This window comes from Salmo trutta, chromosome 25 (assembly GCF_901001165.1).
Source record: "Salmo trutta chromosome 25, fSalTru1.1, whole genome shotgun sequence".
NCBI classification, from domain to species: domain Eukaryota; kingdom Metazoa; phylum Chordata; class Actinopteri; order Salmoniformes; family Salmonidae; genus Salmo; species Salmo trutta.
Genome location: NC_042981.1, coordinates 27,000,234 through 27,110,452, shown reverse-complemented (window position 1 = coordinate 27,110,452; position 110,219 = coordinate 27,000,234). Strand labels below are relative to the sequence as shown.

Below are 110,219 nucleotides of genomic sequence, written 5' to 3'. Positions count from 1 at the left end.
TTTCTCTTCTTTCAAATCATTTTAAAAAGTTTGAACCAAGTAGAGAGTAGTAGGGTGGATGGGGCTTTGTGGTCCCGAACATTCAATGCTTTAATATACAATAAGGCTACTGTAATCTCTGCGCTCATTCGCTGTTAAAGGCGCCGAGTAGTTATAACCAAAAATGAACACTCGTAATCAGTACAAGCGCACGCAAGGGTCAGTAAAGACCACAATGACAGACTTGATTTCCCTATCACTGTCCAAAGTTTAATTTGATGATATGATTGAATGATTCATTTCTAAATGCAATGAGAGTCACACAAAACTGAAGTTGGGAAGATATGGAATAGCCTCTCCTGGTTCCTGATCTCCTAAAGACTGTGTAACTAAATGATATTAGGATACCTATTTTTTAAATTGTGACTCCGGCTCATCTGTCTATTGTGTCTGTGGTCTGATAACCATGGCCATAGCTTCAGATAAAAACATCATTTTCATATCTATGATAAATTATTCAGAGAATTTTGTATTTGCCTTTTGTGGTGAATAGCTTATGTTATGCTGCATGTGTAATTACAAAATAAACGTTTGGCAGTATTAAATTGGCCTCATTCTGTTAACCCCATAAGGACGCCTATAATTTGCAACCAGTTGCGCTGCCAAGCGTAAAGCCACTCAACCTATTCGACAGACAGACAGACACAGACAGACAGACAGACAGACAGACAGACAGACAGACAAAAGGCTGCAATTGGGTCATGTGAGGGTAGAAAGGATTCTCAAAACGAAGTACGAGGCCGCCGTCGCTTACATCATCAACATCAAATATTTAAAGTGGGTTAATTAAATATTTAATAACCTGTACCCCTTATTTTGCGAAAACCATCCTGCAATCTTTCTATTTACCAGAGGATGGCGCCAAAGTAGCAAGAACGGGACGCATTGGCTTTAAGGCTCAATCGGCTCTGTACTGTACCCATTATCTTGTCAGTGAAGCAATGTCTGCAACTGTGTCTGCTCGCGTGAGTGACAACAGGATGGATAAAACCATTGATTACAATAATCTAAAATCAAAATCACTATATTTCAAATAACATTACGAAATCGGGCTATATGAATAACTCAGTCATCTGACTAGTGTAATGCATTGATAATAGCGGCCAATAAAATGGGCAATTTCAGCTTTATAAATAGCTAGCCGAATAACCTATAAACCTAATACAGCTCACACGTTGAATTATCCTGTCTGATCCATGCACCTACGGTTGTGATTTTAAGTGATTTACTATTGCAGTGTCCAATCACGCGCCAAAAAGTTTCTCAAAAGTTTTCCCCACCCATTTAAAAGAGTGTGTGCCAAAACTTCTCTCGGATTGTCCCGTCATAGGACGGATCAAGTGCAGGACACAATATGTTTAGTCGCTGACAGATTTAGAAGTGACACTTCAATTTACAACTACGACTACTCTTCAATGTACACATTATTTTAAATGATTGAGTGTATGTGAGAACCACGTCTACTAGGGATACCCAGACCCGGGAGAATGAACTCATTTTGGGGAAATGCAACTCATGGACTGGACCCTGACAACCGCATGTTTACTGTAAGTGTTTTATGCATAAAGTTAAAATGATCAGTTCCGATTTTCAATAGAACCTGTCGCTGTCGCAGCACACCCTTTTGTCTTGGAACCCATTTAGCCTGCCTTTTCAAATTGGTAGTACTCATGTCTACCTATGACATTCATGCAGGTTGTCAGTCAACCAACAACTCCAGACAAGTAGACTTCCACACCTGTGCTTGTGCGTCTCGCCAGCGTATTGTCCTACCTGTGAATTTATTTTAACCGAGTTGCTTTTCTCTAATGTCGAAGGTGGAAGGTTGTCCTAGCGGAGAGTCGCCGTTCCCTGTTGATCTGAGTCCCAGGAAAGTACTTCACTTGGCGAAGGACGCGCGGTGCAGCAGCCGGCCACCCCCGGAGGGCGCAGGGTCCGTGACCGTCTCAGAGTCGGAGAGAAGGGATGGAAAAGGAAGCTTTTGCCAACAATGTCAAATGAATGTGACAGAGCTGAAGAGGCAAGCGCTGGCCTTGACAGACCCAAGTTCACTAAAGGTTTGTGAAGCAATTTTTTACATTAATATGAGTCTCAAGTGCTGATTGCCTTTTAAGTACCAATAAGGCAAAATAATAATTTTCATAAACTTTACACCAAGGTTACATAGTTGATAATGTTGTTGGTTGATTTTTGGATAATATTGCAATGGCATGGTAATAACCTCCTTCCCCCACTCATTTGAAATGAGTCCAGTGAGGTGGCTCTTTCATTTATTATGAGGCAGGTAGTAATGGGAGATGAATGTGTGTTTGTTGCCCTCATGCTCTGCTGGCGTAACAGGGACAGGCTGCCTTGGTTCCATACAGCAGGTCATATAGGGGCACACAGATGGCATGCTAAGAATAATTCTTTTTGCCATCCTCCTCCCAGTGTAGCTAGCAGTGAAGGCATACAGTGTGATTCTGTCTAAGTCAGGATCATGACCTGTTCCCCAGCTTTTCTCTGTGGCCCTCATCACTGACGGGCACCTCTAATCAAATCAAATCAAACTTTATTTGCCACATGCGCCGAATACAACAAGTGTAGACTTTACCGTGAAACACTTACTTACAAGCACTTTACCAACAGTGCAGTTCAAGAAGAAGAAAATATTTACCAAGTAGGCTAAAATAAAAAGTAATAATAAAAAGTAACACAATAAGAATAACGAGGTTATATACGGGAGGCACCGGTACCGAGTCAGTGTGCAGGGGCACAGGCTAGTTGATAATAGGTTTGAGCCCACTGCCCACGTGCTTATGCCATAGTCTAGACTCTATTATGATGGGTACATAAAGGCAGGTGAGACATGGCTGTGAAACTCCTTGTGAGCTCTGTATTCCCAGCATGTAGTAGCTGTGGCTATAACTCCCCATACAAACACACCTTATTATAGAGCTGCGGTTGTCCTCTGGCTGGGTGCAGAGGTAATACATATCGTACTGGAGTCATGAGAAGCTGTAGGGTAATGACACTGATTATAATGTCCCAGTCTTCCTGTGAAGTATTTTATTTCGCTGCTCACAGCCACACGCTGTTTATGGATGTGAAAACTCAGCGTCTGAGACTGAAAGGTCTCTGGAAGTGGCCTATTGTCTTGCTAAACAATGCTTATGTCTTTATTTTGCTGTCGGGGAGAGTAGGGGGGAGGAGCTGCTAGTGGCGGAGTCTGAGGAGGAAGTCAAATCCCAGTTGACCTTCGCAATGCATTGAAAGTGTTCCTGTATGGCTCGCCCCACAATTCCCACCGCTGTTAAATTTAGGCCCTTTTTGTTGATGTCACTGCTGCGTGAGTTTGCCCCAGGGTTTGTTCTCCTTTGTTGTTGTGTTGGAGGGACTGTCTCATGCTTAGCTTGGATTACAAGCCCTCCAGCCTCGTCGGAACCACCTCAGCACCTTGTTTCTTATGGGAAAAGGGAGATGAGATAAACGATTGGGGAAAACTTTTGAGAGGAATTGAACTTCATCACTCAAGTGTTCTTCTGTATGTGTGGTCGAGTTTCTCTGTGGGGTGGTCTAAATCATATCAGATCCGGTAAGCCCCCCCCCAACAGATGTACACTATCCCACCTGCCTGTCCTTCTCCATGGGAACTGAGTCCTCCCCTCTCGGTTACCTGTGTGGTCCTCTCCAGGTGTGGAGCGGTTGAAGGGTGGGATGGGGGCTGCTCCTTCCTTCTCCCATTATGCACATGTTGATGGCTAAATTGGGCCCTAATTCTAAGGTGGTAAACAGCCAAGGCAGGGTGCTCTTATAGTTCTCCCCTCATAGTATCCATTTCTCCAGCTGCAGGAGAAAGGGCTCCATTGTCGCATTGGGCCTGTGCTGCCCACCTGGAAGGTCTAGCTGGATGTGGTCGTAGATGGATGGCTTTCACAGATTTTCTTTGGTGGAAGAGGGCCATGTGATGTGTGGTGGAAAGATGACTGTTGTGGGATGTTTGAGCTCCTGGCATCAGAGCTACAGAGTTCTGCTGTACCTGTCATGGTGGATAGGGGCCATCTGAGTTTACCCTGGGAAAGTGAGAGAGGGAGCTGTTTATTTGAGGGTTTCCCTCCTCTATCCTCCTGCCATCCCATTTTTTTGTGATTAGGAAGTCAGCCTGCCTCCCCAAACAACCCGTCCTCCAGTTCCAGTAGACGTATTGTTTGAGTACAGTATCAGTAGCAGCCAGCAGATACATTCAAGGAAGACAATTTGGGTTGAATGAGTGTACTATGCTGAAGCCTGGGTTTACTGGGAAATGCACAGACAGTGAACTGCCTCAGAGGTGGCTTTCGTGTTATCCTGTTTGTCCTTCAAAGAACCCTCTCAGGTCACTCTAATGTTGTTAGGAACTTGAAGAGCTCCTGTTCTTCCTAGTGTCTCTATGCTCTGGGCCACTGGCTCAGTGTCAATCTGAAGGAGCTCAGAGTAGCAGCAGACAGCATACACTACAGCTGGGCTGGGAGGGAGACGGTTGCTGCATTGCTGTGAGGTGTTGTCGAGGGAAACGCAGGGTCAGCATTAGAACAATGAAGGTGACACATGATTTTCTTTATGGTCTGCTGCAGCCTGCACAGCCAGTGGCAGCAATTAGTCTTTTTCCACGCTCTCTGCCATTAAGTGCCTGTCTCGTTCACAGAGGAGCAGCTCCTATGTCCCCCACATCTTTTGTTTTCATATTTATAGCTGGCATGTGCTTTGTCTGACATCACCCATACCACTTCACCTCACTTAATGCTCTAAAGTAAAATACAGTGACTTGGACACACATTAACCAGACATTGTCAGACAGCAGCGCATTGAAAGAAGCCCTGGTAGAATGGGCTTTGCTTAAAGGACAGATACTGAAGAGGCAGATTAAATGGAGACACAGGTTCTGCAGACTTGATTTTCTCCCTTAATCAAAGGCATTCACCCGGTTAATGTACAGTATTTGATTTATATAACTAAAAACGAACAAACAATTTTAGTAGTAAATGTCAGACAGTCTGGATGGCTGCAGCAGAAATTACACACTGTATTTCAGGTGGCTGAACATGATGGCAAGGTGAGGTATAATCGGGGGAAAGATGATCACTTGAAGGGTAACCTCAGGTTCAAAGCACTAATTACCCCTCAACCGTAATCAGAGGATCTGTCAACATTCAACATGCCTATAGAAAGACCAGACCTGTACACCTGGCTCAGATCCACCTGCATTTAATGAACGATACCCCCTTCATCCACCCCTTCAGATGATTTCTGCCCTGAAAGGGTTACTCAATATTTTGGCCGTGCCGTGTGATGGATTGGGAGGAGGAGGTTTTCTTTTGTCTGCACTGTCAGCCGTCTCATGAAAAGGTAAGGGGGCTGTCAGTGACAACAATGGTCTGTTGGGTTTCTACAGCCCCTAAAGCCTGGCGGTATTGTGACCCACAAGGGCTTTAATTCCTCAGCCACGGCCAGGCAGCAGCTTCTAAAGCCACTGGTCCTATTCTAGGCAGGCTGACAGTTACTTGATATGGTGGTTGAAATAAGTATCCTCCCTCCCTATCTCTGACTATCACCCAAACCTTAAAAGAAAAGAAAGGGCTCAGCGAAAGACAAGCTGCCAGGCTATTGTTTGTTAGGTACTGTATACAAACTGGTATATCGTCACTCTGCTTTCAAAGCATGTATCTCTGAAGCTCCTTGTGAAGCAAAGTTTATAGTTGATGAAATGCACTGTGCAAAGAAAAAATGTATCTTACAAACTTTCCTTCATGTTTTGAGTTTGTATTCTCATTGCATTTGATGTAAGAGCATTGTAAGTTAACCAATATATTCATAGGTTGGAATGTTTTTTTTTGATTCCAGTCATTTACATTGTGTATGTCAATGAATTAGTCTTTGTGTGTATGTCTTTGTTCATAGTACAGTCAGAGCCAGTTCCAGGGCCAGTGTGAGTTTATAAAGAGTTGTTCTGATGGCTGGAAGAGATAAGTAGATCTTGTGTTAGTACTACACCAAGGGGTACAGGTCAGTGAAACAAGCACCATAGCCAACACCCCCACATAGCTACTTATATACGAACACCTAGGAATATGAATACAGTGTGGACTTCATCAACTGCAATTAAGTGGACTTCATGATACACAGAATGACTAGCAGAGAAAGCCTTGCAGGGGTTTATGGGCTTGCAGACTTGGATTAATCAGAGCAGTTGGACGTAGAGGTCAATGGAGAGCTGGCATTGTGGCGTGGTGAATGAAGGGTTTTATTGGTGTTTGCAGTCTGACTGAACAGGCCTGCTATTTGCTCACAAGCTGATAATGAATAATTCTATTGATGTGTTAGAGTGGACGATGAACAGGTACTCCTAGTTAGTTGACTATGTATTTAGAGATGTCTTTGTTTTTGTTTATCCATCTGTTTACTTGTCTGTGTATTTATTGTGTGTGTGTGTGTGTGTGTGTGTGTGTGTGTGTGTGTGTGTGTGTGTGTGTGTGTGTGTGTGTGTGTGTGTGTGTGTGTGTGTGTGTGTGTGTGTGTGTGTGCGTGTGCCTGTCTGTCCAGGCTAGGAACACTTTCCTAAATCCCACTATGGGCTTATGTAAGTGTTCTGTAGAGGATATTTCAATAAAGTTTTTGGTTGCCATGGACAACAACCCATCTGGACCATTTCAGTATGTATGCATCACCACCTTTGTAGCCCTGGGTGACGTTTCAGAGCTTACACAATCACCATGTTCATTTCTCATCTGCCTATTCAGAGTTCAGTTGACAGGGTAAGTGCCAGGGATCACCAGGCATCCAAATCAAGAGATTTAAGTTTCTGAAGAGGTATCATTAGTGTCAAAACTTTAGGGAACATATTTCTACTGGACTTTGCATAAATGTATGTGTTTATGTATGTGTGGGTACATGTGAGGGAGAGAGAGATAGGGAGAGAGAGAGAGCGAGAGAGAGAGAGTGAAAGAGAGATGGAGGGATCAGACTGAGTGAGCCTGTCCACCTGGCTGGCTGCTGTTTCTCAGGCTTGCCTGGGGGGTTACCTCTACCGTTGTTGATTGACCTCTGACCCGTCTGTCAGCTCTCCCAGCCTCTGCTGTGGGATAAGGTGGGATAGGGTTTCAGGTAGCCGGGCTGGGCTGGAACAGGTGTACGCTGCCAGGTCCACTGCAGGGGGTTGTGGACAAGACTGATGAGGACAGGGGAAGGAAGGGGTTGTGGGAGGATTGTGGGAAGTCATAAAACCTAAGGTAGATACAGAGTATGACCACATTGAAGAAAAAAAAGTAGGATCATAGATTATTTTGTTCACTAGTATCATATGAGCTATGGATGGTTTGGTCATAACTGGTTGGGCGGCAATGGGGGTAGAGGTGTAGGGGTGAGGTCCCACCCTGCAGAAGCTGCTGAGAGAGAGCCTTGCCTGGGGAGAGGAGTGCACTGTGAGATGGGCTGCCTCCTCCTCCATGTCCTTTCTGGTGAGGCCAGCTAGGCTGTGCTGCTGTGCTTTATGGCATGTGCACAGTATTAAACTGCAGAGCAATAATCTGATGTCAACCAGCAGAGATAACACAGGCATCAATCACAGCCAAGCCCTGCGGTATCTGCGTGGCTCAGTCAACAGTACAGAGTTGGAGCAGAGGACAATCTCATCACGCTCTGCTTCTGCACTCAGTGACTCTTCTGTTCTCCTTTTGATTTGCTATTTTCATTACCTGGTCACCTCATTAATACATCATTCCTGTACTGTGCCATTTGATTGTTTCTTCTGCTGGATGATTGTCTGCACATATGACCACATTTGTGGTGTCTAAGAGACAAGTGTCTGTAAACAGGACAGTGTGTGTCTGAGAGAAAGCAATAATGTGTTGGTCTCCCCCTCCCCCCCCACCTACACCCCGTGCCCCTCCGGATTCTATTCCAGTCTGGCAACAACAAGAGGAAACGGCCATCCACTTCAGGGCGGGGCCACAGGAAACAGCCTTCGAGAGGGGACTTTGGTTGGTTGGCCTGTGTGGCATACCTAGGCTTATACATACAGCATGGAGGCTGATGCTCATCACTGGTCATCAGGGTAGAGGAATCTGTTTAGGTACTGGAATAGCTGCCATTCCTCCCCTCTCGGCAGCACTCCTCACTGTGCTGAGATAGTCTACAGCAGACGGACTCTGGACAAGATTAGACAGGCCACAAACACAGACGTGCCCCGCTCAGACCATCTGGTTCTACTGCTGCTGGCTGGCACTGGATGCAAAAGGGCCAGTCCAGATGTTCTCCCATTTACCTGGTGAAGGGGAGAGCAGCTTAGTGCCGGGGGTTTAGCTTAATAGTTCTAGTCTTTAATGTTAGTGAAAGCTTAGAATTGTTGTCATACCTACAGTGAAACAAGTGTCGTGTCTTTGGGTACCATTAAACTGAAGATAGGTTTATCAATTAACTCCCTGTAATTATTATCACGCGATTAAACTGATTAATCGCTTAATTGTAATTAACTAGGAGATCGGGGCACCAAGAAAAATATTCAGATTACAAAGTTATAATTTTCCTAATATAACTTTCCTATATTATAATATAGGCCGATTATCTTCTGGTTTCAATGGCGTATTTTACCTTGCGTCCAGTCTCATTCCAAACGTCGTAAATTGTTGTATCTGCACGAACCCAGTCTTTACTAAAATCATCCATACATCAATTGTCTTAAAATCATTTATTTACTACACTAAGTAATTAACAGAAAACATACAAACAGTAATTATCGTCACAAAGGATTGGTATAGTAATGTGCCCTAATGGCTAACAAGCATGGCTGGTCTGTTAGACAATGGGTCATAAACGGTCAGCTGAGAAGTTACACAGAGTTCATTAATATTAACAATTGACAATTGAAGGCTCACTCATTCGGGAACAATTGCAATCAATATATATTTACGCTCATGTGTCGTCGGGATCCCTTTTGAAGAGTTATGTTCTGATGGAGAGTTTTGTCCGCGTTCTCTCTCTCTCTCTCTCTCTCGGTTAGCTGCAGACTAATAATTAATATCAAAGACTTGTTCTTATTCTGTCGGTCTCGATAGTCTAAAAGTTAACCACGTGGTATAGTTCACTTTCAGTAGTGCTTGGATGGTCAAACCTATGGGCCAACTTGCAATGGAGTGTAGGCCTGGTCTCTAGAAATGTAAATCAGGGGGTGTTTTATAGTGCCCATAGAACAGGCTTGTCAAATGACGCCTGGTCCTGTATGTGTCCCTGGGGGCGTGCCTATGACTGAGTTAGACTTGGTTACAGAAATACAATTCTATCACATTAACATCAGTACATAGCATCTCAATGTATTACAAATAGCTTTATCCTTATTAATACATTTTATACAACCATTATGATGCCAGTCTCATCGCTGAGGCTATTATATAAACAGTTTTATGGTAATATGGCTATATTGTCTCTTCTGAGTATCACAAAATTGTACCAAGCGGACCAGTTCGTAGCTGGAGTCTTCACCAATCTTCCATATCTTCTCCAGAACACACGTCGCTCGGTTCTCCAATTCTATGAGTTGGAAGAATTTCCTTTGTCTCTCTATGAAACATGTGGTAGTAGATTCTCCTCTTGGAATTTTTACAACCCTGGGTTGGGGGGAAGGTAGGTTGGGTGATGGTACAAAGGGGAGGGGGTCAACTGTCCTTCCTGTACCCAAAGAGGCCAACGTCATGACACAAGCAAGCTCCACCTGTGCTCTCCCATAATCATTCAACATGATGACCTTCAATCGATTCAGAGCGCTCAAGCCTTTGAAAGTATATGGTAAAATTGTACAATTCTTAGTACAAAACTGAAAACAGATCATCAAAAAGGATGTTTTTTCTAAACTTTAGGCACATTTTCAATTGACTAAGTACAACACACAAAATCACACAGTAACTTTTTCACCAACCTAATCAGTGTTTTATCTAGAAATACTTTTCATATAAGGTAATTCATTGCCTTTCACAATGCAATGCTCAAAATACTTTTCATATGATTCTCTTTTAATTTATTTAAATACATTTACCATCACTTAATCCAACTGCGCTTAATGGTTAATTACTTGGCGTTTGGTAAACCTATAGATTTTAAATTGGTTTGTCACCATATAGCTTTTCTGTCAATTTTGATGAGTAATGTAAGTGTATTGCCTAATGTGAAAACCGTGTAATCTACTGTAATTTACAGTACTGTAGCATATTACTTTCAGCACTTCTAAAGGACCGTATCTTGCATTATTTGCTATTGGATTAACTGGTAGTTAAAATGACTAAATTGAAACGAGATCATTATGTTGTGTTTTGGGGATTAAACCAATGTTCTCATGTAATGCGGTGCGTACTGGCGGCAGAGAAGTCAGGCGCAGGAGAGCGAAAACTGATTTACAACGGTGTCGTTTAATAAAGAAACCACCGTCAACAGAACAATACATGAAATGGGTCAAACAAAATCCGGTAATAACCAGCATACTGTGCACAAGCACTGCAAGAAACAATTACGGACAAGGACATGGGGAGAACAGAGGGTTAAATACACAACATGTAATTGATGGAATTGGAACCAGGTGTGATGGAAGGCAAGACAAAACCAATGGAAAATGAAAAGTGGATCGGCGATGGCTAGAAGGTCGGTGACGTCGACCGCCGAAAGCCGCCCGAACAAGGAGAGGGACCAACTTAGGCGGAAGTCATGACATCTCATTACATTTAACAATAAACATATATTTTGAATCAATAGTTGTGTTGTGAGAGACAATCCAAATGAATGCACAATGACAGGTTTTGAATGAAAAACTGACTGCGTTACAAGTGTGACCGGTTTGGAGTTTTGTAATAAGAGTTAAAAAAAAACTAACATGAAGGAGACCAGCAATGACAAACATTCCCCCTGTTGTTGTCTATTTGAGAAGAGAGAATGTTCAGTATATGAAGTAGCCCCATTACTCCTCTGTAATTATCTAGAGGGTTGAGAGATGATTTTACAGAATTCATTGAAGTGAGGAATAAAAGGAAGGATCAGTATTGGAAGAAACATCTCGCTTTTGTGTTGCTCAAGGTCAGTTTGATTGAATGGTCAACATCATACGTAACAGTATGCCCCTGTATGTAATTCAATGAGATGGCTCCTGTTGGGTTAAAGATTGTTTGGGGAAATACCCAAATACTCTACTTGGAAATTGACCAAAGTAAAACAATTGATGTGTAGTCCTGCTTTATTGGGCAATATGTTAAATGATGGCAGTCCAGTGGTCTGTCCCAGATCATGAAAACAATGTGACATGAGACATGAGAAGAAATATCAATGAGTCAACAACTGACTGAACAAAGAGGTGTGACTGGGACCGCCTCTATTCGGTCTTATGTAGAAAAATTTGAAATTGTGTTTTTTACATTGGATAAAAGTAGCGACTCAGAGCTAGAAAGTGGTATATCATACACTACAGTTGAGGAACAATGGGAAAGTAATTCTGCTTTGAAAGTTGATAAACTTGTAACCCCACATTTGAAAAAATGACCCTTGAATGTTTTAGTCAGGGGCGCAACTGGGGGGGACATATATTTTTGTAAATTCTATATTTAAAAAAATACAGTCGGATAACACACCTTAAATAAGCCCCCACTAATGACATACACAAAACAGGTGCGGAACAGACAGACAAAACTAAAAGACACAGAAACAACGATCGGTGGCAGCTAATAGGCCGGCGACGACGACCGCCGAGCGCCGCCCGACCGAGGAGGGGCGCCACTTTCGTTGGATCCTGTGACAAAAATAGCATAACTGGTGTATTTTAACACCAATGAACCATTCTTTTAAAAATGTATTTAGTATACGGCAATCAAGCAAACCAGGCAACTTAAAGCAACTTTCTAACTAATGTTTTGGTTTGTTTCTAGCTTGTTTTGTTAGCTGGCTAGCCAGTTCAAATAATACCCATATCATATAGCTGGCAACATCTTAACTTAAAGCAATTTGTATTCATTATTACAGGAAAATAAACTCACAACAAGATCATTATTTACAAGTTAATGGCAAGCTAATTACAGGAAACGGCTTACTGTTGTGAGTGTGACGAATTAAAAGCAAAGCATTCTACAGGGGAATTTTAGAACTTGGACACTGTCTCGTTGACCTAACTTTATATCCTGATTTTACTTTGGTTCAGGTCATGCTGTTCACATTACCGTCTTTGGTAAACACACAATCTATCAAATAAAATCTAAGTTTATTTGTCACATGCACAGGATACAGAATGTGTAAACGGTACAGTGAAATGGTTAGTTGCATAGTGAAGTCTTTTGTTTAGACATGTAGCTAGCTAGCTGAACAATGAACTCATAACATTACTACCCTGCATGAATATATACGTAGCTAAATCTAACCAACTAGGTTCAGTATTAGCTAGCTAGCTAACATTAGGCTATGAATAGCAATGCAAATGGCTCTGACATACGAATAATATTACTGCACAGATCATACACGTAACTTTAGCTAGCGAGCCAGCCAGCCAGCTAACGTTAGCTAGCTAGCCAACAGTACGCCTTAACTTACAATGAAAATTACTTTCTGACAGAATTAGAAATGTATCATATCTGAAAATGTAGCTAGCTAGACTCTCTTACCCGTATACATGGATGAACGCTTTTCCCTCTTTCACGGATGCCATGGTTTCCCTTAGTTTGAAGATGTAATCCAGAGACAGGTGATCTATATAACAGCCTTTGTGTATTCTCTTTTTGACGCCCTCCGCATAAACAAACGCCTGAATTTCCTCCATCTCCTTAGCGATCATACTTTGCTTCCACCGGGAATTCCACTGATTTAAAAACTTGGTCCTCCAGAAAGTGGAGAGCATAAGCAACATTATCACAGTTCTTCCTGATATCTTTATAAAAAGCTGTGTTAGAAAGGATTACCTACACATACTGAGCAGTTTATGTTATAAACAGAAGCATACTACATGGCAGACAATCCGAACTCATCTCTCGGCATGTCGGCATTAACATTTTTATTCATAATTACAGATGGCATGCAAATTTGTTATTGAGTCACATAAAAGTTCATATGTTCCAGAATTTTTTTGATTAAAAAAAAAAAATGTTTACGTTCAAATGCCTCTTCTGTGAAGTAGTGACACTCGACATATGCCTAGTCTCCTGAAACAAGTCACAAATCAGCATGACTAGCTCACGAGGAAGAGAAGTGTGTGTGTGTGTGTGTGTGTGCTCCTGACAGCCAGTGTGTTTGTGTTTGTGTGTGGACATAGATTGTTGTGTGCTGTCAGGCTGCCCTGATGCATCATAATGAACTGAGATGTACCATAGCCTGGCTGTCAGGAGCACATCTCTAGAATTGATTCAGAGTATCGGAGAAAACATAATTGTTCAGATAAATTTCCAGTGTGATTATCAGAGAAGTGGGCTGAGTTTGAGGTATTCTTCCCCTGGCTCCATAAAGCGCAATACATTGGCAGAAGACAAATCACCAGCCTTATAGCAATGTGCAGAAAGAGAACACCAGCGCTGTGTATCCTTGCCAAGATGGATCTGCATTCGGCAAACTCTAAGTCTAGCCTCTCGGGGCGTGGCAGGTGAGCCTCCCCTCCTCAGAACAAACAGATTGGATCACTATGGGCATTGTGGGTAATCTAGACTTGACATTGTCGTGTTTGTTTTCCCCCCTCAGTCTCAACTGGACATCTGTTTATGGAAAGCTGCTTTGTCTCTGGCTCACCTGCCAATACTGACAGCCCTGTTTGACAATGTTTACCAATTGTGAGTGCACGTGACTGTGTGTGTGTCTGTGTGTGTGCCTGTGTGTGTGTGTTTGTGTGATGGGGGTTGAGCAGCAGTGTTAGTTTGTCTCCAACTGCCCCTTTGGTATACGCTGGCATATTCTGTATTGTTGGGACTTTACCCTGATATACAGTGCTTCGTAAATCTCTACTCTGTGTGAAAATCCCAGTCAAAGTTCACGTTACTGCTCATTTCATGGTTGAGCGTCCCGCTCTTTGAGCAGAGATGAGTGTGGATGTGTGTGTACAAGAAAGAAAAAGATAGAGAGAGAGAGAGAGAGAGAGAGAGAGAGAGAGAGAGAGAGAGAGAGACACACATTGGATGAATTTGTGCTGAGAATATTCTTAAATCAAGAGCAACAAGGACAATCCTAATTGTTTTAGTCGTCAATACTTCTCTCATTGAAATACAGTCTCTAGGCCATTTGGCTGGTTGAACATAGAAAACCAACTGCTATCAATCTATGCTTGTATCATAGTCAATGGTGTCCATGATATTGTAGCATAGTGACACATTTCTTGGCAATGCCCCTATACAGTTGCAATGTCCTTGGTTACTCTGTGACTGTAAATGCAGACATGGGGAAGGTGATTGGTTACTCTGTGACTGTAAATGCAGACTTGGGGAAGGTGATTGGTTACTCTGTGACTGTAAATGCAGACTTGGGGAAGGTGATTGGTTACTCTGTGACTGTAAATGCAGACTTGGGGAAGGTGATTGGTTACTCTGTGACTGTAAATGCAGACTTGGGGAAGGTGATAGGCCAGTTCCATACGACTCTGCCTGCTGGACCTATGTGTGTGTCCGAATGTGTGTATATGTCAAATCAAATCAAATTGTAGTTGTCACATGCGCCGAATACAACAGGTGAAGACCTTACAGTGAAATGCTTACATACAAGCCCTTAACTAACAATGCACTTTTAAGAAAATATTTTCTAAATAAACTAAAGTAAAAAAAGAATACTAAAAAAGTAACACGAGGCTATATACGGGGGGTACCAATACCGAGAGTGTATGTGTGTAGTGGTGGAAAGAGTACCCAATTGTCATACTTGAGTAAAAGTAAAGATGCCTTAATAGAAAATGACTCAAGTAAAAGTAAAAGTCACCCAGTAAAATACTACTTGAGTAAAAGTCTAAAAGTTTTAAACATATTTAAGTATAAAAAGGAAATGTAATTGCTAAAATGTACTTAAGTATCAAAGTAAAAGTACAAGTATAAATCATATAAAAATCCTTATATTAAGCAAACCAGATGGCACAATTGTTTTTTATTTACGGGTAGCTAGGGGCACACTCCAACACATCATTTACAAATGAAGCATTTGTGTTTAGTGAGTCTGCCAGATAAGAGGCAGTAGGGATGACTAGGGATGTTCTCTTGAGTGTGTGAATTGAACCATTTTCCTGTCCTGCTAAGCATTCAAAATGTAACAAATACTTTTGGGTGTCAGGGAAAATATATGGAGTTAAAAGTATATAATTTTATTTCGGAACGAAGTGAAGTAAAAGTTGTCAAAAATATAAATAGTAAAAAAAACGACTTAAGTAGTACTTTCAAGTATTTTTACTTAAGTACTTTACACCACTGTCTGTGTGTGTGTGTGTGTGCATGCGTGTGTGCGTGCGTGCATGCGTGTGTGCGTGCGTGTGTGCATGCGCGCGTGTGTGTGTGTGTGTTTGTGATGGGAATACCAACAGGCTCTATCTGCTTGGGTGTCTGGCTGCTGCCTCAGCACTTTGCCCTTGCAGTGTGACAAGGATTCTGGGAGGGTGATGGCTTTTTCTGGGCTTGCAGCTCCTCACAGCTCCTCACAGCTCCTCACAGGGCCAGGCAACACTTACACTGACTGCAGACTGACTGCTTCTAATAGACAAGAGACAAACACTGCTGATGTGGAACTATTCATTACTCACAATAGACTAGACAGGCTGAGGGAGGTTAGAACGGTTTTCGGAATCCCAAAATGCCTCACCAGGCTCAGGACCCTGTCTCTCTGTACTTCTCTGTTCCATAACAGCAGGTCAGAGGTCAATGCTGTTCTATTAGAAATCAATTCAGCTCTGATGAGGTGTCTGATTGTGTCGTTATCTCTATGGCAACCCTGATTAAGTTGACTCAAATAGGCTTTAAGGATATTTAGCATTTTCTGAATCTGGCCCCTTGTGTGAATATGTCTATTCAATTACTTGTAAAATGACTGAGCAATATACCAGTGGAAAGCCTTCATTGAAGAGAACGACATTGCACTCCTCCTCACAATGAAAGGAATGTCACCATTACATTGAGAAACAGAAGCTGAATTATTGGAAAGAGAGAACTGTGAGGAGGCCAACTCTGGCTGCAGCACCGTTCAATGGATTTTCATCAGATACTATCTGCACAGTTGTTACGTGAATGTATTTTCCCAAGTGGCAGGCTTGACTACTGCTGCCCTGGCAACTGTAGCTATGGAGTCTCTGTAGTCTCTGGATCATTTCCAGAGCTGCCAAGACTAGACTGCCTTATCATTGTTTGACTGACTGGGATATTCAGAGAGAGTGTGTGTTTCTTTGCTTACACAAACAGTAGATTAACTGTATCATAAAGAGCTGATAAGTCTCCCTCCCTCCTTGGCGACCATGCTGTTATGAAAGTCGTTATTTTTTACAACGTTGTTATGAGGGGTACTGAGGAGTACTGGGAGATACTGAGGGATACTGAGGGGTACAGGGGGGTACTGAGGGATACTGAGGGGTACAGGGGGGTACTGAGGGGTACTGAGGGGTACAGGGGGGTACTGAGGGATACTGGGGGGTACTGAGGGGTACTGGGAGGTACTGGGGGTACTGAGGGGTACTGGGGGGTACTGAGGGGTACAGGGGGTACTGAGGGATACTGGGGGGTACTGAGGGGTACTGGGAGGTACTGAGGGATACTGGGAGGTACTGAGGGGTACTGAGGGGTACAGGGGGGTACTGAGGGATACTGGGGGTACTGGGGGGTACTGGGAGGTACTGGGGGTACTGAGGGGTACTGGGGGGTACTGGGGGGTACTGAGGGGTACTGGGGGGTACTGGGGGGTACTGGGAGGTACTGGGGGGTACTGAGGGGTACTGAGGGGTACTGAGAGGTACTGAGGGGTACTGGGGGGTACTGAGGGGTACTGGGGGGTACTGGGAGGTACTGGGGGTACTGAGGGGTACTGGGGGATACTGAGGGGTACTGGGAGGTACTGGGGGTACTGAGGGGTACTGGGGGGTACTGAGGGGTACTGGGGGGTACTGGGGGGTACTGGGAGGTCCTGGGGGGTACTGCGGGGTACTGGGGGGTACTGAGGGGTACTGAGGGGTACTGGGGGGGTACTGGGAGGTACTGGGAAGTACTGGGACGTACTGGGGTACTTGGAAGTACTGGGGAGTACTGGGAGGCACTGGGGTACTTGGAAGTACTGGGGAGTACTGGGAGGTACTGGCTGGGTGGGGTAACATTAAAGCATGGCAGAGTCTAAGAGGGAAGGGAATGGATGTACTTGAGATAATCAGAGACTGTCATTAGCCCATGGAATGGATAGCAGGACTGTCTTCCAGCGTGTGTGTGTGTTGGGGGGGGGGGGGGGGGGGAGTGGACAGATAACATCAGAGGACAGGCAGACACTCACTCACTGAAATACCAAGGTGACTAGGAAGCTGTGAGCACAGCCCAAACACACACACACACAAACGCATTCACACACTCATGCACACACACCCACACACTTCACTGTGACACTCTCCGTAACTAACACATAAATGAGGATGATTCTTTATTCCTCCCCTCTGTTACTGTGGCGCCAGTTTATGATGTCACTCTGTCTTCACATGGTTCGCCAGAAGAGCCCTAGTTTTATCCCCTCACTGTGCTGGGCACTTAAACTCACACCTCTGTCTCTTTACGAGTCCCAATCTGCTCCCCTCCTCAATGCTCACTATCAATTCACCACAAACAATAAAAGCCATCCAGTTACTCCTCATTCTCCTCTCCCTGTAGCCTGGGAACTTACACTCAGGACACACAATCCAGGCCTCCAGCCAAGTACTACTCCTCACTCCCAAGCTGTGTGTTTGTGTGAGCCTTCCTTACCTTATTTTTAGCTCTCTATAACAGCCAAGTGTATAAGTTGCTCTCTCCTGAGTTGCCATGGCGTTGGCTGTGAGAGGACCTGACGCCCTGCTAGGTGTTGAGCTGATTCCTCATCACCATCACTCCTCTCCCTGGTTCTGGTTCCTCTCCCTGCTTATCTCCAGTCTGTTGCTACAATAAGCCCTGATTACAGCCTCTGTTTCTAATGGGATGTCATTAATTGGCCTGCAGATATTACTCTGATGTTATACTGGAGTTGGTATCAGTGGGCGTTTAGTTGGTGGTTAGAGTGCTTCTGATAGCGTGGCCAAACACTGTATTCTCACATTGAAGCTAGAACCCTGGCAAGCAAGGCTAGCTGAAATCCAACCCAGTTTTTCTGTGTGTCATGATCACTAGACATATGGTCACTAAGGAACTTCCCAGGCCAGGGGGTTTTGTGTACTTCAGAGAATTAGTTTGGACTCCTTTTATACCACTCTAAATGTATGCATCCAGCAAACATAGCTGGAATGCCTTTGAACGTGAATCCTTCCCTTCTTCAGAAGCCCCCTTGACAGGGAGGGAAGCTCTTGGGGAGTACACCTATGTGTGTGACCTTGATGTATTCCTGCACAACTTTACTGCTGGGAGGGGGGATGGAGCGGTAGAGGTGGGGGTGCAGGTGGTGGATGATGGCCTGGCCATAGACCCTGACCCTGGGCAACCTCCCACCCACCTCCCCTCTCTGAGTCCTCTGGGCCTGGAGCCCTGGAGTCTGTGGTGGGAAACAGCTCCTTTACAAAACCAGGGTCATCTTGTAACGTCCACCGCAAGTCCAGACAACAAATGGGCAGTAAAACTATTATGTGGTCAAGCTTAACGGCATTGTTTTATTTACGCACAGTGTTTTAATGGTTGCGTCAGCTTCAGTTTAGCATCCAAGCAGTGCTCTGGTTACCAAGGGAGGCCTTAGTCATACTTAGCAATGCTGTTCTTTGACTGGACCTCAGAAGCCTTTCAGGACACATTATTGTGTTATCAATGATCATGGTCAATTTCAATTCTGTTTCAGTTGATTTGCTCTGAATGGATGTAAAGAGGATACCTGTGAGTCCTCATACAGGGTTAGAACTTCAATTGATTATGAAACCGTTGTATTGTTCATCACTAACTTGTCTTTCCTATTCCTTTCTGGGTTCCTGGAACTGACCTCTCCTAAACCGGTCGACATTTCCTTCACTCTGTTTGTCCTTGTTCCTATTTTAGAACACCCCAGTCCTCAGCTATTAAGCTCCTGTTTGTCTTTACAGGGCCACAACATCCAGTTCCTACTTTGTCTCTGAGTAGTATATTGCACCAACATGACATACAGGCCATGGAGCAGTCTCCAACATCAGAGATACTACACATTACATCAGGAAATCCTGCCGTTGAGATGTTGTCCGCTTCGCTGACTGCCCAGTGACCCCCCGTGTCTAACACGGGGCCGTCATGCCCTCATGTCTTTGTTCCTGCAAGGCTGGTGGGGCCCCAGCGTCGTATGGTGGGGTCAGACAGGGGCACACTTGAACTCCCAATAAAAGACTGTAGGTCACTTAAGACATGAGAGCACATATGAACTGGATTTGAACCGGTTACGTGTGGATATGAGCCCTCTGTTTCTGTCTCTATCTTTTTGTCATGTTTTCTCTCTCACTCTATCTAAAGTATATCTAAAGGCTACATTATATTTTTACATCCACATTACAATATGCCCTAAACGTGCCTTTGCAGTGTAATCTACATGATATTGCAGTCATGAGTTAGATAAATGTGTATTAGCCCCAGTATGGGAAGGGGTGGCCATAGTAAACTGTAGTTAGAGGGTAGAGAATCACACAGAAAGCTGTTCTAAAGGTTATGTTATAGAGGGGGCCGTAAAGGAACGAGTTAGCCAATTGAAAGTCACGGTTATGATGGTACTGTATGAGTAGCAAGAGGAATGGGGTTGTTGTGGAAATAGAACTGAACAACGCTTAATTAGCTCATAAACAAGGGGAGTGGAGATGAGAGAGGGCAGTCAAGTGTTCCGCTCCTTCTTTGGCTCACGCTCCGTCAACAAAGGCCCCAGAACGCCCCCGACACTCTTGTTGTGTCTCACTGCGAGGGGCTTCCTGAGAACATGAAAGGCACACATTCCAACAAAAAGTCCCATCTCCACTCCCCTTGTCCACACCTCCCTTGGCCTTCAAAGCTCTCCTCTCAGCCCCAGCGTGATATTGACATTGCCCTGTCGCTGACCCACTCAATGTTGTCCTAGGGGTCCCGTAGCGACAGACCACCATGACATTGGAGGTCTGTTTTATTACCCTCCTTTGTCTGTGCCCTGTTCCTCTGACACACCACTGAGAGGCTGGAGGGATGTGTTTTATGTGATGACTATTGGTGTTGTGCTCAGGAAACCAGGACACTAGACTGGTCATCCAGGGATGACTGTGTAGACGTGTGTGTTAGTGTGTGAGTGAGCTCTCCTATGGAGTGAGATTTCTTACCCAGGCACTGCCACCTGAGGACAGCCGCTGCCGTGGCACGGAGGTAATCTCTGCTTGTTTGTGTCGATGTGCTATCATCCACTGCTTCCTGACAAACAGGACAGCGGCTAGAGGGAGGATAGGAAAGTGCTGCCTTGATGTTCTGTTGGCTTGAAGTCCAACAGGTCTCCCTGACAGTGACCATCCTAGCTGGGAAAACAAGCCTGTAAAGGGCGTGACCCACAGCGGGATACTCCGCTGCGTTATTGAGCGATTCGTCCCTTCAGAGAAGCAGACACGGGCAGTGGAGATTGAGCAGGCTCCACCTAGCCAGAGCGGGTGGCCAGGCCAGCCTCATGTGATTTCAGCCTCTGTTTAGGAAAGGAAGTCACTGCCGGCATTTCGTTAATCATTTTTAAAACTGGACCCTCCTTTTCTGGATGATCCCCTGACCTCAAAACACAATACGTTTTCCACAGTGTAGGGAATGGTCTTGTTATTTTATTGTATTCCATCCATCCATCACACCTATTTGTTAATAGTTAGAACAGGAAGACAACTCCTCACACCTAGTGTCCAGTGGGAGATGTGCTTTTAAGTGTGTGTGCATTCCAGCGTGAGCTAAACTAGCAGTGTGGTGCAGGCAGCAGAGTCAGAGCTGATGCTGTGGAGGGTCAGGGCATAGCGTCTGCACTCACATGGGTAAATGGACAGGTATGCTGCTCAAACAGCGGATTAGAAAGCTGGCTAATTATTGACTGGTGAAAAAAATGATAACCATCTCCTGCTCTGCCTGTTTTACTTTATTGTTTAGAAGCCAGCTGGAATAGCTGCAAAGTATTCCTGTGGAATACCAGGAGTTTGTGGCAAGATTTAGTTAGGTTGTTTTATGGGCCTTTAAAAAGGCTGCTTACTCAAGAATGTCATTGTTAGATTAAACAGATTGAACCAAGGGCCCTGTCGTCCGGTCCTGCATTGTCCCAGCAGCCTGTGTACCTGCTCATTTAGGTGACAGGTTGACCGATATGATTGGCTGTTACAGAGAGATAGAAGGGAGCAATTTCAGCAAATTTAGAGATAGATCACTGTCTCTGCGCTGCAGCCCTGAGTGAGTCTGGAGAGGAGTCGCTGGTCATGGGCTAGCCATAGAGGGGCCACTGATGAGACTGGCTGAGAGATGAGATGAGAATCTCTCATCATAAGGTGTCTGTGTTTCAGCCTTAATATTTTAGAACTAACTGAGAATATGATCGCCAGAGAAGTATCCATCCCAGAGGGCCCCACAGCCCTGTGTAAACGTGCATGTAGCAGCATGACCCAGATTAAGATGTGGCCCGTGTTTGCTGACTGGGGTCGATGTCATCAGCAGAGAGGTCGTAGTTCATTTGTCTTCCTGACAGAGCTTCAGGTGGTGTTCCACGGCTCTGTCAGAAGGCCACACTGATTCTGACCTCCACGAAGCGCACAATTAGGTGCCCTTTGACCCCACAGCCCCACAATCAAACCCACAGCACGGACAGAGCATGCTCCTGCATCTCTGAACACTCTGTGTGCGTGTGTGTATGTGCGTGTGCGTGTGTGTGTGTGTGTGTGTGTGTTACCATCAGGTAATTTCCAGGCTCATTTTGATGTTCTTAGTGCAGGAGACATTGATGTAGTATGTGTTTTGGGCGTGACATGATGGTAATAGCACCGAACTCACGTTTCCCACTTAAAATGAGAGGAACAAAACGGGCAGCTTTGACATGCATAAGCCCAGGCACCCCAGACATTATGCTGAATTCAGTTGTTCTCCACCCTCCTGGTATCATAAATATATCATAGACATATTGCACAGCAGATGACTGTGATGCTCTCCTCTCCTCTTGTTGTGAAGATTGTTATTTATCTGCTCTGTTACTCAGGCTCTTTAGTGGAGTAAAATCCTTACATCAGTATCGAGCCCGGGGGTCGTGTAGACAGAGGCTTAGACAAATACCACTGGACCCTTGAGCAAAAGTAAACATCTCGCTGCTGGAAAGCATTTTTTCCCCGGCTTTCTATTTTTACGTTGTCTGCCGTGTTCCATGTTCCTCCTGTGGAGGCAAGACCATGCACACACAAAGCAGCTATGAGCCTGCAGGTCTGAGCAGAATGCACCCAGTCTGTTTCTCTCATCGCCCTCTCTGTGTCAGTGCCTGCCTGCACTCCCTGACTCCCTGCACTCCCTGACTCCCTGCACTCCCTGACTCCCTGCACTCCCTGACTCCCTGACTCCCTGACTCCCTGCACTCCCTGCACTCCCTGACTCCCTGCACTCCCTGACTCCCTGCACTCCCTGCACTCCCTGACTCCCTGCACTCCCTGACTCCCTGCACTCCCTGCACTCCCTGACTCCCTGCACTCCCTGACTCCCTGACTCCCTGACTCCCTGCACTCCCTGACTCCCTGCACTCCCTGACTCCCTGCACTCCCTGACTCCCTGCACTCCCTGACTCCCTGCACTCCCTGACTCCCTGCACTCCCTGCACTCCCTGACTCCCTGTACTCCCTGACTCCCTGCACTCCCTGACTCCCTGCACTCCCTGACTCCCTGACTCCCTGCACTCCCTGCACTCCCTGACTCCCTGCACTCCCTGACTCCCTGCACTCCCTGACTCCCTGACTCCCTGCACTCCCTGACTCCCTGCACTCCCTGACTCCCTGACTCCCTGCACTCCCTGCACTCCCTGACTCCCTGCACTCCCTGACTCCCTGCACTCCCTGACTCCCTGACTCCCTGCACTCCCTGACTCCCTGACTCCCTGCACTCCCTGACTCCCTGCACTCCCTGACTCCTACAGGCTCTGTTCTGACAGGACATGTGTACAGATAGATCTGGAGGGAAGGGAACAGCAGAATCTAGTCAACAAAAACCTGATTAAAACTCCCACCTCTCTCCAAACCCCATTAATTCATATGCAGATGAGAAATTACTGTTGCGCCTGCTTTTATCTGCTAATAGTAGCTTTTGTGCCATGACAATAGCAGTTGGATTGTAACTCTTTTCTTGTGTAATTGGTTGTGCAGACTGAAGGTCAGTCTTGTGCTGTCGTTTACTGTGGCTCTAATGTGGCAGTGATTTGTCAGTGCCTTTCAGAACATGTACCGGCTCGCTCAGACAGGTGGATATTCCGTAAAGCCTCAGCAAATTGACACTATTGTGGGTGTGTGTGCGCGCGCGTGCAAGTGTGTTTGCATGTGAACACACAGTATATCTGTCTACAGTATGTGTGGGATTATACAGTACAAGAGGTTGATTATAAAAGGTGTATTAGATACCTAATCCTCACTGTAGAGAGGAAGGATATTCTGTCACTGAATTAATGGCCCATGAGTGAGCCTGTAAAATGTATAATGCACATTTAGCAAAAATCACCGTCTCTCTTCAGGTTCAATTTGTTCTCCCGTCAACCCACCAGACCACCCCCAACTCATTTGAATGTAAAGTGAAATGGTGGAAGTAGCTCCCTGGTTTTTATTGTGGGCTACACAGTATTCCATTGTTCCTAGTAGACAAAGGGGTGAAATGGCCATTGTAACCAGTCTTGATAAGCGTAGTATTCACTGGGAAAAAGCAAGAAAAGTCTTTACAATCATTAAGTGGATTAGTAGTCCCGTTTCCCTCACCAGATAGAGGGGGTTCTGCCTTTCCCTTATTTTATGGAGATTCAATTGTATATGTCTAGACATCTCAATTAGGCAGGAGAAAACAGCCAGTCCTGGTAAGCCACAGCACACTTTTCCTAGAGATGTTTTCCTATCAATACTCTCTCACCATCAACATGTCTACACCACGGCTGCAATTTTCAATTAGCATGTCATTCCCTAACTGCGAAGTCTAAATTGATGCTGAATGCTCAACTTATTAGTGAAAATTGCATTATCTTACAGGCCATTATTAGCATGGTGATATAATGTTCTTTCATGGTTAAATTGGTATTTCCTTCTATACCAGTCCTCTGTGTTCCTGTATGCTAACATGTGCTGCAGTTGCCATACTGTCACTTGCCACTCTCTGTTCTATTGTTCTGCTGACACTGCATCTTTGTGGATACACAAAGGATGCCAGTCACAGAGATAACAACCCCATAGAAGCCTGGGATGGAGCAGGGAGGCTCAGCACAGCACACCTGAGCTCAAGCAGATAGTGCAGTGCTTCATAGTACAGTGGAGCAGAATACAGTACAGAGACCTGGCAGTTTGCCAGCATAATTACTGTACCATCCATTCCACCAGGGGAGTGGATAGAATAATTGTGTGAATGTACTCAACATTTCACCTTGTCGTCAGTTGCATACAGCTTTATTCTGACAAGTACATAGAAATAAGCATTTGGTCGTTTTTTTTCTTCTTCTGACAGTCAAAATTAGTTCAATAAAAATAATTAATGTTGTTTTACAAAGACAGAGGAGGTTTAGCAATCTGCTTTTCTTTTGTCTTTTTTTTTTGCTCAAATGCAAAACTCATCAGTAAATTATTATTATTATTATTTTTTTCACCTTGATTTAATAACCAGGTAGGCTAGTTGAGAACAAGTTCTCAATTACAACTGCGACCTGGCCAAGATAAAGCAAAGCAGTTCAACACAAACAACAACACAGAGTTACACATGGAATAAACAAACATACAATCAATAATACAGTAGGAAAGTCTATATACAGTATGTGCAAATGAGGTAGGATAAGAGAGGTGAGGCAATAAATAGGCCATGGTGGCAAAGTAATTACAATATAGCAATTAAACACTGGAATGGTAGGATGTGCAGAGGATGAATGTGCAAGTTGAGATACTGGGGTGCAAAGGAGCAAGATAAATAAATAAATACAGTATGGGGATGAGGTAGATTGGATGGGCTATTTACAGATGAGCTATGTACAGGTGCAGTGATCTGTGAGCTGCTCTGACAGCTGGTGCTTAAAGCTAGTGAGGGAGGTAAGAGTCTCCAGCTGAATTCTGATCATGCTGATGTGTTGATTAATTTGAGACAAATGCTATGGAGAAATCGCATTAATGTCACGTTGTGTGTGTAGGTGGTAGGGAAGTCAGGCGCAGGAGAAACAAACTTGGTGTAACTGGAGTAGTTTAATAAAGTAAAAACAAACTCCAAAACCAAAGTACATAATAAAATAAACATGGGTACATTAACCCGTCGCACACCAATCCAACAACACGAGCACATAACAACAAACAATCTCTGACAAGGACATGAGGGGAAACACACAACATGTAATGAATGGGATTGGAACCAGGTGTGCAGGAAGACAAGACAAAACCAATGGAAAATGAAAAATGGATCATTGATGGCTAGAAGACCGGTGACGTCGACCGCCGAGCACCACTCGAACAAGGAGGGGCATCAACTTCGGCAGAAGTCGTGACAATTAAATGAATTCTGTTTTCATATTTTCCTCTCTGTGTTTGCATTTTTATTCAATAATTAAGGTTTTCCTCTCAGTCAGTCTGCTACTGGCTGCAGCTAAAGTTTGCCATCTCTGGGGCTTTAAGAGAGCTGTTCTGTGGATTACCAGCCGTAAAGACCTGTGCTGCTTCTTCAACCTTTACCAGTTAGTTTTGTGATTGCAGGTTTGCTCATCATCATCATTTTGTCTTCTCAGTTAGTTTGTCTAGCAGAATCTTACATGGAGGGAACGAACGATTAACAGATTCACAAACATCCAAACTCTCAGTGACACGAATGGAATGGGACTAATGGAATGGGACTTGAAGGGTGGGATAATTCACACAGGCGAGGAGAGGCAGCTGGCTGTTTTTACTCTGTAAATATCAGGTAGGAAGTGAAACACTATGCTGAAGCCACTTTAGCTACAGCTGTTGTATTAGCATCCTCCTCTGCACTGAATGTCTGGAGTGGGTTCTCCTCATGTACAGAAATAGGTCTCTTTACAAGCCCCAGTGTATGGCTTCGAATACCAATATACACTTAGTGTACAAAACATTAGGAACACCTTCCTAACATTGAGTTGCACCCCCTTTTGCCCTCAGAACAGCCTGAATTTTTTGGGCATGGACTCTACAAGGTGGCGAAAGCATTCTACAGGGATGCTGGCCATGTTGACTCCAATGCTTCCCACAGTTGTGTCAAGTCGGCTTGATATCTTTTGGATGACGGACCATTCTTGATACACACGGGAATCTGTTGAGCGTTAAAAACCCAGCAGCGTTGCAGTTCTTGACACACTCAAACCAGTGCGCCTGGCACGTACTGCCATAACCCATTCAAAGGCACTTAAATGTTTTGTCTTGCCCATTTACCGTCTGAATGGCACACATACACAGTCCATGCCTCAGTTGTCTCAAGGCTTAAAAATCCTTCTTTAACATGTCTCCTCCACTTTATCTACACTGATTGAAGTGGATTTAACAGGTGACATCAATAAAGAATCATAGCTTTCACCTGGATTCACCTGGTCAGTGTATGTCATGTAAGGGCAGTGTATTCAGTGTATAACGTGAATGCACAGCTTTTGGAGCCCACCTACTACAGCATAAAACATCTCTATCTCACTGTGTTAATCCAGATGGTTCTTCTTGAGACTAAGCCTGTACCACAGGGAACAAGGCCTACCGCCTCCCAGCTGTAGCCAAACTATCCATACCAAACTACATTTCTGTTGAGTCTCGCCTCAAAAGCTATCAGACCGATCTGACAGACATTTTATTCTGGGAGCAGACGTGATCCTCTGTCTCTGTTCTAACCCCCTGCTGCTCCCTGGGGCACAGTGAGTCTAGGAGCAGCAGGATCTGAAAAACTCAAAACTGGACAGGGAGAGGGAGAGCAATAGATGAGAGAGATGTTCTTTTTCTTCCTTTTGACACTTTCAAGAGATTTATTTGAAAAAGTTACTTTTTTATTTCATTAGCAGCAAGCACCAACAAGGAGGGCAAGATGGAGTTGGACTGGTTCTTTGACAAGGGTCTTCCAGTGTGTAGAACTCCAACCAGGACAGCTCTCATTAGTCGGGTGCTCCTGAGCTGAGATGGGAGCTCTAGCATCTTCCTCCTTCCCCCTACCCTCACCTCTTCCTTCTCCTTCTCCTCCATACCTGCAGAGCTTAAAACAACACCTGGCTCCTGACTCTCCAGTTGCCTGCTGAATTTTTCATGATATATTTATTTTTGTTTGTTTCAGTAAATCTAGTAAAGAGTTTCCAGGAGCGGTATATCAGGTATTCTAATTAGAAGTGCAGAGTAGCTGGTGAGCAGCATGCATAAATACACTCACAAGTGTCTCCCTGGTGGGAGAGATGAGCGTGAGTGCTGCTTCTGCTTGGCCTCCTCCAGATTGGCCACAGGCAACAGAGTTAAGATCTCTGGTGTAAGAGAAAAACATATATCCTGAAAATATAAACACAACATGTAAAGTGTTGGTCCCATGTTTCATGAGCTGAAACAAAAGATCCCAGAAATGTTTCATATGCACAACAAGGGTATTTCTCTCAAATGTTGTGCATAAATGTTTTACTTCCCCGTTAGTGAGCATATCTCCTTTGCCAAGATAATCCATCCACCTGACAGGTGTGGCAGATCAAGAAGCTGATTAAACAGCATGATCATTACACAGGTGCACCTTGTGCTGGGGAAAATAAAAGGCCACTCTAAAATGTGCAGTTTTGTCACATCACAATGCCACAGATGTCTCAAATTTTGACTGCAGGAATGCCAGAGAATTGAATGTTATTTTCCCTACCATAAGCCACCTCCAACGTCGTTTTAGAGAATGTGGCAGTACACCCAACCGGCTTCACAACTGCAGACTAAGTGTAACCACGCCAGTCCAGGACCTCCACATCTGGCTTCTTCACCTGCAGGATTGTCTGAGACCAGCCACCCAGACAGATGATAAAACTGAGGAGTATTTCTGTTTGTAATATAGCCCTTTTCTTAGGAAAAACTCATTCTGATTGGCTGGGCCAGGCTGCGCCCCTGCCCAGTCATGTGAAATCCATAAATTAGGGCCTATACATTTATTTAAATTGACTGATTTCCTTCTATGAACTGTATTCAGTAAAATCTTTGAAATTGTGCATGTTGCGTTTATATTTTTGTTCAGTGTATTTCATCATAGGTGTAATGCTACACTGGTGGAGAATGGAGATGGAGATACACTGACACATAGATGTATCCCTGTCTGTGTTGTAGAGTGGTTGCAGTGTGACAATTTTCAGCGACGTTTCTTTTCTCTTCGCCAACGTGGTCCGATATGTTTGAATCCCCTGCTCCCCACTGAAACAGAATTTTGCTCTATGGAAGCCTGAGTAGTAATTACAGTAGTGTCCACTGCCATGATGTCATTGATGTAGATGTCAGTTGGTGAAGTCATTCACTCTCTCACAGGGGAGTCTAGCTTATCCGTAGCCTGTAGCCTAGCCCAGACGATGACAGCTTGACTGATCTGGAGGAAAAACAGTGTGCCGACGGCTGCCTTGGATCCATGCGGGAGAGAGACGTTGAAAGGAGCAAGGGAGGGATGAAGTTTGTCCAAACAGTCTGAGAGGAGCTTGTTTTCTTTGTGTGCGTGAGTGAACAGGAAAAGGTAATTAACTGGCCAAGTGAGGAAAGGTTGGAGTGATGGATGGATGTGGTGTAAACAGACAGATGGACACACAAGGGGCACACACGCACACACACACACACACACACAAAAATGGGGAGCAATAAGGTTCAGTCAGTCACTCTCCTTTTCACCTATTCCTCCCACCTTGATAGCAGTGATTCATATAAGGCACTGCACATTCTTGTAATCGCTGACATGACAAAGTTATAGTATGAAAGGTAGCTAGAATCCTATTGCGTTCTCTCTTGGGTAACATGAGTGACAAGAACAAATGGGCCAGCCTGACATGTCATTATGTGAGGTAATTTGATTGCAGGAAGCTTGCTTGACAGAGCTCCATTAAATCATGCATTCTACTTGATCCATAGTGTCTATCTATGGCTGATTGTTTGATAGACAGTGGCATCTGCTTGTTGTATAAATAATAGAAAAGGAGTGGCACTGTAACCATACAGTGCTATCATATGTAATGTGATACATAGCACCTTATACACATCCTGTAGCATTATCTATAGCTAAATACTGTACATAACAATCATTTGAATACTGCACACACATATCCACTACACAACAGGCAGGAAGTAGCTTGACATATTTTATTTATTTGATCAACTCTCACTTATGCCCAGTGCTTCCATTTGTCTTGATGTTTAGGCTCTAATGCATTAAAGATGTACTATGCAGAAAACGCTCCGCCATTTCCTGGTTGCTAAAATTCGAATAGTTTGCCTAATTTCAGTTTATGAGACAAAACAAGCAAGTATATGGTAGAGAATCGTTGTACCATCTAAACCGCTGTTAAAATATATTTTCCAGAACCAAAAATATTGTATTTTCAGATGTTTGAAGCTGGTGTACAAAACCGAAATTAAAAGAAGCAAAAAAACGAACGGGAAGCATTTAAATAGCACACATTGAACTTATCTACCGCTTCTGAGACTTGCTTTCAATGAGAATAACGATTTATAACACACATTTCTATGTGAATTTGGTCGTTGACCAAAAAGTTACATATTGCAGCTTTAAATGATGAGATGTTTGAAAAATGTCAAAACAGCCATACATTTTTCATCTAGGACCGTCCTGCTAAAATATGCTTCTTTGAGATATGAACCGATTCCAGGTAGACTTGATCGTATAGGCTTTACCATTGACTAAGTGGGCTCGCGTGTATCAGGTTCCCGAAACACTCCAGTCAATCAGGTTGTACGCGAACCCAGGCTACTCCTCCTACTCAGAAGCGCCTTGTGAAAGTTCAGCGCAAGCGTTTGCAGCAGTCTTCTCGTGTTCACAACATCAAAGCGGATAAAGGATTAATCAACTCCTCGCTCTGTCATCTGAAAAGTACAGGTAAATTAATTTCCTGATAGCGTTTATGTTAAATAATAATGCAATTTACTGTTTTTTTTTGGTTGGAAAGTGATTTAAGGTAGTTCTGCATACATTAGTTATACTTGAAAAAAATATAGTAAAATCATTGGCAACTATAGTATTTCCGCGAGTAGAGTTATCGCCTAATAACGTACTTACACATGAAAGCATTTGTTCAATATTGATCAATAGGGGTTCATTTTGATGCGGCATAAGGAGGATTTCGCAAGGGCTATACTTGGGGAATATGCCGTAATGTACTATTTGAATGTTTTATTTTCTATTACAATGGGGTCCAGATATACAACATCATGAATCATGCTGAAAATAAGGTGGATATTCCATCTCTGGAATTATGTTCTTATTTTATCATGCAGACAAATAACTACAACCCAGTGCTGTTGCTACAGATGTAGGATCGTAATTTGATCAACCTGTTGCAGGAGAACATTCCTGCAATTCAGGAAATGTTTAACTTGTAGTGTATTTGAGGTTTAAAAAGGCTTATGAAGTTTGTAATTTCCTGCATTGCAGGAATGTTCTCCTGCTACAGGGGCGGGTGGCATCTGTTTGATGTTTGTTTGATGACACATCCCAGTTTGTGTGCCACAGGAGACGTTCCCACAGAGGTAAACAGCATGCTAGTGTGAGATCCTGACTCATTGTCTTCTCTAGCGACACAGGACTCGACAGGAGTGGTTAAATTTAGTGGTCTGTGGCCCACTGCTACTACTGGTGGTTCAGCATTAAATGCTCCTGAAGTCAAATGAGATGTATGGGTCTGCTGAGGCCATAGCTGAGGTTGTCCAGCCCAGTGCTGCTCCCGGGGACGGCTGAGGGGGGAGAGAGTTGAGGGGTGAGGTTGGGAGGGATTACCACTAGATGTGGTTCTTTTATCCTGGGAATGTAATCTGTTTTAATGGCCTGTGGTCATCCAGGGGCAGGCCTGCAGCTGTGCTTGTTTCTCTGGCCTGGCTGTCAGGGAGAGCCCAGGCTACCTGTGGGAGAGTAGCCCTGTTGGCAGCTCTCGTCCTCACTGTGGGACCTGTCCGTAGGCCCCTGTGGTTTATTAGGGCCTAGTCCCATTGAAACACACTGGGACAGCACTACTGATGGGGCCAAAGGTGTCAGAGGCCAAGTAAACAGAGAGGGCTCCGACTGTCTTAAGCTGTCCTTATGGAGAAATTAGAGAAGGGAGAGTGGAGGATTTCCAGTTTTTAAAAGGTGCCAGATGCGGCAGCTGTGTTGTTGTGTGGTCTTGTTGGTTTTATACACTGTTATAGGAAGTATGAAAAACTCTGAAGTATTGTATTGCTTGTGTTACTGTTAACAGCGATAATGCTGTTGGGTATGGGCTCTAGTGTGAGAGAGACAGCACAGTTTTGACCTACTGAGTCATCGGGGGAAAGTTTCCCTGTAAAATAGTACAAGAGCAAACTGGAAGAAGAAATGGGAGACTGCACGATTGAATCTTATGAAATCTTGTGGGTGTGCTGTGGCTGTTCTGCCTCTTGTTTCTTTTAAGTGAATGACCACAGAAACACAGTGAGCTGCTCTGTGGTGAAGTTCACTGCTCCCCATCTAACAGGCACTCCTCATCTCGATGAAATAGAAAGTACTGTTTCCCAGAGTGTCTTACTTTTAATGGAGCGTGCTTAAAAGTCTTTAGTCTGGCGAGGGGTCTGAAAGTCTTTAGTCTGGCGAGGATCTTCATGCATCTTCCTGATTTAAGTAAGTCACGGGTCGGCTTTCTGTATCCGGTTGGCCGATCCGTGGCTGAATTTCATCAAACGGTAAACGTAGGCTTCCCACCCTGCTTGCTCCGTCTGTGGTTTTCATGTGGGTGCAGGAAGAGAGACAGTGAGGCGGGGTAAATTGAGACGATTTCCCAAATCATACCCCGTGTAACTTTGCCTGGCTCCATTTGCATTGAGGTACCCAGAGGACCCAGGCAGAGAGAAATCATGCACATCTTTTCCTCTCTCTCTCTCTCTCTCTCTCTCTCTCTCTCTCTCTCTCTCTCTCTCTCTCTCTCTCTCTCTCTCTCTCTCTCCATATGGACACAGTTACAGCTAAGCTTCTTTCCATCAGCCCCTGGGCAAAGGCTTTCTGATGACACTCACCACCCAGAAAGTTTTTCTCCGACCTCTCCTGCTGCCCGTCTGCTGTTTCTCCTCGTTGTTTGTGTGAACAACTGACAGACAGACAAACTTGTGTGTCTGTAGTCTATATAGACCTACAGTCCATTCCACAGGCACATCTTTTCCATTGCATGCCGGTCTCCTTTCCATAATAAGGCCACAGCATCTGACTTCATTCGTCCCCAGAGTTTAATAAAGATCCTTGTTGACAGGCAATAACCCAACACAACGACCCACAAGCCCTCAGGCAAGGGGCACAACCCCAACCTGCCTCCCCCTTCTTATTCTCTCTCTCTCTCCATGTCCCTAACTCGCATTCCCTCTCTCTCTAGAGTGCTTGTGCTCTGAAGCCTAGTGGTCTTCCACTTGTACCTAACAATGGTTGAAGAAGCCTAGGCCGTCATGTCTCTCTCAATGGCCTGGTGTGTCTGGAATACTTCTATTGTGTTGATGCAGCTTACTACAAATGTCTCTCAAACTGGGCTTTTCTTTAAACTCACAACAAACAACCCTGCAAACAATAATGAGTCATTAGGACGTCCCGGTTGATCTCGGGGACGTCCCCCGAGGACTTTTTAGGATGTTCTTGGGACGTTGTGTCATGATCCCCTGGAGGTTTTGTCCCTGGGACGTCACCTGATGGTTCTGTCCCGGGGACGTCACCTGATGGTCGCAAAGAAACGTACTCCCCTCCAAAAAATGTTTTACCCAGGGAACACGCACCCTCGTTTCATTGCACATCACCCCTTGTTACAGTTGCCAAGCCTATCAAGGACCTGATTGGTGAACCACTGATCCAGTCACAGCTCTTTGTCAAATGCTAGGGATTGAACCACACACAAACGGTGCTTTAACATAGTGTTTTAAACTAACATATTTGACATACATGATTACATTGTGTATGTTTATTCATACAGTAATTATTATTTAACATGTCCACACCTGGGATTTGAACTCACCACCACTTGGTTCACGGAATTCCGATCGTCCTGCTGCACCACCATTTTCTGTATCAATGACTGATTTCACCTGTAGGCCTATTCCTACACTTTGCACTTCAAAGTAAATCTCAGCTCTGTTAAAAATACACTGAAAAACTATTATATTTATCATAATGATTCAGGAGTACCATTTAAAACAGAATAATATGCCCCACCAACATTAGACTACAACACTGAAAACCCAATGAAATCAATGAGAGAATAGTCAGATTAACTGATGATTAAAGTGCAGATTAGAGGTCGACCGATTATGATTTTTCAACGGCGATACCAATTATTTGAGGTCCAAAAAAGCAGATACTGATTAATCGGACAATTTTTTTAACATGTATTTTTATATATACTGCTCAAAAAAATAAAGGGAACACTAAAATAACACATCCTAGATCTGAATGAAAGAAATAATCTTATTAAATACTTTTTTCTTTACATAGTTGAATGTGCTGACAACAAAATCACACAAAAATAATCAATGGAAATCCAATTTATTAACCCATGGAGGTCTGGATTTGGAGTCACACTCAAAATTAAAGTGGAAAACCACACTACAGGCTGATCCAACTTTGGTGTAATGTCCTTAAAACAAGTCAAAATTAGGCTCAGTAGTGTGTGTGATCTCCACGTGCCTGTATGACCTCCCTACAACGCCTGGGCATGCTCCTGATGAGGTGGCGGATGGTCTCCTGAGGGATCTCCTCCCAGACCTGGACTAAAGCATCCGCCAACTCCTGGACAGTCTGTGGTGCAACGTGGCGTTGGTGGATGGAGCGAGACATGATGTCCCAGATGTGCTCAATTGGATTCAGGTCTGGGGAACGAGCGGGCCGGTCCATAGCATCAATGCCTTCCTCTTGCAGGAACTTCTGACACACTCCAGCCACATGAGGTCTAGCATTGTCTTGCATTAGGAGGAACCCAGGGCCAACCGCACCAGCATATGATCTCACAAGGGGTCTGAGGATCTCATCTTGGTACCTAATGGCAGTCAGGCTACCTCTGGCGAGCACATGGAGGGCTGTGCGGCCCCCCAAAGAAATGCCACCCCACACCATGACTGACCCACCGCCAAACCGGTCATGCTGGAGGATGTTGCAGGCAGCAGAACGTTCTCCACGGCGTCTCCAGACTCTGTCACGTCTGTCACGTGCTCATTGTGAACCTGCTTTCATCTGTGAAGAGCACAGGGCGCCAGTGGCGAATTTGCCAATCTTGGTGTTCTCTGGCAAATGCCAAACGTCCTGCACGGTGTTGGGCTGTAAGCACAACCCCCACCTGTGGACGTCGGGCCCTCATACCACCCTCATGGAGTCTGTTTCTGACCGTTTGAGCAGACACATGCACATTTGTGGCCTGCTGGAGGTCATTTTGCAGGGCTCTGGCAGTGCTTCTCCTGTTCCTCGTTGCACAAAGGCGGAGGTAGCGGTCCTGCTGCTGGGTTGTTGGCCTCCTCCATGTCTCCTGATGTACTGGCCTGTCTCCTGGTAGCGCCTCCATGCTCTGGACACTACGCTGACAGACACAGCAAACCTTCTTGCCATAGCTCGCATTGATGTGCCATCCTGGATGAGCTGCACTACCTGAGCCACTTGTGTGGGTTGTAGACTCCGTCTCATGCTACCACTAGAGTGAAAGCACCGCCAGCATTCAAAAGTGACCAAAACATCAGCCAGGATGCATAGGAATTGAGAAGTGGTCTGTGTCACCACCTGCAGAACCACTCCTTTATTGGGGGTGTCTTGCTAATTGCCTATAATTTCCACCTGTTGTCTATTTCATTTGCACAACAGCATGTGAAATTTATTGTCAATCAGTGTTGCTTCCTAAGTGGACAGTTTGATTTCACAGAAGTGTGATTGACTTGGAGTTACATTGTGTTGTTTAAGTGTTCCCTTTATTTTTTTGAGCAGTATATATTTGTAATAATGACAATTACAACAATACTGAATGAACAATGAACACTTTTATTTTAACTTAATATAATACATAAATAAAATCTATTTAGTCTCAAATAAATAATGAAACATGTTCAATTTGGTTTAAATAATGCAAAAACACAGTGTTGGAGAAGAAAGTAAAAGTGCAATATGTGCCATGTAAAAAAAGCTAAGGTTTAAGTTCCTTGCTCAGAACATGAGAACATATGAAAGCTGGTGGTTCAATATTCCCAGTTCTTCAATGTTCCCAGTTAAGAAGTTTTAGGTTATAGTTATAATAGGAATTATGAAGCATTGACTATTTCTCTCTATGCCATTTGTATTTAAATACCTTTTGACTATTGGATGTTCTTATAGGCAATTTAGTATTGCCAGCCTAATTTCATGAGTTGATAGGCTTGAAGTCATAAACAGCACTGTGCTTCAAGCATTGCTAAGAGCTGCTGGCAAATGCAGTAAAGTGCTGGTTGAATAAAATGCTTACGAGCCTGCTGCTGCCTACCACTGCTCAGTCAGACTGCTCTATCAAATATAAAATCATATACTTAATTATAATATAATAAACACAGAAATACGAGCCTTTGGTCATTAATATGTTCAAATTCGGAAAGTATCATTTCGAAAACAAAATGTTTATTCTTTCAGTGAAATACGGAACCGTTCTGTATTTTATCGAACGGGTGGTAACCTTAAGATTAAATATTGCAGTTAAATTGCACAACCTTCAATGTTATGTCATAATTATGTAAATTCTGACAAATTAGTTCGCAATGAGCCAGGCCGCCCAAACTGTTGCATATACCCTGACTCTGCTTGCACTGAATGCAAGAGAAGTGACACAATTTGCCTAGTTTATATTGCCTGCTAACTTGAATTTCTTTTAATGAAATATGCATGTTTAAAAAAATATATACTTCTGTGTATTGATTTTAAGAAAGGCATTGATGTTTATGGTTAGGGACATTTGTGCAAAGATTGTGCTTTTTTTCGGCAATACACTTTTGTTAAATCATCACCCGTTTGGCGAAGTTGAAGTAGGCTGTGATTCAATGATAAATTAACAGGCACCGCATTGATTATATGCAACGCAGGACAAGCTAGTTAACCTAGTAATATCATCAATAATGTGTAGTTAACTAGTGATTATGTGAAGATTTTTGGCATCCAAAAAGGCCGGTTACCGATTTGTTATGAAAACTTGAAATCGGCACTTTTTTGCCAAGTGCTGAGATGTATTAAAGGTAATGAATGTGTCGGGGACTTCTGAAATTCAGCAGAAAGATCAGCATCCCCCAAATCCAGAGGTTGTGAGTTCAAATCCCAGGTGGGGTCATATTAAAAAGTCGTTACTTGTGATCATGTTAAATGTAATCATATTGTTATTTTATCTGAATAGCGTACCACTTACCTTACAACCCACATACTATTTCATTACTTTACTTATAATGGTTTGGGACACCTGGGACCATCACGTGACAAAAACCCCCAGGGGACCATGACACAACGATCCAAGAACGTTCAGGGGACCATGACACAACGTCCCAAGAATGTCCTTAAAACGTTCTTAGGGACATCCCCCTGGACAAACCGGGAACTAGACAAAACCTCCAGGGACCATGACACGACATCCCAAGAATGTCCTAAAAACATCCCCTGGACAAACCGGGAGCTATTAAAAAGGTCCAGAAAAAGGTCCATATCTCAGAACTTGCCTGTAAAATACAATTTTGTTATCTGTACATTGGAAACAAATATTGGAAACAGCTTCCCTACCAAAGACATGATTTTTTGAGGTGTATGTTTGTGAGAATTTTGACAGGCTGCACTTCGGGCTGAAATCGTATGAGAAGTCCTTAAAACAAGACAGGCAGAGAGCCAAGGTGTGACTTAAAGTCATGCCCTATCCCATTATTTTAGATTGAAGGCTCGCTGACGTCATACTTGATGTGGAGACAATCACATATTATCCACCTCAAAGCTGGGCTAGCATCATCCTCTCCACTATCATAACCATCATCATCATTATCATCACCATGATCCACTTCCTACCCCTGACCTCCGGCTCACTCTTCCCCAGAGCATAAAGCTCAGAGACAGCTTTACAAGGGAAGCCCACTCTCTAACCTACAGAACCCTACAGAATAGCAGATGGGCGGAGCTTTGTGGCTGTTTTTATTGGCTCTCCTAAATCAACAACTAACAAATGCATGGAGGAAGGTATGGGAAGAGAGGGAGAGAGGAATTGATTTCTTCCATATAGTCATGGCCTGAGGTGAGGTATGGTTGGCTTGGTGGGAGGCTGAAGGGTGAGGAATGGGTGGTGGGGAGCCTAGGAGACCAGAGTAGGTTACTCTGATTATGACTGCTTTAATGTCCCCTCTCACAACCAAATACGTTTTCCAGACTGGAGCATATCTGTGGTGATATGTTCTCCCCCCTCCGCTCTCGCTGTCTCTCTCCAATTTCTCTTCTGATTAGTCTCAGACCTGGTCAATTCAGAACCTGCCCTTTTGTTAAACAGGTTGAAATAGAATGCCGTCAGGTTAGGTCCCTCACATGTCTCAGTGTCTCCCAGCCTCAGATCGTTCTCCAAAGCTTTATGGTGTTTACATTTTAAGCCTCTTTACATAAATGCATGTTCATTGGAATGTTGTCATAAGTGCCCTTAAGAAGATAATTGTAGCAAACATATCCTCCATTAGCCAACATAACCCCACCCAACACTACGATAAGACCTGGGACATCATCTACAGTAAATGCTCAGACTTAGTCTATTCCAGCCTAACATCAATTCTGACTATGCATTACCAATAGTGTCAGTATCGTGTGATGAATAATTTATCAAAGTATATCACTAAGTAAACCATATTAAACCCATATTGCTCCTATGAATTCTCCCTTGAAAAACCATTCACTTTTACATATTTACATTTTAGTAATTTAGCAGACGCTCTTATCCAGGGCGACTTACAAGAGGACCAGCACAGCTGTGTCCTGCCAAGGGCCAAGCCCAGCAGCATCCTCTCTCCAGGGGCAGGCCTGTGGGCACTGTATGTCCCTCTCTGGATCTTCGTGCCTGGTGATCGATCTCTCTTATCATGACGACTGGATCCGTGCTGTGGATAGAGCATTGATATATAGGGGCTGCTTACACTGCTTAGACTCAGGGACCAAATGAAGATGATGATTCCATGTCCTCTGCCGTGGCTTGGCTGTTAGTAAGCAAGAGGGAGTGCAATATACTCATAATAATGATAACCATTTATACTGTAGGTATAAGCATAGGGCCCTAACATAGAGGTCACTTAAAAGTCTCTGTATTGAGCTGCCTTCAGAGGGAGGAGATTTAAAGTCCCTGGGTTGTGACTCTGTGGAGACTGCTGTATTAAGTGGTACTGCGTTAAGGCAGTGTCGTTGTTTGGCCAGGCCGTCTCACTCCTCCTGATCACCACAGAGGCTCTAAGAAACAGAGGCCTCATAAACATTATGTATCTGTGGGCTCCTGTCTTAGAGCTCTGCTCCAGTGGCCGGGAGGTTACTGCCCCTTTATGCCTCTTATGAGACTGTGTGGTGTGTGTGTGTGTGTGTGTGTGTGTGTGTGAGAGTGAGAGAGTAAAAGTGGTCTTAGAACCTCACTTAGAACCTCTAAGAAAAGCGGAGACAACTTGACTTGTAATCGCTAGTGAAAGGCTGGGTGTTGTGAGTTGTCATCAGGAGGAGATGGGTATTTTCACGCTGGGCGTTTTATCATATGTTTTCATGCTGGGACTGTTCTCATATGTAAATATTCTACACTGAGCTCCTAGGATTGGCTCAGCTGTTGTTTTATTTTGTAGTTCCCTCTCTAAACCCCCACAACTCCCTTCCTCTCCAGCTGAGGACACCTCAGGGAGTCTTTTAACAGACAGAGGGAAAGGACACACCTCTACTGGTCTCCTTCTATAAGGCGGTGCCGCGCAAAACCCTTCATGAGGTTCATTTGTTCTGGGGCCTTAAACAGCCTTGCAGAAAGTTGGAAAAGGGTCTGACTGAGTTGGTGTTCCAGAGGAATGCGTCTTTCACTAATGCCTCAAACTTCCTTTTATCTCTTTTCATTTGCCCCTGTTGTTTGACTTGGGTCCAAGGCCCAGGCAGGCAGCTATGAGCACATCTACCAGCAACATGATCTGCTGTCTCTGGTTTCAAGCAGAGCAGCTCAGTCTAAACAAACTGAATTCCTGAGGGGGAGGATGTGGATGTGGTTAGGGCAGACAGGGAGGGAGGTAGAGCTGAGATCACAGAGGGCAGCCTCCGGGAGGGACCACACCGATAGCCACTGTCTGGCACGCCTGGAAAATATGAACAACACCCAGGAAACCCCCCAATCACGCTGATATGGAGATATGACGTAGTATACCATGTTTTTTTCTGAATGGGACCATGTTAAGTTGAACCCCCCCCCCTCTCTGTGTGTTTCTTCTGCAGGACCCTGGCTACGCAGCCTTCGTCTTCGACCAGCTCCAAGTGCCTGGGAGCCATGATGGATGCTGCCAAGTGTGTTCTACTTCCCTCCACCAGCTGAGGCAGGAGGCCCTGCAGACAGTAGGCGCACCGGCCCTGATCCTGAGCCACAACATGCCCGCTTTGCCGTCCACCACCCTCACTGGGCAGCCCCATGGAATGACACTCTCTTCCTCCAGTGCCCATGTGAGGCAGCCCTCCAAAGCTCACCCCCATGCCCACAATGTCCTGCCCCTAGGGGAGAGGGGGCGCCGGGAGCTGGGCTGTCCGCAGGGCTCCTCTGTCTCTGCTGGGCCCAAGACCAGTGTCCAAGTGACGGTTGGGGGAGGGCAGCTGACCGGGACCCTGGGATCGGTCACCATCCAGGCCCAGCAGTACCTGGATGGCATGTGGAGCATCTCCAGAGTCAACAACTTCCTCCCTCAGTCCAGCCCGGTACATGCTCTGCCCTTCAATGCTCATCATTATTACTATTTATACAGATACACTGTTTACCCTGTCTGGGGGAGCATGTATCAAAGCACATTTAGTAAATGTTTTGTATAGACAGCTTGTTACTCTTGTCAATGTTGTCTTCAACGTTTTTCAATAACTTTGGTCAGAACAACGTCTGACAATGGACAATCTTAAACCTTTAGAGAAATGAGAAGAACCTCACGCAGACCTTGGACCTGTCATTCCTCAGGAGTTATGGCTCCTGGGTGGTACTGTCTACCCGGGGAGACCAAGACACAATGACCACCTTACAGTCTTCCTGTAACGCTCCTCTCAGGCATACTATATGGTTCCATACAGACACATTCCCCATGTAATATACTTTACTCCAGGCTTATCATTATGGGATGTTGTCCTTTTATATTGAAGAGTTTTCTTTTTGCAGGGAGAGGGACATTTAGTCCAAGTCTCTAACCTGTGTCTTACACACTGCTGTGACATTCTACACTAGGGAGTCTGAGTGCGCTGAGCAAACTCACCACCAGCTAATCTTTTCAACTTTTATGTTGTCAATCAGAAGCTGTTAATGGCTCTTCAGTTTTATTTTAGTTTTTGCTGCCTCTACTTAATATGGCATTGAAAATCGCTGACTCGAAAATATGACTCAATTATGGCGTCTGCCAGTGTTATTCCTTATTCTGGAACAGCTTTTTCTCCTCTTTGACTGTCAACAAGTGCCTTTAGTGCCAGTTTATGTGAGGCCGCCAGAAGCTTTTAACAGCATCTGTGCAATCTAGGGCAAATCAAAAGGCCCTACATATAGGGAGAGAGACCGACTTGTGCTCTCCTCCTACATGTCTAAAAGCAATTAGAGCCGATGGGAGCTGGGATGAAGCGTTGCACAATGCCACATGGCTGAGCCTGGGCCTCCTCAGAGACACAAATGGCCCTTCAGGATACTGACTTACAAACACAGCAGAAATGTTCCTGGCATTCTTTTTTAAAGCCCATTTCTTTCATTAAAACAAGATCCCTCAGAATGACAGAAAACCCACATGGGCCATGGAGGATTCGGAGCTGCACTGTGCCCGACAGGCTTGCGCTTTAATTCACAATTACCCACTTGATTTCTTTGGGGGGGACAGTGTAAAACTCTGCAGAGCGGTGGGCAGACGAAGGAAGGGAGAAGGCCCCCGTTGACAGCAATCCTACAGAGTCGTAGACTAGAGCCCGAGGCCCCAGAATATCAGCACACAGCCCATTATAGGGCACCTTGAAAGTTTCACAATATATATAGTAAAAAGGCTCTGGCTTGGAATTACATTTGGGGTCCACTTTACACTACAATAGAATCTAAACAATCTGTCACAGTTAACAGCTGGGATAATGGGCTCACTGAGAGAATGGGTCATCGTGTTAAATTGAGGAGACAGCACATCCTACCTAGAGAACTCCAGTCTCCCAAAACCTGACAAAGTAAAATCACAGCATCTGTTGTTGAATTCCCCACTCTATTGTTCATTTAAAACCTCTAACTTCTAACCCCTGATGTTGGATGTGGTTAGATTAACAGTTCAGTCATTCTAAGAAACATTAGAGTGTGAGTAGTGAATGCTGAACTGAACAGTGCACACTACAAAACGAGTAATTGATTGACCCAAGTCTGTGATTTGCCCTCTGCTCTGCAAAATCCACAATCACATGCGCAACCGCTGCTCTTGACCCTGGGGGTTTAGTGTGTGTTGTTGGCCCAGTGTGACCTCTCCACTCTTCTGCTACCCACTGGAAACCCAGTGGAACATCTGGGCTGCTGCCTGCCACGGTACAGCTGGGCCTGCATGGCACCCTGCCACACAGAGGGAGAGGGAGACTTCAGTCAATTTGAGGAAAATACAACATTTTTGTTGTCCACTATTCACATGAAATTGTTGTCCATTTTTCTGTCTATCTATACACCCCTATACACTCCTCCACCAATAACAGCGGCTGAGGAAGCCATTGGATCAGGATGGGCCCAGATTAGCAGGGTCTATTTCACCTCAGCAGTAATGGCCTGTCGAACAGTGGAATCAGAGGTCACTGGGGATCGCTGCTATGCTCCGGCTCTGAGAGGAGGAGGCTCTTTAGACTGCTGATGGGGAGGGAGTCACTGAGCCCGGTTGGCTTGAGACTGCCTGTATTGGAAGCTTACTGTCTCTCCTTCTCCACATCACCCTCCTCCTCTCCCTGGGAAGCAGTCGCTATCGGTCGGGCCATGGGGTTTGGGGTTTAAGGGTGGTAGGTCCCCTCATTACTGACACTCAGTGTCAATGGTCCTGGACACATGACACCCCTGAGAGTGCCTAATTACCTGACCAGGGCATACAGCAGCATGCTTATCCCTTAACCAGGGACGCCAGTGGTCATAACGGCCTACTGCATTGGAGAGCAGGTTGCCTGAGTATCTCTCCTGGGGTAATGCTCTCTGACATGTATGTGTTAGGGTGAGCTGTTTATTCTGGTTACACCCCCAACGAGAGCTCCTCGAACCTGCTGCCACTTGATTCTAAAACCTGACACCACCATTGGCTTAATCTATGACAGGGTTGTGGATGAGCTGTCAAGATAGGCTTTCTGCCTAAGTGTGTGAAGTAGTTTAGTCTTTCTGGATGATGTGACATGGGTACATCTCTCTTGTACGTGTTGAGTTCCTGTCCTGTCACAGACGCCTGCATGCTGTCGTTAGTCTTTCCGCTCCGTCAGGTGCGTGACGACAATCTGCGCTCGGGGCGCAAACTGAAATGAGCCGTCTCTCCATCACGCACTTCAGAAATCATAACCCTGACATGTACACGTACAAGAGGCCCTCGCTGTCCCACCATGATGGACTTTCTTTTTTCTGGTACTTTTTACCCCCTTTTTTTCTCCTCAATTTCGTGATATCCAAATGGTAGTTACAGTCTTGTCCCATTGCTGCAACTCCCGTACTGACTCGGGAGAAGCGAAGGTCGAGAGCCATGCGTCCTCTGAAACACGACCCTGCCAAGCCGCACTGCTTCTTGACACAATGCTCGCTTAACCCGGAAGCCAGCCTCACCAATGTGTCCGAGGAAACACCGTCCAGCTGGCGACCGAAGTCAGCGTGCCTGTGCCCGGCCCGCCACCAGGAGTAGGTAGAGCGAGATGGGACAAGGACATCCCGGGCGGTCAAACCCTCCCCTAACCCAGACGACCCTGGGCCAATTGTGCGCCGCCTCATGGGTCTCCCGGTCGCAGCCGGCTGCAACACAGCCTGGGATCGAACCCGGACCATGATGGACTTTCAACACAGCGGAAATGCCTTCCTAGATAAGGATGTTCAATGCTTAGTCTTATATATCCATGGATATCAGGAACAACACAACACAGATGTCTGCCGTCTAATAAGATTGATGTGGTTATTAATAATAACAGGCAAGCACAAATGGCTCTCTGAGATATAGTCAATGGGTTATTCCCTTGGGATTAAAAACAACCATGTTTGGTTGTGGTGATCATGACAAGATTATAGTGTCAGTGCTAGTGTGAGGTATAGCCCTACTGCCGGAGGTGCCTGTGTTCATGTGAATGTCCGAATGTATGCTGCTGCATGTTGATGTATAGCACTCGCATGTCAGCTATGTATATACAGCACATTCGGAAAGTATTCAGACCCGTTGACTTCCACATTTTTTTACATTACAGCATTTTTCTAAAATGGATTAAAAAAATGTAAATCATCAATCTACACAAAATACCCCATAATGACAAAGTGAAAACAGGTTTTTAGAATTTTTACAAATATATTAAAAATAAAAAACAGAAATACCTTATTTACATAAGTATTCAGACCCTTTGCTATGTGACTCGAAATTGAGCTCCGATGCATCCTGTTTCCATTGATCATGCTTGAGATGTTTCTACAACTTGATTGGAGTCCACCTGTGGTAAATTCAATTGATTGAAAATTATTTGGAAAGACACACACTTGTCTATATAGGGTCCCACAGTTGACAGTGCATGTCAGAGCAAAAACCAAGCCATGAGGTCAAAGGAAAGCCTTGAGGTCAAAGGAATTGTCCTTAGTGTTCAGAGACAGGATTGTGTCAAGGCACACAGATCTGGGGAAGAGTCCCAAAAAATGTCTGCAGCATTGAAGGTCTGCAAGAACACGGTAGCCTCCATCATTCTTAAATGGAAGAGGTTTGGAACCACCAAGACTCTTCCTAGAGATGTCCACCAAACTGAGCAATCGGGGGGGAAGGGCTTTGGTCAGGGAGTTTACCAAGAACCCGATGGTAACTCTGACAGAGCTCCAGAGTTCCTCTGTGGAGATGGGAGAACCTTCCAGAAGGACAACCATCTCTGCAGCACTCCACCAATCAGGCCAGAAATAAGCCAATCCTCAGTAAAAGGCACATGACAGCCTGCTTGGAGTTTGCCAAAAACAAGATTCTCTGGTCTGAGATTGAACTCTTTGGCCTGAATGCCAAGCGTCACATCTGGAAGAAACCTGCCACCATCCCTACGGTGAAGATTGGTGGTGGCAGCATCATGCTGTGGGGATGTTTTACAACGGCAAGTCAAGGGAAAGATGAACAGAACAAATTACAGAGAAATCCTTGGTGAAAACCTGCTCCAGAGCACTCAGGACCTCAGACTGGGGCGAACGGTCACCTTCCAACAGGACAACGACCCTAAGCACACAGCCAAGACAACGCAGGAGTGGCTTCTCTGAATGTTCTTGAGAGCCCAGCCAGAGGCCGGACTTGAACCCAATCAAGCATCTCTGGAGAGACTTGAAAATAGCTGTGCAGTGACGCTCCCCATCCAACCTGACAGAACTTGAGAGTATCTGCAGAGAAGAATGGGAGAAACTCCCCAAATACAGGTGTGTCAAGCTTGTAGCGTCATACCCAAGAAGACTCAAGGCTGTAATCGCTGCCAAAGGCGCTTCAACAAAGTACTGAGTAAAGGGTCTGAATACTTACGTAAATGTTATGTTTCTGGTTTATACATTTGCAAAAATTGTATTTGCTTTGTCATTATGAGGTTTTGTGTGTAAATTGATGAAGGAAAAAAAAATTGTTTAATACATTTTAGAATAAGGGTGTAATGTAACAAAATGTGGAAAATGTCAAGGGGTCTGAATACTTTTTGAATGCACTGTAAATAGTTCAGCTGTCTGCCTCCTTTGACAGATGGCATGCACCGGAGGGCCTACACTTTTTATAAGAAGATTGTAAATGATGTTGTTTTAGTTACCAAACATGAATCGAGGGCAAACACTGAGCGAGTAAATATGCAGAGGGACTGGTTGGTGTTGATAAAATATATCCTGTCAAGCGACATACCGTGTTTGACTTCAGGTTGCTGGTTACCCAGTGTGGATGTGTCACCAGGGTGAATGTGAAGGAAAACTAGATGCTTAACTCTACCATTTGTTCAAACTGGTTCTTGTACACTTTCACTGATCAGTGTACAGTTTGATATACTAGTGATTTAGGGTGAGGATTAACCCTGTGTTGTCATGGAGACCCTGGTACGAACAGTGCTTTTTATTATGGGCTGCCTGTGTGATCAGTGGACTTTGTCAGCACTCCCTCTGCTGGACCAAAGAGAGAGAGATCACTGTTCTACTTCCAGCTGAACCCCACTACCCCCTATCCCCCTCCTACCTGGCTCTCTCTCCCCAGACCAGCACTCCAAGAGCAGCCTGGGACCTGCCTCATCACCCATAGTCATTACCACTCCTGGGGCCATGCTGAGGCAGCTTCCTTCTGCTTCTGACTCATACCCCAGCTGGCAGGCAGTGCTACAGACAGGCTCTGCTTTGTTGCCCCTCTACATCTCAACCTGTAACATACCTTCCCACAGCAAGATTCATAGGCCTATCAGAGAAAAGTGTCCGCTGTAGTATTTCACTGCTTATGGTTTGTGTGTAGATGTGTAGGTTTCTTTTGTTGTTGGGGGTTAAATGTTTATTGTCCTGTTTAAGTCAAGCTGTGCATTAAAAAGTTGTTCACACATGGCAAATTAGCTGCTGATGTACAGTAACACTCATTCCAGGGGTTTTCTTTATTTTTACTATATTCTACATTGTAGAAAAGTAGTGAAGACATCAACACTATGAAATGACGCATATGGAATCTTGTAGTAACCCAAAAAGTGTTAAACAAATTAAAATATATTTGAGATTCTTCAAAGTAGCCGCCCTTTGCCTTGGTTACAGCTTTGCACACTCTTGGCATTCTCTCAACCAGCTTAATGAGGTAGTCACCCAGAATGCATTTCAATTAACAGGTGTGCTTTCGTTCCTTCTTAATGTGTTTGAGCCAATCAGTTGTGTTGTGACAAGGTAGGAGTGGTATACAGAAGAGAGCCCTATTTGGTAAAATACCATGTCCATATTATGGCAAGAACAGCTCAAATAAGCAAAGAGAAACATCTGTCCATCATTACTTTAAGACATGAAGGTCAGTCAATCTGGAAAATGTCTTGAAAGTTTCTTCAAGTGCAGTCACAAAAACCATCAAGCGCTATGATGAAACTGGCTCTCATGAGGACCGCCACAGGAAAGGAAGATCCAGAGTTACCTCTGCTGCAGAGGATAAGCTCATTAGTTACCAGCCTCAGAAGTGCAGCCCATATAAATGCTTCACAGAATTCAAGTAACAGACACATCTCAACATCAACTGTTCAGAGGAGACTGTGTGAGTCAGGCCTTCATGTTCGAATTCCTGCAAAGAAACCACAACTAAAGGACACCAATAATAAGAAGAGACGTGCTTGGGCCAAGAAACACGAGCAATGGACATTAGACCGGTGGAAATCTGTCCTTTGGTCTGATGGGTCCAAATTTGATATTTTTGCTTCCAACCGCCGTGTCTTTGTGAGACGCAGAGTAGGTGAACAGATGATCTCCGCATGTGTGGTTCCCACCGTGAAGCATGGAGGAGGTGTGGGGGTGCTTTGCTGGTGACGCTGTCTGTGATTTATTTTGAATTCGAGGCACACTTAACCAACATGGCTACCACAGCATTCTGCAGCGATACGCCAGCCCATCTGGTTTGCTCTTAGTCCCACTATCATTTGTTTTTCAACAGGACAATGACCCAACACACCTCCAGGCTGTGTAAGGGCTATTTGACCGAGAAGGAGAGTGATGGAGTGCTGCATCAGATGACCTGGCCTCCACAATCACCTGACCTCAACCCAATTGAGATGGTTTGGGATGAGTTGGACCGTAGAGAAGGAAAAGCAGCCAACAATTGCTCAGCATATGTGGGAACTCCTTCAAGACTGTTGGAAAAGCATTCCAGGTGAAGCTGGTAGAGAGAATGCCAAGAGTGTGCAAAGCTGTCAAGGCAAAGGGTGGCTACTTGAAAGAATCTAAAATATATTTTCATGTGTTTAACACTTTTGTGGTTACTACATTGCATATATGTTATTTAATAGTTTTGATGTCTTCACTGTTATTCTACAATGTAGAAAATAATAAAAAATAAAGAAAAACCCTTGAATGAGTTGGTGTGTCCAAACTTTTGACTGGGACTGTATGTATATGGCCAATGATTTAATGGCTAAACTGTAATTAGATATAGGCTATCAATTAATTACCATTCACACCGTGCAGCCTCATGTGTTGCCAGACTCAATGAGCAGTCCAGTACACTACAGTCCAGTCCAGTGCACTACAGTCCAGTCCACTACACTACAGTCCAGTAAAGTACACTACAGTCCACTACACTACAGTCCAGTCCACTACACTACAGTCTAGTCCACTACACTACAGTCCAGTCCACTACAGTCCAGTAAAGTACACTACAGTCCAGTACACTACAGTCCAGTACACTACAGTCCAGTACACTACACTACAGTCCAGTAAAGTACACTACAGTCCAGTACACTACAGTCCAGTACACTACACTACAGTCCAGTCCACTACAGTCCAGTAAAGTACACTACAGTCCAGTACACTACACTACAGTCCAGTACACTACACTACAGTCCAGTAAAGTACACTACAGTCCAGTACACTACAGTCCAGTAAAGTACACTACAGTCCAGTACACTACAGTCCAGTACACTACACTACAGTCCAGTACACTACAGTCCAGTACACTACACTACAGTCCAGTACACTACAGTCCAGTCCACTACACTACAGTCCTGTACACTACAGTCCAGTAAAGTACACTACAGTCCAGTACACTACAGTCCAGTACACTACAGTCCAGTACACTACAGTCCAGTCCTATACACTACAGTCCACTACAGTCCAGTACACTACACTACAGTCCAGTACACTACAGTCCAGTCCTATACACTACAGTCCTGTACACTACAGTACACTACACTACAGTCCAGTACACTACAGTCCAGTCCTATACACTACAGTCCAGTACACTACACTACAGTCCAGTACACTACAGTCCAGTCCTATACACTACAGTCCTGTACACTACAGTACACTACACTACAGTCCAGTCCTATACACTACAGTCCAGTACACTACAGTCCAGTACACTACAGTCCAGTCCTATACACTACAGTCCAGTACACTACAATCCAGTCCTATACACTACAGTCCAGTACACTACAGTCCAGTCCTATACACTACAGTCCAGTACACTACACTACAGTCCAGTACACTACAGTCCAGTACACTACAGTCCAGTCCTATACACTACAGTCCAGTACACTACAGTCCAGTCCTATACACTACAGTCCAGTACACTACACTACAGTCCAGTACACTACAGTCCAGTACACTACAGTCCAGTCCTATACACTACAGTCCAGTACACTACAGTACACTACACTACAGTCCAGTACACTACAGTCCAGTCCTATACACTACAGTCCAGTACACTACAGTACACTACACTACAGTACACTACACTACAGTCCAGTACACTACAGTCCAGTACACTACACTACAGTCCAGTACACTACAGTCCAGTCCTATACACTACAGTCCTGTACACTACAGTACACTACACTACAGTCCAGTACACTACAGTCCAGTCCTATACACTACAGTCCAGTACACTACAGTCCAGTACACTACACTACAGTCCTATACACTACAGTCCAGTACACTACAGTCCAGTACACTACAGTACACTACACTACAGTCCAGTCCTATACACTACAGTCCAGTACACTACAGTACACTACACTACAGTCCAGTACACTACAGTCCAGTCCTATACACTACAGTCCAGTACACTACACTACAGTCCAGTCCTATACACTACAGTCCAGTACACTACACTACAGTCCAGTACACTACAGTCCAGTCCTATACACTACAGTCCAGTACACTATAGTCCAGTACACTACAGTCCACTACAGTCCAGTACACTACAGTCCAGTCCTATACACTACAGTCCAGTACACTACACTACAGTCCAGTACACTACAGTCCAGTACACTACAGTCCAGTCCTATACACTACAGTCCACTACAGTCCAGTACACTACACTAGAGTCCAGTACACTACAGTCCAGTCCTATACACTACAGTCCTGTACACTACCGTCCAGTGCACTACAGTCCAGTCCTGTACACTACCGTCCAGTCCTATACACTACAGTCCAGTACACTACAGTCCAGTATAGTGCCCTTGCCATCTTGTGGGTAGTTAGTTAGTGTTGAGGTGAATAGTCCTGATGCCCGTTTACTGGGATGGCCAGAGCAGCTGCCTGACCATCTGTGGCGGAGGAGAGGAGAGAGGGAGTAAATGGACTGGAAGAGAGGTGTGGAGGACCAGTAGTGGTGGTTAACCCTTGAGGCCCACTCATTGCTAATGCTCTGTCTCTCTCTCTGTCTCTCTGTCTGGCTTTGTCTCTGTCTGTCTCGCTGTCCCTCTGTAGGCACAGGGTCTGAAGGAGGAGGCAGAGAGGGACGTCCCTGGCCCTACCATGGCCCCTGTCCCCAGCTCCCGCTGTAACCTGATACCCAGCCGACAGAATAGCCCCGTCCGCATGGGACAGTGTGCCGTCGGCCCCCCTGCCCCTGGCCCCACCTCCACATCCACTCAGAGCGCATCTGCGGCAGCCTCCTTCTTCATCAGGTAAGCAACGTCCACAGTACACACAACCCCCCTTTCACTGAAATCACACCTGAAGAGAGAGTCTGACAAAGGGCTGAGAGTGATGATGATTAGGGTCTGCTGTGCTGTATTGTGGTGGCTTTAGGGTGTGTGTGGTTGGCTGCCTCTGTATGGCATGCTGTTGTGGAAGGGATCTGTGTGGAGACTTGTCTTTACACAATAAGGTCATGGTTCATTGCTGCACTACACTCTTAGAAAAAAAGGTTCCATCTAGAACCTTAAAGGGTTCTTCAACTGTGCCCATAGGAGAACCCTTTGAGTTCCATGTAGAACCTTTTCCATAGAGTTCTACCTGTAACCAAAAGTGTTCTCCTATGGGGACAGCCGAAAAACACTTTTGGAACCCTTTTTTCGAGTCTAGCATGATGTGGACCTAATCCATGAAGATGTTGTCCTTGCCATTGTTGAATTATGGCATACACAGGCTGTGCTGGAACGGTGTGTGGAGAATAGATTGTGAGCATACTTTAGGCTGTGCTGGAACGGTGTGTGGAGAATAGATTGTGAGCATACTTTAGGCTGTGCTGGAACGGTGTGTGGAGAATAGATTGTGAGCATACTTTAGGCTGTGCTGGAATGGTGTGTGGAGAATAGATTGTGTGCATACTTTAGGCTGTGCTGGAACGGTGTGTGGAGAATAGATTGTGAGCATACTTTAGGCTGTGCTGGAACGGTGTGTGGAGAACAGATTGTGAGCATACTTTAGGCTGTGCTGGAACGGTGTGTGGAGAATAGATTGTGAGCATACTTTAGGCTGTGCTGGAATGGTGTGTGGAGAATAGATTGTGAGCATACTTTAGGCTGTGCTGGAACGGTGTGTGGAGAATAGATTGTGAGCATACTTTAGGCTGTGCTGGAACAGTGTGTGGAGAACAGATTGTGAGCATACTTTAGGCTGTGCTGGAACGGTGTGTGGAGAATAGATTGTGAGCATACTTTAGGCTGTGCTGGAACGGTGTGTGGAGAACAGATTGTGAGCATACTTTAGGCTGTGCTGGAACGGTGTGTGGAGAATAGATTGTGAGCATACTTTAGGCTGTGCTGGAACGGTGTGTGGAGAACAGATTGTGAGCATACTTTAGGCTGTGCTGGAACGGTGTGTGGAGAACAGATTGTGAGCATACTTTAGGCAGTGCTGGAACGGTGTGTGGAGAACAGATTGTGAGCATACTTTAGGCTGTGCTGGAACGGTGTGTGGAGAATAGATTGTGAGCATACTTTAGGCTGTGCTGGAACAGTGTGTGGAGAACAGATTGTGAGCATACTTTAGGCTGTGCTGGAACGGTGTGTGGAGAATAGATTGTGAGCATACTTTAGGCTGTGCTGGAACGGTGTGTGGAGAACAGATTGTGAGCATACTTTAGGCTGTGCTGGAACGGTGTGTGGAGAACAGATTGTGAGCATACTTTAGGCTGTGCTGGAACGGTGTGTGGAGAACAGATTGTGAGCGTACTTTAGGCTGTGCTGGAACGGTGTGTGGAGAACAGATTGTGAGCATACTTTAGGCTGTGCTGGAACGGTGTGTGGAGAACAGATTGTGAGCGTACTTTAGGCTGTGCTGGAACGGTGTGTGGAGAACAGATTGTGAGCGTACTTTAGGCTGTGCTGGAACGGTGTGTGGAGAACAGATTGTGAGCATACTTTTAGCAAGGCGCCAGTGCCTGTGAATTGATAATGGTATTATATAATGTTACACATGTAAAGACAGTGTCTCACAAAAGGGCTTAGGTTCAAGCACATAGTTTGTACTATTGTGCTTTTCTTTAACAGTATGTACACCTGTGTTTTTTGTTGTTTGGCTCTATTAAAAGTTTCTAGTGCAGTTTGTTGTAGTAACATATTAATGTAGCTTGTATTCAGTGTTGTTCTTGTGTACATTCACAATGAGTTGCTCCATTTAGCTATGGCAACACTAATGCTCTGGAGGATATGTGTGCCTCCACTGGGAGTACAGACAGCTCTCCATAGGCTGCTCTAATGCGGTAGGATGTCATTGCTAGAGTCTCAGGCAGATTGGTCGGTGTGTACATTCCCTGTACAGCCTCGACTCCCCAAGGAGCTGTGTGACATAATTAATTTTATCCTGAGGGAAACTGAGGGAAGCTGGGTAAGGATGATCTATTGGGTTGTTAGAGCATTGCACCCTGGGAGGCAGAACCCTGGGAGACAGAGAAGACAGGAGAGGGGGACGTTGTGAAGTGTGATGGTGACATCCAGAGGGAACAGGGAAGGAGCTTGGCTTTCTCCAAACTCTCCAAATGAGCTCCCCTCGCCAACCTTAGTGGGGTCAAAGTATAAGACTGGGACCATGGGGCCTCTCCCTTTGAAAGGAGGATGTTCCAAATACTCTTCTAAATGTGTCACTTCCTGTACGTGTCACTTCCTGTGAGATACTTGGCGGGTCAAGCGTGAACAACAGTGAGTTGTGACCTAGACGTGGACAGGGTTAATTTCAAAGGCTGATTTATTATTTGTACTGTTTTCTTTGGACGAGTGCTCAAAAAGAGAAGGCTGGACAGCCATGCTGTGTGTATCTCTCAGTAAGGGAGGGGGACTTGTTTTTTCCCTTCATTTGCGTCCTGGTGGGACAGGAGGGGAGGTGGTGGAAGCAGTGAAGGGTTCCACCTTTCATTTCATCCCAGAGATACTTCCCTGCCAAGAATGTGTGTTGTTTGACTTGGCGAGGAGAAGTATGGTGATGACGGGGCCCAGACAGCTTTAAACAGCATCACATTCCACAGATTCAGATAGAGGGCGGTGGACGGCTGGGCGGTAGGCAGTTGAGATGCACTGAAGCACACCCACTTCCTCAGCTACTGCAGCTGTTGCCTCCACAAGCACCTGCACTGCTTTAAACACTAGAATGTAATCCTCGTCATCATCATCACTGTCATCTTCATCTTTACTCTAGCACCAGGGTCAGTGTGCAGGCTAGGGTTGTGTTCCACCGCTGCTGATTGCAGTAACAGTGTTTTAGTTCTCGGAGGTCAGCAAGCACAACTGTGTTTAACAAATCTCCTTCTTCTCACTCTCTCCCACTGACATTTGAATGAACAAATTAGCCCTTCATGTTTTGGGGCTGATTGAAAACATATTTGTGATTTTAATATTCCTTTTTGTCCTCTAAAGATACAATTAGTGAAATCCATGTGAGAGTGTTGCGAGGCCAGGATATTTGAGCAGAGTAACCAACCAGTGGTTGCTCCTGTCTGGAGTGTAGCATGCTCCACAGACACTTGTCTGACATTCAGGAATGCTGTTCAACTCACAGATGACATTTGAATTAGAACGCAATTAGGTAGATGCTGAGAGAAAAGAGGAGACTGAGAAAGAGGGAAAGCGCGAGAGAATACCACTTCCTCTCAGTGATTGCCTCTGGTGCAGATCATTTATTTGTTTAACTCAAGCATTCAACATTATTTTAAACTTGTCTGGTCCGTTAAAAAAAGCATTTGATTATAAATGTTAATTTGACAACCCAGAAACTCCAACTACCATTACTCTCAGTGTTGTCGTCTACTGGGCGACTCAGTTAAGCTGACTGTTCTCTCATGTGGCTGCCCAGGGGAAATGGTTTAGGTTGGGTCCCCTTTCCATAATGTCTCTGATCATTATGTAGGCAGGAAATGGGCCTCAATATGAATTCACCAATTGAAGCTGAACTATTACTCTCCTTTTACTACGCTGTCATTACTGGTTGCTGATTGCTCATCAAAACTCTTCTAAGCTTTAATATTTCCATTTCTTTTTTCATTCATAAATCTGTTATTTTCTCAAACTCACCATCATTCATGAAGAATGGTGTCTTATAGCTTCAGTAAGGAGACATTTTTCACAATGTAAAGGTAATGTTCAATGAAATGAAATGCTTTGGTCAAAGCAAATAAGCATACAACATGTAGTTTAGTATTGACATTTTACAATCCCCATTCAACTCTTGCTGTCACCCATTATTTTTCCCCTATCAACCAGAGTGTGCTGAAACAAAGATTGGCCCGGGTCAATAATGAGCAATTGGCTATTAGATGGACCATAAAATAGCCTCTAGACAGGAGGGGTTAAAGGTCAGGGTCTGTCCAAGCAGAGTGGTCAGTGTGTGTGTTTCAGTATACAGAGGGATGATGAAGGGAAGGAGGGAGGGAAGGGAGGGGGTAGGGAAGGGCTTGGAGGTGGGAGGATAGGAGAGGAGGGGAGGAGGGAAGGGAGAGGGGGGGAAGGGCTGGGAGGTGGGAGGAGAAGAGAGGAGGATGGGTGCTCATTCAGCTTACTAGCGTGCTGAATACTGATTGCTTTGTGACGGAGCATGTGATTAGTGTATTGACACAGCGTTTAGTAATGAGAGCAGGCAGTGTTCACAGCGGGGGCTCTGGCTGCTCGACTAAATGATGTGTCTTTGCCACTGCCGACACACCGTCCACCCTGCTCATCCCTCTGTTCTATTAACACCTGCTGATTGGGAATGAGGTGTGTTTCTATCCCTTGGGACCCATGAGGGGAAGGGAAAAAGAGAGGGAGAGGGAAGGGAATGCTAACCGCAGAGGAGTTCTCCTCAATGCTCAGAACAACTTTTGCTGTTCTGAGTAAGAGAGGAGAGCAAACCTTAAAGCTAAGAGGAGTGTTTGCAGTGTCCAGGGACAGGTGGGTTCAGGGTAGGGGCGTGGGGCAGGGATAACAGCTGTTAGCAGGAATGTGGCCCTGGAGCAGTGTCAGCACAGGATGAAGTGTCTTTACAGCCCTGTGCAGCCCTGGAGCTGCTGCTGCCCAGGTGAGTGTGTGTGTAATGCAGTAATCACTGTGATTGTGGGTTGGGAAGGCATTCTCCTGTAATTGCAGGAGAACAGTCCAGCTTCTCCCCAGACAAGGCCTGCCTAGTCTTTGTGTCTGAAATATAGTGTGCTGCTTCATCACGGAGACTGTGCAAAGTAACCATAGAAACAACTTCTCATGACTAACATGAAAGCTGGCCAATTAATGTGACTAAATATGCCTGAGGCACGCTAATCAACATTTTTGTAGCTCTCCATACAAATGTCTTAATCAAAGTTTTGTTGCAACAGCATCCCCTTGAAAGCTGTAGACCTGGCTACAATTCATAAATGTATAACCAGGTGATTGTCACTGTAGAGATGTTTATATCTCTCTCGCTCTCTCTTTCTCTCCCTCTCTCCCTCTCTCCCTCTCTCTCTCTTTGTGTGTGTTTGTATGCCAGTGGCCTTTTCCTGTGTGAGATTGTTATTGGAGTTGGGGTTGTGTTGGTGTAGTGGTGGAGGTGGGGGTGGGAGTGGTGTGGAGGTGGGTGTGGGGGTGGGTTGGTGTAGTGGTGGATATAGGGGTGGGGGTGGTATAGTGGTGGGTTGATGTGGAGGTGGGGTTGGGGGCAGGGACGTGGGGGTGAAGTGTACCATGGCCCACTCACACACACACACTCCACTTCGACTAGAGGAGATAGGAGAGACAGGGAGACTGTGAGGCCGGATATAGAAGGGAAATGCAGTGTTTGTTACTCTGGCTGTGTTGTGAGTGACAGGGGAGATCTGTGTCAGGGATATATTGTCTGATAGATGAATGCTGAGTGGAGGGAGCTGTGGAGCAGCTCTGCTCTGGGCTGGGCCTGCTGGCCAGGGGATAAAGGGACTGAGTGGATGCAGGCAGGGAGAGTGGATGCAGGCAGGGAGAGTGGATGCAGGCAGGGAGAGTGGATGCAGGCAGGGAGAGTGGATGCAGGCAGGGAGAGTGGATGCAGGCAGGGAGAGTGGATGCAGGCAGGGGGAGTGGATGCAGGCAGGGAGAGTGGATGCAGGCAGGGAGAGTGGATGCAGGCAGGGAGAGTGGATGCAGGCAGGGAGAGTGGATGCAAGCAGGGAGAGTGGATGCAGGCAGGGAGAGTGGATGCAGGCAGGGAGAGTGGATGCAGGCAGGGAGAGTGGATGCAGGCAGGGAGAGTGGATGCAGGCAGGGAGAGTGGATGCAGGCAGGGAGAGTGGATGCAGGCAGGGAGAGTGGATGCAGGCAGGGAGAGTGGATGCAGGCAGGGAGAGTGGATGCAGGCAGGGAGAGTCGAGTGCTGCCGAGAGCCTCACACACTCACAGCATGCTCGGGGTGATGCTCCAGACCACCGGTTTCAGAAGGAGGAGGTCAGAACCTGTGGAGGGGAACGCTGGACCACCATGGGACTCCAGTAAGTCACTCACACCCCAACCCAGGGCTGGAGGAGATACACACCTTAGTTTGATGGGCGATGCAGCTGCAGTGTTTGGGTGTGTTTATACTCCTGCTGCTGATTGTGCTGCAGTCAGTGTGTTGTGTTGATGTTGTGGTGGAGTTGTTCTGTGTGATCCCTGAAGGTGAAAGGGTAATGGTTTTGTCGAGCTTCACAAAGATGGGTGTTTTCAGCGATGGGCGAATGTGAGCAGAATGCTTAGTCAGGAGAGAACACCATTGAAATGCAAGTTAAGCCTCAGCTTTCTTTTGAGGAGGGTAAGCGGAGTGGAGTTGCAAAGTTTAACGCTAGCTTCTGTGTTCAGCATCGCCTGACTGGCAGGAATGTATTTATCCATACCTTTACTTGGTTTTGTTGTTGTTCTTTGGGAGACATAGAATCTAAAAAAGATCCTGAATAGATCAACAGAAGCGCTGGTGGGTTGATGGGTGGTGAGGGGGTGAGTGGGTGGTGAGGGGGTGAGTGGGTGGTGAGTGGGTGAGTGGATGGTGAGTGGGTGAGTGGGTGGTGAGTGGGTGGTGAGGGGGTGAGTGGGTGGTGAGTGGGTGGTGAGGGGGTGAGTGGGTGGTGAGTGGGTGAGTGGATGGTGAGTGGGTGAGTGGATGGTGAGTGGGTGAGTGGGTGGTGAGTGGGTGGTGAGGGGGTGAGTGGGTGGTGAGGGGGTGAGTGGGTGGTGAGGGGGTGAGTGGGTGGTGAGTGGGTGGGTGGGTGGTGAGTGGGTGGGTGGTGAGTGGGTGGGTGGTGAGTGGGTGGTGAGTGGGTGGTGAGGGGGTGAGTGGGTAGTGAGGGGGTGAGTGGGTGGTGGGTGCGTTGGTGGGTGAGTAATTTGGGTGGTGAGTGGGTGGGTGGGTAGGTGGGTGGATGGTGATAAGGCTGTGCCATGCTATTGGTCTCTTTGCTGCTGTTCCATTGAGACTTACCCCCTCACCAGTGTTTTATGTTAATGTAGACTCTAGTGTTACTGTCTTTCCATCAGGACTAAAGACTTGTGAGACGCATAATTAACAACCTCTGCATCATTCAAGACTGTTGTTTTGTGAGAAGGTGTTAAAGTTCACAGTTAGACATTGTTATGTACTGTAAATGCCAGCTGAAAGTACCCAGGGCCTTGCCTTGGCTCCAAGTCTACACCTGTTGTATTCTGCACATGTGACCAATAAAATGAGTTTAGATTTTGATTAGACCAGGTCTACCGGAGCCATGGCCCAGTGAGACACGGGCCAGCCCAGGCGTAAATCCTCAGTGGAAATAAAGCATTTGTTTACTCTGGGATAAAACACCAGCTGTTATTTTCCTGTCATAATTAGGCTATAAGCTTGCTGGGGCTAATGTCTGTCAGTGGAGAGTAGAGCAGCGGTAGCAGCGGTAGCAGCAGCAGCTGAGCCAGGGGATGGGGAAGGGCTCTGGCAGTGTAACCTCCAGATAAGGCCAGGTGTGAAAAGCTATCAGGGGGCTGTCTAGCATCATCAGTGGGGAGGTGTTGATGGAGATTCAGCCTAGACCCACCGCCTCAGGGATCTGCAGCAGGCCACCAGGCAGGCCCCTTCCTTTTCTTGGGGGGGCCTACTATCATCACTATCAGCCTAGCAGTAACCAGGTGGATCACCCCACATCCCTTCTACCCCAATATCACAGCCTCCACCCACTGCCTACAGCCCACACCCCCACCCACCTCTCAGCTCCTCCCTCAGACCTCCTTCTGTTATACCCAACATGGTTCTGTATATGGAATGGGTCAGATGATAGATCCCCTCATTTGTCTATTTAACATTTTTAGTCAGTTAGGTTGAACTCAACAGAAAATACCAATGAAGTAATTCATCCAGTTTTGCTAAGTTAGTTTCATTGATTTAGTATTGGCAGCTGTAGATACTGTAGTTTTGGTTCTTGGTTTCTTGGAGGTCATTGGCGGGATTGTAAGTCATCTTAGAACAGCCTGAGTGTATCCACATTGCAGACCCTTCCTCTCAAGCCAATCACTTATACTTCATCTGGCTGTCCTGGGCAGTGTAGTGCAGTCTGCTGCACAGTAGAGATAGTGCCACCTCGTCAGACCACCACTGCTGTGGTATAGACTGGCACTGCCCTCCCCTGGACATGCCCATCTCTAAGGATAAGATGCCAAGGCATGATGCTGCTGTGGGTATCTGTGGGAAGGCCTGTGTTGTGACAGTCATGGTGGAGGCGGTTGTGGCCTGCATGGTAAACATACACAGAGAGAGGACTGGCGGGGAGGGACAGGGATGGGAGAGGGCTCTGGGTCCACTGTGAGCTGGCTGTTTGATGGGAGAGATACCCCAGAGGAGAGTGCTTACTAGAACTGTGTCCATTCCTCCTAAACACCTGAGTCAGGAAGTCTGCCTGGCCTGGCCCACTTACATAGCAGGGGGGGATGTTTGCTGGAGCTGACAGACAAAAGGCTGAAACGCTGACTCAAGTCTAAGCGCTGGCTAACACTGGGCCATAGAGTCAGCCCTGTGGGGCAGTGGTTGGGCTGTGAGCGATTCCTTTCACGCAGGGGGAAACGAGGGGATGCTAGAGGGAGACCCACTACGTCCTGTGTGCCTGTCACCTGACATGACAGTGCCTTTGTCTAAGCGTGTGCTGGTGGTGGTGAGCTAAAAGGCCAGGATGTGTTAAATGTCATGTGGACAGGAGAGAGACTGTGGCCTCAGCATTTAGGCAGCACATAACCAGGCCTGTTAGACTGTTAGACTGTTCCTCTGCCCATGGCCAACCAGGACTTCCCATTCATTCACACTGATGATGAGGCTACTAATGGAGGTGCCATAGGAACCCTGCTGGGCTGCAGTGATCTGGGCATTAGTGTTAAGTGATAGGAGCCTCTGAGCTGATATTCTCCCATCCGGCTGGATTCTATGCATTACAGTAGTGGGGGTTGAGGCCAGCTAACCCTACAAAATGTACTGTAAATCTCTATGGCATCCCTCAGTGAGAGGTGTCATGCAAATTCAGACTATTATCATTGTCATTACAATTGCAGGCCTCTCTGCATTGTGCTGGAGACAAGAGAGAGAGGCTGGAATAAAAATACAAGTTAATTGCAATAGCTGCCTGCATGGAATATGCATTGAAGAATGTTATGACCTATTGTCTCCCTGAACCACAACATAGCGTGTGGTCCCTTCTCCCATGAGCTCACCCTGGCTTTACTTCCTCAGTCTGCAGAAACAAGATGGCTCCCACTGGGCCGCTGTGTTTCTGTGTCGTCCAGCCCCTCCGCTCCACAGTGTCAGCCTGCCTGCCTCTCCCAGGTCCCGGCCTTGCACTAAATATGAATAACTAATAGTGTCTTAGGCCTATTCAGTGTGAGTTGATTTCCCCAACCGGTAGTTCTCTATATATCAGACCACAGTCATTCTAATTCACACAAACACAGTGCCCCTGGACTCCCTGTGTGTGTTGCTGATCCATCTAACCTCCATTGTTTTTCAATGTGGATGTTCCTGGTTTTACCGATGGAGCTCGCATTACCACAGAGGACAGAGGGCCATTGTCAGGACAGGCAGTTAAGCTCTTACCTGATCCTCAGTAACAGGGTGAATAGATGTACTACTCCACCACCTCCCCACTGTTCTCCTGCTTCTCTTCCCTGGCTTCGGGGCTTTGGGCCTGGATGACTGTCCCACAGTTGAATGGGAACCACAGTTCTCTGCACATGGATCCAGGTGGACAGTGTTGACAGTGATTGTCTACCTCCACTATGGGAAGTCTCTCATGAATGTCTCCTGCTGTTCGTCTTGCTTGCCTTGGCTGGGGGGGGGCTTGGGGGGGGGGGGGGGGGCTGCTGTTGATCTGCTACAGGGTCCTCTTTATGCTGGGTAATACTGGCCACGGTTAGAGTTTTGAATCAGAGATGAGACAGTGTCTATTCTTCTTGGTAAAAAGGCAGGATCAATAAAACCACTAGTGTGGACAGGGTTTATCTTGTGTTAGTGTTTGCAGCCTGCCTGCCTGCCACTGGCTCCATGCAAACTGTCTGGAATGGATTGGATTATAGTTCATAGTCAGTTCATGACCCAGCACGTGAGAGCCTGCTGCAGTGCTAGAAATCCCATTATCCCGAGCTGACTATGTGACTTTGAGTGTGTGTGTGGATGTGTATGAGTGTGGGAATGTCGTGTCAATAGGTGACATTATGAGCATGATTAGGTGTGTGTGTGTGTGTGTGTGAATATGTGTGTAAGCCTCTTATTGACCTGAATAATACTGTAGTATTCACTGAGCTCTGGCTCTGTTTACTATACACGGTCACATCTCTACATTTCTAAACCTTAAAGATCACCAGTGTTGGTGTTGTACAGCACTGTAAACCCTCTCTATCTCTCCCTACCCCAGACTCTTAGAATAGCTTTGTTCAGAACCTAGGAATTCCTCTAGCCTTTTTGGATTCCCAAATCCCAACCATGCTTCCATGCGCTCTCCTCCCCTCTAACCCATTTTTACTAGACTTTGATCCCTCATGTTTTCCCAGGGTTGCGTATTGACTGGTATATAGATGGCAGATTAAGGAACACATGTTTGAATCCCCTCACCCTCCCACCACCCACTCCCCCTCGCTCCGCTGATTAATCACTCCCAAATGTTCCCAGCAGCCTGTGGGGCTCGGCCTGGCCTGGTTGTTGTGATAGCCTCGGCGTGGAGTAAAGCAAATAAATAATCGCTAGGTGTCTTACCCTGCCAGGCTCTGATTAATGACAGAGAGGAGTGGCGCAAGAAAACGCCCTCCCCATCTCTCTCTTGTCTTTCTCTCCCTCCCTGACTCTCTCTTCTATCAGCCAATGACAGCTTGATGTTGTGGTCTTCGTGGTATTGAATGAATACTCCACATTCACTGCACATTCTGCTTTACAGTACTGTGTTGCTCTGAGCACAAATGTGCTCTTGAGGCTTTCAGCGAAGACGTGGGCGAGTGAGTTTCAGCTCAAGACGTGTTGGAAGTGTAATTTTATTCCACATCCTCTGCGACCTGTGAAGACAACATAACAGTGTGGTGGAGTACCTGGAAACAGCATCATTGGAGCAGTAGAAAATATTCTGCAGGAGATGAAAGTAGCTGTTAATCTTTGTAAGCAGTAGGGGGTGGGGATGCTACAGCCCAGAAAGAAGGGAAGATCATATCTTCATTATAATCTGTAACACACTGCATCAAATCAGGGGAAAAATATAATTTTCTCCAAATAGTTCAAATCAGCAGCTTACACCAAATCAGCAGCTTACACCAAATCAGCATGGTGGATTTTTTCCTTTTCCTCCAACGCTTCTCTCCTCTCCTGGTGTGTAAGACTCAAGTCAATTATGGTCAATCTACAGAAGATATATTTTCCTACTGTATGAAGACATTTTGACAACGATTTGTAGATCTCTCCTCCAGGGGCCCTAAATTGGTCCCTCTATCTCAGAATGACAAGTAGAGGCTACTGAGCTAAAGTCCTCTACTTGGGCTTCCCCACCAGGGCAGACGCAGACGCTTAGAGGCCACATTAGCACAACGTGTTTGTGGATACCATTAAGGAGGCAAATGGAATTATTGACTTTTACCCCCCTCCGATCCCTAATGTGGCCGCCCTAAACCCTCCTTAACTCATGGTTTGGCTGGAGGGGTGCTTGGTCTCTCAATTGGATGGGGGTGAAGTGTGAGGGAAGCTGGGGTAGGAGGGGGCTGTAGGGTGTAGGAGTTCTGGGCTTGACTTCTGGGGTCACAATTTTTATGAGCAGTGGGGGAAACACAAAGGCACAGGAAGCTGTGGCAGGGAGATGTTTCAGCTCACACGTCCCTTATAGGTCCCTGGCTGCAGCTCCAACAACACTCTCTCCCTCATCGCTAAGGAGTCAACCTTGGCATTGTAGATTCTGTTTCATGCAACATTCATTGGGATTGATTCTATTGGCATTGTTGGTATAAACCCTGTCTCCTTGAGCTGGTATCCAACAAACTGGCTCCAGGACCTAAAAAGACAAACTTCCCCTCAGTGGATACAAGCAACTGCCAAAGTCTACCTCCGCCCACCTCCGCCCAGTGCAACACAGGACTCCTGAGTTGCGCAGCGGTTTACGGCACTGCATAGCAGTGCTAGAGGTTTCACTTCACACCCGGGTGCGATCCCGGGCGGTATCACAACCGGCCGTGATCGGGAGTCCCATAGGGTGACGCACAATTGGCCCAGCATTGTCCGGGTTAGGGGAGGGTTTGGCCGGGGGGCTTTACAAGTAGGCCGTCATTGTAAAGAAGAATTTGTTCTTAACTGGCTAGACTAGTTAAATAAAAAACACAGAAGCAGGAGTTTTGCAATTTTAATTAGAATGTTTTCCATTTAAACTCCAACTGTTCCATGTATTTTAGGTCGACAGGGGATTCCCGTCTTGGTGCACTTTGGGAATAAAACAATTCCAAGCTGACTGTGGCGGAGCCACAATGATAATTTTTCTGTGTTACTTTCTCAGGCAGAAAATGATTTACCTCCTCTCAGACAGCCCCTCACTGGCACCAGGCCAACTCAGTGATCCTAGAGAGGACCAGGCTGTACAGACCACCGCACACACACACACACACTCACTATCCCCCTCCCGCCGAGACACACCCTTGTCTCCCTCCCTCCCTCTCTCTCATTCGTTCTCCCCCTCAAGCATTCTTCCTCTCTCTCTCCTGTGGTCCCTGTCTATTTTCTAGCCTATTTCTCTCTCACCTATTCCATCTCTCTTCTCTACATTTCATTTCCCTTCCTCCCCATCTTTACCTTACTCAGTTTTTTTCTACGTCCCTCTCTCCCACTGTCTCTCCCTTACTCCCCCTTTTTCTGTGGGTCGTCTGTTCTCTCTCTCGCTCTCTTTCTCTCTCTCTCTCGATCGCCTTAATCCCTCCTTTCCCACCTCACTCCACATGGAGTTTCACATGAATGCTAAGAAGATCATGAGAGATTGTGGTGTTTTTACACAGAGTGGTGCCTTTTTTGCTTTACTCAAGCGAAAGGGAGAGAAATATTCTTTATATGCCGTATAGATCAACCATATTTTTACAGTTTCTGTGCTTTGCGTTGCATTTTAGCAGAGAATAACCAAGAGCTGTAATGTGACAGCAGTCCAGTCTTTATAGTGCAGCTATACCCTTTACTGTAGGACTGTCTGTGGACTGTGTAGGACTGAATGTACCCTTTACTGTAGGACTGTCTGTGGACTGTGTAGGACTGAATGTACCCTGTACTGTAGGACTGTCTGTGGACTGTGTAGGACTGAATGTACCCTTTACTGTAGGACTGTCTGTGGACTGTGTAGGACTGAATGTACCCTGTACTGTAGGACTGTCTGTGGACTGTGTAGGACTGAATGTACCCTGTACTGTAGGACTGTCTGTGGACTGTGTAGGACTGAATGTACCCTTTACTGTAAGACTGTCTGTGGACTGTGTAGGACTGAATGTACCCTTTACTGTAGGACTGTCTGTGGACTGTGTAGGACTGAATGTACCCTTTACTGTAGGACTGTCTGTGGACTGTGTAGGACTGAATGTACCCTGTACTGTAGGACTGTCTGTGGACTGTGTAGGACTGAATGTACCCTGTACTGTAGGACTGTCTGTGGACTGTGTAGGACTGAATGTACCCTTTACTGTAGGACTGTCTGTGGACTGTGTAGGATTGAATGTACCCTGTACTGTAGGACTGTCTGTGGACTGTGTAGGACTGAATGTACCCTGTACTGTAGGACTGTCTGTGGACTGTGTAGGACTGAATGTACCCTGTACTGTAGGACAGTCTGTGGACTGTGTAGGACTGAATGTACCCTGTACTGTAGGACTGTCTGTGGACTGTGTAGGACTGAATGTACCCTGTACTGTAGGACAGTCTGTGGACTGTGTAGGACTGAATGTACCCTGTACTGTAGGTGTTTGTATGTGTGGATTCTGCTTGGCTAATTTGCCAGAGATCAGTGCAGCAAAGATACCTGCAGCCTTGGGCAGTCAGCATACAAATGATGCCCCATTTGGTATTCTGTGTCCATGGCCAGCCAGCGTGTCGACACAAAGAGCATGTTGGACATCCTGTTGGAACAAAAGGCTTTTCTCCAAAGCTTCAGTCCAGTGCGTTTGTAACGATGTAAGCAGGTTATTGGTCAGGTTACAGGACATCACATTCATAGCTGCCTGGTTGGCCTGCCAGGGATTCATCTATCTATTTCTGGTTAGGCTTTATAGAAACTCAATAAATCCTAGCCTAGAGGTATTTGTCCACTTCCTCCTGGATACTGTGTAAACGAGCCTTGCAGAAAGGACCATCCCTTTAGAGCACCATTAAGACTGCAGGACGGAAGCAGGCAGTCAGTTAAGAGGTAGAGGCTTAAGATTGATAAGATTTGACGGACAGTGAGATAAGCCTGTTAGTTTTCTCCTCCATTTTAATGTTCTGCTGAAAGATGACCGGAGAGACACACTCTTCTATAGTGACCGAGTAGATAATGAACTAGAGTTGCCATCCCTTTGAGTTGGTTTGTTGAAGGGAACCTGAATATGGATGCAAGACAGGAACGAATAAGGACAGGGTGAAAAACAGAGATGAGAAACTAGAAGTTATTGCCAATGCTGTAAAACAAGCAAAATTGCAAAAATATTCAGGGCCCCATTGTCTGTGGTCTAAATGATCTTTGAACAAATTCTTTCAATTTTCTGTGATGAGTTGCTGTTTTAGGCATGAGTTGCATTTAGTGAGATGGGGTTAATGTAGAGAATAGAGAAAGGTCGAGAGACACCAGAGGAGGTTTATTCTGGTGGATTTCACTGAGGTTAACATCCCAGCTAAAGAGGAGGCAGAGCTCACAGCCAGACTAAACCATGGGTGACACACTGATATCACACGTCAGCCTTGTCATTCCACAGCTCCAGTTTGAGAAGTGGACATGCAGAGCCCCTCTCCTCCCCTCCTCCCCCATGGGGCCCAGGTAACACTAGACCCCTCCACACTGTATAAGCAGCCATTTTCCCACATCGCCACAGGTTATTTAAAGAGCCCACTCTGAATGACCCCCTGAGTCCACTCTATACACTCCACATGTAGTCAGTGTTGGGGCTAATGCATGTATATATACATCACCAAACATACATCAGGAGAAACTGTCACTCAGTGGAACCATGGGAACTTAGATGGGGTCTCTGGTCCACTGAGATATAGCTAGCTACCTCAATTCCCTGTGAAAAGCTTTGTGTGTGGGTGTTTTTCCCCGTTCTTAATGATCTACCCAGTGACCCTGATAGTAAATCTTGATGTGGTGCGGCGTGCCTTCCTGCTGCCAGGCCAGGACTACACTATGACATCATACGTTCATTCATCTCCTCCCGTCTTGACTACTGCAACTCACTACTCTCCAGCATCAACTCAAGCTCCCTCCATAAGCTCCAAATGGTTCTGCAGCCCGACTCCTCACCCACACTAAGTCCTATCAGCACATCACCCCTGTCCTCCGTAAACTCCACTGGCTCCCTCTCTCCCAACGCATTGATTACAGGATCCTCCTTCTGACCTACAAAGCCCTTCACCACACGCACTTCGTTCCACCACAGCAGGCCATCTTGTCATTCCCAGGTCGAAGCTCAGGATCTTCAGGAACAGGGCCTTCCCCAGTGTTGCTTCTAGGCTCTGGAACTCCCTCCCTCTAGCCATCCTTGACTCGGAGACCATCATTATCTTTCAGTCCCTCCTAAAGCCACACCTAAAGACCCCCCCCCCCAAAAGACACTCCTTTCTTCACCATACTGAGCAGCACCTAACCAAACCCTTAACCAGGTTCGTATCCAAATCCCAACCCTCTCCTCCCATAGACTAATGAATCACATTCTTTCCCTTCTTTGAGCTCACCCCTCTCTTTATTCATGTTTTGTTTAGTCTGATGTTTTGTTTTGACTCAATCACGTTTTAGGGAAGACCCAGATGCAGACAATGTCGAAGTAACAAAAGTTTATTACTAGAACAGGGGCCAGGCAAAAAGACAGGTCAAGGGCAGGCAGAGGTCAGTAATCCAGATCAGAGTCCAAAAGGTACAGAACGGCAGGCAGGCTCAGAGTCAGGGCAGGCAGAGGTCAATAATCCAGGGTGGTGTGACAAGGTACAGAAACGGCAGACAGGCTCAGGGTGAGGGCAGGCAGAATGGTCAAAACCGGGAAAACTAGAAAACAGGAACTAGAAACAGACAGGAGCAAGGTGAAAAAATGCTGGTAGGCTTGACGAAAAAAAAACGAACTGACAACAGACAATTAAAAAAAAATGTTTTACCTTTATTTAACTAGGCAAGTCAGTTAAGAACAAATTCTTATTTTCAAAGACGGCCTAGGAACAGTGGGTTAACTGCCTTGTTCAAACAGAGAACACGGGTATAAATACACTGGGGATAATGGGGAAGATGGGCGACACCTGGAGGGGGTGGAGATGAGCACAAAGACAGGTGAAACGTGTGACAGACTGTTTTGTTGTTTTTCTTTTTCATTTCTATAATTGTAAGGCGACTTTGTGTCCTTGAAAAGCGCTATATACTGTAAGTCCCATGTATTATTTGTATTATTATTTATCATCTCTATGTCCAGTCCCCTGCCCAAGCCTGTCCTGATGTCATCTCAGCTTAATCAGAGAGAGGCTTAGCAATGGTCTCTGTCTGTCGGTCAGTCTGGACGTGACCTGGTTCTCTGGCCAATTCAGGCCACTGCAGAGATGCAGATGTTGTTTACTCCGACAGAATTTTTGGCGAGGTGCTGTTGATGTCCTCAACACTGTCAGTGTTCTGTAGAGGTGGACGATTGGCCTTGTTTTGGTGCCCAAATGTGGTGATATAAAACAGCAGTCCAACAAACCCTCTGTTTCTCCCCTACAGTTGAGTCACCGTACATAGGACTTCAAACAACATGCATATATAGTATGTTTCTGTCACACTTATGGCACCCTGGGAGATGTCCATGTCAAGGTCAGCCCATCAATAGGATGATGTATACACCAGATCTGAGCTCCAAGGAGAAATCCTATTGATGGTTCCTTTAATCAAAACACACCTTTGCTGATTGACAAACACATGCATGCAATCAAATCCAATGTATTTATAAAGCCCTTTTTACATCAGCAGATGTCACAAAGTGCTTATACAGAACAGCAAGCAGTGCAGATGTAGAAGCACAGTGGCTAGGAATAACTCCATAGAAAGGCAGGAACCTAGGAAGACATCTATAGATCAATCCTGAACACAAATGCTGATGTGGCACTTTTTTGTTTGCTACACTTAAGCCACTGTTTTGGCCATTCCTTTAATCCATTACAAACCTACAACGATTCACCTCTAGTCTTACCTGTTGAGAGCAGGAGAGACAGACTCCAGCAGGTCTGCTACTACATTGAGGTGGGTTCATTGTGATGTGGTTGTTATCAGTGTGTTTTACATGTACGGTCTGGCTGGAGCCCAGAGCTTCTATCTCCATTCAGACAGACAGGAGCTTGGTTGCTGCTAATCACCAGAGAAGGCAGACCCACACTGGAGGGGTTAATGCAGTCTGATATCAGCCCCAGTGATCTGATCCATGCATGAATGGCCAGAGCACCGTTATCTTGTCTGGTGAGAAAAGAGGGGAAACCAGAGAAAGAAAATGTCAGGGATAGTAAATGGAGCCAACATGGTAATTAGGCTGGAAAAGGTCCTGCTACCTAAAGAGCTTTGGAGCTAGGCTGAGGAACAGAGACAAATTTGCACAAACAAGCTAATGGGTGCGCCGACTAATGACTCTCCAGGCCAGTGGAATTTCTCTTGCTAATTTGACAAAGCCTGAAAAGGGGTTCAGAGAGATTACTGACAACAGGCCAAACTGTGAAGCTTTGAAAGCCCCACCCCCCCACTGCAGGCCAGCCCCAAATGTAGATGTCCATTCTATCATTAACAAAAGCCTAGCATAGCCTTTATTTGTGCTGCAGGTGCCGTTCTTGCATTTATCTTACCTTGGCTCATTTCTATATATTATAGTCGTTATCTGTCCAAAGGGTCTGTACACAGGGTGATGTTGAGAGGCTGTATGGAGAGTTTGGCCCAATGGTGACTCCCTATAGTTCCCCTGTTTTGATGTACACATGAAACCACACCGAGCCTGGTCCCAATGGGTTTAAAGGCGTCCGCATGCATATATTATGACAACGTTTTGTGACGTTTTTGTTCGTTTTGTTCTTCGGCAAGGGCTTTTCGGCTGTTCGTGCGCACAATTTTTCTTGAGGCAAGCCGAAGTCGGTAGACGAAGTCCATACCCTTTTGTCGGTGATTGGTCAACAGTAGGGGTTCCCCAATTCTTCAAGTGGTTGACATTTCACATATTCCAGTGAAACAAACACCTGTTCTATGTCCACACCTCTCCACTCACCAAAGTTGTCACGATGACCAATGCCCACATTAGTTTTGTCGTACAGACATTGATCGCTGTCAGTCTTGTTCTGAAGGGAGTCAGTGGATCTGTAGGTAGGAGGTGGCCAGGGGTTGGTGGGGTTTTCCATATCACTGTCCTTCAAAAACATCCAAGGTATCATATGTGAACTAAGTCACTCTGTACTGATTTTTGTTTGCATTATGGGGGACAGTGTAGCTTGTTTTGTGCCTCCGAATCCAGAAATCAGAATCCATTGTAGCTCAGATATGGGGCAATGTGTCAGTGGGAAAGCTCTGTAGTGACTGTATTTATCTGCTGAATTGCAGAGCCATTCTGCTCACCCTAATGGTGGGGAAATCAGACTGACTTTTAAACAAGACCGGAGGAGAGCTTTTACCTTCTGGTAAATTGGCAGTCATGGGAATATAGGCCACTGTCATACTAGCTTCGCCCACTCATACACACTGCTTTCCCCTTTTTCCCCTTGACCAGAGTGAGTGCCCTCTCTGTCTCTGTCTGCCCAGCATAAATCTGCCTGTCATCTGTTCATTGTCTGTCCTCCTCCCCTCCCTCTTCCCATTGAGTCAAAGCATCGCTCAGCCAGCATCTGATTCAGTGGTCTATCCGTCTTCACACACTTAAGTATCTCGCTTCTTATCTATGTGTCACTCCTTATAATTAATGACATTATCTCATTCATCTAACTAATTACATTCTCAGCTAAAGACAAAGAGCCACACACACACACACACACACACACACACACACACACACACACACACACACACACACACAGTTTTGTATTGCTATCCTTGTGGGGACCAAATAATTGATTCCCATCCAAAATCCTATTTTCCCTAACCCTAAATCTAACCTTAACCTAACCATAACCCTAAACATAACCCTAAGCCTAACCTTAACCCCAAAACCCTAACCCTAAAATTATACCTAACCCTAACACCTAAACCTAACCCTAACCCCTAACCCCAACTTTAATTTTAAGCCTAACCGTAATTGTAATCCTAACCCTAACAAAACACACAGACAGACAGACAGGCACACACATGCATATGCTGTAGGCATACTAACCAAATCTGTTTGAAGTCTTGGATAGGCAAAAGTAGAGAGCGTTCCTTTATGCATGAAGTATTCATGTTTTTATTTATTTATTTTTATTTCACCTTTATTTAACCAGGTAGGCTAGTTGAGAACAAGTTCTCATTTACAACTGCGACCTGGCCAAGATAAAGCAAAGCAGTTCGACACATACAACAACACAGAATTACACGTGGAATAAACAAAACATAGTCAATAATACAGTACAACAAAAGAAAACAAAAAGTCTATATACAGTGAGTGCAAATGAGGTAAGTTAAGGCAATAAATAGGCCATGGTGGTGAAGTAATTACAATATAGCAATTAAACACTGGAATGGTACATGTGCAGAAGATGAATGTGCAAGTAGAGATACTGGGGTGCAAAGGAGCAAGATAAATAAATACAGTATGGGGATGAGGTAGGTAGATAGATGGGCTGTTTACAGATGGGCTATGTACAGGTGCAGTGATCTGTGAGCTGCTCTGACAGCTGGTGCTTAACTCTTACATCTAGACGTTCCGCTAGCGGAACACCTGCTCCAATATCCAATGATAGGGCGTGGCGCGAAATACAAACTCCTCGAAAATCCGAAAACTTCAATTTTTCAAACATATGACTATTTTACACCATTTTAAAGACAACACTCTCCTTTATCTAACCACACTGTCCGATTTCAAAAAGGCTTTACAACGAAAGCAAAACATTAGATTATGTCAGCAGAGTACCCAGCCAGAAATAATCAGACACCCATTTTTCAAGCTAGCATATAATGTCACAAAAACCAAAACCACAGCTAAATGCAGCACTAACCTTTGATGATCTTCATCAGATGACACTCCTAGGACATTATGTTATACAATACATGCATGTTTTTTTCAATCAAGTTCATATTTATATCAAAAACCAGCTTTTTACATTAGCATGTGTCACGAATGTTGTCGAAGGAGGACCAAGGCGCAGCGGGATTGTGGACACTCATGTTTATTACTGATAAAAACATGTAAAGTATCCACTTGAGAAAAAAACAAAACAACAAACAATACTCGCAACAGTGTGGCAGGCTCAAACAAACTCAGCAGTGCTCACAACAATTCCCCACAACCCCAAAGACAAACACACACACCTATATAGGACTTCCAATCAAAGGCAACTATACACACCTGCCTTCAATTGGAAGTCCCAATCATCCACCCAACATATACAAACACAAACCTGCCACGTCCTGACCCCAAAACTAAAACACTAGCTCCATCTGCTGGTCAGGACGTGACAGTACCCCCCCCTCAAGGTGCAGTCCCCGGAATGCACCTAAAAAGAAAAACACAAGAAAAACACAAGAAAATCCCCAATACCCCAACAAAACCCAACAAACAATAACCCCTAAACCATAAGGGAGGGAAGGGAGGGTGGCTGCCGTCACCGACGGCACTGTGCTACACCCTCCCTCCCCAACCCACCTATCCTGGAGGTGGCTCCGGTTCTGGCCGTTCCAGGCAGTCGGGCCACTCTGGCAGTTCGGGGCAGTCGGGGCAGTCTGGCAACTCGGGGCAGTCTGGGCAGTCTGGCAACTCGGGACAGTCTGGGCAGTCTGGCAACTCGGGACAGTCTGGGCAGTCTGGCAACTCGGGACAGTCTGGCAACTCGGGACAGTCTGGCAACTCGGGACAGTCTGGGCAGTCTGGCAACTCGGGACAGTCTGGGCAGTCTGGCAACTCGGGACAGTCTGGGCAGTCTGGCAACTCGGGACAGTCTGGGCAGTCTGGCAACTCGGGACAGTCTGGCCAGTCTGGCAACTCGGGACAGTCTGGCAACTCGGGACAGTCTGGGCAGTCTGGCAACTCGGGACATTCTGGTCAGTCTGGCAACTCGGGACAGTCTGGGCAGTCTGGCAACTCGGGACAGTCTGGGCAGTCTGGCCACTCGGGACAGTCTGGGCAGTCTGGCCACTCGGGACAGTCTGGGCAGTCTGGCCACTCCGGCAGTTCAGGGCTGTCTGGCCACTCCGGCAGTTCAGGGCAGTCTGGCCACTCCGGCAGTTCAGCGCAGTCTGGCCACTCCGGCAGTTCAGGGCGGTCTGGCCACTCCGGCAGTTCAGGGCAGTCTGGCCACTCCGGCAGTTTAGGGCAGTCTGGCCACTCCGGCAGTTCAGGGCAGTCTGGCCACTCCGGCAGTTCAGCGCAGTCTGGCCACTCCGGCAGTTCAGGGCAGTCTGGCCACTCCGGCAGTTCAGCGCAGTCTGGCCACTCCGGCAGTTCAGCGCAGTCTGGCCACTCCGGCAGTTCAGCGCAGTCTGGCCACTCCGGCAGTTCAGCGCAGTCTGGCCACTCCGGCAGTTCAGCGCAGTCTGGCCACTCCGGCAGTTCAGCGCAGTCTGGCCACTCCGGCAGTTCAGCGCAGTCTGACCTCTCTGGCGACTGTTGACTGGCGGGCAGCTCTGACGACTGTTGACTGGCGGGCAGCTCTGACGACTGTTGACTGGCGGGCAGCTCTGACGACTGTTGACTGGCGGGCAGCTCTGGTGATGGTTGACTGGCGGGCAGCTCTGACGACTGTTGACTGGCGGGCAGCTCTGACGACTGTTGACTGACGGGCAGCTCTGACGACTGTTGACTGGCGGGCAGCTCTGACGACTGTTGACTGGCGGGCAGCTCTGACAACTGTTGACTGGCGGGCAGCTCTGGCGACTGTTGACTGGCGGGCAGCTCCTGCCCCGTCACACAGCCCTTGTGCCCCCCCCTAAAAAATCCTTGGGGGTGCCTCTCAGTCTCCCAGTCCTTGCCAGCCTTCTTCCGCTGCTTGGTCCTGTGTTGGTGGGGAATTCTGTCACGAATGTTGTCGAAGGAGGACCAAGGCGCAGCGGAATTGTGGACACTCATGTTTATTACTGATAAAAACATGTAAAGTATCCACTTGAGAAAAAAACAAAACAACAAACAATTCTCACAACAGTGTGGCAGGCTCAAACAAACTCAGCAGTGCTCACAACAATTCCCCACAACCCCAAAGACAAACACACACACCTATATAGGACTTCCAATCAAAGGCAACTATACACACCTGCCTTCAATTGGAAGTCCCAATCATCCACCCAACATATACAAACACACACCTGCCACGTCCTGACCCCAAAACTAAAACACTAGCTCCATCTGCTGGTCAGGACGTGACAGCATGTGACGTTCAGAACTAGCATACCCACCGAACACTTCCGGTGAATTTACTAAATTACTCACGATAAACGTTCACAAAAAAACATAACATTTATTTTAAGAATTATAGATACAGAACTCCTTTATGCAATCGCGGTGTCCGATTTTAAAATAGCTTTTCGGTGAAAGCACATTTTGCAATATTCTGAGTAGATAGCCCGGCCATCACAGGCTAGCTATTTTGACACCCACCAAGTTTGGTACTCACCAAACTCAGATTTACTATAAGAAAAATTGGATTACCTTTGCTGTTCTTCGTCAGAATGCACTCCCAGGACTTCTACTTCAACAACAAATGTTGGTTTGTTTCCAAATAATCCATAGTTATATCCAAATAGCGGCGTTTTGTTCGTGCGTTCAAGACACTATCCGAAGGGTAACGAAGGGTGACGCGCTGGCGCGTTTCGTGACAAGAAATTTCAAAATATTCCATTACCGTACTTCGAAGCATGTCAAACGCTGTTTAAAATCTATTTTTATGCGATTTTTCTCGTAAAATAGCGATAATATTCCGACCGGGAGTCGTTGTTTTTGTTCAAAGACTGAAAATGTAAAATGGACTCTTCACGTGTATGCGCACGCCCGCCTCATTGTTCTCAGATCGACCACTATCCAAATGCGCTACTGTTTTTCAGCCATGGACTGCAGAGTCATCATTCAACGTTCTGGCGCCTTCTGAGAGCCTATGGGAGCCGTAGGAAGTGTCACGTTACAGCAGAGATACTCTGTTTTCAATAAAGAGGCTAAAGAAGGCCAAGAAATGGTCAGAGAGGGCACTTCCTGTTTGGAATCTTCTCAGGTTTTGGCCTGCCATATGAGTTCTGTATACTCACAGACACCATTCAAACAGTTTTAGAAACTTTAGGGTGTTTTCTATCTAAATCAAACAATTATATGCATATTCTAGTTTCTGGGCAGGACTAAAAAACAGATTAAATCGGGTACGTTTTTTTATCCGGACGTGAAAATACTTCCCCCTATCCATAACAGGTTAAAGCTAGTGAGGGAGATATGAGTCTCCAGCTTCAGAGATTTTTGCAGTTCGTTCCAGTCATTGGTAGCAGAGAACTGGAAGGAAAGACGACCAAAGGAGGATTTGGCTTTGGGGGTGACCAGTGAGATGTACCTGCTGGAGCGCGTGATACGAGTGGGTGCTGCTATGGTGACCAGTGAGCTGAGATAAGGCGGGGCTTTACCTAGCAGAGATTTGTAGATAACCTGTAGCCAGTGGGTTTGGCGACGAGTATGAAGCGAGGGCCAACCAACGAAAGCGTATAGGTCGCAATGGTGGGTAGTGTATGGGGCTTTGGTGACAAAACGGATGGCACTGTGATAGACTGCATCCAGTTTGTTGAGTAGAGTGTTGGAGGCTATTTTATAGATGACATCACTGAAGTCGAGGATCGGTAGGATGGTCAGTTTTACGAGGGTATGTTTGGCAGCATGAGTGAAGGATGCTTTGTTGCGATATAGGAAGCCGATTCTAGATTTCATTTTGGATTGGAGATGCTTAATGTGAGTCTGAAAGGAGAGTTTACAGTCTAACCAGACAACCAGGTATTTGTAGTTGTCAATGTATTCTAAGTCAGAGCCGTCCAGAGTAGTGATGCTGGACGGGCGAGCAGGTGCGGGCAGTGATCGATTGAATAGCATGCATTTAGTTTTACTTGCGTTTAAGAGCAGTTGGAGGCCATGGAAGGAGAGTTGTATGACATTGAAGCTCGTCTGGAGGTTAGTTAACACAGTGTCCAAAGAGGGGCCAGAAGTATACAGAATGGTGTCGTCTGCATAGAGGTGGATCAGAGAATTACCAGCAACAAGAGCAACATCATTGATGTATACAGAGAAAAGAGCCGGCCCGAGAATTGAACCCTGTGGCACACCCATAGAGACTGCCAGAGGTCCGGACAACAGGCCCTCCGATTTGACACACTGAACTCTATCAGAGAAGTAGTTGGTAAACCAGGCGAGGCAATCATTTGAGAAACCAAGGCTGTCGAGTCTGCCAATAAGAATGTGGGGATTGACAGAGTCGAAAGCCTTGGCCAGGTCGTTGAATACGGCTGCACAGTAATGTCTCTTATCGATGGCGGTTATGATGTCGTTTAGGACCTTGAGCGTGGCTCTGAAACCAGATTGCATAGCAGAGAAGGTACGGTGGGATTCGAAATGGTTGGTAATCTGTTTTGTTAACTTGGCTTTCGAAGACCTTAGAAAGACAGGGTAGGATAGATATAGGTCTGTAGCAGTTTGGGTCTAGAGTGTCACCCCCTTTGAAGAGGGGGATGACCGCGCCAGCTTTCCAATCTTTGGGAATCTCAGGCGATACGAAAGAGGTTGAACAGGCTAGTAATAGGGGTTGCAACAATTTCGGCAGATAATTTTAGAAAGAGAGGGTCCAGATTGTCTAGCCCGGCTGATTTGTATGGGTCCAGATTTTGCAGCTCTTTCAGAACATCAGCTATCTGGATTTGGGTGAAGGAGAAATGGTGTAAGCTGTGGAGGGTGCCGGGCAGTTGACCGGGGTAGGGGCAGCCAGGTGGAAAGCATGGCCAGCCGTAGAGAAATGCTTATTGAAATTCTCAATTATAGTGGATTTATTGGTGATAACAGTGTTTCTAAGCCTCAGAGCAGTGGGCAGCTGGGAGGAGGTGCTCTTATTCTCCATGGACTTTACAGTGTCCCAGAACTTTCTTGAGTTAGTACTACTGCGATGCAAATTTCTATTTGAAAAAGCTAGCCTTAGATTTTCTAACTGCCTGTGTATATTTGTTCCTAACTTCCCTGAAAAGTTGCATATCACGGGGGCTATTCGATGCTAATGCAGAACGCCACAGGATGTTTTTGTGCTGGTCAAGGGCAGACAGGTCTGGAGTGAACCAAGGACTATATCTATTCCTAGTTCAACATTTTTTGAGTGGGGCATGCTTATTTAAGATGGTGAGGAAGGCACTTTTAAAGAATAGCCAGGCATCATTTACTGACGGCTGGAGGTCAATATCATTCCAGGATACCCCGGCCAGGTTGTAACATGTGGCATAGTGAGTGTGCGCGTGTGTGTGCATGCGTGTGTGTGTACGCACACGCTCGTGTCAGTGTGTGGAGACAGAGAAAGAGAGCGAGAGCACTTGCCGATCACACCGCGAGCAGCCAGCAGTAGAGTGCTGACACCTCGTATGGCTGTCAAAGGGAAAAGGGGCTGGGCTGAGAAGAGAGAGCGAGAGGGCGCAGGAGAGAGAGAGAGAGGAAAGGAGAGAGAGACACGGCAGGACAGCTGCCAGCATTTCTCCGGCAGCAGGAGCAGGATTGAGAGCCGGAACGGGAGCAGGAATTCTCCCCATTCCCCTGAAGCCCCCCTAGCCAAGGCTCCACACTGGTTCTCTCTCCCCCTCCTGGATGTCTCTGACTGCTGCCGCCCCCTCATCCCCACAACCAGAGGCACGGGGCACAGGGAAGGACACAGCCACCAGGACTCCCTGCTACAGCCACATGGCAGAGATGTAACAGCATGGATTAATTGGGAGAGAGTAACAGAGGGAAGAAATAAACACAAACCAATTGGATGTTGGATGAAGAGAGAGGAGAGAAGTGAAAGGGAAGAAAAAGGAGAAGGTAAAAAAGGAGAGGCTGAAAGAAAAAGACAGAAAAGGAGAGGCTGAAAAAGGAGAGGCTGAAAGAGAAGAGGACAGAAAAGGAGAGGCTGAAAGAGAAGAGGACAGAAAAGGAGAGGCTGAAAGAGAAGAGGACAGAAAAGGAGAGGCTGAAAGAGAAGAGGACAGAAAAGGAGAGGCTGAAAGAGAAGAGGACAGAAAAGGAGAGAGTGAATTAGAGAGCGATAGGAGTAAGAGCATCTTGCCAAAGTGCTGGAGAATCTGCTTCTATTGGAGGTATTGGATCTCTGAACTGAGATTGAACTTTGGAGAGGCGTGGACACAGAACACAGACGCGGACACAGAACAGGTGTTTGTTTCACTGGAATATGTACAGAGTACAGAGAGGTGCTTTTCTCCCCTCTGATCTCTTCTTCTCTGCCTTCTCCTCTCGCTCCAACCTGAACACCTGTCTGGACCCCCTCACTGGGACCTCTTTACTATCCACACCCTCCTCTCCTAGTCAGCTAGGATGACGTTGGTGCCCACCCCGTCCCCTTTGCTCCCTACAAACCGTTGTGAAATCAAGTGGAACCCTCGATAATTGTGATCAGAGTAAAAAGGACCCCCCTTGCCCCAGCAAGGGATCGGCCCCGCCTCTTTCTGCTTCTCTCTCTGTGTCTCTAATGCTAAAGTAATGGAGAACCTTGGAAATGGAGACATGGACCCTAAAGTTGAGCTTGAACACTTTTGCGCTCTTTGACTATGACCACTAACTAGATAATGGATTGGAAAGAGCTGTAAGTACTCTCTATCTCTGTCTTTTCCACTGTCTTTTTATTAGATTGTCCAACAGTGCCCAAATACAATGTAGTATTTTAAGTAAACCTTCATAATTTGACATGCATGTTGTAGAAAATATTTGAGAGAGACTGAAGCTGGTTGTTTGCTTCCTACATACAGTGCTGTATTGCTTGATAATCCTCTAACTTGCAGAATCTCTCTCCCCTTTTCTGTGCTGCGCTGAAATGCAGTTAATGTGTTTGAGCATGCATTCAGACCCAAGGTGTGTGTACTGAAATGCCTTCATTAGTATGGAGATGTGTGTTGAACAGGTGGGCAAGCTGTAGTGGGTGAGGGAATCTGAGCCTCTCCTCCCTGCACATTTTCCATTGAAGGTGAGAGGGAAATAGAAAGAGAGAAAAAAGAGGGAAAGCCATGTGACAAGCAATTAATTTCCCCATTAGGGTGTGTGTGCGTTGTTACAGAGGCAAGCGCTCACTGTTATTGCTTATCACCCATTGAGTGGCTCAGATGGAACAGCAGAATACAAACCTGACTCTCTCGCCTTTCAAGCAGACACACGTGCCTTTTCTTCTCATTGTGTGACTGGCTTTAACCCTCAAGGTTAGAGGCATACCCTGCAATGCCGTATGGGCTCCCAGAGGGACAGGGGGGAAAGCAAAAAAGGCAACCTATGAATCCTATCCGAATGTTAATTGTATTTTACCGTTTTTTGCTGTGTGTCTTTGTCATGTTGGCAGATTCCTTGCATCTTTACAATAGCATCTCAATGTGACTAATCTGAGCGAGAGAGAGACTTTCTGTTTAAAAATGAATGTGTAATGCAGCCTCCCTTTCATACATGTGCAGACTGAAATGTGCAGACTGATATGTACACAAGCACACACACACACCAAACGACACACACACACACACACTGTATGTGCCGAGTTTCTCTTTATTTTTTACCATCTCGCATTCATCTATTCCATCTCATTTTCTTCCTCATGCTATCATACACAGGCTGGTCCCTGGGGAGAGCCTCCTCCTGTAGCCCTCTTGGATGCAATAATTATTCCATCAGCCAGCGGTGTGTTCTCTGATTGTGCTCTTGGGCTGTCGCTGCATGGGGCGTGCTGTACTGGGGAGGGGGCAAGGTGGGGAGGGGTGTGGCTGTCACTCCAGGGGGTAGAGAGGGGTATATTTTGGCAGCCGCCCACCCTGTCCGGAGGAGCCCAGAACAGGACTAATGAGCTCAGGATGCTGGGCTCTCAGGCAACAGTCTCTCACTGAGAGAGACACACATGAACTGTCTCTCTCTCGCTAGCTGTAACCCTCCCTCTTCACATTTCTCCTCTTTTCATCACTCATACCATCTTTATTTCTCTCTGTCACTCTCTCCCTCTTATTGACAACGGCTTCTTTGTCTCTTGCATCTCTCTGATTCTTAACTGTGTGACTGAAAAGCATTCAATGCATTGAATTTCCTGTGCCTATTCCTTTACTCTGACCTTGACTTTTAAGATGAAGTTTGGTGGTAACTGATACACAGTGGTGCCATATCACTGGCTGTTATAAGTGTGGCTGACTTTTACAGAGTTACAGAGCTGGTAGAGTTGCAGTCAGATATTGGCGCTGTCTTGCGAGCAGCAAGAGTTAAGACTGAAAGAGTTAAGACTGAAAGAGTTAAGACTGAAAGAGTTAAGACTGAAAGAGTTAAGACTGAAAGGAATGCGTGCGTCTCACTCAGTTGGCCAATCTATTCTTCTCCAGTGCTCACTCTCCGCCTCCGAGAGAGCGAGAAGGATCACAGTGGATTTTAATTAGTCTCATCACAGAGCTGGATCTTACCCTGAGAGCCCTGCTAAACGCCAGAACAGCGGAACTGCTTAAAGACAACCACTTAATGAGACGCAGGGTCTAACTAGTCCACAGTACCAGGAGAGATCTATTTCTCTCACTCTCCTCACCAAATCTGTCCATCACGGGACTCGGTGAATGGGAGATTCTGGGATCAGTCATTGATTCCATGGGACATGATCAGGAGCTCCCAACAAGCTTCACCTTCATACCAGAGTAACATATGAAATAGCACAACATTTCTTGTCACAATCACTTTCCCATTGCCTGTATGTAGGGCTGTGGCGGTCATGAAATTTTGTCAGCTGGTTATTGTCATGCAAATATCTGCCGGTCTCACGGTAAATGAGCGTTAATTAACATAAACATGTTTAGCATCTCCAGGCCTCCACGCATACAAGCCACTGATGCTCACCTTTGGAACATTTACATTTTAAAAAGTCAAATAAATCCATTTAATATACACCATCACAATAAATCCATCATTTATTTTAGGCAGATCTAAAGAAACATGATATGAAGAAAATGTATTTCAGAAGAACAGAATGTGAATCAGTCTATTGTATGTTTTCTGGCTATGTGCCATGCAATAGGCTGTAGGCTAGTTCATTTAGCAGACAAGATATGTTTATAAGTCACGTGCCATTATTTTATATTATATGATTCTATACTAAAAATAATATAATTGAACTGAATAAAATAGAAAGGATATTTTTCCCATTCCTGAGCGAGTGTGCATATGAAGTGGCTATGTTGAGCGTAAAAGTAATAATACACTAGATTGAGTTATTTGGCAAATATTGTTGTGAATAATACAAACCGTAGAATGTCTTAGAAATCAAAACACATATGGGCTGCATGGTGTGACTGTAGCCTATTGACTATTCAAAAAAAGTCCCCAAAAAGCTTTAGCTCTATTCCATGCCTCAGGCTGCATAATATGTCAAATGTGTTGGTCCCATTTTTCATGAGCTGTAATAAAATATCCCATAAAAACCTTATTTCTCGCATTTTGTTCACAAATTTGTTTACATCCCTGTTAGTGAGCATTTCTCCTTTGCCAAGATAATCCATCCACCTGACAGGTGTGGCATATCAAGAAGCTGATTAAACCGCATGATCATTACACAGGGACACCTTGTGCTGGGAACATGTCTAAAATGTGCAGTTTTGTCTCACCGCACAATGCCACAGATGTCTCAAGATTTGAGGGAGTGTACAATTGGCATGCTGACTGCAGGAATGTCCTGTTGCCAGAGAATTGAATGTTCATTTATCTAATATAAGCTGCCTCCAACGTCGTTTTAGAGAATTTGGCAGTACACCCAACCGGCCTCACAACAGCAGACCACGTTTAACCACACCAGCCCAGGACCTCCACATCTGGCTTCTTCACCTGCAGGATTGTCTGAGACCAGACACTCGGACAGTTGATGAAACTGTAGGTTTGCACAGTGTAAGAATTTCTGCACAAACTGTCAGAAACCGTCTCAGGGACGGTCATATGCGTGCTCGTCATCCTCACCAAATCAAATCAAACTTTATTTGTCACATGCGCCAAATACAACAAGTGTAGACATTACCGTGAAATGCTTACTTACAAGCCCATCAGTGCAGTTCAAGAAGAGTTAAGAAAATATTTACGAAGTAGACTAAAATAAAAAGTATTAATAAAAGTAACACAATAAGAATAACAATAACGAGGCTGTATACAGGGGGCACCGGTACAGAGTCAGTGTGCGGGGGTACAGGTTAGAGCACAATTGGTTGGGAGAATGTAAAACGTCAGCCATCTTCTTCTGTACCAGGGTCTTGACCTGACTGCAGTTCAGCGTCGTAACCGACTTCAGTAGGCGAATGCTCACCTTTGAATGCAACTGGCACGCTGGAGAAGTTTGCTCTTCACTGATGAATCTTGGTTTCAACTTTACCGGGCAGATGGCAGACAGTGTATATGGCATTGTGTGGGTGAGCGGTTTGCTGATGTCAACGTTGTGAACAGTGTGGCCAATGGTGGCGGTGGGTTTATGGTATGGGCAGGCATAAGCTACGGACAACGAACAAAATTGCATTTTATCTATGGCAATTTGAATGCATAGAAATACCGTGATGAGATCCTGAGGTCCATTGTCGTGCCATTCATCCGCCGCCATCACCTCATGTTTCAGCATGATAATGCACGGCCCCATGTCACAAGCATCTGTACACAATTCCTGGAAGCTGAAATGTCCCAGTTCTTCCATGGCCTGCATACTCACCAGACATGTATGACAGCGTGCTCCAGTTTTCTCTGCTACCGCACGGCAAACGGTACCGGAGCGCCAAGTCTAGGACCAAAAGGCTCCTTAACAGCTTCTATCCCCAAGCCATAAGACTGCTGCTGAAAAATTCTCAAATGGCCACCGGACTATTACATTGACCCCACCATTTGTTTTGTACACTGCTACCTCTACAAATGACCTCTAACCTGTACCCTGGCACACTGACTCAGTACAGGTACCCCCTGTATATAGCCTCGTTTTGATTATGTTATTGTGTTACTTTTTATTATTTTTTACTTTAGTTTATTTGGTAAATATTTTCTTAACTCTTCCTGAACTGCACTGTTGGTTACGGGCTTGTAAGTAAGCATTTCACGGTAATGTCTACACTTGTTGTATTCGTCGCATGTGACAAATAAAGTTTGATTTGATTTTTGATTTGATATCCAGCAACTTCGCACAGCCATTGAATAGGAGTGGGCCAACATTCCACAGACCACAATCAACAGCCTGATCAACTCTATGCAAAGGAGATATGTCGCGCTGCATGAGACAAATGGTGGTAACACCAGATACCTACTCTAAAAAAAAGATGTCTTTTGACCAACAGATGCATATTTGTATTCCCAGTCATGTGAAATCCATAGATTTGGGTCTAATTCATTTATTTCAATTGACTGATTTCCTTATATGAACTGTAACCAAGTAAAATCTATAAATTGTTGCATGTTGCATTTATATATTTGTTCAGTGTAGAATGGCCCATTATCAAACAGGCAGCAACAGGGGCAGGGGAAAAATGACATGTCATCCGTATATATGCCCTCAAATAGCGAATGGAGGCTGCTTTCCCTCAGTTCGTTCTTAAATCATGCCAGGAAGCTAATCCGGTTTTATAGCGGAGCTGCTGAGAAATAAATATAGTAGCAGCTGGGATCGTCGTCTTTTGAGTGGCAACCACACAGGATATAGACATGTCTGGGCTCATAAGAAGACTTATTTCACTTCACACATCAACCACACAGGATATAGACATGTCTGGGCTTATAAGAAGACTTATTTCACTTCACACATCAACCACACAGGATATAGACATGTCTGGGCTCATAAGAAGACTTATTTCACTTCACACATCAACCACACAGGATATAGACATGTCTGGGCTCATAAGAAGACTTATTTCACTTCACACATCAACCACACAGGATATAGACATGTCTGGGCTCATAAGAAGACTTATTTCACTTCACACATCAACCACACAGGATATAGACATGTCTGGGCTCATAAGAAGACTTATTTCACTTCACACATCAACCACTGTTTGAGGAGCATGCAGTCTCTCGCTGAGCGACAGGTGATATTCCGCCCAAACTCTGTGTGCCAAGGAAACACACGGTGGTGAGATATTCTGTAGCTAAAGGTAATATCAGCCAATTAATTATGAAAATATAACAAATGTCCTATTACTAGGCTATTCAAAATCAAATATAAAATTCGCTGTAACTGAAGGCTAACTCTGTAAACCACCCTGCACATCAATGAACCAACAGCATGGCCTAGGCTTATACGTTCTCTCCCAGACTCATGGATAGAACGTTTGGAGCGCAGCATAAGGTAACCAGTCCATCCAATGTGCATAATAATACAGTCCACACTCAAAGGTGATTACTAGAATTAGTTTAATTTTGGAGTATAGGCTAGTCCAATTATGTTCCAAAGACACCTTAGACATTTTTATGTATGTTTTTCTGCCGTGCATAATATGCTGTAGGCTATTACACAATCATTATTTTAATTCAGGTGGGGGTGTTTTCGGACTCATATATGCATAAGCTCTAATATGCTTCTGGGTGTTCTACATGCAACATCTTAAATGCTTTGAGTTAATAATCACCTTAAAAAGCACAGTTTGGTTGTGTTTGGCTTTGAAGCAACCTGATAATGAACTTCTTTCTTCAGACTGATCATCACAGTGAGGTAACAAAATGTTGCCTAATGGTGAGTTTTAAAAGCATAGTACTGTTTTGATAAGTGTTTGATGTGATTTTAGATTGCATTTGCATTGATGTCAGAGTGGTTAGAGGGACATTAGAGTACTGAATACCAGACCATTACCGGCAGGTCGTTAGCAAGTTGGGTACTACAAACGCATGTCCAGAGTGCATAAAAGGAGATTACCGTGACTCAACAGAATCACTGCAACAGCCTTACCTGTACGGCACAACGGCGACACAGCCATCCTTACCTGTTATGTTCATGACAGGTGTGTCGTGTTTGACGAAGATACATGTATTCATTTAGTGTACATTAGCACCATGACAAGCGTCTGCTGGCCCACTGAAAACACAGGTGTCATGGCTGCTTTTCTTATGTAGACACCTGCAAACCCTTGCTGCATAATTGGGCTTCATTGTGTCTTTAGCAGTGCATGAGCAATTGGAGTGCTGAAATGAAAGCGTTTGAGAATTCTATGTTGCTGTTTTGAAGTGAAGAACTGAAGCGTTTTATAAAGCCTTGGCCCCAGGTAGGAAGTGGGGAGTTGAAAGGGAGGTAGCATTGGGAGTGGAGGAGGGTTGGGAGCACGCTTCTCCTGTCGACTATGGAAGATAGAGATGCCTGGTGGCTCCTATGACGTCTATCTTCCTTCCTGCCCAGCATATTACAGATGGCTGGCTAAATTGTATGTTTTTGAAGTTAGGCTAAACTCTTGTGTTTGCTCCTCCCAGGGCAGCTCAGAAGCTGAACCTCTCGTCCAAGCGGAAGAAGCACCAGTCTCCCTCTCTGCTGCATTCCGGAGCCCAGAAGCCCTCCATCTACCCCACCAACTTCAGTGGCACCCTGCAGCTCTCCCCGCCCCCCGCCCCACCATGTCTGCTTCACGCCGTCTCAAAGGTCAAGGAGAACCCCGGGATGGGAAAGGTAAGGAGCGACAGGCACACACACAGACACACACACACACATACACGTTTGTACATACACACACACCCACCCACACACATACACGCATATACAGTATGTATGAGTGACTGACATTTTAAATGGGAGAATGCACAGTGGTGACACATTAGTCTATAGGCAGCCAGTCGTCTGCTCCAGTCCATACCGATGCGGGCAGATAAGCCTGCTGGAATGTCATGAATTCACTCAGTTTGTTAGGGCCACATTCCTCCCTCTGAATGGACTACAGTTTGTGAGGGAAAGAAAATACAAAAATCCAATCAAATTCACTTTAAAGGCTAAAAGTTTGCAAACATTATTACAGTGGATTTCTGCTAGCTGCGTTCCATAAACCTGATGATGAAATCGAGCAGGATGTCGATGATTGGTCTGTCATTAGCGTTAGTGCTATATAAACACACCTTTCCTCTAGGGTTTATTGGGTATTGTTTGCTGGGCTGAGATTCTGTATTTATAGAGTAGAAGTCCCCTAACAAGATTAGATCCCACCTGGTTGGGAAGTCGCTGCTTACTCTGCCAAATTTCAACACCATTGAGATTTTGTCCCATATTGTAATTCTCACTTCATAAAAGACAGGCGTTATTAAGCTTCCTCTCCCTACACCTGATTTACTGAGCTAGACATCTGTGGCATCCACGGGGTTGTTTTGAAAAGGGAAATCAGCTTGTTTACAGCATTGTTCTGAGTCTATAACCCCAGGTTTCCTCTTCATTAAGCACACTGTTATGGGAAACTCAACCTGTCATTGTGTCTCAGACATTACTGAGGTTTGCAGTCACCTGGTTCAGACAACCAAGAGTTCACTGCTGTGAAACAATGCTTGTTTGAGGAACCGCAGCCAACACGATTTGAGTTGCCAACATTCTTTTGTCTGCGGTAGACAATTCATCCCAGCTCTTTTACACCTAACCTACAGTATGCATTTCTGAAGAAATGACTGAAACAATGAGGGGAATGGGTGCTGTGATGTTTTCTTATGCATTTATTCAAGACACGCATATCCATCCATGAAGAGTTGATGTCAATGCTGACCCAGACTACAGCCATTCAATGTGTTTTGTGGAGGGTTTGGACACGTAGAGGGGTGGCTGGGGGAAAATCCCAGCTAATGGATTTCTTGGTGGGATCTAGAGATAGGGGAACAGGGCCATTAGCAGAGAGGCCCGAGGTGTTAAAATGCAGCGGCTCCAGCCGATCCTCGCCAGCCCTGGTATCACATCTCTGCCAATGTAAATATAGCAGCTCTAGACGTTAGCTATCGCTCCCTCACCCGGTTGGCTCAGCAGTCATATATGGAAGCCCAGTTTAAATGTCATAGCAAATGTAATTTGCTCAACATATGTACACGTCAATCATGATAACAGCCCCCCACGGAGCACAAAGAGAGTTTGCACTTGGCTGCCGGAACACTGGAGAGGAATTCCCTCTGTGGCAGAATGGGATCGCCACCACACATTGTTCCTTAGTGCCGGAGCCAGGATCTGTGGCAATATTTATAAACAAGCCATGGGAACAATAGGCCTTTTGTGTGGGCGTGCTGCGAATGACATAGGAGAGACACACAGAGGATGAAAGGACCAGTCTGAGGTGTAGGTTTTGCTGCCTTTGCAGAAAGGGGAGGTGGGGAAACAGTTAGAATTATAATCCGCTGCTCATACCACAGGGACTCTCACAGGCATCATAGTCATTTTGTTTTTTTGCGATGGAGGTTTTAGTTGTTTTTATTGTCCCAGATTGAACTCCTTATCAATGTATGGTTGTTAAATCTCAAGCTGTTTGTAACCATGAAGGAGTGGGGGAGCGTGCCGATACACTGGTTCAGTGGATTGACTACCATTATGGTAAACCCTAAACACACTGAGCTTTCAGGGATTTTTCAGAGCGAGGAGAAGCACCCTTATCCATTCCTCTGCCTGACAACAGAGATGTTTATGTCTCCTGTCTGTCATACTACAAGATAGTCAAGGTTGAATTTTCACAATAAAATGTTGACAGAGTGAGTGAGGATGTTTCTCTTATCAAAGGAATCATCCGCTCCTACATGTTCTTTATAAATGGTATTGCAGTTGTCACAGAATCAAAAGTGTGGATTTGTTTGAGGGGGTTTGTCAGGGAGACTGACATAGATTAAAACACGCGCATACACCACACACACACACAGCTTCACCTATAACGTGGTGTGCATGCAGATGAAACCTGCTCTCTCCAGTTCAGGAAGTGCCAACAGACACAGCTGGCAGAATAGCTCCACTTGTCATGGCCATAACATAGTTCCAACATTAGACTAGATGAGAGATGTCACAGTAGAGGTGTGCTAAATCAACACCTTAAACACGACCAGTGACATACCATCCTGTTAGGATCATGGTGTATCGTGACAACTGAAGAGACACAGAATCTATGGACTCTAAGTTTAGACTCAATACAAACAGATCCGAGAGAGAGAGAGGCCATATGTTCCAATGCTACAGAGTTGCTCTTGGTCCAGAGAGCAGCCTGCTAGTTGGATAATCCCTCAGCATGGTGGTCGGCTCAGAGTCAGTCATTACTGTTATGATTTACAATCTCAACCGTACACTGACAGGCTTTGTGTTGACTCCGTTCTCTCTCCATTACAAATTCCTCCCATGTCTCCTGTTGCTGTGTGTACTGTATGTACCATGTTATCTGCCTGTTATATCTGTTTTTAATGTGTGTGCTAACATTTGCCATATTTACTTACATATATGTTCTCTCTCTTTCCCTCTCCTCTCCTTGTGTTGCAGGTAAAAGTGATGATGCGTATCTGCCCCTCCTTGGAGGCTCCTGATTCGTCCGAGTCCATGTCCTTCCTGAAGGTGGACCCCAGGAAGAAGCAGCTGACCCTTTACGACCCCTCAGTCAACGACCACGCCAACTCAGGGCACAGGAGAGCCACCGTGGCCATCCCAAAGATCTTCGCTTTCGACGCAGTGTTTACCCAGGATGCCTCTCAAGTAAGGACCAAGCAGTTGCAGACTGTGTATACTGGCTGGGTGCAGTCCAGGGACTTAGTGAAAAAATGCCTTTCTTGGGTCGGGACCATTCTTCCCAGTATGGGCCTCAACAGCTGGGGCTTTTAAGTCTGGGGAATGAATTGAATTCAGTCCACTTATATCTAAGCTCTCCTTTCATAGTCCAGTTATATCTAACCTCTCCTCTCCCAGTCCAGACCTTACAGTCTAGTAGAACCATGGCCAAATGAAGATCAAAGTGGAAGGGCCAGACACTGAGGACATGTTTACTTGACGGTGATTGAGTAACAGCCAGGCAACTATGTTCTGCCCTCTAATCCCCCAATCGCTCTCTCTCTCACACTCTCTCTGTTTCTCCCTCTCTGTCTCCGTCAGGCGGAGGTGTGCTCAGGGACGGTGTCTGAGGTCATCCAGTCCGTGGTGAATGGTGCGGACGGCTGCATCTTCTGCTTCGGCCACGTCAAGCTTGGTAAGTAAGCCCCTCTACTCCCCTCATCTGGCAAAGAAAAACACTATTTTTGACAGCCTGGTTTGATGTTCACATTCACAAATGATTTAGTGGTGCACGGGAGTGAGCTGAGGAGAAGACAATAGAGTTTGGATGAGCAAGGGCAAGTGAGAGATGGTGGTGAGGGGTGTCTTTCATTTTACCCACTGTCATTGACCTGGATTCTTCACCCAGTCTGAGGGGCTGTCATTTCTCAGAACAAGCTTCATTGTCCCTTTTGTTCTCCACTGTGCTCATCCTACAGTGATTGCTCCTTGAATCACCCCCTTCACAAGTTCTTATAGACACAGTAGATTCCCAATCAACTGTACCCAATCCAGACAGCATATTCCAAGTCTTCTCAGTTTTAGGAGAGGCATGAGCAGCAGGCTGTATTACTTGTATATTAATGTCTCCTTTCCTCTCACCCTCTCCTCCGTCTCCAGGCAAGACGTTCACCATGATTGGCAAAGACGGCTCCACCCAGAGCCTGGGCGTTGTGCCCTGCGCCATCTCCTGGCTCTTCAAGCTCATCAACGAGCGCAAGGAGAAGACGGGCACGCGCTTCTCTGTCCGCGTGTCTGCCGTGGAGATCTGTGGGAAGGGCGAGGCTCTGAAGGACCTCCTGTCTGAGGTGTCCATAGGAAGCCTGCAGGATGGACAGTCCCCAGGGGTCTACCTGCGTGAGGACCCCATCTGTGGCACTCAAGTGAGGGAAAAAAGGCATCTAGACACGTGCCTGTTTTCTTGCCTTTCTTTGTTCTCCCTCTCCATTTCTCACACTCTCCGTCTCGCTCTCTGTCTGGTATATATTAGTGTCTGTGTATTGATCTGATTCTCACTGCCATCTACCTCTGTCTGCCCCAAAGATTTAGGCCTTTGTATTGTCAGTTCTTTCATCTCCCAGGTCTTTCCTCTGTGTACGCTGAGCCCATATTGCCCTGCCTTACCCATCTCAATAATCCCTGCTCTATATTTTCACCAAAGCCATCCACAATATCGACGTCTTTTCCATACCTTTTTATTGACTCCCCTGTCAGCATCCATCAGCATCTATTACCTCTGTGTTAGCTCTGGTCCTCTGCAGCACAATGGGACTAGTTGGGGGGATGGGGGATTGAAGGCACTGACAGGTGTTGTCGTCTGATGTTGTTTTTTGGGGTTCTGTGTGGACTGTGACTTCAAAGGCTGCCTGGAGTCCTGTGAAGCTCCTCACGGCTCCTCCTCCTCTTAGTAACCACGTGATGTGCCTCCCTACTAGATGCCCCCCTCTCCCCTCTCTCCACACCCATCCACCACCACATCCGTGTGGAGGAAAGTGCCCCTGCTCCTCCATTACCTCTCCTAATCCTCCTCCCTCTGTGTGCATATCTGTTTCCCTATAATTGCCCCGGAGACCCAATCTAATGGGCAAGAAATGTGTGCTTGGGTCCAATTAACTGTCTCCCCTCTCTCGCTCTCTCCTTTTTCTCTCTGCTTTCTCTGTTCCCTTCTCACTCTTTTCCCTCACTCTCCAACTCCATGCTCTTTCCTTCTCTCTACCCCTTATCTTTTTTACCCCCCCTTACCCTCTCTTCCCTCCTCCCCCCCCAGCTCCAGAACCAGAGCGAGCTCCGCGCCCCCACGGCGGAGAAGGCAGCCTTCTTCCTGGATGCAGCCATCGCAGCACGCAGCACCAGCAGGCCAGACGCAGATGAAGAGGAGAGACGCAACTCTCACATGCTGTTCACGCTGCACATCTACCAGTACCGCATGGAGAAGAGCGGCAAGGGAGGCAGTGAGTACAACTACTACTACTACTACTACTACAACACTATTACTACTACACTTATAACACGATTACTACTACACTACATCTATCAGTACTACATGAAGTGAGGCACTCTCTGAACTCTAGTGTCACTCTGTGTCCTAGTGTCTTTGACGGTGATAGTGTCAGATTTTCATTCATCATTCTGCTATTCTATTAATCATTTCACTCGATTCAACAAGTGCTCTGACCTTTTCGATTCTTCCACAAGAGATAAATGCACTGAACCATATTGCTGCACATGGACAGAAAAAATATTTCACTGGATGATTATGGACTTAATGGAGTAAAGGTAATGACCTACAGTAGTTTAATGATGAGGACTTTATTATGCCTTAATGATAGTGTTAAGTAGCAGATGTAATTCCACTCATCAGTTCTGGTGCTGATGATAGTTCTTCAAGTGTCTGTGTTCCCAGAGGTAACCATCATATCCATAGGAGACTGCACCACACTGGGCTCGATGGTGGATAAAATCTGAATAAATCTGAATGGATAAAAAACCTCAAGCCTCTCATTTGTAATGTTGATGGATGGGTGCACACTAGCCTCTATAAAAAAAAGTGACTTGCTTGCATCCATGTGTTGTGCTAAGCGGAGGGAGAGAGTGCGCACAGATTTTTTATATTTAATTGTACCTTTATTTGAAGCACTCCATTTCTAAGTATTGCTGACAAGAGTTTAATGGTTCACCGCCTAGTCTGAAACTCTGTAATTTTCTCCCAATCATGTGAAATAACATATCAGTGACCTACATTACATTACAATGTGCTGCCTCGCTGCTGAATAACATTTGGAGAAATTCTGCTCATTTTCCGTCTACACTGAATTACTGTATACTTTTTTATTTTATAGCACAGCACCCCAAACTAGTCATCATCTAAAATGACAATTTATGTTCCAAATACAGTGACTCTCCCCCTTGGTTTTGTGACAACAAGATCCTTTTATTTCTGGACGTTATTACCTGTCTGTTAAACTGAGACAATCTCAGCCCAGATTTGAATCACTTCAGACCGAAAGGCTTACTTGTGAATAAATCAGACTGCCATGTCTGGTCTGGTTTGGGCTGTGCCACTCCTGCCTAAATGGCGCAGCAGCAGCAGCACGTGGGAACCCGGTCTTCCTTCAGAGGGAGTGTCTGAATGTGTCTGTGCTGGGATATAACCTCACCTGGCTCTTCTTCCTGTGTCATCTACAGTGTCGGGTGGACGGAGCAGGCTGCACCTTATAGACCTGGGGAGCTGTGAGAAGGTGCTAAGTAAGAGCAGAGACGGAGGGGGAGGCCTGTGTCTGTCTCTCACCGCGCTGGGAAACGTTATCATGGCTTTAGCCAATGGAGCCAAGCATGTACCTTACAGGTAGGGGAACTAGTCTGTACTTTTTATACCTTGATTATGTAAAACCAGTGTCAAGTATGAAGTCGAGTATGTAATCAAAATGTTTGAGACAAGTTTATTCATGTACATTTACCTTCACTATCAAGGCTGTGTTTATCTAGCTTGCTATAGATTTTAAGATATGTATCATTCTCAGCCATGTAGTTTTTTATTTTATTTAACTAGGCAAGTCAGTTAAGAACAAATTCTTATTTACAATGATTGCCTACACCGGCCAAACTCGGACGACGCTGGGCCAATTATGCTCGGCCTACGGGACTCCCAATCACGGCCGGTTGTGATACAACCTGGATTTTGCTACACTATGGAATCAGAAATGAGGTCAATAGACAGATAACATTTAGTTTGGGTAATGCAATGCATACTGAGGGCTCTATTTTACCAAACCTAACGCAATGGTAAATCTAAGTGCTGGCTGTGGCACTATAGGTTCGTGGGTGTGTCAGAAATATTTTAGCTATTTTCACCACCAAAATTATAGGCACATTTGCTGGCCGTGGGTTTTGCTGAAAACCAGTTAAGGGTGTGTCAAGGTTTGGCCCCTCACTGGCCAATCAGAACATGCTTCATGGCTAAATATGTGGTTGCTTTAAGTTGTGTATTTACGGCCTTTTATGTATTGCATTGTCATCAACTCCAATTGGAATGTTAGTCCGTTATAGCCTAGTTTGTTAAGTAGCCTGCCCCACATTTTCTAAATATGTTGAACATGTTTGCAGTTCTCCTTGTTCTAGTTGCATTTCTTCAATATGGAAATACATTGTTAAACATATGCTATAGTATTCACACAGATATAGGGGCTAGGCCTACTGTAAATTGCAGTCTGGACATGGACATGCCAAACGTAGTAAATAAGCAAGATTAAATTCACAAGGCTATTGATAAGGCCTAAAAGACAGCGTATAGCCTAATTATCAAATTCTAATCAAAACTAAACAATATCTTGTTTTAAATAGGCTGTCTAAATACAGTTACAGCACCATAGTTGCTCCCTGTGGGCATATAACAACGTAACTTAGACTATGGAGGGTTTTACGCACATTCAAACTTTTCACAGAAGATCCAATGTAAAGAGAAAGGTGGAATATCCATTCACCGTTATACTGCTCGTAAATGTCATGTTTTATAAACATCATGGAACCATTTTACAGATCAGATTTGCACTTCTCCAGAAATAGCAGATGAAATTGCATTGCATTCCAGCCATGTAGCCTATGTTATCACCATAAACCCATGGACGGGTAATATTTGTAAAAAGTTGTTATTAATCAAATTAAACTAAAAACAATCAATCCGCTTTTTAAACCAACAGCAATATTTCAAAATAGTATCGGGTATTGGGCAGAAACCAATAGTTTTTTGGGGGGAAACCAATAATTTGTTTCTAAATAGGAGATTCACCATCACAAAATGCACATCTCTCTTCTATGGGTACTACTGGATAGGCTGCGCTTCTGCTCTCAAAATCCATGCCATTTATCAGATGTGTCACTGTTAAGAGAGTCTTAAAACTTCCCATTTAGCACTGCATGAAATTGTCCCTTTTGCAAGTGTTTTTAAGGACACGCCTCAAATATTGCCAGCCAACCCACCACAGTGGAAGTGAGCTGATGTGAGACAGGTAAATGACCAAACCTGGCGTTAGGGCTGGAAAATGCCAGTGCACCAGTTTTTACATGACAAAATTGCAAACTAACGTGCATTTGACATTGTGCCTCCTTACCGCCAGCCGAAAATAGAGCCTGTAGTGTAAAATCGGGAAAATTAGCTGGGAGGAAATATACTAAGAGGTTAGAACCGAAAATAACAGTTGAAGAATATGAAATGAGTCTCTGGCACCCCAGACTAATATTACGTGTTAAGGACATTGGTTGAATGTAAACCAACACTAACGTTTGTTTGCTAGTCATTAGCACAGACAGGGATATAAGGCACTGAAAAATCCTGCCGTTTCATGAGCAGTAATGATAATGGTGTGTGTGAACATATCATCTCTAGGGACAGCAAACTAACGATGCTGCTGAGAGAGTCGCTGGGTAACATTAACTGCAGAACCACCATGATCGCCCACATCTCTGACTCCTCTGCTAACTACGCTGACTCCCTCACCACCATCCAGCTGGCCTCACGCATCCACCGCATGAGGAAGAAGAAGTCCAAGGTCTGTGTCTCGACTCGAAGAGCTTTCAGTATCATAGGCTGTAAACATTGGTATAGCCGCATGGGTATTCTCTATTTGAACATATTTCGATGAACACAGCACTTACTGTTTTGATGAGGGAAAGGCATAGATTCTCACAGTTATATATGTTTTTAGTGATCTCAAGAGTGTATTACAGTGGTGTTATTAACAGAAGTTGCATTGTTCACCATTTCAGGGCCATGGTATGAAATGAATCAGGGCCTCTGTTAATTCAAGGTTATTAGTGCCATAATTCAGAGCTAGTTTTTCTTGGTTTCTCAACACATAATCATGTAATCAATAAGGCTGCCTAATGATTAGGGAAATAATTACTCCAGATAATTAGGTGGAATGACAGCATGTATTTATTTTGCATTGGTCTCCGGCGTGATTATAATGCATGCCACGCACACCAATTCATATTATTGACATAAATCTCAGTGTGCCTATTGATGTGCACTTTTAACCTTTAAATGTATTGACTGGCCATTTTAAAGGGATTTATATTTTCCTTACAATTGATTCCACCCTGAATTCATTACACGATTGAATTAAATGTAAATTGAAAGAGAGACATGCGGAAAAAATGACATAAAGACTATTTAAATAAGTATAAAGTAATAATGTTATAGCTTGAATATAAGAAGTGTGCAGACAGTCTAATTATGTAGCAGTCTTGTACTAAGCATTTTACACATATCCCATATACACTGTTTTGTAAGTGTCTGTATGTGTTTCTGGCTGTCTTGCAGTATGCATCCAGCTCCTCTGGAGGGGAGAGTTCCTGCGAGGAGGGGAGGATCCGTCGGCCGCCCCACCTCAGACCCTTCCACCCCCGGACGGTGGCCCTGGACCCGGACCTGCCCTCCCTGCTCAGCGACCCAGACTACTCCTCCAGCAGCGAGCAGTCCTGCGACACCGTCATCTACGTGGGTCCGGGGGGTGCTGCCATCTCTGATAGGGAGCTGAGTGACAACGAGGGCCCCCCTGCCTTCGTCCCCATCATCCCCTCTCTGAACAGGAAGCGTTCTGGGAAAGAGGGCTCCCTGGACAGAGACCACTTCTTCATGTGCAACACGTTTGCTGAGCTGCAGGAACGCCTGGAATGTATTGACGGCAGCGAGGAACCTACAGCGTTCGTTGGAGAGGGTAGGGGAAGTCAGGCTAGCCCACAGATAGACAGCAAGGCAAAGGAAGGCCCTGGCTCAGCTTCCCTAAAGACTGTAAGTAAAGCCTCCTTCTCCCAGGAGAATATCTCACCCAAACTTCCTCCTAAATCTGTAGCCACTCTGCCATCCAGCAGCCCCCAGGTAAGCCCCTCAAAGTCTAAACTGGAACATTCCAGAGGGGTTTCAGAGAACGTGTGCAGAACGAGTGCTGATGGTGAGAAGGTGATGATGTCAGAGAGCCAGGCTAGCCCAATCGAACAGGATGTGGCCACGGTGCCAGCCTCTGAGCCAGTGGTGCGGGAGAAGGTCTACTTCAACAAGAAGCCCTTACCCAAGCCTGCTCCCCCTCCCCCACAGCAGAGGGACTCACGCAGAGGCAACGGAGAGGCAGAGGAGAGGTCCACCACTAGATTGCCGCCCGTGGGAATGAGCCATCAGACTGGGAAACGGGGGGAGTCTGGGGGCTCCCATTTTCTTGGTAGAGCCCAGACCAGGGGACCAGTAGAGGTGTGCCAGCTGCGCTCCACCCTGAGAGAGAGGTGCCTGGACAGGGACATCCTCCGGGCTACGGTGACCCTGCAGCAGCCTGTAGAGCTGAACGGAGAGGATGAGCTGGTGTTCACTGTGGTGGAGGAGCTGTCCATCGGTAGCATCATAGACAACGGTCGGCCCTCTAGCATCATCAGCTTCAACAGCGACTGCTCCCTGCAGGCCCTGCCCTCCGGCTCCCGGCCCGTCAGCATCATCAGCAGCATCAACGATGAGTTTGACGCCTACACGTCAGCTGTGGGGGGTGCAGTCAACATTGAGGTGCTCACCCCCTTACAGGATGACGCATTTGTGTATGTGGGCAGCAGGGGCTCGTCCATCAGCTCCTGGCTCAGTGAGGTCAGCGTCTGTACTCTGGAGAGTGAAGGGGCCCACTCGGCAGACGTCTTCCTCCCACAGACTAAGCACATCGGCCCAGAAGGCACCTTGTATCTGGATTCCCTGGATATGTTTCACTGTGAATCATCCCCAAGGGACGCCAAGAACTCCCTGAATGACAGCGGCTTTAGCTTTTCTGAACTGGACAGTGATAGCGCAGCGTCTAGCAAACTGTCCCTGACAAAGTGCCCTCCGTCTCCCGAGTCAACCAAAGGATCCCTCAGATTCCCATCCAAAACAGCGAAAGTGAACTTTCTCAGTTCCTCTTCACAACCCTCCCAGGGCCCTTACATAGTCCACTCCAGTCTTCCCAGGAAAATGAAACCTACCTCATCCATCACCCATAGTAACAGCAACAGCAGCTGTCGTGAACCACAGAGACAGGAAGTGAAGCAGGAGGACCCCTGGCAGCGCATTGACAACCACTCTGAACCTCAGCTCCCAGTACCCAGCGCCACTGCCACCAGCAAGCTCCCCAGAACCCCAGTGAGTGGCATTCCCTGCCGAAAAGCTGGTGTTTTCAACAGCAACAGCGTACCTCGCCAGCCCAAGGTGCAGGGCTCTACCTCAGCCCAGAGGGTGGTGGACGGCTGTGAGAAGTCGCCCAGCAAGAAAGCAGGGTCCCCCAGCAAGATGCCTCAGCTCAGACGAGGGGCCACCACCCTTGGCACCGTGCCTGTCATCCATGCCTCCCCAGAGACCAAGGTCACCACCCAGGACATCACAGCTACAACTAACAGTCTCAAGTTCTCCTCTCTGGGGAAAAATGGGAAGACCAATGGGCAGAAAGCCAGCATGCTCCCCAAACCTGGTGGTAACTCACCTCCTCCCCCTCCAGTGCGCAAATCCAGTCTGGATCAGAAGAACAAGACCATGCTGCACCAAAGTGCCTTAAAGTCTGTGTATGGAGAAGCAGGGAGGCCCTTACTCACCAGGGGGACAGTGTCAGAGGATGAGCTAGAGGTCCGCTGCAGAGGAGACTCCAACAGCCTCAAAACATCCAGCCTCAGGGGTGACTACACCTCGGCCAAAGCCACGTCCAGCCTGAAGGCCAGAGGGGATTCTGGACAGAAGCATTACGGCAGTCAGATGTCTCTGGAGAGATGTGACAGCATGTCCATGGTGGGCTCCAAACCCACCCTCAGCCGAGAGAACAGTGGGGCCAGCCTGGGCAGCAGCATACCCAGCAGGCCAATTCCCAGATTTGGTTTACCCATCTCAAGCAGCTCTGCCATTGCTACCTCCCCACCTTCCCCATGTAGCACCACAGGTGCTCTAGGTAAACCTGGGCAGGTCAAAGGTAGTGTTAACCCCAGAGTGGTAGGAGCGGTCAATGGAAGTAAGGCCCGTTTGTTGTCAGCGAGCAACTCTAAAGGCCTGAGTTCCTCCACCAAGTCCCTGGCAGCTCCAGCCTCCAGGAACCCAAATGCCAACCTCCCCCCAACTGGTAAGACCTCCGCCCCTCGGGCCACCGCAGCCGTCAACAGCAAGCCTGGCCGAGGCACCATCATGGGCACCAGGCAGGCCATGCGGGCAGCCAACAGCCGGGTCAGTGAGCTGGCATCAGGCAGCACATCAGGCAAACACCTGAGGGGCTCAGGGGACTCTGATAGTGGTAATGACAGTGGGGTGAACCTGAGTGATGACAAGTCCCCCGTGGCCATGCTGCCCTCCCCCTACAGTAAGATCACAGCCCCCAGGAGGCCGCAGCGCTACAGCAGTGGACACGGCAGTGACAACAGCAGTGTTCTGAGTGGAGAGTTGCCCCCAGCCATGGGCCGAACAGCCCTCTTCTACCACAGCGGGGGCAGCAGTGGTTATGAGAGCATGATCCGTGACAGCGAGGCCACAGGCAGTGCATCCTCTGCACACGACTCCATGAGCGAGAGTGGGATGTCTTCCTCAGGCCGCCCCAGGACCTCCAAGTCCCCAAAGAAACGCAATGGTAAGAGCTTTGAATCTGTACACATCATTATGCATTATCTCTGATAATATCCTGTAAAACCGCATACTGTTAGGGAATCAAAAACATGTGAAAGTTCCATAAAATCCCAAGCATTACTTAGGTCCTTTTGCAAGCCTTCTTGTTTAAGTCCAGTCTTTGATGTTTTTTACAAGCCTCTGTGTGATGTCAGAAGTCAAACAGTCCACTTGTTAAATAATGGAGAAGGTCATTAATGGAGGACATATGTCCAACTGTCTCTGTAAAAGCCTCTTGTCTAGAAGTCACAAAGCACGTCTATAAATTCCCCCTAATTGCTTTGGAAAAGCAGTTTTCTTGCACAGAGCAGCTTAGAAAATCCCTACTTAAGGTTTGTTAAGGGTGAAGGTTCACTGCTGTTGACTTTAACTAGATGTGTCATGCTGAAAAGCAGACTGAGTGGTGTTCCCATCTGAAATAAGAAGTACAGTTTTGCAGTTCTCCAGATCGAAGCAGCATGGCAGAGAAGTATAGCACAGAATCCCCAAACAACATCGAGTACAACCTGTATCTTTCTCCAACTTCCCCGGGCAATCTTGTAAAGATAGCTTTTTAAAATGTGATTCTTATAGTTTATTGGTTTTCTCACCTTTCTGATTCAGCAGAATACATTACTCTTATATGGGAAATGTAATTAAGGTATGTAATGAGATGACTTTGAACTAAGTTGAACAGCACTGGAAAGTCGTGACCATGTTCCAGCTCTCGTAGATTTATATAGTCAACCTTTTCAATTCATATAATGGGGTAGGAATATGATATAGACAGTGGTGAAAGCCTTATACATATGCAATCAACAGCACGCTCAGGAGGTCCGTGTAAAGCCTGCTATCGCTTTACATCTCCATCTCAGCCTCATACATATTTACTGATAGAGCCGTACAGCTCGGCCCTGGCAGATATTACCATTGTATATTTCCAGCAGTAATTGATGTGCCTGTCTGTCTGTGTCTCGCCAGGGCTCCAGCGACGGCGGCTCATCCCGGCCCCCCTGCCAGACACCTCATCCCTGGGGAAGAAGACTGGCACAGCTGGCCAGTGGGTGGATCTGCCGCCCATGTCAGGACCACTAAAGGAGCCCTTTGAGATTAAGGTGTATGAGATCGATGATGTGGAACGGCTCCAGAGGAGGCGTCAGGAGGACTCAGCCGAGGTGAGTGAAGGGTCACGCTTACTGTCTGTAATACAAGCTCCCCATACTGTAACTGAACTTATTTTAGAGTCCTGTCATTAGGTTCATGTTCATTACTACATACATGCTGCTTAGCAATGTCAGGCTCAGCAATGTTCTGCATGTGCCACATTGATCTCAGCAATATTCTGAATGTGCTACATTGAAGCCAGGCATGGCATCGTGGGAAGGTCTTGGCTCACTCCTTCCCAGTTTCTTATTAAAGAACAAGATGAAAATATGCATCTTAGACGTTTGACTTTCAGTCTGCCCAATGGTGATTCCCAGCGTCTGTGTCTGTGTGACCACAGTCAGAGCCCAGTGTTACGCTAGTCGGACTTCTTAGGAATGTGAAGAGATCAGGACGCAATTACTGTCTGGGGTTAATTGGTTTAGATATGACTGAGGCTGGTGCTGGTCGACGGAGGGGGAAGGGGTGGTGGTGGAAAGAGTAGTCCAGGAATTTGTGATGAATGTGCGTTCCCCCCTCCACAGCCCATCAGCCATCACCATGGCCCATCCCTGGCTGCCTGATGGCTCTTTATGGCTGGCGCTACTTGCCATGGGTCATTAACTGCTCCCACAAGTTTGAGGTAGCCAGACAGGGATTTGTTAAGAGAAGATATTAAATCAGCTAGTGGTGGTTTGATTTAGTTTCAATTAGGAAAAGATTATCTTCAATTTGTCTTTCCCAGCCATCACTGGCTGAATGGCTGGGGAAGACAAATTGAAGACCATCATTCCCAGACCAGTTTTGGAATACCATGTAATGTGTGCATCAAGGCTTGTTTCAATGTGTGTATATTCACATGTCTATTTGTGTTCCCATGGATTTTTCTGTGTGTATATATATATATATATACAGGGTTCAGTACTCTGTATATTCATATCTGTTTGTGTGTTCATGTTTGTTTGAGTTCTAACTGTTAGATCATAACTCTAGAGTAAGAGAATATTTTGGATCTTTTCTATTTACTCTTCTTCCCCTTTCTCCTCTTTACCAGCCATTCCAAGATGTTGAGAAGGTATGTTGATTTTGCTGGATGGCTGAGGCTTCATTATTCTGTAATGGGAGTTGGGGAATAGTTTGGAGTGAGGGAAGAACAGGCATTCATTGCATGCACAGTTCTCAAATTAGGTTTCGGCCCATTGTGACAGGAAACCAGTATTCTTATATTACAATACCTGGAAAATGTCCAGAAATGTTAATATAAACAACTGTGTCTGTATATCCTGCAATTCTTTAGCAGCAACAAAATGCTAGTCAATGACGGCCATGAATTATCATCTTCAAGCTTTCTCTGAATTTCAAACCGTTCCTGTCACTCACCACCCTATCGTTTCTCTCTCTCTTTCTCGCTCTCGCTCTCTCAGGGGCTGCTGTACTTCAACAGTAAGCTGAAGGTTCTGGAGCGGCGGCAGCAGCAGATCAGGGAGCTGAAGGTCAAACACCAGACACTGAAGGAAGAGCTAGAGGACACCAAGACCCGGCTGATGATGGACCCTTGCAAGTGGATAGGAGAGTGTGAGTATCTGCTAGACTATTCCAGGATAGGGGCAATTGGGAATTTATACCTTTTTATTCTTCATATTCCCCACCAAAATAGAAAGTTATCTTCCTATTGATAGTTAACTTGATTCTGTGGACAGTCTTTCAGTTGACTTCTCTGCTCTCCTGTCTCTTCTCTTCCAGTTGAGGTGGACCAGGATTTGGACAAGGAGTCCCAGGAGTACCTGGAGGCCCTGAGTCAGGTCACAGAGGAGCTTGATTTCTGTGTCAACATATGCAAGTCACGTGTCATGATGGTGACATGCTTCGACATCAGTGTGGCATCACCGCCTGACACTCAAGAGGGGCTTCGAGAAGTGGAAGTCTGAGAAGGTGTGAAATGAGAGATGGAGAATCCAGAAAGTGAGAAAGGAATGAGGATGAAATGTAGCAGCCAGTTCATATTGCTGGCTTGAAGTGACAAGAAAAACGAAAAGACAAAAGATGAGACAAAGAGGACGAGGGTCTTTGCATGAAGACAGAGGAGATCTGAACCGACTTATCTGCAGTGCCTCGTTGTTCTGGACATGTTCATGTTGGAATGGGAGAGAAACGTGTGCACAGACAACAACGGTGTCTGTGTTTCCTGCATGATGAGAGAGAGGCCATCATTTACCCAAGAGTCATTCAACGACAACCAGAAGTGCCTTTTTCACTCAACTTATTTTGAGTCATCATTTTTTGTATGGTGCTAGTATCATAACCAGCATACCTAAGCAAACCCTGAACATATTCCTTTTAAGAAATAATAATTTTATATTGCATTGTATAGTGTATTTATATGATTATGATGTGTGTAAAAATATCATTTGTAGGTAAAAAAAAAATGTAAGAAGAAAAAGGAAGAGCAATAAGCTAATGTTATTGCGTTCCCAAACTTTGCCTTTTCTCATGTTTCAAACCAACCTCAGTCAGCATTTTGCCCATTTATCCAGCCTCTTTGCGCCTTATGTTATCTTTCTTGTTCCGTAGTTTTTCTACCTTTTAAACCAGGTCTGTGTTATCTTGTCAAGGACTTGGTTTGCTGTTATCACTCAACCACTGCCAGCGGAGCTGTGAAAGCTAGCAGGGTTGAGTAAATGTTTCCTCCCTCCAGTTGCCTTGATCCCAAAGGGCCCCAGTGGAGGTGCTGAGATGGGTGATGGTGGAGGTGTAGAAAAGGGGAAAGGAAAGTATGTGGAGCTCAGCTTTGTTTGCCCCTTGTTTATTTAATAGAAAATGTGGCAATGGCAGAACATATCATACACCATACAGGGACTGCTCCCAACAGGCTGTGTGTACGCCATGATTCATGGGTGTGACAGTAAGCTCTCTCTGGTGCTCTGTGTTAGGGGTGTCCAGAGTCCAGTGCGCACTGACAAGGCATAGTGGTGCTTGTCAATGCGTACATTTTTATCCCTAGATGGGCCTCGACTGTGTTCTACTGACACGAACAAAAGGGCATAGATGAGATGCCACAAGCAAAGGTAATTCTACGGCTCTTGTGTTGTACTCTTTTTACTGGTGCCAAGCCTTGGTTCTATGCATTCCAACATTCTCACTCCCACTATAAGAACCTCATACACTATATATACAAAAGTATGTGGACACTCCTTCAAATTAGTGGATTCGGCTATTTCAGCTACACCTGTGGTGTATAAAATCAAGCACACAGCCATGCAATGTCCATAGACAAACATTGGCAGTAGAATGGCCTTACTGAAGAGCTCAGTGACTTTCATCATGGCTCCGTCATAGGATGCCACCTTTTAAACAAGTCAGTTAGTCAAATTTCTGCCCTGCTAGAGCTGCCCTGGTTAACTGTAAGTGCTGTTATTGTGAAGTGGAAACGTCTAGAAGCAACAACAGCCCAGCCGCGAAGTGGTAGGCCACACAAGCTCACAGAACGGGACCGCCGAGTGCTGAAGTGCGTAAAAATCTTCTGGCCTCGGTTGCAACACTTACTACCGAGGTCCAAACTACCTTTTGAAGCAACATCAGCACAAGAACTGTTCGTCGGGAGCTTCAGGAAACGGGTTTCCATGGCCGAGCAGCCGCACACAAGCCAAAGATCACCATGGGCAATGCCAAGCGTCAGCTGGAGTGGTGTAAAGCTCGCTGCCATTGAACTCTGGAGCAGTGGAAACGTGTTCTCTGGCGGGATAAATCACGCATCACAATCTGGCAGTCCGACTGATGGATTTGGGTTTGGCGGATGCTAGGAGAATGCTACCTGCCCGAATGCATAGTGCCAAATGTAAAGTTTGGTAGAGGAGGAATAATGGTCTAGGACTGTTTTTCATAGTTCGGCCTATGCGCCTTAGTTACAGTGAAGGGAAACCTTAACGCTACAGCATACAATGACATTCTAAACAATTCTGTGTTTCCAACTTTGTGGCAACAGTTTGGGGAAGAGCCTTTCCTGTTTCAGCATGACAATGCGCCCGTGAACAAAGCGAGAAATGGTTTATTGAGATTGGTGTGGAAGAACTTGACTGGCCTGAACAGAGCCCTGTCCTCAACCCCATCGAACACTTTTGGAATGAATTGGAACGTCGACTGTGAGCCAGGCCGAATCGCCTGGCTCACAGGCTGTTGTGAGGCTGTTGTGGCAGCAAAGGGGGGACCAACTCCATATTAAGGGTCATGATTTTAGAATAAGATGTTCGACAAGGAGCTGTCCACATACTTTTGGTCATGTAGTGTAGATCAACACCACTGACAGTTCAAAATGACTCAGAACCCTCCTTTAGATCTGCTTCAAAGCTACATATATATAACACTTCTCTCCAACATTCTATTTTCTTTACTAATTTAACCTGATGTCTCAATCAAAGACTAGGATAGGCTCCAAGAGTAGTGTCCTAATTAAAGGCCATGAGAAACCACAGTTTATACATGCAGTGAAGCAACTTCAGATGTTGATGTTGTATGGCAAATAAATCAATCAACCAATTGTATGTAGTGGCCAGAATGTGTGTCTGAATTACTTCTCTTAAAACGGTGAGGACAAAGATGATTGACTGGTTTTAGTTATCTACTGAGAAACTAGCTTTTGTTGTATTTTGATGTGTTTGATTTATAACTAAAATATTAATTTGTTTTCTTTCAAAGATACTCTCAGGCCCTTTCTGAAGATGCTGCATGAGATTTTTATTGATTTCTAAGAATGATTTCTATTCCATTTTTACCATTTTGATTTTTATAATATAGCCTCTGCTCTCCCTAATGTGGGGTTTGTTTCATGAATTATATTACTATTACCAAACCGAAACATTTCAAGAAAGTTTACGTATGTCATATTTCATATAAAACCCCATATTTTCTAATGTCCTTGGTTTTGTATAGCATTTTCTGACCTCGTGTACAAATGTATGATATGGCAGCTCGTGTTGAGTTTTATCTGTGAATAAATTAGGTTTCTTCTTATTGCGAGTACATTTTTCTTCATTGGTTGTCTTGAAACAAACCATTCTTTAGGCCCAATGGTTTGGCCTACATAATTCAAAGCCACAATAATTGGTCGTCAAACTTGATTGAAAGTCATGTTAGGTTGAGAATGTAATGAAGGCTTAACAGTTGTTTAAGTTTTCAACCTCAATTGGAACGCAAATGTATCGAAATAGTTAAGTACTAGCGAAATGAAAAGGGTAGGGAATATCTGGTTGGCTTTCGTCACACATATTTTAGACTTAATGTTTTCGAGCAGCGCAAAGCGTGAATTGGCCTTGGACACGAGGAACTGACCATTTGCAAATGCAACACCAGGTGAGCAGAATTGCCTACAATTATGAATATATTAGTTCGTATATGTTACTACAAAGACGATGCTCTCTTTGACCAAGTAATTCGCGTTTCATTTGCGATTAATAGCCTAGTCTACATTTACCACGATAGGCCTATGAGCCAACTCTCTGCGTGTGTAGGGATTTATCAGACAGATTGGTGGCCAGAAGAAAAAGGGAGGGGTGAGTAGGCTAGTGGTACTGAAGAATATAAACCTATTTATATCTCTCTATTCACCCGATAATTCGTCCACCACCACACACAGACAGTTGGGTGACCTGTTGGCCTCACCTGCTCAACAGTTCACACGCAGATGCTTGATTTGATTGGGAGCCTACCTCAATTCCACACAGTCACTGTTTGGTAAGTGGACAGTACCCTCAAGTTCTCTCCTCAGTAACCAACCGTGTTGTAAGTCTGGACTCAAGACCGGTTCGTAATTTCTTCCGGAGACCAGCGGAGTGGAAAAGGTCATTATTATCAGCTTCCATTCAGTCAGGCCATAAAACCACTTTGCCAGGTCAAATATCAACTCTTTTCATGACACATTAATATTTAATCGACTATTGAAGCCTAGGCTTCCTACTTTACTCGTAGCATTACTGTCCTTTACTTTCATTGAAAAACATCTTCAAACTTTGTCGCGCTCGTCAGAATTTCCTTGATTCGCTGGTAGGGAATAGTGGGGGATATTTGAACATTTTCACGCTCACTATTTGTAAGCAGAGAGTGGGGGAATTTGTAACATATTTTGTTTTTATCTATTATAATAGGCCTGTTTGGGTTGGTGATCATTTGTACAGTGGCTTTCCATTTGCTCTCAACATGCATTTTTTTCACCAGTCTGAATGTCTAAAGAATCCATATGTTGTTCTGAAAAATGAACACAGAAATACTGGACATTTTGAACTCTTATTATGGTGGTGATTTGACACCCCTACAATCATGGTCTTGAATTGGACTCGCATTCTTCTGGTCTTGACTTGGTCTCCAACCCCTCGACCCTCCCTCCCGGTCTTGAATCGGTCTAGCTTTAGTGGTCTTGAGCACAAAACTGGTAACTAACCAATATTCACATCACCCCCTTTTCTAAAAACAAACTGTTTCCACAGATGTATTCATTTAATTTGATCATTGCTGCCAAATAACTGCTTGTGATGATTAATCTCCCAGGTGCATACATAAGCATTTTTGTGCAATGACACAAAAAAGTTAAATATGCAGCCATCAAAGAGATATTAGAAGTGCAGCAAGATTAATGGCAGCGCTATCAAATATGGTTCTCAACTCTGTGTTATTCCAGGTGTGTAATATAGATGAGTGTAGAGGTAGACCTTCCACCATGCTGAGCGATACCATCTTGCCTCCTCCCTGTTCTTTTAATTTGATTAAAAGCATAGGAGGGAGACGTGGCAGGCTGGCAGGAGCAGCTGGCTGCCGTGTTTCAAATCCAATCCACGGGTGTGCTGGGTTTAGCCACACTCAGCCTGGGTGCTCTTTGACTCAGGAAAGGAGGGCCAACTCAGAGCTCTTAGTGGTGAAGAGAATATCTCTCTCTCTTGCACATTAGATTCCTGGTGATAAGCACCATAGTGCTAGATACACTACAAGTATATAGACACCTCTTCAAATTAGTGGATTCTGCTATTTCAGCCACACCTGTTGCTGACAAGTGTATATAATCGAGCACACAGCCATGCAATCTCCAAAGACAAACATTGGCAGTAGAACGGCTCGTACTGAAAAGCTAAGTGACTTTCAACATGGCACCGTTATAGGATGCCACCTTTCCAACAAGTCAGTTTGTCAAATTTCTGCCCTGCTAGAGCTGTCCCGGTCAACTCTAAGTGCTGTTATTGTGAAGTGGAAATGGCTCAGCTGCGAAGTGATAGGCCACACAAGCTCACAGAACGGGACTGCCGAGTCCTGAAAATCATCTGTCCTGGTTTGCAACACTCACTACCAAGTCCCAAACTGCCTGTGGAAGCAACTGTAAAGTTTGGTGGAGGAATAATGGTCTGGGGCTGTTTTCCATAGTTCGGACTAGGCCTCTTAGATCCAGTGAAGGGAAATCTTAATGCTACAGCATACAATGACATCTAGTGGAAAGCCTTCCCAGAAGAGTGGATGCTGTTATGGCAGCAAAGAGGGGACCAACTCCATATTAATGCCCATGATTTTGGAATGAGATGTTCGACGAGCACATACTTTTGGCCATGTAGTGTACTTCCAAATGAGAGAAATCATCCATATTCTCTTACATTTCTACCTTAAACTATTGTTTTGAACTTATTTTACACAGCACACTTTCATTTACATTGGGTAAGTGTGTATGAGTTTTTTTTCTTCCCAGATTTAAGCCAGCAGTTGTTTGGCGGGCAGTGTTTTTCTTATGATAAGTCATTAATTCCCCTGACAGCTCGGACGGTTTCCCACTGCTCTGAGCGAGGTGCTTTGTGTCTACGTGCAGACAGTTGGTCAGGCCTTCTGCTGAGTACTGATAGCTGCTGAGTCTGTGTGCTCCTGGCCCACTAGACCCAGTCTTCCCCTGCTCTGTTTGCCCTTTAGGGATCTCCTTATATGAGCAGGGAGTCAGATTTGTTATGAGAATAAAAATGAGTTCATGGAGAAGTCAAAGAGTCCCTCGCTTCAAACAAGTTTCATCATAGTTTAGATTTTCTGTGTTAGCACGCAATGTCATCTGAAAATAAATGTAACATTTTTTTCCCTCACACTGAACCAAAGTTGTATCCTAATACTGTCCCACTTCATTTTAATTTTATTTCGCTCCTTCTCCCCCTCCCTCCCCATATGAGTGCAGCTTTGATTCATGAGCGAAACAGACTGATGTGATGTCTGTATTTCCTAGTTAATTGAGAAGAACATTACCCAGCTGATGGCCCATATTCCCAGGAGTGACTGAATGTAACCATTTCATAAATGAGATGGTAATACCCCAATGAGTTGTTTACAACAACAGCACAGACTGTCAATCTGATGTAGTGGTAAATTGACCAGTTGTTTGCCGTACCCATTGTCCATGTAGATGGGAAAACAATAGAATGTTGGGGTACCTGGAGGTTGGCGCTACCCTGGGCATTGTTAGTGTTAGTGACAGCTCATGTTTGGATTTACAGCTGCAACTGCAATCACACAGATTGCGCCGTCTAAACCCAAGCCTGCTCTCTCAAGAAGAGCCATAAACCTGACCAAACGCAGCCACTTTCCCAGTAATTAAAGCAAGCTGGTTTGGGGAAATGTCCTTAAATTATCAGAGGCTTGAGGAGATGTAAGGCTAACACATCTCCGTCCCTGCTTCAGGGGGCTCGTAACTATTGACTAATTCTCCCCAAAACAGATGACATTAGTGAGTCTACCTCCGCTCTTAAATAGGGCTTTAAGATCTAGGGTCCCATTGGATTTACCATCTAAGGGCTCTAAGTTCTGGGTGTATAGACATAAAGGTCTAACACTCTGACATTGAGTTCAGATAAAATCAAAGCCAGACCAATTCATTATGTGAAAGGGAATGAATTGCCTTTTTGGAGACAGCTGGAGTGATCTATAACTGAAGACTTAATCTTGTTTATGGAATCTTGCTAGAAGCAGAGCATGGTGAGATGAGGGTAAGGGCATGAGCTAGGCCTCCGTGACAATGGGAATATGATTGTCATCTTGGCACTAGCCTCAAAGTGAAACATCTTCAGGCCTCATGAAGACCGCCGTTCTCCAACAGCTTGTGTTTTGCCAGTCACAGGGTTGAGGGGTTGGTCTGGATATAGGTCAGTGGATGGGTTGGCCTGGTGTGTTTCGATCTGGGAGTGTTGGCAAGCTGCTGTGTCTGTCCACCTCCAGGAGCCCAGAGCTGAAGTAATGGAAATACACACAGCCCAGTTCTGATCATTTCTGACAGGAGGCTGGCAGTGGCATCAGACAACAGAGCAGTGTCATCCTCTTTATGTTACACTCTCACTTTGCCTGACTTACCTGCTGGTTGTCTAAAATTGACACATACTGTCTGTTTGGCCCTGTCCGGGGGTATCATCGGATGGGGCCACAGTGTCTCCTGACCCCTCCTGTCTCAGCCTCCAGTATTTATGCTGCAGTAGTTTGTGTCGGGGGGCTAGGGTCAGTCTGTTATATCTGGAGTATTTCTCCTGTCTTATCTGGTGTCCTGTGTGAATTTAAGTATGCTCTCTCTAATTCTCTCTTTCTCTCTTTCTCTCTCTCGGAGGACATGAGCCCTAGGACCATGCCTCAGGACTACCTGGCATGATGACTCCTTGCTGTCCCCAGGCCACCTGGCCGTGCTGCTGCTCCAGTTTCAATTGTTCTGCCAGTGGCTATAGAACCCTGACCTGTTCACCGGACGTGCTACCTGTCCCAGACCTACTGTTTTCAACTCTCTAGAGACAACAGGAGAGGTAGAGATACTCTCAATGATCGGCTATGAAAAGCCAAATGACATTTACTCTTGAGGTGCTGAGTTGTTGCACCCTCGACAACTACTGTGATTATTATTTGACCATGCTGGTCATTTATGAACATTTTAACATCTTGGCCATGTTCTGTTATAATCTCCACCCGGCACAGCCAGAAGAGGACTGGCCACCCCTCATAGCCTGGTTCCTCTCTAGGTTTCTTCCTAGGTTCTGGCCTTTCTAGGGAGTTTTTCCTAGCCACCGTGCTTCTACACCTGCATTGCTTGCTGTTTGGGGTTTTAGGCTGGGTTTCTGTACAGCACTTTGCGATATCAGCTGATGTAAGAAGGGCTATATAAATACATTTGATTTGATTTGACTCTGAATTGGCTGTCATGGTTACGTAGATGGGAAGTACTTTCACTTGGTTTACAATATACAAAACTCATTAGTATGCTTGCAGACTACATTTATAATCTGTCCTGTTGACAAGTATTTGAAGTAGGGAAATAACTTCTAGTAGCTACAGAGTGGAGTTTGGGTTCTTCTTTGATCAGTAAAGGTTCAAATGCCAAATGGGCTGATCCATCTTTAGTCCAGTGGGCCTGTCTAACTCGGATATTTTGTGCAAAATTCTCATTATCTGGCAAAACATGGGGTCGTCAAGGAAAAGAATGTGCCGGTGTGGGGGCCTCAAGGGAGAAAATGGGCTGGTGTGTTAGAAATGCCAGGGCCCTGGCCTCCTGAGTGGTGCAGCGGTCTACAGACCCGGGTCACTACAGGTGCACAATTGGCCCAGAGTCGTCTGGGTTAGGGGTCCCATCGCGCTCTATCGACTCCTTGTGGCGGGCCGGGCGCCTGCAAGCTAACTTTGGTCGCCAGCTGGACGGTGTTTCCTCTGACACGTTAGTGCGGTTGGCTTCCAGTTTAAGCGAGCAGTGCGGCTTGGCAGGGTCGAGTTTCGGAGGACGCGTGGCTCTCGACCTTCACCTCTCCCGAGTCCGTAGGGGATTTGCAGCGATGGGACAAGACTGTAACTTCCAATTGGGGAGAAAAATCCTGTAAATCACTATCTGCTGTCGCTTGCCTTTCCAACTGTTAGCTACGATGATGTTGTGGTGGGGAGTCGACTCGCGATGTCGACTTCCATTTCTGTGTCAAGAGTCGATTCTGCTAGGAATAAGATTAAGATTCAGTGTTTTTGGTACGGAGGAGACTGATTAGTTGCCGTACTTCCGAGAACACAAACACTTGCATCTTTCATGGCAAACTATTGAGGAACGGAGAGAGAGGGGAGGGGCACAGTATAGGCAGTTCGGCCACCAGGCAAGTAGTCAGAACCGTGTACTAGGCCCATCTATCTGTAATCAGAAGCTGTATCTTGCAATGGAATGCTGTAACTCGCAATATCTTGGCTTGCAAAATGTTTTACCTATCATCAATGA

At 45.7% G+C, this 110,219-nt stretch overlaps 1 protein-coding gene across 4 annotated transcripts; it reads left to right on the top strand.

Annotated features, from left to right (window-relative positions):
* Nucleotides 1–1,377: 1,377 nt before the first annotated feature.
* Nucleotides 1,378–101,465, top strand: LOC115162286 (kinesin-like protein KIF26A). 4 transcript variants are annotated; one of them, XM_029713442.1, is made up of 16 exons: nucleotides 1,378–1,586; nucleotides 1,857–2,096; nucleotides 39,954–40,424; nucleotides 50,302–50,501; nucleotides 84,687–84,879; nucleotides 87,685–87,894; nucleotides 88,288–88,381; nucleotides 88,846–89,108; nucleotides 89,993–90,176; nucleotides 91,411–91,570; nucleotides 93,608–93,770; nucleotides 94,544–97,832; nucleotides 98,828–99,021; nucleotides 100,044–100,064; nucleotides 100,414–100,564; nucleotides 100,733–101,465. In XM_029713442.1, exons 1-16 carry the CDS (start codon nucleotides 1,527–1,529, stop codon nucleotides 100,915–100,917), a joined length of 6,078 nt encoding a protein of 2,025 aa, XP_029569302.1. In that variant the 5' UTR covers nucleotides 1,378–1,526; the 3' UTR covers nucleotides 100,918–101,465. The 4 variants fall into 4 exon arrangements, with proteins under 4 accessions (XP_029569302.1, XP_029569301.1, XP_029569303.1 ...); XM_029713441.1 differs by having other exon boundaries at nucleotides 100,041–100,064; XM_029713443.1 differs by lacking the exons at nucleotides 1,378–1,586; nucleotides 1,857–2,096 and adding an exon at nucleotides 30,308–30,392 and having other exon boundaries at nucleotides 100,041–100,064.
* Nucleotides 101,466–110,219: the final 8,754 nt, after the last annotated feature.

Bases quoted from the DNA above. Each gene is read 5' to 3' on its own strand.
- LOC115162286 (XM_029713441.1), top strand. From the start codon at position 1,527: ATGAACTCATTTTGGGGAAATGCAACTCATGGACTGGACCCTGACAAC. The intron at 50,502-84,686 runs GTAAGCAACGTC...TGCTCCTCCCAG, and splicing joins GCAGCCTCCTTCTTCATCAG to GGCAGCTCAGAAGCTGAACC. The intron at 87,895-88,287 runs GTAAGGACCAAG...TGTCTCCGTCAG, and splicing joins TTACCCAGGATGCCTCTCAA to GCGGAGGTGTGCTCAGGGAC.